The sequence below is a fragment of the Typopeltis vanoorti genome, chromosome 3 (genome assembly GCF_054136105.1).
Source record: "Typopeltis vanoorti isolate ZY-2024b chromosome 3, IOZ_Tvanoo_1.0, whole genome shotgun sequence".
Lineage (NCBI taxonomy): Eukaryota > Metazoa > Arthropoda > Arachnida > Uropygi > Thelyphonidae > Typopeltis > Typopeltis vanoorti.
In genome coordinates, this window is record NC_143551.1 from 46,138,140 (window position 1) to 46,282,318 (window position 144,179).

Genomic DNA, 144,179 nt, shown 5'->3' on the forward strand with positions numbered 1-144,179 from the left:
TTTAATTATCTAAGGCATTCAAACTCCTTAACGGATGTGTTAGATTGATTCTTACATATTTTAGTCATATTAATTTAAAAATTATACGAAGAAATTAACCATTTCCGAAACTTGATATTCTTTGAGGTAATACGGATTCTCTGGAATTCACCATCGAAAGGGAGATGAGCTATTCAATTTTTTTTTGACCATGACCTATTTAACAGTCAACTAATATTGCTCGGAGAAGCTTGTCGACTCAGCAGTTATGTTTGTGAATTGGCTGTCTATCGCGATTGACAAGGTCATGGATTTTTAATTGCTAAATGTATTTTCCAAAGTCAAGGTTTTCTGTTTTATCACTATGAAAAGTTTCTATTCATGATAAATAACAGCTTTTGCATATTTAAGAATTCGTATAGCATGCAGAATGAAAGGTACGATTTAGATTATGATATTTACATTCAATAAAAGTTTACAATTACAACAAATATAGAATCTTAAGTGCTATCACATTCTTAAGTTTAGAGGGAACACTCCATGCGAGGAGGGAATATCTCGAAGAATGATATGATGTGACTTGAAAGTATTCAGAGATTTGAAACATGGCAAAATATTTTATTTGTGATATATATATATATATATATATATATATATATATATATATATATATATATATATATATATATATATATAACTTGTTTGTATATAAAAATATATATAAAGTTAGTTTGTTTGTGTGTGTGTATTTATAAACAAACAAAAATAACATTAAAACCGTTGAACATAAATAGTTCCTGTTATCAGTTAATCTTATTCTTATCATGCCTCCTCACAAACTCCATACATTCTTCGAAACATTCTTTCAAAGTAATATGGTCCCATAGTGTGTGGACATTCAAATATATGTAATTATTGAAATTTCAGAAATATAAACAAACTTGAAAATATGAAGGCAAAATTTTTATATATTTACGTAATTTATTTTATTTTATTTTATTTAGTTGTGACATTGTCAGCAAAGGTTGGTCGATCGGTAGAGCCTCCGCTACTAATGGCTCACGCAAAAAGTTAAGCAAGTTTGAGAGGGGTTAGTAGTTGGAAGAAGAACAATCGTTCAATGCTGTTGGCACACTCTCCTTCGATGAGTCTGTGGTTTCCCCTGGAGGTGTCACATAATAATAATATACTGGAAATAATATAATTATATATATAGAGAGGAGGCGGGATCGGAAGTTGTGATGCGGGGGGGGGAAGAAAAACTTGATAATTTTACCGTTCAGGAAGGTGTAAATCACTTTAATTTAAATTAATTTAATTTTGATATGTCTGAATCTATAGTATATAATTGAAGGGGGGGGGATGGAGTGGCTGCACGATAATACATCCTTACAAAATTTCGTTTCATTTTGTAATCGTTTCAGATGAGTAACGATTGCCTTCGTTACTCATCTGTAGACTCTCTCTCTCTGCATATCACATGATGGTGAAATATCAGAACTAACAAATGCATTGTGTGTGTGTGTGTGTGTGTGTGTGTGTGTGTGTCATTCCACATACAAAAGGTATGAAAGCTTATAGTGAATCCATGTCATGTGTAGATAATCTGTGTGTTCACAGGGCTGGTTTGCCTGTTTTGAGGGACGAAAAACCCGAGTTTCTGGGTGAAAAAACCCCTCTACCTCCATATGAGAGTGCTAACTCAATTTCAGTCTAAATAGACCAGATAAAAGTTCTTCACATCATGGATGGTAATCAAATCCAGGTCTTTCTAACCAAAGGATTTTGTCTATACCAATTACTGGCCTAATGGATCAAAAAAAAAAAAAAAAGAAAACAGTTTTTTTTTTTTTTTTGAATAGCTGGATGTTTTCATTTTTGGGGAGTGCTTTATGGAGTTGGAGGCTCTTCCATATAACTGAGATAGGCAAAATGAAAGATGAATGGAGTGGCAGATTCAGTAACTTAGCAATTGAAATATAAAAGGATGTTGAGATGCTGTTGCTGCTCATCACCCTTTTATAATTGAATTATGTTACTGTAGGTTTAGCAGAAATGTGGTGCAGGGAATGGTGGATGCCAGTTCTGCCAAAAGAGTATCCAAGGAAATATCCATAGAAAAGATAGTGTGGGACTGGCTGTGAAACATTGGCCAGAGAGAAGAGTCTGTGAGAAAGAGGGATTTTGTCAGTTAGCTAAATTGTCCTCTTTGAACTGCATCAAGAGTTTTTATTATTATTATTATTACCTGACACCTCCAGGGAGTCCAAGGACTCATCGTGGAAGGGCACACTATTCTACTTCACTAAATACATCTCATCCTCTCTACTACTACTTAATTCTCCAACTACGACACTACTACCATCAACGCCATCTATTGCCCATCATCACTAACAACAGTATTTTTTGTCTGTAAATCGCGAGTGTTCTAAAGGCCGATTTGTCTGTATGCAGGCAGAGAATCTTAGGTGCATCACCAAAATTTGTGATGTGTGATTTATGCAGAGCTGGTTAGATGAAAAGTAACATCATGAGTAAAAAAAAATTCCAAGTGTTTTTGAAGCTAAGGATGTAATAGGAGTAATGTAGTTATGTCATGAAAGGCTAATAGTAGCTTGTGCATCACCAAAATTTGTGAGCAGTATTCCAAGATTAGGCAGATTTGTGATTTATACAGAGCTGGATAGATGAAAAGTAACATCATGAGTAAAAAAAAATTCCAAGTGTTTTTGAAGCTAAGGATGTAATAGGAGTAATGTAGTTATGTCATGAAAGGCTAATAGTAGCTTGTCAGCCTAAGAAGTGAGATCTGGTCTTGACTGTTAAGATGAATTATCAAAGGTAAGTAGAAGGGGAAGAGAACTAAGGTCTTTATTGTAAGAAAAAAAAGACAAAATTGTGTCTTTTTTAGGTTGCCATCTCCCTATCAAAGGATAATACAGAAATGAGTGTTCAGAAAACTGATAGTGGATAATTATAAGGCTTGAGATGTTTGAGCACTGCAAAGTTTGTCATATGAGTAGGAGGAATGGAGAGCTCTGTCACAAATAAAACTGTGAATAGGGTTTGAAGTCAGTAAAAGAAGGTGCTTTTCCTGCATTAAACAACAAACGGATCTGATAGTATGCAATTAACTGGCATGTAACACTATGTTGTACCCTTAACTGTCTCTTTTAAACAGCCCATCCAGAATGTTCATTTTAGCACACAAATAATGTGCTAAAGATGAGTCTTTAGATGGACTCTAAAGATAGACTCTCATCTGGACATTCATCTAAAGATGAATGTCCAGATGAGTCTTTGACTCCATGAGGTCTTGGGGTAATAATAATAATAATGGATTCCTATCATTGCAATCAAACCCACACTTTGTAAAAACTTTTGAGAAGTTTAGTGAAGCTCTCGAGGCATCAGTAGCATAAGCCTCTATTACTGAATTCATGAATGTAAAAGTAATGGCACAATATTCCCAACAACACTAGTGATACTACTATGGAATGAACATCTTGCTGAGACAACTGCACTACTCACAAACTTTTAGATCATGATCTCACCATTTCCAAAAAATACCAAAAAATCCTCCCTCTAAATATTATTATTTAGTGCACATCCTGTTATTTAACATAGAGTTAATTATCAAAGTGCATTTTTATTTCAGTGTAATTTATAAACAACTCTTCCTTTCCCCTCTTTTTGAGACTCTGTTCACGATTAGTTATATTCTCTGTTATCTTCATGAATTAAGAAATAGAATAATTATATCTGCTAATTTGAATATTAACAAATTTTATTTATTTTTTGTGACCTATTCAAGAACTACCAGAATTTTACAACTTGCCATTAAAAGTTTACAACTTGCCATTATGTTCTTATATGAATATGTGCTAATAGCATACATTTTATTTTACTGTTTTATTTTTCTGTATACATTGCAGCTCCAGGCTTCATTTCATGATAATTCAGATGACTGCCCTTATCTGCTCATATAACTCTGATAATGTAAACAGATGTCATTCAGTTAAATGATTGCTACAGAGCTCTTCCTTTTACTATATGAGTGAGCTGAATGTAAGAGTTGCTGCTTTATTTTCTCGTGCTGTAGATTGAAACCAAAGGTATGATACTACCATTAGCATTAATAATTTAAAAAATATTTATATATTTTTATAATATATATATATATATATTATTATGTGAGCAATTGAATTTTTATTTATCTCTCTTCCTCTTTTACACACATACATGCAACAGGAGCTAGTTTATGCTTATTTAATTTTTGGAATTTATGAAATTAATTTATAACTCCTTCACCTATATTATTATTTTCAGTTGTTGAAAATTTCTTGTTTCATATGTCCATGTTGAGGGAGTGGATAGAGGGGGGGGGGGACTATGTATTCCATATTTCTGCCATTCTCTCTCTCTCTCTCTCAGCCACATGGAGAAATTATTATGAAGTTGAATTAAATATGTAAAAGGATTTTTAATAGTTAATGATTGTTTAAACAATATTTAGAGCTATGAAAACTGCAAAGAGAAGGACAGATATGATTATTAGAAATTAATGCAATATATGAAGCTGTGCATATAAGAAATTACCTGAGAATAATGCTCATTGAACAGGTGGGTGGTTCTTGTTCAATTACATGTTCCATGTAATTCCTGCTCCTGTGATGGTATAATGAATGTGTTGAAAATAAAATTACAGAAGCGGCAAGAGCTAAGTTCAGTAGACTGACTGAACAAACTAGAAAAACAAGCTAAGGAGAAAATTATGCATGGAGACTCAATGATCAGGGGAATACTTAATGAAAGTATGAAAAATCATGTTTCCCAGGTGCAAAAATTCACGATATTAGCGGTGGATGAATTGGAGGTTTTAGGATATTGCAGAATCTCAATGTAAATACAGCTGTGGGATTACATGGGATATCAGCTAGGATTTTGTGAGAATGTTTAAGGGAACTGGCAATGCCTTTGACTAGGCTCTTTAATTTAAGTCTCAGTTCTGGTAGAATTCCAAGGGAGTGAAAAGAGGGCAAAATAATTTCTTTGCATAAAGTAGGTTCTAAGACCAGTAGAAGTTTTTTTCCACTTGATTAGGCTATAATAAATTTAGTTTAATCCTTTATGCAAGTGTAAGCAAACAAAGTTTGCACCTGAAGTATCTTCAGGACCAAGGCAACTCATGGTAAAGGTGAACTAAGCTCATCACTTGTCTTAGTATCTCCCGTGATGCAAAGCACATCTCCTTGCAGACATGTATAATGCTATGCATTAAGGGAAGGGAGCACTATCCAGACTGGTTTCGACCTTTATTGAGGTTTCGTCAGTGGGAGCTAAAACAAGTGAAGAGAGCTTAGTCCACATTTACCATGAGTTGCCTCAGTCCTGAAGATACCTCAGGTGCAAACTTTGTTTGCTTACACTTGGATAAAGGATTAAACTAAATTATTCTAGTCTAACCAAGTGGAAAAAAATTCCAACATTTTTCTGTAATCCAGAGTAATTTAATATTAAGGTGAGACATCTTTTGTCAACTCGTATAGGTAAACATGACTTCTCCATTACTTCCACCTTAGTATCACCATTTCTGGGTCTGGCTCTCACTGATGAGACCGCAATAAAGGTTGAAACCGGTCTGGGTAGTGCAGTGGCATAGCTAGAGCTTTTGCTGCCCAGGGCGGTCCCTGAGTTTGCCACCCCTCTCAATATACACCAAAAATACTACAGAAAGTCAAAACGATGTATAGGAAAATAAATTAAAACACTATGTTTTAAAGCAAAACTTTAATTTCAACATTCTAAAATGTTATTTTTCTTGCTTTTCTGTTAGCAAAATCCTCGATGACATTGGCGAAGTCTATTTCGTAATAATGTAGGTAATTCTTAATCAATTTTATTTAGAAAAACTCCTCTCACAACTAGCAACACTTACAACAATTGTGAAGAAAATTCGCAGTAGTATTACAGTCTTTGGAAATGAGTTCTCGAGACTGTATTTTAGAATTAACTGCAAAAGTTCAAAAAGGTTCAAAGTGCCATCTGGGATGGACTGCCCCCTCTTCCTCTCCCTAGCTATGCCTCTGGGATAGTGACTCTTCCCTTAATACATAGCATTATACATGTCTGCAAGGAGATCTGCTTTGCATTATGGGAGATACTAAAACAAGTGATGAGAGCTTAGTTCACCTTTACCACAAGTTGCTTCAGTCCTGAAGATACTTCAGGCACAAACTTTGTTTGCTTACACTTGGATAAAGGATTAAACTAAATTTATTATATTATAATGAGGTTCTAAGACTGCAGTAGCAAATTATAGACCAGTCAGTATCTCAGGCTTGGTAGTACGAGTACTAGAAAAATTGGTAAAAAAGAGAATTCAAAAATGTGTAGATAAAAATATGATACTGTATGAGGGTCAACATGGCTTTGTGAAGGGTCAGTATTGCCTTAGTAGTTTACTAACTACTTATAATAGAGTAACAGCTGCATTGGGTAAAGGAAATGGCTATACAATGATTTGCTGGATTTTCCAAAGATATTTCCCAGAATACCATATGGAACTCTATTATTCAAATTAGAACATATAGGGATGGATATGACACTGGTTAAGTGGATAAGAGAATGGCTGCTGGACAGATATCAAAATGTGGTATATGGAGGAGCAGAATCGAGGTGAAAACAGGTGGCTAGTGGTATGCTGCAAGTTTCAATGCTGGGACCATTGCTGTTTAATTGTACATAAATGATATAGGAAATATGAAAACCTGAAAGGAAATATTCAGTTGTTTGCTGATGATGTAAAATTAAGTAAAGTAATAGTTAATCAAGGTGATGTGGAGAGTTTGCAGGACGATTTAAATAGGCTGTCAATACAAGCAAAAGTTAATTAGTGTCAGTTTAATGTCGAGAAATGTAAAGTTATGCATTTGGGAATAAATAGATAAACAGCTATGTATGACGTTGATGGCACTTTACTGACGCTACAGATTTAGCAGTGGTGGTAGTGGTAGACACAGAGAGATAAAGTTTAGAGGACATATTGCTTAAGGTAGACCATAAGATTACTTAATTATTGAAGAATGCTTTAACAAGTAGACATAAGGTAGTTGTTATTCCTCTTTATAAGGATTTGATACACCCTCATCTGGAATACTGTGCTCAAGTCTGGTCCTCCTGGGTTTCTTGGGGGATGAGGAAGGCCATACAGAAAAAGAGGCTCCTGTGGGCAAAAGTGTACAAAGATTGGAATGTTGAGAAGTGGAAGGTCATATTCTCAGATGAGAGCCATTTCTTTGTCCAAGGAGTGCGAGTAACCTATGTTTGCAAATCAGTGACTGAGAGGACTTCTCCCACCCACCTTCAACAAGTTTGCCAAAAAAGGTTGGTCATTTGGTAGAGTCTCTGCTACTAATGGCTCACGCAAAAAGTTAAGCAAGTTGTTGTTCGTTCTGCAATTGTTGGATGCTGTTGGCACTCTGATGAGAATTAGCCATTCTCATAGGGTTAACTTCATATTCTGATATTGCATTTGTAGGATGACATTAAAAATGTCATCCTACAAATGCAATATCAGAATATGCTTCAAATGTCTGCTAATCAATCAGAAAGATGGAAAAACAGAACAAGGAATTTCTGCCTGTAAAATATTCAGTTATTGCACGAGGTACTTTAGTGTGCTGAATTCTAGGCATGTTCTTTTGATCTGGTTCCCAGTGGTGGTGGTGGTGGGGGGAGGGGTTGGTAATCTTCGTTAGTCTACAACTTGTTACTGGGCAGAAAGGAATATTAGGAAGTATACCCAATATACAATTCATTTGTGAGATGGCAAGCAAGAGCAGCAACAGCAATAGCAGTAATTTTTTTCAAGATAATTATCAAATCATTTAGAATTTTTTGATAATAAAAGTGAAACTGATCACTATAAATAAAGAAATCATTTTTGGCATAAATACTTCATCAGCCTGTAAAAGAAATGTCAGTTTTACTGTGTTAGGATATCTGAACAACAGAAAATGAAACAAGACATTCTTGCTTGAGGCAGTTTAGTGCGACTTCTAGGAAACTTTCTGTCTTGTGTTTCTCAAAAGAGTAATCTAACTTTTAGCTTTTCCTCTAGGTAAGAGGATTATTGTCCAGCATTTCTAAGATGTATTTCAGAAATAGAAGTAGTAATATTTAGATTTTAAAAAAAAAAAAAAAAAAAGAAACAGAAATAACACAATTGAAATTTCTTTGTGTGGGTTTTACATGTTGAGAATACAGCATAGTATTTCTAAATCTTAGAATAATTTCAGCAGATCGCTGATTTCAGATTCAAAGAAAGAGTACAGAATTAGAAGCTTCGATATACAACAATATTATTGCTTTATTTCTTTTGTCAAAACAGTAAACTGAAATAAGAGATTTTGAATACCGTCTGAAAGCTTTCAAAGCTATAGAAATTTAAAGTGTTATGCAACTCAGTTCCAGGACAGGAGAAGGGGGGGGGTTGCAGTAAAAAATCCTAAAAATGAGCATAAATTTTTAATCATTCCATACAGGATATCCTTCCTATTATATTTTCAGCATATCTAGAGTGGTTAAGCACTGGATATTATAGTAATGTGCATCCTACGAAAAAAAAAAAAAAAAACCTCTGTTGCAATTTTCAGCAAAAGAAGAAGGTGAAGAGTCTCTGATAAAATACCATTAGGTATAAATTTTTGATACTAAAAAAGATACAATATCGGAAACCGAGTAATGCAGTTTATAATCATTTGTTGTTCATAAAAAAAAACAAAAAAAAAAAAAAACGATCAAATATCCTAGTACAGTGAAGAAAATTCGAAGTAACAGAGTACATGTAAAGACAAGTGACACAAAAGTCGCTCGACCACAGTTAATCTGATAATGGCTCTCAAATCGCCGTTAAGGGATTAACAGCGGAGGAGAATAAATACTTGATAAGAGATAAAATGCCGATGAAGTTTTGATCCATGAAAAAGTCTGGGGTAGTCTTGCTATTTTATTCACCTTGGCCGGTAGGAGGGTTAAAGAAGAATTTGAAAGGAAAGAATTTGTTGAGGAACCCATGATAATGAAAAGTTAAGTGATATTAGCAAGGAACAGCTGCAAAAAGGAAATACTCCTGGAGCTGATGGTGTGTCAGTGGAATTATTGAGAGCAGTGGAGATGAAGTAGTGAATATATTGACTGAAATTTGTCAACAGGTTTGGAAGAAAATATACTGGCCTAGAGATTTAAAAACATCATTATTCATCCCAATCCTGAAAAAATCAAATCCCAGAGATTGTGAGAATTATAGAACCAATAATTATAGAACAAAGTAAAGTTATGCTGAAAGTGATCCAACAAAGGTTGGAGCTATATGTGAATGAATGAATGGAGAAATGCCACAAGAACAGGCAGGCTTTAGGAGAGGTAGAGAAATTAAAGACCAAATAGTAAACATAAGATGGATTATGGAAAGAACAAGAGAATTTCAGAAGGAATTATTCATCTGTTTTATTGATTATAAGAAAGCTTTTGATTGCATGGATTACAACAGAACTGTGATTGTAATGGTATCAATGGGAATATCTGAACATCTAATTCTCTTGTAAGAGCCATATGACAACCAAGAAGCTTCAGTAAAAACAGTCTTTGGAGAAACAGTGTTCGAGTAGAAAAAGAGGTGCAGCATTGCATATCGTCCCCCTACCGTTTTAATATTTATAGTGAAATATATTATGAGAATGGCTGATTTAGACAAAGATCCAGCTGGAATTAAGATTGGTGGCAGAAAAATAAATAATTTAAGATATGCAGATGATACAACCCTCATAGAAAAAAACTAAGGAAGAACTTGAGCAGTTGATTCTATTGGTAAAGATGGAAAGTAACAAAGACAGGGCTTAATTTAAACCTTGGCAAAACAAAAGTGATGGCTTTTGGCAATTTAAAAAATTTATAATGGAGAGAGATGAAATAGAAATTGTTGAAAGTTATGATTTACTGGGCTACAGAATCAGAAAGGATGTGAAGTGATGATAGTCATTTTCATCACTCCCAGTGATGAAAATGACTATCATTAAAAGAAGGATAGTCATTTGAAAAAAAAGCAATATTAAACTTGACAAAGATTATGAAAGATGGAGATGTAAATAAAGCCACGAAATTAGAATTGTCAAAACAGCAGTATTTCCAGTAGTGAAAGTTGGATTATTAAGAAGAAAGACAGAAAGCGAATTGATTCATTTGTTTGAATTATGGGTGTGGAGAAGACTATTAAGAATCCAATGGACTGCAAGAATGACCAATAAGTTTTTAGAGAATATAAAGACAGACTGTTCCTTGGAGGTGATGATCACTAAACAGAAGTTGATGTACTTTGGATATATTATGCAAGTGGATGAATCATTGGAAAAGGCAGTTATATTGGGGAAGATTGAGGGAATGAGAAGAAGAGGAAGAGCATAAAAGAGTTGAATGGACAACATAAAAGAACTTACCAACTTGAACTTACAGTTACTGAAAGAAAGGACAAGTGGCCGAGTGGGATGAAAAGCCTTTGTTTACAGGATCACCAAGAGTCAAAAACGGGTGGATGGAATCCCCAATGGGTTTAAATGTCAGGCTAGTGAATTGAATTGGGGATTGGCTGTTTGCTAGATATCAGAGAGTTGTGTATGAGGGTGCAGTATCAAGGAAACAGACGGCTGCAAGTGGGGTCCCACAGGGCTTGGTACTGGGACCTGTATTGTTTAATCTTTTATATCAGTGACATTTTCATTGGATTGCAGGGGGACATTCAGTTGTTTGCAGATGATGTGAAGTTATGAAAGGTTATTAGTAATAGTATAGATGTAGTAGCCCTTCAGAAGGATTTGAATAAGCTGGACAGATGGGCAAATGAATGGAATTCAACTAAATGTAAAGTCTTAACGTTTGAAATACATCGATAGGAGGTTGCATACTCTGTTGGAGGAACTGTACGGGAGAAAGTGGAGAAGGCAAGGGATCTGGGAGTGATGACTGATAGAAACCTGAAATTCAGGGAACATATTGCAAAAGTGGTGAAGGTATCCCAGAGGATTTTTTGCAATGACCAGCAAAGATGGATTGGTTTGGTGGGATTTATTTGGATTTATGACCAAAACAACTCGGGCTATGAGGCCAGTGTTATTATGTCTTTAATTGCATGTGTTCTAATGGCTGGCTTTCCTGTTTTATGGGAGGAAAAACCCTGCCACCTCCGTAATAGTCCAGGTGTGGTCTGATCAGCTTTATACAATGGAATCACAATGCTTCTATCTCTGCTATCAGGGCTTTTCAACTGATGGTGAGTTACTGGTCTCATAGATTTGGTCCCCACGATTTGAAGGGAATAAATTAGCCTTGGAAAGAGTACAGAGGCAAATAACCAAAATAATGTTAACACTGTGCAATGTTAGTTATGAGGATAGACTGAGGGAATGTGGTCTGCAAAGTTTGGTAGAAGGAGAGGTGATATGATTGAGACATTTAAACTGTTGGGAGGTAGTTTACAGGTTGACACTGAGAGTCAGGACAAGGAGCCATCTCTGGAAGTTGCAAAAGGAGTGGTTTCTTTGAATCGAGGGTTGTTGAATGCATTGCCTTTTAGAATGGTGAGAGCACAGTGAGTGTGTTCAAAGAATGGTATGATAGACTTTGTTATTTGAGATGGGCTCCCACAACAAGTCTAGTGACTTTTGAATGATAATAATAATCAGTGGCAGCCTGTGAAGTTTTAAGTGGAGATGCTGCCTATACAAAATTAAAAAAAAATCATTTTTTTTTTTCCTAATTAGTAACCAATTTATTAATAAATAAATCTGTAGATTTATTTATTAATAAATTGGTCTGATTAGGAAAAAAAGAATTTTTAAAAAATTATTTTGTATAGGCAGCACCCCCACTTAAAACTTCACGGGGCCCCACTGATAATAATATAATAATAATAATAATAAAAATCTTCTTATAAGCCAAAACATTGTCTTTGAGAGATGTGAAGAAAATAATAACTGTACTGCTAGGATTATTGTACTTATTATTACTGTTATTATAATAACAGTTTTATCAATTATTGAATTTCAGTTGAAAAAAAAATGAATTCCCTATACATTTTTTTATTCATTTATTGCACATTTCTATTGTGCAATAAATGTATCAGAAAAGGTAATAATTATATTTTAATTGTACATATATCAGTACTCTATGCACATTATAACAATAATTACTATTAATATTAAGCATATTAACTATGTATATGTATGTACTTTCATGGTAATGTATATATTGTAAGTAGTATGAATAAATCTTGAATTTGAGATTTTAAAAAAAAATCTTATTCAAGATCTTTGGGTGGGTGGGGGGGGGATCAAAGAAGTCTGTAGATCACTCACACCAGCTGTCATATCTTCTATTAAACTCATTCACACTGGATGCATTTCACTAGTTCAACAGGAAAACTACTCCAGCACTCATTGCTCAATGAGAGAAAAATCTAGCTCTCATCCCTTTATGTGCACACCCTGTCTTCTCTCCCTGCCTTCCATATAATGAAAAAGTTCATCAGTTGATAATCAATAACAGAACTTTATCATGTCACTCCTCTTTCTCCTCTTTACCAGTGTCTGCAGTCCACATGCTCTCAATTTGTCCTTGTAATCTACATTCCATGATCCCGATATCATCTTTGTTACTCTTCTTTGCACCCTTTCCAAAGCTTCTTTATCGTCTGTGAACCCAAGAGACTAAATCTGCACACAGTAGTCCAAGTGCAGTCTTATCAGGCTTGTAAAGTGGCAAATTTACTTCCTTATCCTTACATCCAATCTCTGTTTCAACATTGATTGCTGATGAGTCAATGAGAAGATTGTGCAGGAGGAATGGTGTGCACGTTATAGATATATGGAGTGAATTTGATGGAAAAAAGGACTTAAATATGTCTAATGGACTACATTTGGAGATGTTTGGAGAAAGTGTGATTTAATGAGACTATGGAAGTGCAAAACCAGGAAAACTAGAGATATTAGTGGGGATGCAATCAAGCATGTGTCTAGCTGCCCCTGGGATGTGTTTTCAGAAATGATTATGCAATGTGATTTCACAGGTTTTCAGATTCAAATAAGTTGGTAATAACATTACACTGTGGGTCCAAGGGAATATTGAAATGCATGTACACAAATGCCAGATATATTGGTAATAAGGGGAAGAGTTTTTGGCATTGGTCAGCTAAACTTTGCCAAAAAGTATATGCATTGCTGAGACCTGGTTGACAGAAAAAGATATTGCAGGCATAAACTTCTGTGGCTAATTGGTTCAAAAGACATATTTCGGTGATTCCACCACATTTTTTTATTATTCAGTTCTATAAAACACTGAAATAATAGTTCCCTACAAGTTTCATAAATCGTAGGATTTACATCTTCAGTGGGTAAATAGTATAACTTAAAGTTTAAACAAGAGAATTAATAAATACAAATCATAACCGTCTGGCTATTCATAAAACTCAAATAACAGAATGCAGATATATAACGTTATTCACGTTGAACAATACTGGATGATGTCACGTGTGCTTGTTCTCGTTCATACAGTCCGAGCTCAGATTGAGGTAGATTTTTTATTAGAGCTGACCACACTTGATGGAGAATTAAACCTTGATTTTTATTGCATTGGGTTGGGTTTTTTAGCATATTAGCAGCTTCTTTAAATTTTCTTATATAACTGTTGTTTTCTATGTATGACATCGTCGTTTTTTGCCAGAGTACATCGTGTCCAGTGGAAGTGGTATGGAAAGCAAGACCCGTTTTTTGTTCTCTTTTGTATTGTACGTCTTTTTGGTGTTCAGTCATACGTATTTCTCCGGATCTTCCTGTCTGTTCTATGTAGCAAATCCCGCAAGAGCAATGGATTTTGTAGACTCCTGGTTTTTTAAGAGGATGATGAGGTGGTTTTGGTGGATGCAGGAATCTTGAGATTTTCTCCATAGGAAGGAAGGCTACTTTTATGTTGTGTTTTGTTCATTAAAAAAAGATATAATCACAGGGATAGAATGTAAAGGATATTGCATTTTCAGTGGGGGGGGGAGAGAATAGGATAGTAGGTGGAGGGGGTATTGCTGATGGTAGCTGAAGAATTACAAACAAAATTAGAAGTTTAAAAGATTTTAGGTCTCAGGAAGTTGGTTCATTTGAAGCTATCTAGTGCAAGATAGAGACTACTAGGATAAAATATATTGTTTGTTGCTGCTATAGATGGGGGGGGGTACACAGGAAGATGTAAATGCCAATGCCATGCATCGGCAGCTTAGCACAATTACAGGCCAAGCAATTATTATGGGGAACTTCAACTGTGTGGACATAGATTGGAAGGAGAAAAGGGAGCATGGCAAGATGGAAGTAGAATTTATACAGCTGTAAATGATAATTACCTGAAACAACATGTTATAGAGGGGACCAGATATTTGAGAGGTAATTAGCATACTCATGAGTAGTACATAGTGCAAGCAAGAAGGGTGACTAGTATGGTAAGAAAGGCCAAATCAGATTATGAGAAAAATTATCCAAAAGAGTTTTTTCATTATGTAGCAAATAAGAAGAAAAATGATTGGAATGATGATTTTAATCAATTCTGATGAGTAATAAATGCAACTGAGACAAAATAAATAGTTGAATTACTGGTTGATCATTTTGCAAAGGTGTATCATCCATGTGGAGTTTTTTCAGTTGCTGATGTGACAGAAACACATGTCAAAATTGAGGTAAATGAGTGGGAGGTGTTCAGCATATTGTCCAATATCAGTGTGAATACAGCACTGGAACTAGATGGGATGTCAGCCTGTATACCACATGAATATGAAAGAGAATTGGCATTGCCTCTGATGAAGTTGTTCAATCTAAATGTCAGCTTTTGCAAAATTCCAAAGGAGTGGAAAAAGGGTAAGATAGTTCTATTACATAAAGGTTGGTTAAAGGTGAAATCGACCAGTGGATGGATAGAGATATGATACCTTATAGTGGGCAGCATGGCTTTGTAAAAGGTAGGTCTTGTCATAGTAATTTATAATAAAGTGACAGTGAAATTAGATCAAAGAAATGGTACTGCTGGACTTTGCAAAAGAATTTGACAGAATACCATATGGAAAACTATTACAAAAATTAGAGCAAATGGGAATGGATGGGAAGTTAGTAACATGGATTGAGATGTGGCAGAAAGACACACCAGAAAGACATATGGTAGAGTGGAATTTAAGAGAATGAGGATGATTAGTAGAGTACATTAGGGCTATGTACCAGGGCTGCTACTCCTTAATTTGTATATCAGTGATATAGGCAAAGATTTTATTATTATCATTATTATTAACATATGACTGCCATGGAGCTACTCATTGTGGGAGGTACACACTATCACACATGAAGATCATCCAACCATGCCTTAAACTAATTCAGTGTGTCTATATTCACAACACACACTCAGGCAATGCATTCCACTCACCAACCACTCTTCATTTAAAGAACCTACTCGTCACTCTTCTGTTCATATCCTCCTTATACAGTTTCCAGGGATTGCCTCTTGTTCTATACCCCTCTCCCATTCTATGGAAAATCTCTCCCATGTCCACCCAATGACAACCTCTGACTAGCTTATATGTCTCAATCATACCCCCCCCCCCTTCCTATTCACGAGGCTTTGCAATTTACATTCTCTCAATCTGTCCTTGTACTCCACATTCCAAAGACCGCTGGCCACCTTTTTATGAATCTTCTCTGGATCCTTTTTGACATATTCTTGTCACTATGAAAATCTGGTGACCAGCACAGTAATCTATATGAAGCCTGATCAAGGCCTTATACAATGACATCATAACCTCTTTACTTCTGCATGTCAAGGTCCTCTGCATCATTGCCATTATCTAATGTGAGCAGTGTGGCTGCTGATTTTTAGGTTCTTGTGAACCACCACTCTGATTTCTCATCTTCTTTACCTCCTTTAAGGTTTCCCCACCAAGTGTATATATTACATCTCATCATTTCTTACCAAATTTCAAAAACCTTACACTTTTCAACATTGAACTGATATTTCCACTTACCTGCTCATTCATGTAATCTATTCAAGTCCTCCTGTTAGGCCATAACATCTGCTTGACTCTGCATTGCTCTCTCTCCAAGTTTGCATCATCTGCAAACAGCTGTATATAACCGGTGAAACTCATCCCAATTTCAATATCTTTAATATACAAGTTGAACAATAATAGTCCCAAAACTGATTTAAGGGGAATATTTAGATGCTTGCTAAATGCAAAACTGGTGGATATAGATATGCTGCAGGATGATTTAAATAAATTGGTATTGTGTACAAAAGATAATGATTGTTAATTTAATGTTGCAAAATGTAAGGTTGAAAAGGTGACATATTGTGTATCACATTAATGGTACTGGATTGCATGAAATTGATAAGGCTAGGGAATTGAGGATAATGGTGGACAGAGAGTTGAAATTTAGAGGAAATATTGCAAAAGTTGGTAAAATAGCTCAAAGGATTACTTGGATGTTGAAAAACATTCTAAAAAGTAAAGACAGAGAAGTTATTATCCCTCTTTATGATTCAGCTGCATCTTGACTACTGTGTACATATTTGGTAACCTGGGTTTCTTTGCAATCAGAAGGTGGTAGAGGATTCAGAGACAAGTGACCAAGCTGGAGACAGATCTGTGGAATTCTCCCTATGAGGAAAGGTTGAACATTTGTGGGTTACAAAGTTTAGTTGATAGGTGGAAAAGAGGGGACATGATAGAAACTTATAAGATATTAAAGGGATTTTATAAAATTGACACAGGAAAATTTTCAATATATGACCAATAGTCGGAGAACTAGGAGTCATCAGTGGAAGTTCTGTAATCCTTTCCATTCCTGTGGGATCTTTCCTAAGCTGAGACTCATTTATATAAACATGTCACAGGCCAAGCTGTTTTGGCTGAAAATTTCTTTAGCACCCATACTAATATCCCATCTGGTTCTATTGCTGAATTTGATATCCATTCTTGTTATGTAACAGCTCTTGAACTTCATTCTTATGCTGCACCTTCATCTCTTCATCCTGTGTAATGGTAGCATGGTGCACCATGCTACCATTACATTGGATTAAAGCACATGTTAAATGTGCTTCGTTGATAGATCTTAGTAAAGTGAGCACTCATTATTTGAACAGTCTCATCTGCTTCTGACACAAGGTTATCTTCTGCATTCATTTTCATTTTTCTTTTTCTTGCAGCATAGCAATAAAATTCTTTTGGGTTGCTATTAGCCTTTATAGTCAATTTCTTTTCATCCTCTCTTTTAGCTTTCCACAAAATAATCATAACTTTTCTGGCTTTCTGTAACTTTTCTATTTTATGTACTTCATAAGTTGTTGTGGTGGTGGAGGTGGGAGGTAGATGGCATTGATGGAGATGATTCGTAGTAGAGGTTCGGTGTAGTGGTTGAGACAGTTGTAGGTGTCCTCCCACGATGAGTCTTCGGACTCCTTGGAGGTATCAGGAATAATAATAATAACTTCTCTCACTCTTATTCTTATAATATTCCTTCTACATCATCTTATTATGGATTTCTTGCTTAATAAATCCATTGTGTGTCCATTTCACTCCTACCCTATTTGTTTTATGAACTCGAGGGACACATTCAGATACTGCTTATTTAAGCACTTTTCAAAGCTTCCCATGCATTGTCAATATCCTTCCCATTCAGTAACTGTTATCATTGGACTAAGGTTGGTATTATCCTTAGTTTGTCATAATGTCCAGCTTTGCAGTTCAGCATGTAACCTGTCTTAATTGGAACATCCATATTGTTAGCTACTTTCTAGGACAGTACAGCATAAACATTGTCACCAACTGGTGGCAAAACATTTTTTGCCACTTGTAGGACCCACAAAACTTTTTTGTGAGAGTGATCACTCTTTTTAATTAGAGATAATGTGGTTGGACACATTGATTTTGGACATCTTGTACTTATCACCAGATCTAGTATATCAAACCTTGGGTCCTCTCCATCACATGCTGTTTTGGATAATTTTTTCTCAGTAGCAGCATAAATTATTATTTTTTTCTTCCATGTGTCCTCTCTTTTTCCATTTCATATCCTCATAATATACTCGCCCTGTGCTCATTGTGCTAATTTACTGATACATACCATCTACATCTTTCTTTACATTTCCTAGCATATAGCAGCAACAGCTAATTCAATATTTGTCATGACGCAGGGCAAAATATTGAGTTAGCTAACTAACAGTAGTAACGTTATATTCTCTCTTTCCCTATCTCACACCAGATGGCCTCAGATGCACTGCCTTCCACAACTTTGCTTTCTTGTTGAAATTACTCTTCTTGTGACTGCAGTTTTTCTACTATCATCAGCAATATCCTAAAATATAGTATCCCTTATTTTCTATACCTAAAAATGTTAAATTTTAAAGACTGATATAAAAAGTTAATTTGTAATTTAATTTTGAATTTTTAATATTTAGCAGTAATAAATATAAACCACTCTCAAATACATTTGGTAGTAGTTACATGCGCTACAAAAATAAAGTATGAAATTTGAAAATTTGTGAGTTTATGCTGTTACTATCCTAGATGTACTTAAGTGTCCTGATGAGAAAATTAATAATAATAATTTAAAAATTAAATCGTAACATGTTTTGAAATGTAAGCGCCTCCATGGTGCAATTGGAAGAACGACGGTACGTTGCGCCCTTCGATTAGAAAACGCCTAAGTTCGATTCTCGTCATGGCAGAAGGAATCTTTATATGGACTTTTTCAATTGAAGGTGAGTTAGCCAATCTCATACAGAGGTAGTAGGGTTTTTCATCCTGCATACAGACAAATTGGCCCTTCAGAACAGATGCAATTCACAGACAAAAAATACTAGCTGTGGTAGTGGTGGTTGTGGGCAGTAGATGCCATTGATGTAGTAGTGGAGACGGAGAGTTGTACAGTAGATGTCCTTCCACGATGAGTCTTTGGACTCCTTGGACGTGTCATGAATAATAATAATAATAATATTATCATGAAATTCTTGATATATACTCTCAGGAGATGTGCAGGCCATTATGATAGTACAACATGAAAAGTTTACCCAATTTCTATCTTTCAAGTTTTTTTCCAGTAGCTGACTTTTCACTGTTCACCATGGTTCCTTGACGAAAACAGTAAAGGACTTGTTTAACTCGCTAATGTCTTGTCATGCATGAAATTCTATCATATTATGGCATCATTTTGTTTTGTTTCATTAGTTGACTTTGCACTGTTTAACATGGTTCCCTGAGGAAAACAGGAGGGGATCTTGTTTAATCAATGTCTCAGTATGCATGAAACTCCATTATTTTGTTTTGGTTCAAGCCACTGAAAGGCAGTTTGGTTGGCTATATCCCAAACTCTCAGCCCATCCTTATTCATCGAGTATCCAGGTAGTACCTACTAATGGATCAGAGCATGAAAAAATGAGGATTGGACATTAGGCTATGTGGAGGTTTTCTCCCAGATATCTTGTTTTTATCCTTAAGTGACCAATGTAATATTATTTGGTGTGGTATTAATTTTCTGTTGCTAAAGTTTCTGGATTTTAACTAGTAACTTTTTTCTTTCTTATATGGACCAGATTAAAACTAATTATTACTCTTCCTCTATATTTTTCAGCTATTTGTTGTGTATAACATGTCTAACGAATAGGAGAAACTTCAAATTAAATTCAAATGCTTATGATGCTTAATCTATAGTTTAATTTTAAGTTTGTTATTTATATTTTACAGATCATGGTGAAAAAATGTTCAAGTGCTTTTGGATAAATCAGTCAAGAACATATACTAAATGAAGCAAGCAAGATATAGATATGAAATGACAGTAATGGCAATGCTTAACTTTCACTAAGGAATCCTTATCTGTCAAATGCATTCTGTAAAAAATAAATATGACAAATATGATCCAGCCATCACTAGTATTTGCCAGAATTGGAATAAAATTGATGAAACATCAGAAGATAAAGGTCACTCTGTGAATATCAGTTATGCTTTTGAATTGGAAAAAGCACATTCTCAGTCAGAGTCATTTCCTCCAGATGGAGGATGGGGATGGATAGTTGTATTTGCTTCCTTCATGATTAATTTTATAGGTGATGGTGTTTCTTTATCCTTTGGTTTATTATATGTTGACTTTATGGAATCCTTTGGTGAAAGTAAGAGTAAAACTGCATGGGTGGGTGGTCTCTTTCTTAGTATGCCACTTTTAATAGGTCCAGTTGCTAGTTATATGACCAACAAATGTGGCTGCAGAAAGACATGCATATTTGGGAGTATTTTGGCAGCTGGTGGATTTACTGCCAGCTATTTTTGTCATTCTTTTGAGTTACTTCTTGTGACATTTACAATATCTGGTTGTGGTTTAGCTTTTTGTTCTGTAACTTCTATTGTTATAGTTGCTTTCTATTTTGAAAAAAAGAGATCACTAGCTACTGGTTTAGCAGTTTGTGGCACAGGAATTGGAACCTTTGTCTTTCCTCCTTTAACTGCTGTTCTTCTTGAGGAACATGGGTGGAGAGGTACTTTGTTAATATTATCTGGATTCTTTCTGAATATAATGGTATTTGGAGCTTTAATGCGAGATATAGATATTTCCTCAGTTTCCAAAAAGAATAGCAGTGTTTGTAGCTTTGAAAACAAAAGCTTAGATTCAGAAAAAATTTTGGAGGACCGCACCTCAAAATCCTTACTGCATTTGCCTACTTTTACAGGGAAAGAAAACTGGTTAGGAAGCACTTCAGGATCTTTACTTCAAATAGGACTGTTAAAAAATTATTATTCATATGAAACTAACACATCTATTCATCAGGATGATTACTCTATTTCATGCATGCCATCTGGTAAAGTCACTGAAGTTACTCTAAAATGTAGTGAGAAGAAGCAGTTACAGTCAATATGCAGTTCAAAGTCTAAATACCCGATAAGTGATAACATTTTCCTACCATCAACAGAACATCAGTATTGGAAATCTACAAATAAACAGTCTTTTGATTTGTATAGTGTTCATTCTAAAGAGAGAATATACAACAGCCATTCACGATCTCTTAGTTGTCCAGATGTGTATTTTAATAATAACATAGAAGTGCTTTCCATTTCAAAGGTAAGTAATTAATACAGTTTTTCATTTTAAGAATATTCCAAAATTTTTATTATTGAAGAAATTTAATTTAAACAATTATTGGAAATCACTGTTTTCTGCATTTTCATAAATTTTTAATACATTTCTTGTCTTAATTACCCTTACATTTTCTCTTCTTTCTTAAAAATTAATCTTCATTAATCTTCTTGTAACTGTGTCTCTTCTTGAGGAACATGGTTGAAGAGTGCAGAACATAGTTGAAGAACATGGTTAATGTTCTCTTGGAGGTCAAGTGATATTTATCATAAACAATGACATGACATCAAAAACAATAGAAAATGATGCAAAGATTAAAAGAATTATTGAAGAATAGTCGTAACTTCAATTTTGAATTTATCATGAAACACTTTTATCTGCATAGTATGAGGGATGAATTGTATGTTCATTGAATGGTTTCTCTTTTCCTAGAAGGAAACCTTACCTCTTCTAAGTCATAGGAATTGTTCTGTGTATCATTGATAATATTTGAATTGTCTTTCCACTTAAAGGATGTGATGAGAAGAATTCTATTTGCAAATAAGTTTGCAGATAGAATAAGAAATTTGCAAATAAGTTTGAAAATGCTCTCTATAGGGGCCAACATGGTTTTGTTAAAGGTCGATCCTGCCTTAGTGTCATTTATTAGCTTTTTATAATAGAATGACATCTGAGTTGGATGAGGGAAATGGCTACACAGTGATACTTCTGGATTTTGCTAAGGCTTTTGACAGGATACCCCATGGAATACTGTTGCACAAATTGGAGAAGATGGGAATGGATGCTAAACTGGTGATATGGATAGGAGAATGGCTCAGGGAGAGATACCAGAAGGTGGTCTATGGAGGAGCAGAGTCCAGGATGAGGCAGGTGACCAGTGGTGTGCCTCGGGGCTCTCTGCTTGGGCCGTTATTGTTTAATTTGTACATAAATGATATAGGAAATGGCTTAAAGGGAGATATTCAGTTGTTTGCTGATGATGCAAAGTTGGGTAGTGCAATAAAAAATCAAGCTGATGTTGATAGTTTGCAGGATGATTTAAATAAGCTGGTAAAATGGGAAAAAGGTAATGGATGTAAGTTCAATGTGGAAAACTGTAAAGTTATGCATTTTGGGATTAAAAGATTACCACCTGTGTACTACATTGATGGAACGGTACTCCAAGAGATTGATGAGGCTAGGAACTTAGGGATGTTGGTAGATAGGGAGATGAAGTTCAGGGGACACATTGTTAAGGTGTCCAAGATTGCACAGAGGATTACTTGGTTACTGAGGAACACACACTAATATCCAGAGATAAAGAGGTTGTTATTCCCCTTTATAAAGCATTGATACTTCCACATTTGGATTACTGTGCTCAGATCTGGTCACCTGGATTCCTTGGAGATGAGAAGGCTGTGGAGTTCAGAGGAGAGTGACTAAGTTGGTGAGCGATGTAAAAAATGCTCCCTACATTGATAGATTGAGAGCTTGTGGATTGCAGAGGTTGGTTGATAGGTGGAGAAGAGAGGATATGATAGACACATTTAAATTACTAAAAGGTTTTTATAAGATTGATACAGGGGAAATGTTGCAGCTGTGTAATAGTGATGGAAGAATAAGAGGTCATCCCTGGAAATTAAGGAAAAGTGTGGTTAACAAAGGTGTGAGAACGAGGTTTTTCACCCGGATGGTGGTGAATGAGTGGAATTCATTGCCTGACTCAGTTGTGAGTTCTTCATCTGTAAATGAATTCAAGAAGAGATATGATAGATATTGTTTTGATAGTTTGGGTCTCCCACAATGAGTCTACTGACTCCAATGAGATACCCATAATAATAATAGTATGGTGTGAGGTGGAGGTTGATAGAATGAGACATCTAGTTGGGTGTTGCTATAGGCCATAAAATGTGAGATGGTGACAAAGACCCATATAAGTGAGCAAAGAGAAGGATAATCATTATGGATTATTTTAATTATGGTAGTATTGATTTGGAATGAATAAATAGCAGTAATGAATATGGAGAATAAATTTCTTGAGTTCTTGAGGGACAACTATCTTACAATATGTGATGGACAGAACATCCAATGACATCATATCATCACAGGATGTGATTAGGAATGGAGTGCCTAATCTTCCTTCAATTGGTGAGAGTGATAGTGAGTTGATCACCTGGATTGTAGCCAGTTATGTGAGAACTTCCATGAAGAAAGGATATATGCAAGGCCATGAATTACAAAAAGAAAAAAAAAAACTTTAGAAGACAAATGGGATCTGTAGCATGGCAAAGAGACATACTGATTTTGCAGTGAAAGAGATATTTAACAGTAGCAGTTCCTGAGTGTATTCTAAATGTGAAAAAGCTAAATAAAGTAGGAGAAAACTGAATGAATGAAGAGATGAATCAAGAAAAAAAGAGAGAGAGAGCAAGCAATATGGAAAAAGAAGGCCTTATGGAGGCAGCATGATTTTAAGAATTAAATTATACAGTTAACAAGCCAGGAATGTGATCTGATTGAAAAGGACAGCAAAAGTGAAGTATGAGCAGAAGTTAGCCAATCAAGCCAAGAAAAATCGTAGTAAATTCTTTTGATATGTAGCAAGTAGAAGAAGGAAATACTATTACAAAATGATATAGTTGATAATAATAATGGTAGATTGGTACCTGCTGCAGAGATTATAGTTGAGGCATTCAACAAACAATTTATCAGGTATTTCATCCTAATGAATCCAGCATCATGAGGAGCTTGAGTGTAGGAGATATAGGGGATGAGAGACCTATATTTAATGAGCAGAAGGTGTATGAGAAATTAAATAAACTCAATATTAATAAGGCATTAAAACTTGACAACATATCACCATGTCTTGGAGGAATGCTCCAGGAACTTAACAGCCAGTGGTGCAACCTGTCTAACACGAGTCTTGCAACAGGGCAAGTCCCAAAGCAATGGGAAAGAGGGTAAAATTGTTCTACCTCACAAGGGCAGGGGATAAAACTGAGATTACAAACAAATTATAGGCTGATCTATATGTCTAGGATTGTGGTGTTGGAGAGGTTGGTGGGACAGGATTGAGAATAGAGGTTTTTTTTTTTTTTGACAGTTTATCATCTTCACATATACAGATTATTTATAAATATACAGTTGAATTATTACCATTAAATTTTTTTCACTGCAAATATTCATTACATAATGTTAAGTGAATATCTCATTTAAATGTTTATAAATAATAATATTAACAATGTAGTTTACATTTTTTCCCATGTATATATTTACAATGATTCATTAAATGTGTTAAGAAAGAAATATTTTTATATTAACGATATTATTATTATGGGTATCTCCATGGAGTCAGTAGACTCGTCGCAGGAGACCTAAACTATCAAAACAATATCTATCATACCTCTTCTTGAATTCATTTACAGACGATGAACTCACAACTGAGTCAGGCAATATATTCCACTCATTCACCACCCTCCAAGCAAAAAAATCTAGTTCTCACGCCTTTGTTAACAATACTTTTCCTTAATTTCTAGGGATGGCCTGTTGTTCTTCCATCACTATCGCACAGCTGAAATATTTCTCCTGCTTCAATCTTATAAAAACCTTTTAGTAATTTAAATGTTTCTATCATATCCCCTCTCTTCCACCTATCAATCAACCTCTGCAATCCACAAGCTCTCAATCTATCAATGTAGGGAGCATTTTTTACATCACTCACCAACTTGGTCACTCTCCTCTGAACCCTCTCTACAACCTCCTCATCGCCAAGAAATCCAGGTGACCAGAATTGAGCACAGTAATCAAAATGTGGAAGTATCAATGCATTATAAAGGGGAATAATAACTTCTATCTCTGGATGTTAGTATGTTCTTCAATAACCAAGTAATCCTATGTGCAATCTTAGACACCTTAGCAATGTGCCCTCTGAACTTCATCTCCCTATACACCAATACCCCCAAGTCCCTAGCCTCTTCAATCTCTGGGAGTATCGTTCCATCAATGTGGTACACAGGTGGTAATCTTTTAATCCCAAAATGCATAACTTTACACTTTTCCACATTGAACTGACATTCATTACCTTTTGTCCATTTTGCCAGCTTATTTAAATCATCCTGTAAACTCTTAACATCCGCCTGATTTTTTATTGCGCTACCCAACTTTGCATCATTGGCAAACAACTGAATATCTCCCTTCAAGCCATTTCCTATATCATTTATGTACAAATTAAACAATAACAGCTCAAGCACAGAGCCCTGAGGCACACCACTGGACACCTGCCTCATCCTGGACTCTGCTCCTCCATACACTACTTTCAGGTATCTCTCCATGAGCCATTCTCTTATCCATATCACCAGTTTAGTATCTATCCCCCATCTTCTCTAATTTGCGCAGAAGTGTCTGCAATGCTGCTTTTGCCAGCTGGGGATAAGGTTCTAACTGTGTACACCGGAATTGTTCTAAGTCCAGTTTTTCAAATTCTATTTGAATATGTGCATTGGCTCGTATTTCAGTAAGATTGCCTTTTATTAAATAGCTGTCATCCATCGAATCTGGGTCAAATAGAAATGGATCCAGTATCCATCTATGAACTTTGCTAATATTTCCCGTGGTAAAGTATCCATGAAATGATGCACTCAATTGTTGGAGGTGTATTGCAATTTCAGGTATAATTATTATTTTCTCATTTTCCAGAACGATTGATTCAAGCAATGGAAAGTTTGCAGAATTCCCATTTTCAACTCGACGTTTCCAAATTTTTAGTTTTTCAATAAATGAAGATAATTTTTCACTAGCTGTTATTATGTTCTTACCAAATCCTTGAATTGATGTGTTTAATTCATTCAGGTGGTTAAATATATCTGCTAAGTAGGCTAGTCGAAGTATTGCTTCTCTTTTTTCAAAAGCTTTAACTAAATCACAATTTTGGTTAATAAGAAACTGTATAATATAATTTCCTCACACAATTCAAAAACCCTGCTTAGCATGCGGCCCTTGGAGAGCCACCGTACTTCAGTGTGATAAAGAGCATAGTATGAACAGCACCAATTTCTTCGCACAAACAAAGCACGAAAGATACGATGATTAAGAGCTCTTCCTCAGATATACTTTACTACATTTACTACAGTAGTTAAGTGTTGTTTTAAATTCTCTGGCAAAGCTTTCTATACAAGTGCATGATGGTGCGACATGCAATGCGTTATTGTAACTTGCGGTATTTCTGTCTTGATGTATGAAAAAAATCCAGAATTTTTGCCCAACATTGCAGGGGCACCATCAGTGCAAATTGAGCCTATCAGATTCATGGGTATTTGATGTTTCAAAAAAAAGTTTTTAATATTTTAATTCCTTTTGTCGTCAATTCCAGTAGCTCACAAAATAAAAATTCTTCCAATATTTCTTTTTCCTTAATGTACCACACAAATACCAACAACTGACTGCAATTATCAACATCAGTTGACTTGTCCAGTTGAATACTCACTTTTAGAGGACTGACTTTGATATCTTCTACTACTTGCAGTAAAATATCAACACTGAGATCTTGAATGTGCGATCGAATCACATTGTTCGATAACGGAATCTGCTGAATTTTCCTTTGTGCTTCAGAGCCCAATACAATTTTTGCAATTTCAAGTGCACATGGTTTTACCAATTCCTCAGCTATTGTATGACCTTTTCTTTTCTTAGCACACAGATATGCCATTTGATAAGAAGCTTCTAACAAGGGCTTTTGAACTGCCGCAACATCAAATTTTGTGATAGTACCGCTGGTATCAAATTGTGCCTTCTTAGAATTCAAGATGTTAAGAGTATGTCCTGCAGATTCACCACCATGCTGATTGTTGAAATGCTGTAACAACTTTGACGGTTTAAGATTGGAGTTTGAAAATATTTTGCAGCATAAAATGCATTGTGGTCGTTGCATACCATCTTTTTCTGTTGTACAAGTGAATCCATAAGCAACATAATCATCTTTCCATTGGCGTTTTTTCGACATAATGAGGATTACTACAATAAATAAAATAATAATTATAATTTTTCAAAATTTGCAGAAAACCTTTATGTAATCAATTGATCGTATTTGGTATGGGCTTTAGTCACTGATTAATGTTGGTAAATTAAAGAAAATTAGTATTCGTTTCTGCGTCAAACCACCTCGTTAATGTTTGTATTCAGTATGCGAACACATCAGTGTATCAACCAGTTTATTATTGTACTGCATGTGCTGGTAAGTGCGATACGCTGAGGCAAAGGTAGAGAGGGTAGGAGTGGGGATCCCAAAAGTCGACGTAGCGTTCGCTAGTTTCTCACAGGCAGTCAGGCAGTAGTTTCCATCGAAAATTTAGAAACTTCTCTCGCACCCCTTTAAATGCTTTCTCGCACCCCCAGGGGGGCACACACCCCAGGTTAAGAACCACTGGTCTATAGCATGCAGATCTGGTCACTTGGTTTTCAAGCAAATGTGAATGTCTTGGAGGATCTAGAGAATATTCATTAAGTAAAGTCAGTTTTGAGTCTCTGGGATGGAATATGAAGACAGATTGAGGAAATGAAGTTTGCAGAGCCTTGTGAAAAGGAGAGAGGATATGATTGAGATGTTTAAGTTGGTGAGGGGTTATTAACAGATTAATGTAGAGGAAATTTTCTATAGATTAGAAGAGAAAAGGCGAGAACCAAAAGGCTATCCCTGGAAGCCATATGAGCAAGGGATTGAGGAGTTAGTTCTTTTCATGGGGAGTGATTGGTAAGTGGAATGCATTGACTGAGAGTGTGATGAGTGCAAAACTGTGAATGGATTTAAGCCTCAGTTTGATGGATTTTTTTTTTATGACAGTGGACATCCCACAATGAATCTCTTGACTCCATGGAAGTACTATCTATTACAATAATAATAATAAGAAGAATTAATTATTATTATTCTTATACAGACACCTCCATGGAGTCCAAAGACTTCGCAGGAGACCCAATTTATCCACTCAACTGTCATACCTCTCCTGCAACCTGTTAAAAGACAATGCACTCACAACTGACTCTGGCAACCCATTCCACTTATTCACAACTCTATAGTCCTCACACCTCTACTAACCATACCTTTATTCAACTTCCAGGGATGTCCTGTTGTTCTGGTCCTTCTAGCCAAGTGCCGAAATATTTCCTCTGCATCTGTCCTATAAACCCCTTTAAGCAACTTAAACGTTTCTATTATATCCCCTCTTTTTCTGCTATCAACCAACTTCTGCAGCCCACACACCTTCATTCTCTCCTCATAAGGAACATTCCACAGGCCATTCATCATCTTGGTCACTCCCCTCTGAATCCTTTCCACTGCTTCCTTATCCCCAAGAAACCCAGGGAACCAGACTTGAGCACAGTAATCCAGGTGTGGGCATATCAAGGCTTTATAAAGAGGGATTATAACTTCCTTATCTCTACTTGTTAATGTGTTCTTCAATAGCCAAGTAATCTTATAGGCTACCTTAGTAATATGTCCTCTAAACTTTTACTCTCTGTCTACCAGCACCCTTAAATCTCTAGCTTCATCTATTTCCTAGAGTACGTTGCCATCAGTGTGATACACGGATTGTAATCTATTCGTCCCAAAATGCATAACTTTACATATCTTGACATTAAACATTAATAGGCTCTCAGTATGGGCAAAAGTTGATGGGTATTAACTTTTGCCCATGCTGAGAGCCTATTTAAAACGTCCTGCATGCTCTCCACATTGCCTTGATTAACTATTACTCTATCTAATTTCACATCATCAGCAAACAACTGAATATTTCCATTCAGGTTATTTCCTATATCATTTATGTACAAATTAAACAGCAATGGTCCCAGCACTGAACCTTGCAACACACCACTAGGTCACCTGTTTTTGCCTGAATTCTGCCCCTCCATATACCACTTGTTGATATCTGTCCAGCAGCCATCCTCCTACCCTTCACAAAGCCATGTTGTTCCTCATACTGTATCATATTTTTATCCATTCATTCTTGAATTCTCTTTTTGACCAATTTTTCTAGTACTTTTACCACCATGCATGAGATACTGATTAGCCTATAATTTGCTACTGCAGTATTAGAATGTCCCTTATGCAAGGCAATTATTTTGCCCTCTTTTCAGTCCCTTGGAATGGTAACGATGATAATCTTTAGGATTTGGAGCCACTGTAGTGCAATTGGAAGAACAGTGGAACATTGTGCCCTTCGATTGGAAAAGACCTAGGTTCGATTCTCGTTGTGATGAGGGGAATCCTTATATGAGCTGTTTCAGTTGAAGGTGAGTTAGCTGATCTCATACGGTGGTAGCAGGGTTTTTTCTTCCGGAAACTGAGGTTTTTCATCCCTGTGTTCTAAAGGCCAATACAGACAAATTGGCCTTCAGAACACACAAAATTTAATTTGGTGATAATGGATGATAGATGGCGCTGATGGTAGTAGTGCCGTAGTTGGAGAATTTGGTAGTAATGGAGTGGATGAGATGTATTTAGCGAAGTAGAGTAGTGTGCCCTCCCACGATGAGTTCTTGGACTCCCTGGAGGTGTCACGTAATAATAATAATAATAATATAAAGTACATATTTTGCAGAGATGAGAAATTTGGAGTGTGTTGGACAAAGAATTGAAATTTTGGGGTTACATTGCTAAATTTGTGAGAATTAACCCCAAAATTTCAATTCTCTGTGAAGAGAACATTGACATTGCCAAAGCAAGGAAGTTATGGCTTCCCTATATAAGGTGTGGATTAAGCCTCATATTGACTACTATATACATATGCAGTCACCTGGTTTTCAAGGGAATGTGGATATCCTAGAGAGATAACATCCCAGATGTTACAACCCTGATAACATCCCAGAGACCCAACACAATGTGTTGGGTCTCTGGGATGTTGCATATGTAGACAGATTGAGGGAATGTAATTCACATAGCCTTATGAATGGAAAGAGGAGTGGAGATATGATTGAGATTTTTAAGTTGGTGAGGAATCATTACAGATTAATGTGAAGGAGATTTTTCCATGGAGCAAGGAGAGAAAAGGGTAAAAAAAGAAGCTATCCCCAGAAGTTGTATAAGTAGGTTCTCTGAATGAAGAATGGTTGGTGAGTGGAACACATTGTCTGAGAGCATGATAGGTATAGAAATTGTGAATGGTTTAATGATCTTTTTTCTTCTTCTTTTTTTTGCATGAGAGTGTTGACCTCCCAAAATGAGTTTTTTTTTTTTTTTTTTTGACTCCATGGAGGTCTGATGTTAATAATAATAATAGAAATTACATATTTTGCTAATGCCTCTGATAATAATGCTCTTATTGCAGAATTTGAAGAGAATCAGCAGAGAGATTTAGAAGTTTCTGACTTTACATTATGGTTAAATGTGCACAGTCATAGTATGTAGTACAATATTCTTTTAAGAAAAAGATTTGATGGGAAAGATTTGATAATTATAGACATAATGGTCTATCATTATGTCTATTTTTTGAAAAGACAGAAAGAAGACAGAAACATGGAGGTGCCGGGGATCGAACCCGGGGCCTTTCACATGCAAAGCGAACGCTCTACCACTAAGCTATATTTTTTAACAAAAAAAAATAATGATCCTTCCGCAGGTGACTCAGTGATCCGTGGTGTTCAAGATAGGATGCGTGAGGAGTGTTTGCCAGGAGGAACAATAGAAAGGGTGGCTATGGCAATTAAGAGAGGTGAAAGGGTGGATGAGATGATTGTGATGGTAGGAACGAATGATTTGAGTGGTAATGTAAGTCGGGCAGCGAGAGATATGAGATTTTTGCTTGAGACTGTACGGAAGAAGACAGAGAGAGGAAAAATAGTGTGCGTGTTGCCTAGGTATGATAATGATGAGCTGAGCAGAAGAGCGTTGATATTGAATGGCATAATAGCGAGAATGTGTGACAAGAGAGGACTGGTATATGTGGATGCTTGGAGTGCGTTTGAGGAAAGAGAGGAATTGTATGCGAGAGACCGTTTACATTTGAATGAGGAAGGACGTAGACATCTGGAGAGATTGCTGTTCTGAACGAGTCAGTGTGTCCCAGGGAGGATGATAGCAGGGGTGGCCTCTTGTGGGAATGGATACTTGGGAGAAGGGAGACAATGTCAGGTAACACTGAGCCCAGTGGAGTCTAGAAGGGATAATGCTGGGTATAGAAACAATGGCATTTATATGCTTTATACTAATGCCAGGAGTATCCGTAATAAGGGAGAGGAATTGGTGGTGCAGATAGCATCAGCCTGGCCAAAAATTATTGCGATCACTGAGACGTGGTTGACAGAAGGGGATATAACAACAGGAATAGAAGTCGCTGGGTATAGCATTTTTTGGCAGGATAGGAGGGGAAAGTGTGGTGGTGGGGTACTGCTCATGATAAGTGATGACCTATGTCCTCTAAGAGTGGAGAATTTGGAAGGAAGTGAGACAAATGATTTTGAGAGCGTATGGTGTGAGGTAGAGGTAGGCAAGACAGGATATTTAGTTGGGTGTTGCTACAGACCCAGGAGCACAGAGGATGGGGACCAGGAGATGTTTAGACAGCTAAGTTTGGCAAGTGCAAGAAGAATGATTGTTATGGGAGATTTTAACTTCAGTAGTATAAATTGGAGAGAGGAAGATGCATGTAGCAATAGGGGAATGGAATTTCTAGAATTCTTGAGGGACAAATGTCTTAGGCAACATGTAACAGAGGGAACAAGAGGTTCAAAAGTTTTGGATTTGGTTATAGCATCAGAAGAGTTGATAATAACTGAGTCTCTCCCACCAGTTGGAGAGAGTGACCATATGGGTTTGACTTGAAAAATGAATAAACACGTAGGAGTATCAAAGAGATGGGAATGTATGTGGAATTATAAGGCAGGTGATTATAATAGTCTAAGACGTCAACTTCGGGAAGTTTCATGGAGGCAGGAATTGGAAGGCCGGGATATCACTGGTGCGTGGGAAATTGTGAAAGAATATTTGTTATCAGCAATGGTAAGTTGTATACCACGAGTGAAGAAGAGGACGCAATATGGAGTAAAGTGGGTGACAAACAATATTAAACAGGAATTGCATGCGAAAAAGAGGCTATGGAAGAGATATAAGGAGACAGGTGAAGATATGCATGAGGAATATAAGACACAGGCCAGAAGAGTTGATAATAACTGAGTTGATGTCTCTCCCACCAGTTGGAGAGAGTGACCATATGGGTTTGACTTGAAAAATGAATAAACACGTAGGAGTATAATGAATAAACTGACTAGTGTGGTAAGGAAAGCGAAACTGGAATATGAGAGGAGATTGGCCCTAAGATCCAAAGAAAATCCTAGGGGATTTTTTAGCTATGTGGCCAGTAGGAGGAGAAATGACTGTGGAAGAATGATATTGTGGGATAAAAATGGGAATAGAGTGACTGATGCAGAGGACATAGTGGAATTGTTCAATGAACACTTTATTGGAGTATTTCATCCTAGAGGGAGTCAGTTTTAATGCTAGAAGGATAGGACTGGTTCGAGGTCTGGAGGTACAGGAAGAGAGTGTGTTTCAGATACTGAGTACTCTGGATGTCAGTAAAGCTGTGGGACTGGATGGTATTTCAGTTAAAGGCTTGTATTCCACAAGTTTTGAGAGAATGTGCTAGGGAATTGACAGTGCCTTTAACGTGGCTTTTCAATGAAAGTCTGGCTTTGGCAAAGGTGCCCAGGGAATGGAAGGAAGGTAAGATAGTGCCATTGCATAAGGGTCGTAACAGACTGGAAGTGTCTAATTATAGGCCAGTCTGTGTGTCATCAGTAGTTGTTAAGATCTTGGAGAAAGTAGTGAGGGACCGTATACAGCATTGGGCAGATGAGGGTAATGTTATCTGTGAGAATCAACATGGATTTGTGAAAGGACGCTCTTGTTTTAGCAATATGCTAGCCTTTTATAATAAAGTTTCAAGAACATTAGATGAGGGAAAGGCATATACTGCAATTTTCTTAGACTTGGCGAAGGCATTTGACAGGGTGCCACATGATAAGCTGATATTTAAGTTGCAGCACATGGGTCTGGATGTCAGATTGGTCAACTGGATTCAGGATTGGCTGTTTGATAGGTATCAGAAGGTTACAAGTGGGGTCCCACAGGGCTCAGTACTAGGACCTATATTGTTTAACCTTTATATCAATGACATAGCCAGTGGATTGCAGGGGGATATTCAGTTGTTTGCGGATGATGCGAAGCTGGGAAGGATTATGAGTAATAGTGCAGATGTGGTAGCCCTGCAAGAGGATTTAAATAAGCTAGAGAGATGGGCAAATGAATGGGGTTGTCAGTTTAATGCAGCAAAATGTAAGGTTTTGAGGTTTGGGAAACATCGATGGGATGCTGCATACTCTATAGTAGGAGTTATACTGGAGGAAGTAGGGGAGACAAGAGATCTGGGGTTGATGATTGATAGAAACCTGAAGTTTAGGGGACATATTGCAAAGGTGGTGAAGGTAACACAGAGGATTGCTGCTATTATGAGAAGGACACTGACCTGCAGAGATAAGAGGGTTATCATTCCGTTGTATAAGTCTCTGATCAGACCACACTTTGACTATTGTTCTCAGATTTGGTCCCCAGGATTTGAAGGGGATAAAGTAACTGTGAAAGGATACAAAGATGGATGACAAAGATGGTTTCAGGACTGTACAAGAATAGTTATGAGGATCGGCTGAGAGAATGTGGACTGCAGAGTTTGGTGGATAGAAGAAGGAGAGGTGATATGATTGAGACTTTTAAACTGTTGAGAGGTGGTTACAGGGTTGACACTGGGGAGTTCTTTCGCTTGGTTGAACAGCGGGAAGGAGTGATGACAAGAGGCCATCCCTGGAAGTTATGAAAGGAAACTGTGAGCAAGAGGGTAAGGAGTGGTTTCTTTGTGTGGAGGGTGGTTGAGCCATGGAATGCATTGCCTGATGGAGTGGTGGGAGCGAGAATGGTCAGTGAGTTTAAAGAGTGGTATGATAGACTTTGTGTTTCTCAGGGGGGACCTCCCCTCGATGAGCCTTTTGACTCCTTGGAGGCTTGAATAATAATAATAATAATAATAATAATAATAAACTGAGTGGGTATTAATGATTATTTCAGAAAACTGTTCCCCCCCCCCACGATGTGGAACTTCAAAAAAGCAGTAGAATAAGTTTTGACATCATATTGAGGTTTAAGTGAGCAGGAATTTTATAAACTTAATGTTCAAACAGTGTGCTTAAGGATCAAAGCTGGATAACTGGAAGAAGACTTGCATGTAGCCTTTTAAGGAATGCAGAGAACCACCAACCAGGGCTTCTGACTTAATGTGTAATCCTCACCTTCTTGTGGTGCACCCTGTTAGGTATTTACCCAGATACTGAATGAATGAAAATGGGTTGGCAATTTAGGATTTAGCTGACAAATTGTATATTATTGATTTAAACCACAACATACGATGGTATGCAACATGACAAAATTTTATGCTACCTGTGGTGTTATGCAGTTAAACAAGGTCCCCATTGTTTATGTCAGGAAACTCAGATAAACGGCACAAAGTCATCTATTAGAACAAATCACAACTCAATATCAGCAGAGTTTGAGATTAGTATTATCAATGTAAGAAACATTAATGAAAAGAAATGGAACTAGCAGAAGAATTGGATGAGTACCGGCTAGACATAATAGGTGTGACTGAAACACAGAAAACAAAAACAAGTGAGATCTTTCTAGGCAACAAATACAAAATGCAATATTCAGGCAATAACAATCAAGGGCAAGAGCGAATAGTTATAGTATTCAACACTAAATATGAGGATATTTTGTGTATTGATATTTAGCCTTCTTGACTGGCAGGAAATATCAAGTAGAGTGATGTGGGCAAATATCAGAATGGAGAACTAGACAATGATACTTATTTGTGCTTATGATCCCACTGATGTTTCTACTAAAGAAGAAATGGGGGAATTTTTTGATGCTTTAGAGAAGGCAGCTGAGACAATGAAAAAGGTCGTTGGTCCTTGTTGGAGATCTAAATAGCAGAGTAGGAAATGATTATAGACATAATACGGCATGGTGCAAATAAAACAGTACTGAACTTCAACACCCCCTTTAGTACACATGGTATGAGATACGCCATTCGACTGTATGCACATTAATAGAAGAGTATGTTTAGAGTCTATGCCATTACATTTAGCTGTAGCAGTGGTCTTGATGTTGGAAGAAAAGACATTTATTGTTGAGCATTATTTTCATTTATACCGAGTTGGTAGAGAAATGGTCCACGCCTGCAACATGTTTGTGAGCAGTTTGTTCATTGTTTCGGTAAGTGTGCCCCAGGCAATAGTGTCATTATTATCTTAATCGAGAGGTTCTGACATGCCAGGAGTGTTCTGCTGCAATGCAAAGGGCATTTCAGGGAGACCACAAACTGTTAACACAAATGAGAATCATGAACGTGTGCTGAAGCAAGTATTACAGTCTTCGAAATACAGTCAATGTCAAATAGCAATAAAACTTGATATACTGAGGTGGTCACTAAACTGGGTGCCTTTTCATACATCATTCAGGTGAGTGAGTGTTTAACAGTAGGTGGGAATACTGTGCATGTGTGCTAGCCAATGTCTATGAAGATCCGTCTATCCTCCATAATGTCTGGTTCATGGACAAAGTGCAATTCCATCTAAGTCATGTAAACAGACAAACCTACACATTTTTACGTTTCTCAAGATCTAAATTTGTCCAAGAGAAACTTCTTCACAGTGAGGTCACCACATGGTGTGCAGTTTCCAGCCATGCCATAATTGATCCCTACTTCATTGAAGAAGGTGGTGCAACCATGACCTTGAATAGCAAGTGCTACATTGAGAATATGTTGGTTCCCTTTACCCAGGATTTGCATAGAATGTGCCATGTAAAAAACATTCCATTTCATGCACAGATATTCCAACAAGAAGGAGCAACCTATCACACATCATGGGGAAGGGGTTCTAGAGCTTATTTATCGGAATGCATCCCCAGGAGGCTAATTTCAAGGTTCATAGAATTCCCATACCCTTCACGTTCTCCTGGTCTCACGTCACTCGATGCCTGTTTGGGATATGTTGAAGGAATGGGTATTCCACCATGACCTGCCTTCAAACCTTGATGATCTAAGGGATAAAATTACACAATATATCCAGCAGATGGTCCCAATCTTTGTTCTCCAAGATGACAGAGCCATCACATGCGCTACGAAACCTGTCTTGAAAGACAAGGTGCCCATTTTCAGCATGTAATCTACCATCAGTCTGTCGACTCCTTGGAGTTGCCCGGAACAATAATAATAATAATAATCATTAATGCTTTATTTGGCAAGATTCCACCAATAGATATGTGGATGTACATATCATCAGGTGTAAAGACATATATCTTTGTTAATAAACCCATTTACTCCATGAAATATATCGTTGTAGTTATGCAGTACTGTTTTTTTTTTTTTTTTTTTTCCCCACCATACTGTAGAAATGTTTTGGGAAAGTTTGGAGAAAAGAGCAAAGTTAATATTAATGGTAAATTTTTTCTGTTCGGGATTAATTATTACTAATACCTTGTTCCAACATAAAAATGCTCACAAATTCACATGGAGAGAGGATACAAGTAATAAGAAAATGTCATTGACTATGTTATAGTTCATACTGGTTTTCATGAGTATACAGAGGATTTCAGATTAGAAGCGATCACCATTTAGTGTTGAAGGATAAAATTGAATTTCATATTGAAAAGAAAGGTGTATAAAAAGTTTTGAAATGAATCAAAGTTAGACAACTCTCAGTTGTGAAATGTAGAGTCAAATACACACACATTATTCAAGAAAAACTGAAAGAGTTTGAAAAGAAGAACCAAACCTTGGAGATTCACTGGCAAACCCTAAAGAAAACATTGATTGATTTAGCCATTAATTCAGCCTGAGTTTTTACTTCCTTAATTAGTAACCAATTTATTGATAAATAAATCTGTAGATTTATTTATCAATAAATTGGTTTATTAATTAATGTACAGATTTATTAGTAGAAAAAGTAATCTACAGATTTATTAATAAATAAATCTGTAGATTCATTTATTAATAAATTGGTTACTAATTAGGAAAAAAAGAATTTTTTAAAAATTATTTTGTATAGGCAGCACCCTCACTTAAAACTTCATGGGCCGCCATTGTTAAGGAAGTAAAAACCCAATAAATTGGTTTATTAATTAATGTACAGATTAATTAGTAGAAAAAGTAATCTACAGATTTATTAATAAATAAATCTGTAGATTCATTTATTAATAAATTGGTTACTAATTAGGAAAAAAGAATTTTTTTAAAATTATTTTGTGTAGGCAGCACCCCCACTTAAAACTTCACAGGCTGCCACTGTTCCTTAAGCACTTGTTCATTAGATTTTTTGTCTGCCATTTTATTTTTTGCATTTGTCTCCAACATCACATTTCAAATGCATCCAGGCTTCTAATACTGCCTGTTCCCATTGTCCATGTTTCACTGCCATAAAGTGCATACATAAGTTTTTAGAAGTTTTTTTCCTTAGCTGTAGACTTAAGTTTCCTTTTATTTCCTTTTCCATTTTATTGAATTGGTTTTCTGTTGTGCTTATCTTTAGGTCTTCTTTCAATCTCATTTCCTCATTTATTGCACTCTCTAGGTATTTGTAATTCTTGACTTGTTTTATCTCTTTCCCATTTAATTTAATTTTCCTTTTTTTTTTTAATTTTTTTTTTTTTCAAATTGATCTTTGGTTTCTTCAACATTTATTTTCATGTGGTATTTATTAAATATTTCATTTGTTGTTTTGATTAAATTTTTCAGTCTTCTGCTTTTTGCTATGAATGCAATGTTGTCTGCAAATCTGAGGCAAAATATTTCCACTCTGTCAATCTTTATGTCACTGCTTGTTTTTTCTTTAACTTCACTGATGGCATTTTCAATATTATTATTCTTCTTATTATTATTATTAGGAGAGACCTCCAGGGAGTTGGAGATTCATCGAGGGAGGCCACATATGAGTACTGCATGCACCAGTTATCATACTTATTCTTGAATTCATTCACACTGCTTACACCCATAACATCCAATGGCAATCCATTCCAATCACGCACCACCCTATGAGAGAGAAAAATCTAGTCCTCATCCCTTCTTAGCGACATTCATTCTCAGCTTCCAAGGATGCCCTCTTGTCCTTCCCCCACCCTCCATAAATTGAAAAATTCCATCGATTGAAATCCTGTATGAACCCTTTCAGAAGTTTGTAAGTCTCAAACATATCAGCCCTCTTTCTCCTGTTTGCTAGTGTCTGCAGTCTACAAATTCTCAATCTGTCTTCATAATCAGTATTCCATAATCCAGATATCATTTTTAACACTCTCCAATATACAGTATCAGGATCACAACAGAAATCAGGAGACCAGACCTGTGCACAATAGTCCAAGTGAGGTCTTATCAAGGCCTTTTGTAAAAATGACATCCTTATCTTTATTATGAAAATTTGTTTCAGCGTTGCCATTATCATTTGAGTTGTATTTGCGATCTTTGCTACATGGCTCCTGAACTTTCAACTTCCTACCTACTAACACTCCAAGATCCCTAGTCATATCAGTTTCTTCAAGCATAATCCCACCAATATAATATGACATTGGATATATAATCATGCCAGAGTAAATGACTTTTCATTTACTCACATTGAACTGACATCCATTTTCCCATGCCACAATGCCAGCCTGTTCAAATCATTCTGCAAGTACTGCATATCAGCAGCATTCCTGATTTTGAAAGTTTATTTTTCACTAGGTTAGACTATAATAAATTTAGTTTAATCCTTTATCCCAGTGAGAGCAAACAAAGTTTGCACCTGAAAATATCTTCAGGACTGAATATAGTGTTGTACTATCTTACCTGGGTAAATAGTGCAATGCCAGGGCAACTCGTAGCAAAGGTGGAGCAAGCTACCAGTTGCCCTGGTGTTGCACTACTTCAGGCGCAAACTTTGTTTGCTCTCACTGTGATAAAGGAAACTAAATTTATTATAGTCTAACCTAGTGAAAAATAAACTTTCAACATCTTTCTCTAAATCCAGAGTAATTTAATAAAAAAAAAGGTGGTAAACCTTTTGGCAACTCCTATAGGTAAAGATGACCTTGCTATTGCTTCTGCTTGGTATCTCCAACTCTGGGCCTGGCTCCCACTGAAGAGACCTCAATAAAGGTCGAAACTAGTCTGGGTAGTGGCCAATCCCTTAATGCATAACAGTATATGTATCCACAAGGAGACGTGTTTTGCATTATGGGAGATACTGGGATTGGCGTGTTGGTTGCTTGCTCCACCTTTGCTATGAGTTGCCCTGGTGTTGCACTACTTACCCAGGTAAGATAGTACAACACTATATTCAGTCCTGAAGATATTTTCAGGCGCAAACTTTGTTTGCTCTCACTGGGATAAAGGATTAAACTAAATTTATTATAGCATTCCTGATTATCCTACCTATCTTTGCATCATCAGCAAATAGCTGTATGTCGCTTGTCAAATCCTTCCCAATATCATTAATGTATAGATTGAATAACAGTGAACCAACCACTGGTTAACTTAAATCTTGCTGACTCACATCCCCCATATACCACTTTTTGATATCTATCAGTCAGCCATCCTCTTATCTATGCTAGTATTCTATAATTCAAACCCATATTCTCCAATTTATGCAACAGTCTACCATGTTGTATTCTGTCAAAAGCCTTAGCAAAATACAAATGTATCATGGTGTATCCATTCCCCTTGTCTAGTTCAATCGTAATATTGTTATAGAATGTGAGCAAGTTGCTAAAACATGACCTTCCCTTAGTAAACCAATGTTGTTCATTCCAAAATAGAGATTCACTATCAACTCATTTCTGAATGCGAGCCCTAACCAATTTTTTCAAAATCTTCACCACCACTCCTGAGATGCTAATTGGTTGATAGTTGGATACATCTGTCTTTGGACCACTTTTGTGCAATGGAATTACCATACATTCTTTCCATTCCTGTGGAATCTTCTCCGTTCCGAGACTCATAAATAGCCTGGTCAAAGGAATAGACAGTTCAGCTGAACACTCTTTTAGCACACATGCTGATATCCCATCAGTCCCTATTGCTGAATTCTTATTCAGTTTGTGCAACAGCTCTAATACCTCATCTTGATACACCTGAGTTTCTTCATCCAGTGAAGAGGTAGTAGTAGTGAGCTCAACGTCACGTACACCAGGTTGATAGCTTTTAACAAAATGGGCACTCAATCGAACAACCTCTTATGCATCTATAACCCTCATGCCATCTGCATTTAGAAGAGTTATTCTTTCATATTCATTCTTTCTTTTACTTGCAGTATATCGATAGAATTCTTGTGGGTTGTCTTTAGCATGCAGAGCCAGTTTCTTTTCATACTCAGACTTTGCTTTCCATATAGCAGTTGTGATTATTCTAGTCTGCTGCTTATAATTTTCATAAAAGGACATCATCCTTATGCACGTGGTATTCCTTCCATATCATCCTTTTCTTATGAATCTCTTGCTTAATAAGATTACACATCCATTTGACCCTATTTATTCTTTGAACTCTTGGGACACTCACTGATATCGTATTGTTTAAATGCTTCCCATGCACTGTCATTATTCTTCCCATCCAGCAACCAATCCCATTCCACTGAACTCAGTTGGTCATAATTTCCTGCTCTGTACTTCAACATGTAACCTTTTCTGAATGGAATATTCATAAACTTAGTCACTTCCCAAGTGAGTACTGCATGATCACTGTCACCAACAGAGGCAGAATAGTTACATCTTTATATGATACTCCCTATGACACTATAATCAAATCTAACACTCTTTGACCTCGAGTTCCTTCTGTCACATGCTGCTTGAGGAAGTTGTCCCAACAGCTCAATAAATGCATTTTCATTCTTCTCATGAGATTCTACTGCTACCCAATCAATATTTGAATAATTAAAGTCTCCCATTATGGTTACTCTTTTCACGCTCACCTTGTCTATTTGGTGATGCATTTCTTCATCACTTGCAACTGATCTTGTTAGATTACACCTCACACCAGATGGCTTCAAACTCACTGCCACATGAAATACTGTTAATAGTAGTACTATAATAATAGGTCTCAACCTCTAACTGGATTCAAATCATCCAATATCATTAGCAGCATGCCCCCTTTTCTCTTATCATATCCTCTCCTCTCTATTCTTCCTAAAAATAGTATACCCTTTACACTCGATACCAGTTAGTATGTCTGATTCTGATAGCCAAGTCTCACTAATGCCTGCAATCTGAGGGCTCTATTCTTCTCTAGTGCTTTATACAGACATTTTTAGCACTTGATGAGTCTGAACTGGACGAACATAAATTCAAAATCCTTCTCTCCTCGTCAACATTTCCATGACAAAGCGAATTCCCATTATTAACACAGTTATACAACATTGTCGTTCTTACACTCACATTCTCACCATTCTTCCCTTTATAATTTACTTTCCCTGACTCTCTGCATTAGATCTCATACTGGTTATTAGTTTTTCTAGATTCCTGATACTAAACATATTCAGGTGTAAGCCATCCCTCTTATACAAATCCAATCTTTCCTCAAAGCTCCAAAAGTTTGAGGGAAGATTTTCCATTCCTTCTACACAGCAACCTACGCATTGAATCGTTTGCCATCATAGCTCTTCTTCTTAATTCACTTTTATTATATCAAGGTAAAATATTGATGATTTTCACTTACTTGCTTTTCACTCTCATCTCTTCCAGGAAACCATTTCATGTGCTCTCATATTGAACTTATCACTAGTTAAGTCGTTAGTACCTACTACAATTACGATTTCATTTACTTTTCTGTTTTTGAATTGCTTCCTTTATATTCTTAATTTTTGGTCCAGGAAAACTCAAAGTTATATCTCGCTCATCAACAGCATGTTTTATTATTGATTTTTATTATTATTTTGCTGCTTAATTTTCATTTTCTCCCTATGCTCATTTAAATGCCTCTCGACTTTTTGTAATTCCTGCATCATTTCTCTGATGGTCTACTTCAATTTTGCTATTTTGGAGGTTAATTCATTTTCATTAACCTCCTCCACAACTCCAATAACTTCATTAGCAGGGTTAGTCTTCTTGTTCTTACCTGCGATGCCTTGTTTTTAGCATTACTTTTCTTGTGTGTTTTTGGTGCCTCTTTAAACTTATACGTATTGTTAAAATATCTTATTAGAAATATGTTATAAAATACTAAATACACTAAAATCTACACTAATATGCTATACTTTCTTTTAAAGTTACACGGTCATCAGCATTCATATTTATAAATTTAGGGACACAAAAACACACATGTTGAACAGATTATTTTATTAATTACTAATAAAATAAAACTTGACGTTTCAACCCCTGTATCGAGGTCATCATCGGAAGGATACAAGTGTATAAGGAACCAAGCTACATGCTCTATCCCTGTATACTGGTAAACTAAATCTGCGTAGTTAATTAATCCTTTTCCCTAGCCTGACCTCTAGTGATAAAAAATAAAAAAATAAAATAAAAAATACACAACATTTCATTAATAAAATCTTGCTCCTACAGAACATGTTTCCACATGACCCTCTCATGACCCTCTTTGCCCACGTACTCTGCTCCAGATATTTCGTGTGGCAAAACAATTTTTACCTTCAAAAAGAAGGTACAGCCATGGGCTCACCGCTTTTCTTTTAGGCTTTAGACACGCATGTCTAAAGCCTAAAATTTGGCTCAGATACGTCAACGATATTTTCACCATTTGGCTCCACGGCCGCAAAGCTCTAAATATATTCCTTAGCCACCTAAACAAACAACATAAAACAAACGTATCCAATTCACCATTGAAGTTTACCGGTATACAGGGCTAGAGCATGTAGCTTGGTTCCTTATACACTTCTTTCCTTCCGATGATGACCTCGATACAGGGGTTGAAACGTCAAGCTTTATTTTATTAGTAATTAATAAAATAATCTGTTCAACACGTGTGTTTTTGTGTCCCTAAATTTATAAATATGAAGACTAATATGCTATAAATCACTAATTTTCTAAGGAATAAACACAAAAAACAGAACACACTGTTTTGGAAGTAGGCTGATGTTTAATATATATGCTGAAAAGCAAGGGTGATAATATGCACCCTTGTCTTACATATATCTGTTTGATTACTCTTCTGTCCTTATAGTCAATACACTTTTCTTCATATATTCCACATCATCTTCCAATTAACTTTGACAAATGCTTTTTCTAAATCCATGAAGCATATATATGATTTTTGTTTTACCTCCATTCTTTTTTTGATTATAGTTCTCAGACTTAGCGCCTCTGTAGCGCAATTGGAAGAACAACGGTACATTGCACCCTTTGATCGGAATAGGCCTAAGTTCGATTCTCGTCGCAACGAAAGGAATCTTTATCTGGACGATTTCAATCAAAGGTGAGTTAGCTGATCTCATACGGAGGTAGCAGGGATTTTTCTCCTGGAAACTCTTGTTTTTCATCCCGCATACAGACAAATTGGCCCTTCAGAACACACACAATTTACAGACAAAAAATACAAGTTGTGGTAGTGGTAGAGGTGAGCAGTAGATGGCGTTGATGGAGATGATTCGTAGTAGAGGTTCGGTGTAGTGGTTGAGACAGTTGTAGGTGTCCTCCTGTGATGAGTCTTCGGACTCCTTGGAGGTGTCACGAATAATAATAATAAGAATATTGCTTCTCTTGTTTCTTTTCCTTTCCTGAATCCATATTGGTCTTCCTCTAGTTGTGAATCTATTATTTTATATATTTGGTTTTGTATTATTTTTAATAGAATTTTGCTAATGTGTGTAATTAGAGCTATTGTTCTGTGTTGATTACATTGGAGAGTGTTTTGCTTTCTTGGGGATTGGTATTATCAGGGATTTTGTGAAGTCTTCTGGGAGATATCCATTTTTAATATATTTTAGCCATTAGTTCAAATATATCATTTTTTTTTTGTTTCCTCATCCAGATTTTGAAGATCTTCACTTGGGATTTTATCAATTCCTGGGCTTTTCTTCTGGTTTAAGTCTTTAAGTGCTTTTTCAAACTCTTCTTTTATTATTGATGGTCTACTATTGTCTTCATCTTCTGTGTCATTTTCTTTTTCCTGTTCTTCTCTTTGATACAGGTGTTCAAGATTTTTTACCAATCTTGTAATATTTCTTCAGAATAAATAATTAGTTTACCATTCTCATCTATTAAGGCATTATTATGTCTTATTATATCTTATGTGGCCTTTTTCAGTTTGTTGCTCATTTTTGTCATTTGGTTATAAGTTGTTTCTAGATTTCCTTTATTAAACAGTCTTCTTAAATTCTTCATGGAGGTATTCTTCTTTTGCTTGCTTACATTTTCTTGTTATTAGATTTATTAATTTCCTATATTTTTCTTTATGTTCTACTTCTTATTTTTCTGCATTCTTGTATTGCCTTCTTTCCTCCATTAAATATAAAATTTCTTTAGTATTCCATGGTTTTCTTATATCTTGTTCTTCTTTTCCTTTTGTCAGCTATAAGTCAGCAGTTAGAATTGAAGGAAGTACAAGAAGATGGTTTAATATTGAATCAGGTGTGTGACAAGGGTGCATATAATGTCATCTTATTCATTATCTATATGGATCACATTATGAAGGAAAGTAGTATTAAATCTGATATCAAAATTGGCAATGTTAATCTTAGCTCTTTACTTTATGCAGATGATGTTATATATTTCTGAATAAATCCAATACGAATCCGAAGATTCCCTGACTAAATTGAATAACTGTTGTAATAAATTTGGTATGGAAATCAGCAATAAAAAAGCAAAAACAATGAAAATAGGTAGAAACATTGAAGACATCAACTGTATCCTGAATGCTGAACCTATAGAGCAAGTAAAACATTTCACAATTTTTAGTGAAGATGGTAAATTAAATATGGAAATAGATAACAGAATTAATAAAGCTGGGATAGTAGGAAATCAGCTGACTAAATTTATATGGAATAAGAAAGAAATTAGTCAAAACATTAAATTAGCTATATACAAGACAGTGTTCAGATTGCTGGGTTAGAAATAAAATACTTGATCAAAGACTGGAAATTTCAGATATGAGAGTTCTTAGAAAGATTAATGAAGTGAACAGATGGCTCAACAGCAGTATCACAGTTAAAATGAGGATATTAGGAAGGAACTTGCCATTGTTATCATTTAGGAATGTGTTAGTAGAGCTAATCTCAGGTGGTATGGTCACTTAAACAGAATGGGAGAAGAAAGAAGATTAGCAAAATATGTTCTTCTTTGCCAGGTTGGCAGGAAAAAGACCCAGAGGAAGACCAAGATGTATGTGGATTGATACAGTAAAAAATGCCTTAAAAGATATTAATATAAGATCAGATAATATTGGAGTCTTGACAGATGATCAATTAATATGAAGGAAAATTGTTGATCAGAAGTTAGTAATGTGTAACTTTTTTCATGTAGTACTATCATAATTATCCTGTACACCTGTTGAGGATACATATCAAGAATTTGATGATGATGATGATAATGTTCAAACATTCTTATCTGTTTGAATATTCTGAAATGTTTTATTTCAGAATATTCTGAAATGAAATATTCAGATGAAACTGATGAATGTTAGGCAGTTGATAATAATAGGTTACTTTATTATTATTATTATTATTATTATTATTATGGTCCTTCAAGGGAGTTCAGGGACTAATCTTTTAATCACTCATGCCTAAAAATACCTACCGTATCTCTGCTTGAATTCATCCACCAAATATAAACTCACAACTCCTAATGGCAGTCCATTCCAGACACTTGCTACCTGCCATGAGAAAATTCTGTGCTTCACATACTTCTTAACTGCATCATTAGTCAGCTCGAAGAGATGATCGAGTTTTATCCCCACTTGTCATCAAGTGCAAAATCTCACTTATGTATCTATACTGTAAGATTCCTAATAAATCTCTATATCAACGTCATATCTCCTCTTCTCCATTTATTGCTCAGACTTTGAAGACAACATATCTGCATGGAATTGTAGGAAGTCCTAGTCTGTACGTCAAAACAAAGAACCACCTTTGTCATTCAAAATCAACAGCATTATTATCCAGCTCTGCGTTCTGATTAATTGCTATCCCTTAGTAATTCATCACATTCTCTTTCCCACAACTGAAATCAACTATACTAATAAAATTCAGTAAAAATTTAATTTTCTTTCCTTGTCTTTCCCCTTCCAGTGTCCCTGTAGCTGAAATCTCCTCCATAATAAATTGAAATATTGTAGGAGTGGTTATGGGCCCAAAGGACCCAAACCACTCCTACTGGCTAACCCTTTCAATTTTATGATCTGAGGAACTATATTCTCTAGGGTACATGCACATACATTTATTTCCCCGCATTTCTCCCCTCTCCCCCAGTCTCTCATTTCCCTGGCCCTGTACTTTAACTCTCACTAAACAGTACTTTCTCCAGATGCCAATCAAGTGCAGTCTGTCATAAGTCCTTCCATCCAACAAATTCATTCCACAGATCCACCAACTTCATGCCATCCCTCCTATACAACCTACACCTTGACACTGAAATCATGGTCCTTCTTCAGTATACTCAGTCTTTACTCTCTGACTTATCTTTTTTTTCTTGCACAGCAACTGTTTATATTTTCTCACATACATGGGAGTTCATTCATACCTGTCATAATAATGATCTCGTTCACTTTCTCTCTCTCTGTATTCCAAACCACCTTAATCTTTGCACAAAACACAATTCTGCCACACTCTCATCAGGCATTCCTCTTGTCATAGAATCACATATAAAACTCTCTCTTTATTCTTCTTTTCTTGCTGTTCCATACTCTGCTTTCTCTTTCTTCACACCTCTTTCTTTTGATTCTTTGCCTTATCTTTCCAGACATGTCTTCAGTTAGATGAACTAAACTTAAACTAAATAATAAATTTATTATTTCACAGGTAAGTATTATTGAATTAAAGAAGTGTAATGTTGCTTTGATATCTTAAAATGAAAAAAAGGAAATAAAAAAAAATTAATGTTTACTGTATATAAAATGTACTAATATTATAATTTTTCAGTTTTAATATTAGTACATTTTAATACCACTATCTAAAATCATTCTAAATTGTTAGCACAAGCTGAGTAACACTATCTGAAATCATTCTAAATAATTAAAAACTATGTAATAAAATCTGTATTAAGTTTATTTTATTAATTATCAGGTTTACGTTCCAATTCAAGTTATTAATATTTTTTCTTTTTCAGATATGGTTCTTGCTGGGCAAACTGTTTGCTATGGTGGATTTTAGTGTCTTCAGAAATGTGTACTATGCTTTATTTTGTGTCTCAAATTTTCTTTTCTACACCTGTGTAGATGTTTTTTATGTTTACATTCCTGACTATGCCGTAATCCACAAAATAGACATAGAAACTGCTGCATTTCTTATATCTATTCTTGGAATTCTGAATACATTTGGCATGGTAACAATCTTCTATTTTTGTTAATATGCATTACAGAGTTTAAATGAATATATTTTTTCTTTCAATCTATGTTACAGTCATCTCTCACTATAGAAAGCACCATTATAATAAACTAATTAAAATTCCTGACTAAAGTCCAATAGTCATATTTCCATTTGGAAATTTGTTATAGCATACTATCTTATCTATTATAACAAATTATTTCATTATTCAAGAGTTTCCTATAGTGAAAGTCAGCTATATAAACATTATGTGAAAAGAGCAGTAATATTGAATGACATAATAGCTAGAATGTGTGACAAGAGAGGACTGGAATATGTAGATGCTTGGAGTACGTTTGAGGACAGAGAGGAATTGTATGCGAGAGACCGCTTACATTTGAATAAGGAAGGACGTAGGCATCTGGAGAGATTGCTGATCTGAACAAGTCAGTGTGTCTCAGGGAGGATGGTAGCAGGGGTGGCCTCTTGTGGGATTGGTACTTGGGAGAAGGGGGACGACATCAGGTAACACTGAGCCCAGTGGAGCTAGAGGGGATAATGCTGGGTATAGAAACAACGGCATTTATATGCTTTATACTAATGCCAGGAGTATCCGGAATAAGGGAGAGGAATTGTTGGTGCAGATAGCATCAGCCTGGCCAAAAATTATTGGGATCACTGAGATGTAGTTGACAGAAGAGGATATAATAACAAGAATAGAAGTTGCTGGGTACAGCATTTTTTGGCAGGATAGGAAGGGAAAGCGTGGCGGTGGTGGATTACTGCTTATGACGACCTATCATAAGCAGTACTCATTAGTGTCACTGCCTTCCAAAGTCTCCACCTCCTCTAAGAGTGGAGACTTTGGAAGGCAGTGACACTAATGATTCTGAAAGCATATGGTGTTAGGTAGAGGTGGGCAAGACAGGATATTTAGTGGGGTGTTGCTACATACCCAGAAGCACAGAGGGTGGGGACCAGGAAATGTTTAGACAGTTGAGTTTGGCAAGTGCAAGAAGAATGATTGTTATGGGAGATTTTAACTACAGTAGTATAAATTGGGGAGAGGAAGATGCATTTAGCAATAAGGGAATGGAATTTCTAGAATTCTTGAAGGACAAATGTCTTAGGCAACATGTAATAGAGGAAACAAGAGGTTCAAGAGTTTTGGATTTGGTTATAGCATCAGAAGAGTTGATAATAACTGAGATGACATCTCTCCCACCAGTTGGAGAGCGTGACCATATGGTTTTGACTTGAAAAATGAATAAACATGTAGGAGTATCAAAGAGATGGGAATGCATGTGGAATTATAAGGCAGGTGATTATAATAGTCTAAGACGTCAACTTGGGGAAGTTTCATGGAGGGAGGAATTGGAAGGCTGGGATATCATTAGTGCATGGGAAATTATGAAAGAATATTTGTTAGCAGCAATAGTAAGTTGTATACTACGAGTGAACAAGAGGACACAATTTGGAGTAAAGTGGATGACAAACAATATTAAACAGGAATCACATGCGAAAAAGAGGCTATGGAAGAGTTATAAGGATACAGGTGAAGAGAAGATGCATGAAGAGTTTAAGACACAGGCCAGAAGAGCGACTAGTATGGTAAGGAAGACAAAAGTGGAATATGAGAGGAGATTGGCTCTCAGATCCAAAGAAAATCCTAGGGAATTTTTTAGATATGTGGCCAGTAGGAGGAGAAATGACTGTGGAAGAATGATATTGTGGGATACAATATCATTCTTCCACATACAATGGGAATAGAGTGACTGATGCAGAGGACATAGTGGAATTGTTCAATGAACACTTTATTGGAGTATTTCATCCTGGAGGAGTCAGTTTTAATGCTAGAGGGATAGGGCAGGTTCGAGGTTTAGAGATATAGGAGGAGAATGTGTTTCAAATACTGACTACTGTGGATGTCAGTAAAGTTGTGAGACTGGATGGTATTTCACCACAAGTTTTGAGAGAATGTGTTAGGGAACTGGCAGTGCCTTTGACCTGGCTTTTTTGTGAAAGTCTTGCTGCAGGAAAGGTGCCCATGGAATGGAAGAAAGGTAAGATAGTACCATTGCTTAAGGGTGGTAGCAGACTGGAAGTGTCTAATTATAGGCCAGTTTGTGTGTCAAGTAGTTAGTAAGCTCTTAGAGAAAGTAGTGAAGGACCATATACAGCATTGGGCAGAGGGATAATGTTATCTGTGAGTGTCAACATCGATTTGTGAAGGGGCCCCTCTTGTTTTAGCAATATGCTAGCCTTTTATGATAAAGTTAGAAGAGCAGTAGAAGAGGGAAAGGCATATATTGCCGTTTTCTTAACGAAGGCATTTGACAGGGTGCCACATGATAAGCTGATATTTAAGTTACAGCACATGGGTCTGAATGTCAGATTGGTCAATTGGATTCAGGATTGGCTGTCCAATAGGTATCAGAGAGTTGTGTATGGTGGGGCAGTTTAAAGGAAGCAGAGGGTTATAAGTGGCATCCCACAAGGATCAGTACTGGTACCTATATTGTTTAACATTTATATCAATGACATTGTCAGTGGATTGCAAGGGGATATCCAGTTGTTTGCAGATGATGCGAAGCTGGGAAGGATTATTAGTAATAGTGCAGATGCGGCAGCCCTACAAGAGGATTTGAATAAGCTAGATAGATGGGCAAATGAATGGGGTGTCGGGTTAATGCAGCAAAATGTAAGGTCTTAAGGATTGGGAAACATCGATGGGACACTGCATACTCTATGGGACGAGTTATACTGGAAGAAGTAGCGGAGACAAGAGATCTGGGGATGATGATTGATAGAAACCTGAAATTTAGGGGACGTATTGCAAAGGTAGTGAAGGTAACACAGAGGATTGCTGAAATAATGAGAAGGACACTGATGTGCAGAAATAAAAGGTTTATTATTCTGTTGTCTCTGATCAGACCACACTTGGACTATTGTTCTCAGATTTGGCCCCCAGGATTTGAGGGTGATAAATTAACAGTGGAAAGGATACAAAGGCGAATAACAAAGATGGTTTCAAGACTGTACAATGATAGTTATGAGGATCGGCTGAGGGAATGTGGACTGCAGAGTTTGGTGGATAGAAGAAGGAGAGGTGATATGATTGAGACTTTTAAACTGTTGAGAGGTGGTTACAGGGTTGACACTGGGGAGTTCTTTCGCTTGGTTGAACAGCGAGAAGGAGTGATGACAAGAGGCCATCACTGAAAGTTATGAAAGGAAACCGTGAGCAAGATGGTGAGGAGTGGTTTCTTTGCATGGGGGTGGTTGAAACATGGAATACATTGCCTGATGGAGTGGTGAGAGCGAGAATGGTCAATGCATTTAAGGAGTGGTATGATAGACTTTGTGTTTCTTATGGAGGGGGGGAACCAACCCTCGATGAGTCTTGATAGACTTTGTGTTTCTTAGGAAGGACCTCCTATGATGAGTCTTTTGACTCCATGGAGGCCTGAATAATAATAATATTTTAAAACTTACTGTGATGTGATGTTCAGCCTCAGCCATTACTGTAATGTAAAATAATACATAGAAAATTCTTAACAAACTTGGAAAAATTTTACCTCTCTTTTTAATGGATTTTGCTCTGTGAATGTGTGCTTTAATTGTTCTAATCTAGTAATAGATGTAATGGGGAAACTTTATGGATATGAAATTGATTTTTTGATACCAATCTACATCAAGAAGGAAGATTACTTTACGTTCCAATATAATTTATATACTTGACTTAAATTGATTTCAAAATTGAGAGGGAGTGTATGTCATTCTAAGTACTAATTAATGGCTAAAGTCACTTACATCAAATTGTTTATTTGTAGAATTTTTCGGCTGTGTTTCATAGCCATTTTCATTACAGGAAGATAACCACAAAAAAAGAAAAAAGAGAGAACAACAATTAAATTGAAACTACATGATATTATATGTGCTATCAACTGCAGGGGAATAACACTGTCTGCATTAATAGATATTATGAAGTAAATTAAAATAAGAATAAAATATTTTTAATAGTACATACATATTTATATACTTCCAACATATTTATATTTTAAGTATAACTTACAGTATACAACAAAATTTATAATTTATTTGTTTCTTAATGCTTTCAGTAGCCATGGTATGCTTTAAAACTGTTAGTGTCATACTAGAACAATATTAACTTTAGTTAAAGTTTTCATTTAATTGTATCAATGTCTTTTTTTAAATCTTTTAAAGCAGGCATGGGCAACCTTTCCTAGTTCGGGGGCCAAATTATCATTCTGTCTCTGAGTCAAGGGCCAGGCCAAATTATTAAATATCATAAATTAATATTAAATGAATTAAAACAAGTTGCTACTTCATATTTCATTTATTTATAATATAATGCTTTGGTATAAAGCTGTACATAAATTTTATAATATAATGAACGACATAACAATTTAATGTGAAGATTGGCCTTGTACTTCAACTACGAGACTATCAATATTGATGTTAATATTACTTAAGGATAATCGCATAAAATTTTCGAGGTTTTTGTCAGTTATTCTTGTCTGAATTTTTGATTTATTGTATTTCATCCTCGGAAAAAACTGTTCACACATATATGTGCTACCAGAAAAGACAAATGACTTTTCTTGAAAAGGCATGTAAATTTGTATATTTTTCTTCCACTTGTTAAATTGTGATTTTAGCACTAAATCTGCCTGAAGCTCAATAAGTTCCATCTGTAAGTTTTCTGGCACATTATTTACATCAGCATCCATCGGACAAGCAAATATAGCGAATGTGGAGTCTTTGATTTTGAAGTCGGCAAACCTTGTAGCAAATTGCTCTATTAGTGCCTTCAGTTCATCTCCATAACAATTATAAGGGATATTTTTATGAGTTGCTAGAGTAGGAAAATGATAACAATTTTTAGCTTTTATCTGACTTTCCAACAATCTCAGTTTATTACAAAAAGCTTTGACATGTCCATGCAGTTCATGAACCAATTGTCCTTGTTTTTGCAATTTAAGATTCGGTTCGTTTAGGTATCCGGTGACATCTACAAGGAATGCTAAATCACACACCCACTCATCATCTTTTACTTGGGTTAATTGTATTTCCTTTTATGTCCATAAAATCTGCAATGTCTTGTCTCAGATCATAAAATTGTTTTAACATTTTACCTTTATTCAACCACCTCACTTCACAAAATAAGACAGATCTTCATAATCCGAAAATAGGTCTGCCAAATACTCCTTAAATTGGCAGTGATTAAGTGCACGTGACTTAATAAAGTTAATACTGGCTGCTTCAACTTCCATAACATTTGTGAATCTAATCGATTTTGCACACAGAGTTTGTTGATGGATAATGCAGTGAAAATTTGTTAAATTTTCCGGATGGATCTGCAATTCTATTTCTTTTTTGTGAACTATTCCAATAATCCCTTCTGTGCACCAACCATTGCAGGGGCTCCATCAGTGCATATGCCAAATAGTGAACTCCATTTAAGCCCAAATCTCTCGAAGACTGTGTTGACTGTTTCAAATATATATTCACCAGTAGTTGTTCCTTTTAACAGCCGAAGCACCAATAATTCTTCTGTGATGTTAAAATCCGCATCAACTCCTCGAATAAATATTGCTAGTTGTGCTGTATCGAAGACATCGGTGCTGTCATCCAAAGCAATTGAAAATGCTTCCAATCTAGCAATCTTCTCTTTTAAACTTTTTTTGATATCATCAGCCATAATTTCTATCCGTCGGACAACAGTACGTCTTGACAAATGAATATTCTCGAAGTCTTTTTTCTTTTCAGGACATATTATACTTGCAACATCCAGCAGACATTCTTTGATAAATTCTCCTTCACCAAATGGCTTAGAATGCTTAGCGATTTTTTCGCTCACCACAAAGCTGGCTTTGACAATGCTGTGGTGCTGCGTTCTTTGCTTGTTGAACATTTGCTGCTGGGTATCCAAGTTCTTCAACTTCTGTATTTCATCTTTTCATAGTTGTCCATCAATTTCTGGGTGATCTGCATGTCTCAAAGTAAAGTGTCTCTTCAATTTGTATTCTTTGTTGACGAATATGGATTCGTTGCACAGCAAACATACAGGCAAACCTTTATTCAGAATAAAATAATAATCCTCCATCCAGTTGTCTTGAAATTGATGATTCTCCGCATCTACTTTTCTTGTTTTTTTTTGCAATAACCCCTGACATTGTCCCAAATTTATAAGCGATATTCAGAACTGTCAAACGAAACTGTCTTCTACACTGCAGACACCGAACAGAACACAACATCAATGCAGGCACCGAACAGAACACAACATCAATGCAGGCACCGAACAGAACACAACATCAATGCAGGCACTGAACAAAGCACAACACCAACACAAGTACCGAACTGACACGTTGTAACACGTTCACACACACCACTAGTCAAAGTGAGAAAGAGACCTTGGTTGGAGTAAACATAGTGTGTTTTGCGCAAGTCATATGACGTCAGCTTAATGTGAGTTAGTAGAACACACCATGTTTTCTCCCACTATGAATCAGACAAACTTCACTGAAATAGATTAGGGCCAGATTAAAAGAAGTCGGGGGTTGCCCATATGTGTTTTAAAGCATATCATAATATTGTTTCAGCTACACATTAGACTAAAAACTAGGATTAGTTGTCTTTACCATTTACACAGTGTGTCTGAATTACAGCTTCCTCGCAGTTATTCCTAGATCTCAAGCCTCATTTGTTATTTTGCAGTGAGATCCAGCCAATATAATACATGGTCTAAAATAAAAATGTATTATTATTATTATTATTATGCCCTCCATGGAGTCAACAGACTCATTGTGAGAGGTTCATTTAACTAAACAACATATTTATCATATAGAATCTTAAAGTCCTTAACACTCCTTGCATTAACAACATATTCTGGTAAAGCGGAAAAGTTATACTGGAGGAAGTAGGGGAGACAAGAGATCTGGGGTTGATGATTGATAGAAACCTGAAATTTAGGGGACATATTGCAAAGGTGGTGAAGGTAACACAGAGAATTGCTGCAATAATGAGAAGGACACTGACCTGCAGAGATAAAAGGGTTATCATTCTGTTGTATAAGTCTCTGATCAGACCGCACTTAGACTATTGTTCTCAGATTTGGTCTCCAGAATTTGAAGGGGATAAATTAACTGTGGAAAGGGTACAAAGGCGAATAACAAAGATGGTTTCAGGACTGTACCATGTTAGTTATGAGGATTGGCTGAGGGAATGTGGACTGCAGAGTTTGGTGGATAGAAGAAGGAGAGGTGATATGATTGAGACTTTTAAACTGTTGAGAGGTGGTTACAGGGTTGACACTGGGGAGTTCTTTCGCTTGGTTGAACAGCGGGAAGGAGTGATGACAAGAGGCCATCACTTAAAGTTACGAAAGGAAACCGTGAGCAAGATAGTGAGGAGTGGTTTCTTTGCATGGAGGGTGGTTGAAACATGGAATGCATTGCCTGATGGAATGGTGAGAGCGAGAACGGTCAATGCATTTAAGGAGTGGTCTGATACTTTGTGTTTCTTATGGGGGGGGGGGGTGCCTCCCCTCGATGAGTCTTGATAGACTTTGTGTTTCTTAGGAAGGACCTCCTACGATGAGTCTTTTGACTCCATGGAGGCTTGAATAATAAAAATAATAATAATTCCATTTACTGACAATTCTCCATGTAAAAAATCTACTCCTCACACCCTACTTCACTACACTTTTACATTACTTCCAGGAATAACCTCTGGTTCTTCCCCTCTAAACTTCTACTCTTTTTATAATCTCCCTCTGGATTAATCTGATAAAATCCTCTCACTAACTTAAACGTCTCTATCATATCACCTCTCTTCCTCCTATCTACCAAATTTGGCAATCCACATCTCTTCAACCTCTCTCCATAGCCAGCATTCCAAACTCCTGATATATAACTTCAAAAATTTCAGCATTGCATTGTTGTGTGCCATTAAGCCTTCAACATAGATTCTGCCCAGCACGTAAGCCTTAATATGCATTTATGGAAGGTCTGCCTTAGACTCCACAAAGTCTATCACACTACTCCTTAAACCCATTCACCATCTGCACTCTCATTCCAGGTTCCTACCTTTCCATGCAAGAGGAAGCATAATTATGAAGATTAACGTTGGTGGATAGTCATGGAGCAGACTGACAGCTGCAAAGAATATAGTGGAATTATTGAATGAGTACTTTATCAGTGTATATCATACTGGTGTAAATGATCCAGTGCAATATATAAAAGAGAGGCTAGTATTAGGACAATTGGAAGTGAAATAAACAGAGGTGTATTAGATGTGAAGAAGGCTGTGAGAATAGATGACATATCACTACGTATTCTTAAGGAATGTGCACCACAGTTGACTATGCCCATGACCTGGTTATTTAATGAAAGTCTTGCAGTAGGTAGGATTCCTAAGGAGTGGAAAGAAGGCAAAATAGTACCACTCCAGAAGCATGATTCTTGGACAGAAGTTTCCAATTATAGACCAGTCTGTATAACTGTGGTTGTAGTCAAGGTCTTAGAGAGATTGGTTAGAACTAGAATACAGGATTGGGTTGAATGGACATAGCATTCTTTATGATGGTCAGCATGGATCTGTAAAGGATAGGTCCTGTTTTAGCAATTTACTTGCATTTTATGATAGGGTAACAGGGGTGTTAGATAAGGGAGAATCATATACAGTGATATTCTTGGACTTTGCAAAAGCGTTTGATAGATTACCACATGATAAGTTGGTGTACAAGCTGCAGAGGATGGGAATAGATAGTATATTGGTTAGATGGATCAGAGATTTGCTCTTTGAACAATACCTGCAGTTTGTGTATGATGGAGCAGTGTCTCAAAAAAGGAGGGTAACCAGTGGCATGCCCCACGGTTCTGTTCTTGGGACCCTGCTGTTTAACTTGTTTGTAAGCAATATATCATGTGGATGGACTGACTGGGGATCTTAAGTTATTTGCTGATGATGCAAAGTTGGAAAGAATTATGAGTAGCACTGCTGATGTTAAATCCCTTCAGGAAGATTTGAATAGACTTTTTACTTGGACATAAGAGTGTGGTTGTAGTTTTAATATCAATAAGTGTTGCATTTTGGAGTGCAGAAAAATAAGTCTGTGTACTATATCAATGGTGCCATTCTGCAGGAAGTGGATGAGATTAGAGATTTGGGAGTGATGGTTGACAGTAGACTGAAGTTTAGAGGGCATATTGCTAGTGTTGTAAAGGCTGCACATCGTAATGCTGCTATGATAAGAAGTAATCTAACACGTAAGGATAAGGAAGTGGTTGTGTCACTGTATAAAGCCCTGGTCAGACCACACTTGAACTATTGTGCTCAGATCTGGTCATCTGGTTTTCAGTGTGATGTGGAGACATTGGAGAGGGTCCAGAGGCAAGTGACTGAGACAATATTATTACTTTGGATTGCTGGCTATGGTAGAAAAAATGTGGATTGCTGAGTTTGGTGGTTAGGAGGAAGAGAGGTGATATGATAGAGACATTTAAGTTAGTGGAAGGATTTTACATGGAGAATTGTCAGTGATGGAACACATTATCAGAATGTGTTGTTGACGCAAGGAGTGGTAAGGATTTTAAGATTCTACATGATAAATATGTTGTCAGTTGAATGAATCTCCCACAATGAGTCTGTTATGAGGGTCTGAAATAATAATTTATTCCTGACCCTCTTACTTACTATTTCCTCTTGCAACTTCCCGGGATAACTTCTTGCTTGTTCCTTTCTCTTGTTCTACAATATGAAATATCACTCCAGTGTCAATCCAGTAAATACCTCTCAACAGAAAGCTTAAATTATACTAATTAACGATGGAAATTACTTATGTGAAATTGTTTGTTTGTAGAATTTTTGGCCATGTTTCATAGCCATTTTCAGTACATTAGAGGAAGATACCCACAAACAAAATTCTACCAAATAAACAATTTTATGTAAGTGATTTCTATCATTAATTAGTATTATAATGTCTCAATCTATATAACTCCCTTTTGTATTCTCTCCACCAAACTCTTTATATTGCATTCCCTCAGTTTATCCTTGTAACCAATTTACAGTCCTGATATCATTCTATGTTATCTGCCTCTGTACCCTTTCCAAAGTTACTTCATCCCTTCAAATCCTAGTCACTAAATCTGAGAACAATAATCCAGATGTAGTCTATAAAGGACTTTATATAGTTGAGCCACCACCACTTTATCTCTGCTAGTCAATGTCCTTGTGAATATTGAAGCACAAATAGAGAAACAATATGTTCTCTGAACTTCAAATTACTATCATTCCAAAGTTACTTCATCCCTTCAAATCCTAGTCACTAAATCTGAGAACAATAATCCACATATAGTCTAATCAGGACTTTATATAGTTGAACCACCACCACTTTATCTCTGCTAGTCAATGTCCTTGTGAATATTGAAGCACAAATAGAGAAACAATATGTTCTCCGAACTTCAAATTACTATCCACTATCATCCAAAGATCCCTTGTTTCCTCTGCTTTTTCCAGCATAACTCTAAGTGAGTATTAAGCATCTGTGGATCCCAGATTTCAAAACTATATTAAAATGGTGTGGACTGCAGCAAGATAAATACATTTTATATTTAAACATGTGCCAATATTATCTAAATTTTAGATGGATTTCTCAGTGACCTCCTTTGAAAAATTTTGAGCAATTCTCAGCCACTCTGAACAGTCCCTCAGAGCTAATGACAGTTCACTGTCTGATGTCTGCCAGCAAAGATTTTCTTCCTCTTCCTTGTCCTCTTTTTCCATTTATCTTCTCTTTTATAATCAGTTGAGTATTACTGTGAAATATTTAAGTGTGGAATGTCATGTTTTGATAAATTTCTTATTCAATATTATCATAAATTCATTGTTTTTGTTAGCACACTGATTACGGATCCCATTTTTTGAAAACAAAAAAACTGGGACACAATAAATTTTGTAGAATTAAGGGTTAAGAGAAATAAATTTTATTTGTTAACATTATGTATTTTAAAATAAAAAAAGTAAACATTTATTTGAATTTGAATTGATCTTCCAATCTTTCACTTTTTACATGTAGTGATGAGACATTGGTAATAATAGCCTGTTTGTGCACATGAAAATTTCTTATTCAAGAATTTTTTTAAAATAGAGGATGTACAATCCATAGATTGGAAACTGTGATTGTGTTTAACTGCATGATTAACAAATGTAGCCTCATGTGCAACCAACTCCATTTCTTGGCTACCTAACTTTTGATACCCAAAAAATGATGTCAATGATTGACTTAAACTTTTTGCAGACGCAGCAGGCTTGTGCTTTTTTGTATTGACATGGTCAGTTATATCTGCCTTACCTCCGTGGCCAATGTTAAATTCTGCATGGTACACGCTACATTTCATTCTTGAGCTATCATCACAATCACTGCTTTTTGTTATGAAAATGAAAGGAAAAAGATCCTTCAATTTTTCATTGAAATTACACTTTCTTTTGGGCATTTTGTAACAAATGGTATAACTTTATTAATTTAAAAAATACAATATTCACAATTAATACGAGAATGCAAGAATACGAAATGAAGTTCAAAACTAGGTTATATCACATACCCTGTAGCGATATAAAAACAATTTAGCGCCTGACGCGTGAAGCTTAGTTCGCATAGCATACGATATCCGACAACCTGAACTGTTTCTCATTGGTTGAAAGAAAATGAACTATCGTGGCGCGTTAATATTCAAAAACATGTCGACCAATGAGAAACATTTCGGACCATCAGATATCGTACGCTATGCAAACTAAGCTTGAGACAAAGATTGTTAAAAATTTACAGCCAACCAGATGAACGAAATAGATGCTGTGGTTGCGATTAGTTAAACATACAGTTGGGCGACTGTCTTCCTCATTCTGACATTCTTTTCTCCAGTTGAATGAAATGTATGGAACTAAATCGTTTTCCCAAAATTCTAACATTCTGGTAATTCACCGAACTACAAAATAAATATGTCTCTTTTTGTTTTGTAAACATACATTTTTAAAAGCACCCAAAAATGTTACGACTTGTACTTATTCTTATTAGAAATGTTAATATTTTTATATTCTAAAAAATCCGGGATATTTATCATCCCGAACTAAACATATTGGGACGCTGGGACAGAAGTAATAAAATCGGGACATATGGGATCCCTAACACTGATACAACATATTGGTGAAAGACGATCATTGCGTCGGTCCATGCAAAAGACAAATAAAGTAAATAGTGTGGATTACTCAATAATGGTACAGTGCTGTGAAGTATGCTTAGGAATATGTCATGGATATTTATTTAGAGAGGCTGAATAAGAGAAAAGAACAATTGTGGGTATGTAAGAAATTCAATATTCTGATGAACCATTGGGCTTGCTTAAATATGAGTTTAAATATGAGGAAACGTGGCATTGTAACTGACACAATAGTTGAAGATGGTGTGAATGTTCAGAGAATATGTGAAAGTGATAGCTTTATCAATTGATGATAAAGCAGGTGGTAATGACATTAGGCTACACATGGACTACTATGCACAGATTTGGTCATTTGGTTTTTCAAAAGGATGAGATATTGGAAAAGGTCCGGAGGTGGCTGACTAAGGTATTTTCTGATCTTTGGAATGTCAAATATGAGGAAAGGTTGAGAAGATGCAATTTACAGAGTCTAGTGGATAGGAGGAAGAAGGGTGATATTATTATTACATCAAACCTCCAGGGAGTCCAATGACTCATTGAGGGAGGGCACCTACTCTACAACTCTGTCTCCACCCTCTCAATTCACCAACTACAGTGAACTGCAACCACTCCAACACCATCTACTGCCTACCACTAGTATCTTTACAGACAGTCACAAACATCCATGCCCACAGCAAGATTTGAACCCACAGCCTTTTGGCTGGAGAGCAGATACACTAACCACTCAGCCAGCCACGCCGGCAAAAGATACTTGCATTGGTGGGATTCAAACCCACCATCTCAATGAGATTAAAACCAGCATTTTAGACCGCTTGGCCACACTATCACATGTATGATATGATAGAGATCTACAAGTTAGTATGGGGTTGTTACAGGATCACTGTTGGAGAGGTTTTACAGAAAATGGTGGGAGATCAGGGGGGAGAACCAGAGGTCATCCCTGGAAGCTGTATAAGGAGGGTGTGAGCAGGGGAGTGAGATGCAGGTTTTTTGCATGCAGAGTTATGGCATGATTGGAATGCCTTGCCTGAGAGTGTGGTGTCTGCAGAGAATTTAAGCATGTTTAAATTCTCTGCAGACATCTTCTTCACCCTTCCATACATATCTCTAATTCTCTTCATTTTTTCACTCCACATTCGCTTCATCTTCACCACCTCAGTTTTCGAATCTTGCATTCTTTTTTTGCTACCATTCACTCTCACTATTTTATTCCAGTCACACACAGTTGTTTGACATCAATCCCACTTGCCACCTTACTGTTACCTGCACTCTGTTTTTCAATGTCATTATTGCCCAGTTTATCATTAATGTCACTCTGTTTTATTATTAATTATTATCCCAAGACTCAATGGAGTCAAAGACTCCATTGAGATAATAATTAATAATAAAACAGAGTGACATTAATGATAAACTGGGCAATAATGACATTGAAAAACAGAGTGCAGGTAACAGTAAGGTGGCAAGTGGGATTGATGTCAAACAACTGTGTGTGACTGGAATAAAATAGTGAGAGTGAATGGTAGCAAAAAAAGAATGCAAGATTCGAAAACTGAGGTGGTGAAGATGAAGCGAATGTGGAGTGAAAAAATGAAGAGAATTAGAGATATGTATGGAAGGGTGAAGAAGATGAAAGCAAATGATGTTGGTATGAAAAAGGTAATGAAAGACCCACAAGTTGCATTGTATAGTAATTCAATAATTAGAGGTGTGGTAAAATATAAGATGCACAAAGTTTGTTTTCCAGGAGGTAAAATGAATAGCGATTGAGGCATTGGATATGAGGAGTAAATGAGCAAAGGAGTTGGTAGTGGAAGTAGGGACAAATGACTTGACTGTGAACAAGGAGAATGTAAGATTAGATATCAGGAGGTTGTTGAGAAGGATAAAAGATAATAATGTGATAGGAAGGGTAGTCAGTGTGGTGCCGAGGTATAACAGTGATGAGATGAGGCAAGAATTATGAAAGATGTGTTAACAGAAATGTGTGAAAAGAAAGAAGTGCAGTTTGTTAATGTGTGGAATGAGTTCGAACTGTATAAAAGATCTGCATTTGAATAGTTTTGGTGTGAGTCATTTGGAGAGACTGTTGCTGGAAGGGAGAGTAAAGAGCGCAGAGAAAGAATCTGAGCAAGTAAGAAGTGATGTGAAAGAGCAGGAGAGTAAGGAAGAAAGGAAGGAAAGATTGAAATGGTGCTTGAATGAAGAAGTGAGTAGCGTGAGTGTATGAAATGAGAGAACAAGTGTGCAAGACAAACAGGGAACCGGGGAGACTCAGCAGGGACAAGGGAACACGATGTGAGTGATACTCCAAAAGGATGTGAATGGATGTGTAGACGAGAAGGGAATGGGATGAGTAAAGAGAAAAAGAAATGGCTCCAGGAAAGTATGGAGAAATCACATCTAATAAGTGGTATCAGTGAAACTTGTTATAGATCCAAGATTGAGCTATTATGTTTCAGAAACAAGGGAAATGAAATAGTTGCACTGATTGAGTGTTCACCCAAAATTTGTTGGAATAAGTGAGACATGGTTGGATGAGCATGACATCTTGACAGGAATAGAGATGGAAAGATATGACGTATTTTGTGAAGATAGAAGGGTAATATAGGAGGTGAAGTGCTATTGATGATAGAAATCAAGTTATGTCCATACAAGGTAGAGATGAAAGAGGGAAATAGTGGTAGTGATTTTCAAGAGGTATGGTTTGAGATAGATATGAATAGAATGAAATACTTTGTTGGATGTTGCTATAGACCTGGTAATGTGGATGAGTAGCTTTTATGGAGAGTGGGGAAAGGACAAGAGGGCATCCTTGACAACCGAGAATGAATGTCGCTAAGAAGGGAGTGAGATCTAGATTTTTCTCTCAGAGAGTGGTGCATGATTGGAATGGATTGCCATTGGATGTTGTGTGTGCAAGCAGTGTGAATGAATTGAAGAACACTCATCAGGTATCATGTGTAGTATATGACTTCCCTCGATGAGTCCCTGACTTCCTGGAGGTTTCTTAATAATAATAATTAAGATAACAATAATAAAGATAATAATAATAATAATAGTAATAAAGATAGCAATAATAAAGATAATAATGATAATAATAATTAAGATAACAATAATAAAGATAATAATAATAATAATAGTAATAAAGATAGCAATAATAAAGATAATAATGATAATAATAATAAAGATAACAATAATAAAGTAACAGCCCCAGTTCTTAATCCTGTGGAATTCCACTAGTAACTTTCCTATGCCCTGATACTGCATACTTCCCCCTTACACAATTTTCTGATATCTATCAGAAATTGCCAGCTTGGTTTGATGAGTGGTTAATATACCCATTCCCCAAACAAAAAGACTACAGATTCATATTCCACCATCGGAATTGATGTTTGTGATGCCTTTCCATTATGCACTGCAGTTGTTAATCTATTATAAAAGGCTACGATTACTAAAACAAGAGTGGCCCTTAACAGATCCACTGACCTTCACAAATGATATTGTGCTCATCTGTCCGATTCTGGATATGTACGCTTAGTAATTTTTCCAGAATATTAACCACGAGAGGAGAAATGCAAACCACTCTGTAGTTGGAGACCTCCATTCTGCCGTTACACTCACACAATAAAATTATCTTACTGTTCTTCCATTTCTCAGGAATTTGTCCTGTTACATGACTTTCATTAAAGTACTTGAGTCAATGCCATATCTTACTGACATCTTGGGTACTCAGTATTTGGAATACCCCCTTTTCATTCTTCCAGGAATAAATCCTGATTTACTAGGATGAAACATCCTTACAAAGTGATTGTTATACATACAACTACAAATAGTAAAGTCATCCATCCATAATCATTTCTTCTCCTACTGGCTGTATAATGAAAGAACTCCTTGGATTGAGCACTAGTCTCCTCTAATATTCTCTTTTTCATCTGTAGCTATCCATTTCTTCATCTATTATATTCCAGATTGCTTCATCTTCTCCACTTAAGCTGTGCACTTTGCCTTTGCTGTTAACATTTATTTCTTAAATATATTTTGAAGACATATTTTTATGAATGGTTGTGAAGTAGCATAGTCTGGATAAAGATTTTTTCAAGATATTTATTTATTTATTTATTTATTATTCTAATATTTTTACATAGTCCAGAAACCCTTTCCCAGAGATCAAACATGGAACTTTTTCAATCTACTCAAGGCTTCCAGTAAGCTAGGTGATGGTTCCACAAACATCTATGACCACAGCTGGATTATAAACCCATATATAGCCTGCAAGTTGGAATCAGGTATTTTAACCATGTGGCTAACCAGGCCAATCAATGGTTCCCATACACTACTGATCTGTCTTCCTTCAAATTCTTTCATCTGTTGTGCTGTTCCAAGCTGGTTTCTAAATTTCTTAGTCATCTGCCTTATAATTCCACTAAAATTCTTTCCTCCTTGATACTTTTACATGCCTGTTCATCCTCTAAGTCACTCTCATCAAAGTTTAGGAAGTGTGGCATCTCAGTCACAGTGAGATCCTCTAATGTTATAACCATGTCCAAAACTCTTAATTTGCATCAAGTTTCTCATAATGATACTTATTTTGCACTTGTCAAACTAATTTACTTGAATTTCTAACTCATCACTATTTATGTTTCCTGGTCTATAACAACTTCCCACTAAGTATGAACCTGTTCACTTCTACCTTTCATGATATATTCTCAAAGCCATTATGCCAGTTCCCCTCTGATTGTTTATCCTCAGAGGATGATTGTTTTTTCTTACAATAAGCAACACTACAACATTCCATTTACCTTTTATATCCTAATGAAATATGTTATACCCTTCATTCTTCTTAACTCTACTTACCCTTCATTCTTCTGCTTCATTCTGTTAACTGAGAACATTCTTTTCAGTTAACAAAGTTTTACTAATACCAACAGTTTTTAAAGACTGAGTCAGTCAATACAACCAACTTATTTGCTTTATTCCTAATGTTTATAGCACATGTATGTAGAAAATCCAGTGCATTGTCAACATTCCCATAACTATTATTACTCTCCAAAGACTTCACTTGGCTTTGAAATATAGTTCACACCCTCTTATCTTTCAAGCTGTTATCTCCACACAAGACCATCCCTGCTATCTTCCATTTTGGCAACTTTAGTTTCTCTTGCCATAACACATTTTATGATTGTGAAAAAAATGATATTGCCCAGAAAACAACTGTTTCTCTCATTGCCTGCATCCTTCTGTTTTCAAATGCATCCAATCTCTTGCATACAGTTCATTTCTGTCATAAAAGGCACTCCAAGCATCCTATATATTCTCACTATCATTTCATTCATTATCACTACTCATCTCCTCCACTCTGCATAATCACACTCAAGCAACACACTCTCTGTCTCTCACACTTTTCTGCTGCACAGTCTCTAACATCACTTTCAAATCTCTCGCTACATGATTCAGACTACCTCTCAGATTATTCTTACCAACCATTCACTTCCATCTCATCCACATTTTCACCTCACTTCACTGCCATTGCCAAACTCTCCTATCATTCGTGCAGACAAGCACTTCCTAACACACTACTGTGCACACATCAAATCATTGCATCAGTATTCATCACATGCATCACTCTTCTCTCACTGGTGTGCCTAACTCTTTCTGCTTCCACTCTCTTTTTTTACTCTCCCATTCTCTCACATGTATTCTTGTACTCCCTGCATTCCTCTAAAGTCTCTTATTCTTCTGTGGTCATTCTTTCTTTTATCATTCTTTCTCTATCAGATATTGACAGACCTCTCTAGAATTTCCTTTACCTTGCTCTGCTGTCTCTTGATTTTGCTTTCATTGTTTTTTAGTCTGTGCTTTATACTTCTTGTATACCTCCTCATTTCTCTTCTCTACTCCTTTCACAGCATTTTGCATTTTTTTAAAATCTTTTGCTTTATAAGTATGAAAAATCCTTCTAATATCCATTTGGTAAGCTCCATTCTTCTACCTTTTGAGAACCAAATCAGATATCATTATTTTAATCACTTCTTGATTGTTTCCTATGTATGGCTGATATCTTTCTCTTGTAATATAAGTGCCTCCATAGTGCAATTGGAAGAATGATGGTACATTGCACTCTTCAATTGGTAAAGGCCTTAGTTCAATTCTCGTCATGATGATAGGATTCTTTTATATGGTTTTTTTCAATTGAAGGTGAGTTGGCCGATGTCATTTGGAGGTAGCAGGGTTTTTTGTCTTAGAAACTCAGGTTTTTCATCTCATATACAAACCAATGGGCCATTAGAACACACATAATTTACAGACAAAAAATACTAGTGGTGATGGGCAGTAGATAGCATGGATGGTAGTAATGTTGTAATTGGAAAATTAAGTAGTAAGAGACATAAAGAGATGTAGGTAGCAGAATAGAGCGGAATTAAGCTTGAGTTGCAAAAAAAGAAACAACTATGGAGGGAATTTAAGGAGAAGGGTGACCGGCAGGCACATGAACGGTATAAAGCGCAGGCCAGAAGGGTGACGAGTGTGGTAAGAAAAGCAAAAAAGGATTACGAAAGAACATTGGCCATGCAGGCTAAAGAGAATCCTAAACAGTTTTTTAGATATGTAGCAAGTAAAAGGAAAAATGTACATGGCAGATTGATTTTAAAGAATGCCGATGGTAGGTGGGTAACTGAATCAGATGAGATAGTTGAGTTACTGAGTGAGCACTTTGCAAAAGTATATCATCCAGGTGGTGACATTGCAGAAACGAATAAACCAGTAGATTATACGGGAATTGTGGTTAATGAAGTGGAGGTGAGTAGTCTATTGCATAACCTCAATGTCAATACATCTGTGGGATTGGATGGTATACCAGCTCGTGTTGTACGAGAAGCAGCTAAAGAATTGTCAGTACCCTTGACCATTTTGTTTAATTTGAGTCTTGGGTCTGGGTTAGTCCCGAGCGGGTGGAAAGAGGGGAAAATAGTTCCACTGCATAAAGGTGGCTCCAAGACTGCTGTTGTAAATTACCGACCGATTAGCATATCAGGAATCATTGTCAAGGTCTTAGAGAAATTAGTCAAGAAAAGAATACAGGATTGGATAGATGAAAATGGGATATTGTATGGGGGACAACATGGTTTTGTGAAGGGTAGATCATGCCTCAGTAACTTGCTCACGTTTTATAACACAGTGACGGCTGAACTGGATAGGGGTAATGGGTTTACAGTGATACTACTGGACCTTGCCAAGGCCTTTGATAGGATACCACATGGAACCCTAATCAGTAAACTGGAGCAGATGGGTATAGATATAGGGTTGGTGAGATGGATAAGAGGGTGGTTGAAGGAGAGATATCAAAGAGTGGTTTATTCAGGAGTGGAGTCTAAAAGACGTCTTGTGACTAGTGGAGTGCCACAGGGCTCTGTTCTTGGACCACTGCTTTTCAATTTGTTCATCAATGATATTGGCAAGGATCTGAGAGGAAGTTTTCACTTGTTTGCTGATGATGCAAAGTTGGGTAGAGCAATTATGAGTACACAGGATGTCAAAATTTTACAGGATGATTTGGATAGTTTGGAGGACTGGGCTAGGAAAAATGGATGTCAATTTAATGTGGCAAAGTGTAAGGTTATGCACTTTGGGGTGAAAAGAATAGCAGCAGTATATCGCATTGGTGGAACCATACTCCAGGAGATTGATGAGGCCAGGGATTTGGGAGTGTTGGTGGATAGGGAGTTGAAGTTTAGAGGGCACATTGCAAAAGTAACTAAAACAGCTCACCAAATCACTTGGGTTCTGAAAAATACTTTAACATGCTGAGACGAACAAGTTGTTGTTCCTCTGTATCGAGCCTTGATAAGACCCCATCTGGACTTCTGTGCCCAGCTATGGGCACCAGGGTTTCTTCGTGATGGGGAGGAGGTGGAGAGGGTCCAGAGACGAGTGACCAAGATGATAGCAGGTCTGTGGAATGAACCTTATGAGAATAGGTTGAAGATTTGTGGGTTGCAGAAATTGGACGATAGGCGAAGGAGGGGTGATATGATTGAGACATTCAAATTACTGAAGGGTTTTTATAAGATTGATCCAGAAGATATTTTTGAAAATATGTCTGGTGGTGGGAGGACTAGGGGCCATGCATGGAAGCTGGGCAAGAGCGTGGTTGACAAGGGTGTTAGAGCTAGGTTCTTTACTTGGAGAGTGGTAAATGAGTGGAATAAGCTTCCAGAGTCTGTTGTGGGTGCTACGACCGTGAATGAGTTCAAGGCAAGATATGATAGATACTGTGTGAATGTTGAATAGTTGTTCTTGACATGATGTTAGGGCCTCCCTCGATGAGTCTGTCGACTCCTTGGAGTTTCCCGGAACAATAATAATAGAGTAGAATGCTCTCCTGTGATGAGTCCTTGGACTTGTCATGTAATAATAATAATAATAATAAGAGAAATGATTGTGAAAAAATGATATTGTTGGATAAAAATGGGAATAGAGTGACTGATGGAAAGGACATAATGGAGTTGTTCAGTGAACATTGTATTGGGATATTTTATCCCGGAGAGGTAGGTTTTAATACTAGAGGGACAAGGCAGGTTTGAGGTTTAGAAGTTCAAGAAGCGAGTGGTTCAAATACTGAGTACTCTGGATGACAATAAAGCAATGAGACTGGATGGGATTTTGCCATGGGTTTTAAAGAATGTGCTAAAGAACTGGCAGCTCCATTGACCTTGCTTTTCAAAAAGTCTGGCCATGGGATAGGTGCCCAAGGAGTGGGAGGAGGATAGGATAGTGCCATTGCATAAGAGTGGTAGCAAATTGGAAGTGTCAAACTATAAAGCAGTTTGTATTTCATCACTAGTTCTTAAGATTTTGGAGAAATTAGTGAGGGATCATTTACAGCATTGGGTAGATGAGGGTAATGTTATCTGAGAGTCAACATGGATTTGTTAAGGGATGCTTTTGTTTTAGTAATATGATTGCCTTTTATAATAAAGTGACAAAAGCGGTTGATGAGGGAAAGGCATATTCTGCCATTTTTTTTGGATTTTGCAAAGATATTTGACAGGGTATCACATAATCATCAGATATTTAAGTTGTAGCCCATGGGTTTATATGTCAGGTTAGTGAACTGTATTTGGGATTGGCTATCTGATAGATATCAGAGAGTTATGTATGAGGAAACAAAGTGAGAAAAGGGTATATGTGGAACTACAGGGGGGGGGGTGATTATGAAGAGCTCAGGAGACAGCTTGCAGGTGTAGTGTGGAATGAGGAGTTAGCTGGAAAAGAGATCAATGCAGCTTAGGGAATTTTCAAAAACTATCCAGTAGATGCAATGTCTAAATGTATTCCAAGGGTGCGAAGGTTAAATAAGGTAGGTGTGAGATGGATGAATAAAGAGATTAAGCATTCGATATAGAGAAAAAGGGCATTGTGGAGGCAGCATAAGAGAAATGGAAATAACCAATTTCATGAAGTCTACAAAGACCAGGCAAGGAGAGTGACTTGGTTGGTGAGGTAGCTAAAGAGAGGTATGAACAGCAGTTAGCTAATGAAGTCAAAAAGAATCCTAGGAAGTTCTTTCGATATGTAGCCAGCAAAAGAAAGAATGATTATGGAAGGATGACATTGATTGGAGAAAATGGTATAAAGACAGCTGTTGCAGAATGTGTGGAGATACTTAATGAGCAGTTCATAAAGATCTTTCAATCTTGTGAATGTGACTTCATGGAGAGATTGAGAGCTGTTGATGATGGGGAGGAGAGACTGACTGTAAGTGAGCAAGAGGTGTTTGGGGAGTTGAGTAAACTAGATGTAAATAAGGCTGTGGGACTTGGTAATATATCACCGCATATTCCGAAGGAATGTGCCAGGGAGTTGACACCTGCCTTGACATATTTTTTTTTAATACGAGTCTTGCACTGGGTCAAGTTCCTAAGGAGTGGAAGGAGGGCAAGATTGTGCCACTTCATGAAGAAGGTGATCGAACTAAAGCATCAAACTATAGGCCTATCTGTGTGTCAGGTGTTGTTAAGTTGTTGGAGAAGCTTGTGAGAACTGGGATCCAGAGTTGGGTTGACAACAATGGTATGATCTTTGATGGACAGCATGGATTTGCTAAAGGGAGGGCATGTTTTAGTAATCTACTTACTTATTACAATAAAGTGACTGCTTCCTTGGACAGAGGAGAAGGATGCACAGTAATATACTTGGATTTTGCAAAGGCTTTTGATAGAATACCTCATGATAAGTTGACAGTCAAATTAGAGCAGATGGGGTTGGATATTAGATTAGTGCATTGGATTGGAGACTGGTATCTGATAGGTATCAACAAGTTGTGTATGGGGGGGGGGATATCCAGGAAAAGGAAAGTCACTAGTGGAGTGCCTCAGGGGTCTGTTTTAGGGCCATTACTGTTTAACTTGTATATTAATGATATTGGCGAAGATTTGGATGGAGATATTCAGTTGTTTGCAGATGATGCAAAGTTGGGACGAACCATAAAGAGGAGTGAAGATGATGTGGCCTTACAAGAAGACTTGAATAAATTGAGTGATTGGGCATGGAAATGGGGATATGAGTTCAATGTTGCAAAATGTAAGATTTTAAAATTTGGAAAACAAAGATGGGATGCAGAATTTATGCCTGGTGAGAATATATTGTTGGAGGTAAAGGAAATAAGAGATCTGGGGGAGAGAGTGGATAAGGATCTAAAATTTAGGGCCACATCGCCAAAATTGTGAAGACAAAACAAAGGCTTCTGGGAATGATGCAGAGGACACTAACGTGTAGAAGTAGGGAGATTCTTATTACGTTGTATAAGGCTTTGATTAGGCACACATGGACTATTGTACCCAGATTTGGTCACCGGGTTTTCAGAAGGATGAAGAGATGTTGTTAAGGGTCCAAAGGCGACTGACTAAAGTAGTTTCTGACCTCTGGAATGTCGAGTATGAGGAAAGATTGAAAATATGTAATTTGCAGAGTCTGCGGGACAGGAGGAAAAGGGGAGATATGATAGAGACCTACAAGTTGGTAAGGGGTTGTTATAGGATCAATGGTGGAGAAGTTCTACAGAGAATAGTGGGAGATCAGGGGAGAACCAGAGGTCATCCCTGGAAACTGTATAAAGAGGGTGTGAGTACGGGAGTGAGAGGCAGTTTTTTCCGTGCAGAGTTGTGAATGATTGGAATGCCTTGCCTGAGAGTGTGGTGTCTGCAAGGAGTTTGAGTGTGTTTAAGACACGGTATGATGAGATGTGTGTGTGTGATAAAAGGACCTCCCAGATGACTCTTTGACTCCATGAGGTCTTGAGGTAATAATAATAATAATAACAGTATCAAGGAATGAGAAGGTTACAATTAGGATCCCACAGGGCTCAGTTCTGGGACCTGTATTGTTATCATCATCAAATTCCCCATCTACCCTCATGGAGTGTACAGGATATGATATTACTACATGAAACATTTACATCATTATTAACTTCATATCTACAATTTTCCTCCAAATCAGTCTATTACTTGTCAAGACTCCAATATTATTAGATCTTATATTTCTATTGAATTAGATAAGTATAAGATCGACATAATTGGGATGACTGAAACAAAAAAGACCAAAACTGGTGAGATCTTTCTGGGCAATAAATACAAAATGTTATATTCAGGCAATGACAATCAAGGAAAAGAAGGAGTAGCCATAGTATTCAACACAAAATACGAGGCTAATCTTCTTGAATGGCAGTCAGTCTCAAGTAGAGAAATGTGGGCAAATATGAGAATGGGGAACTGGACAATGAGACTTATTTGTGCCTATGGTCCCACAGAAGGTTCTACTAAGGTAGAAGTGGAGGAATTTTTTGAGGCTTTAGAAAAAGCAACTGACACAATGAAAAATGAAAAGTTGGTCCTTGTTGGGGATCTAAATAGCAGAGTAGAAAATGATTGTGAGACATACAAAAATATTTTGGGAAAATTTGGAGAAAAGAGCAAAGCTAATAATAATGGCAAATATCTGTTGGATTTCTGCTCAGGACATGCACTGGTTATTACTAACACCATGTTCCAACATAAAAATGTGCACAAATTCACATGGAGAGAAGAGGCAAGGAATAAGAAAAGTCTCATTGACGATGTTATTGTTGATAGTGATGTTTTCTCCCTGGTGCAGGACACCAGAGTGTACAGAGGATTTGAAATTGGAAGTGATCACTATTTAGTCTTGAGCAGGATAAAATTGAATTTCATATTGAAAAGAATAACATGTAAGAAAGTTTTAAAGCAAATAAAAGTTGAGCAGCTCTCAGATGTGAACTGTAGACTAAAATACAGAAAGATTATTGAAAAGAAAATAAAACAGTTTGAGAACAGGAATCAAACCTTGGAGATTCAGTGGCAAACTCTGAAGAAAACATTGATTGATTCTGCCAGAGAGGCATGTGGTGAGGTTGTGTGCAAGGATAAAAAATTCAGAACTCCCTGGTGGACACAGGAAGTTAAAGAGGCAGTGAAGGAAAAGAAGAAAGCATATCAAAAGTTCCTGGCAAATAAGTCAGCTTTTACTCTTACAGAATACAGAGACAAATGTAAGAAAGCTAAACAGTGTGTAAAACCAGCTAAACAAAAGTCATGGGAGGACTTTGGCAAGAATGTAGAAAATAAATATCAAGAAGGTGGCAAAATATTCTGGAGGTTGTTGAAGAAGCTTAGGAATGGAGGAAAGAGTGCTGTAAAAGGAGTTAGAGATGATAAAGGTGACATGAAAACAGGAGAAAAAGATATCCTTGAAGTATGGAGTAATTACTTTGAAAAACTGCTAAATGAAACAAGCAGTGATGACAGCATAGTGATAAAAAACACTGACCAGGCATGCAGTCAGGAATACATATCCATACTTGAAGTAGAAAAAGCCATCAAAGGCTTGAAATGTGGAAAGGCAGCAGGAGTAGATGATATTCGACCAGAAATGCTGAAGTATGGTGGTATAAAAGTCTTACAGTGGCTGCACTGCATAGTTCAGAAAGCCTGAACAGAGGAACGAATTCCCGATGATTGCAGTAGAGCTCTCATAGTACCCATATATAAAAAGGGAAATAAAACTGAATGTGAGAATTACAGAGGTATTTCCCTACTGAGTGTTCCTGGCAAGATCTATGCAAGTATACTTGAGAAACGGTTGAGAAGAATTGTGGAAGAAACGCTTGGTGAAGAACAACCTGGATTCAGGCCAAATAGAGGCTGTCAGGATCAGATCTTCATTTTAAGACAAATAGTCGAGAAAGCATGGGAATATAACAAGGATCTGTATTTATGTTTTGTCGATTTGGAAAAGGCATATGACAAGGTGCCAAGAGAGAAGCTATTCAATACGCTGCAGTTATATGGTGTCAATGGGGCATTATATCAAGCAATACTTAGTCTTTATTTGAGTTGTAAGTCAGCAGTTAGAATTGAAGGAAGTACAGGAAGATGGTTTAATGTTAAATCTGGTGTGAGACAAGGATGTACATTATCCCCTCTGTTATTCATTATCTATATGGATCACATTATGAAGGAAAGTGGTATTAAACCTGATATCAAAATTGGAGATGTTAATGTCAGCTCTTTGCTTTATGCGGATGATGTTATACTTCTAAATAAATCCGCTACAAGTCTGCAAGATTCTCTGACTAAATTGAATAGCTGTTGTAATAGATATGGTATGAAGGTCAGCAATAAAAAGACAAAGACAATGAAAATAGGCAGAATCATTGAAAATATCAACTGTGTTGTGAATGGAGAACCTGTGGAACAAGTAAAACATTTCAGCTACTTAGGCATAATTTTTACTGAAGATGGTAAATTAAATATAGAAATAGACAACAGAATCACCAAAGCTGGTATGGTGGGAAGTCAACTGAATAAATTCATATGGAATAATTGAGATATTAGTCGGAACACTAAATTAGCTGTATACAAGACAGTGTTCAAACCAGTTTTAACTTATGGATTTGAGAGCTGGGTCAGAAGTAAAACACTTGACCAAAGACTAGAGACCGCAGATATGAGAGTCCTGAGAAAGGTTAGAGGCCTGAACAGATGGCATCAATGGCAATATCATATTAAAAATGAGGATATAAGGAAAGAACTTGACATTTTCAGCATCCAGGAATGCATTAGCAGAGCTAATCTCAGATGGTATGGTCACTTAAATAGAATGGGAGAGGAAAGATTAGCAAAACAAGTGTTCTCTGCCAGGTTAGCAGGAAAACGACCCAGAAGAAGACCAAGATATAGGTGGATTGATACAGTACAAAATGCCTTAGACGATAGAAATATAAGATCTGATAATGTTGGAATCTTGACAAGTAACAGACTGATTTGGAGGAAAATTGTAGATAGGAAGTTAGTAATGATGTAATTTTTTCATGTAGTATTGTCATATCCTGTACATCCCTTGAGGGTACATGGCGGGAATTTGATGATGATGATGATGATGATGATATATTTCTATCGTCTAAGGCACTTTGTATAGTATCAATCCACCTATATCTTGGTCTTCCTCTGGGTCATTTTCCTGCCAACCTGGCAGAGAACACTTGTTTTGCTAATCTTTCCTTGCCCATTCTATTTATGTGACCATACCACCTGAAATTAGCTCTCCTAATGCATTCCTGGATGCTGACAATGTCGAGTTCTTTCCTAATATCCTCATTTTTAATATGATATTGCCATGTATGCCATCTGTTCATGCCTCTAATCTTTCTCAGGACTCGCGGTCTTTGGTCAAGTGTTTTACTTCTGACTCAGCTCTCAGATCCGTAAGTTAAAACTGGTTTGAACACTGTCTTGTATACAGCTAATTTAGTGTTCCGACTAATTTCTCTCTTATTCCTTATGAATTTATTCATTTGACTTCCTACCATACCAGCTTTGTTGATTCTGTTGTCTATTTCTATATTTAATTTACCTCACTAAAAATCGTGCCTAAGTAGCTGAAATGTTTTACTTGTTCCACAGGTTCTTCGTTCACAACCCAGTTGACATTTTCAATGATTCTGCCTACTTTCATTGTCTTTTTATTGCTGATCTTCATACCATATCTATTACAACAGTTATTCAATTTAGTCAGGGAATCTTGCAAACTTGTAGTGGATTTATTTAGTAGTATAACATCGTCAACAAAGTAAAGCAAAGAGCTGACATTAACACCGTCAATTTTGATATCATGTTTAATACCACTTTCCTTCATAATGTGATCCATATAAATAATGAATAACAGAGGGGATAATGTACATCCTTGTCCGACACCAGATTTAACACTAAACCATCTTCCTGTACTTCCTTCAATTCTAACTGCTGACTTATAACTCAAATAAAAACTAAGTATTACTTGATATAATGCCCCATTGACACCATATAACTGTAGCATATTGAATAGCTTCTCTCTTGGCACCTTGTCGTATGCCTTTGACAGATCGACAAAACTTAAATGTAGATCTTTGTTATATTCCCATGCTTTCTCAACTATTTGTTGTAAAGTGAAGATCTGATTCTGACAGCCTCTATTTGGCCTGAATCCAGCTTGTTCTTCACCAAGCTTTTCTTCACAATTCTTCTCAATCGTTTTTCAAGTATACTTACATAAATCTTGCAAATGATTGGGAATTTTAGTTTAATTCAGCTAAATGTAAAGTATTGAAGTTTGGGATACATCGATTTGAGGCTGCATACCCCATAGAGGAACTGTACTGGAGAAAGTGGGGTGGGAAGCAAGGGATCAGGGAGTGATGATTGATAGAAACCTGAAATTCAATAAACATAATGCAAAGGTGGTAACCCAGAGTATTGCTGCAATACTGAGGACACTGACCTCCAGAGATAAGAGCAGTGGCATAGCTAGGTGGTTGGAGGGGGGAAGTCCACCCCAGGCGGCACAAAAAGTCAAACACATCGTTTTGACTTTTTGTGATATTTTTTTGGTGTGTATTGAGAGGGGGTGGCAAACTCATGGACTGCCCCGGGCGGCAAAAGCTGTAACACTGCCATTGGATAAGAGTTGCCATTTCCTTGCATATAGTCCTGATCAGACCACACCTGAACTTTTCTATTCAAATTTGGTCTCCAGGATTTGAATGGGATAAATTAACCATGAAAAGAGTTCAGAGGCTGGATAACAAAGATAAATAAATTAAATAAATTCCCTGTGATGAGACAGCGTTTCCCCCTTTTTACGGGAGTTCATGGTACCATCTTTTATCCGGGCTCCGAACCGGCATCGGCTGACGAATCAGACCTATGGCTGAATCAATATTCCTGACTGTAATCCGTGTGTCTCCTCGGACCGGTTTGCCTGCTTGCGGGATGAAAAACACCAGATAAACTGGCGGGGAAAACCCTGCTGTCCACGCCCAAGACCGGCTAACTTGGCTATGGCTGAGGAAGATCCTTGAGCTCCTCATGTCGTTGACGGGAATCGAACCTAGGACACTCCTTCCCCAGGCATATGATTGCAAAGCGCAAAGCCACTAGGCTAACTGCACGGACATAACAAAGATGATATCAGGACTGTACAATGCTCGTTATGAGGATGGGCTGTGGGAATGTGGATTGCAGAGTTTAGTAGATAGAAGAAGGAGAGGTGATATGATTGAGACTTTTAAATTGTTGAGAGGTAGTTACAGGATTGACACTGGGTAGTTCTTTCATTTGCTAAAACAGAGGGAAATAGTGAGGACAGGAAGGAAAAAGGAAGGAAAAAAAAAGGAAGTTGTGAGCAAAAGGGGTAAGGAGTAGTTTCTTTGCATAGAGGGTGGTTGAACAGTGGAATGCATCCAGATAGACTATTGAGAACACAAATGGTCAATAGATTCAAGGAGTGGTATGATACCATGTGTTGAGGCTTAAGTGCTGTGAGGACATCATGTTGGAGGTTTAATGGAATATATACAGCACTCAGAAAGGATTAAAACTGATTTTAATGCTTCCAGTATTTCATCTCAGTCACCTGAGGCATATTCAGGGATTACAAAAAAAATTATTGTAACACACACACACACACACACACACACACAAATACAACATAATACTAAGTGAAAACATGTGGTGGTGTGTCCTCTGTGGGCATTTGTAGATGGCCTAGAATGTAAGGTGGGTTCTCTGATAATTAATCTTTCCCAAATTTTGGGAAGTTTTATACAATTGTATTTATTTAAATTCGGTTGATTTCTGAGCCACTGCAGATTCTAAAGATAGTCTTTCTTTTTTTGAATTTACTATGGTGGAGCATGGTGGTTTTTTTCCAGGAGATCCTGTGGGTTGTATTCAAAACATGGTCTTCAAGGTAATGATTGAGATGTTTTGGATACAACCAACAGGATCTCCTAAAAAAAAAAAACACCATGCTCCACCATTTCAAAAAAGAAAGACTATTTTTAGAATCTGCAGTGGCACTCAGAAATCAACTGAATTTAAATAAATACAGTTGCATAAAACTTCCCAAAATTTTGGAAACATTAATTACTAGAAATCCCACCTTACATCCTAGGCCACCTACAAATGCCCATAGAGGGCACATCACCAAGATAGGACTTTAGAGTCAACCACATGTTTCACTTAGTATTGTGTTATATTTGTGTGGTGTGTTACAATAGTTATTTTGTAATACTTGAAGATGTCTCAGTGACTGGGCGAAATATTGGAAGTTTTAATCCTTTTTGCATGATGTATATATTCCATTAAACCTCCAACATGAGTGGTATTATAGACTTTGTGTTTTCTCCTGTGATGAATCTGGTGACTCCTTGGAGGCCTAAATCATTATCATAATAATAATAATAATAATAAAATATCTGGTACTATGGGAGCACTGCAAGCTTCTCCCTAAGCTTGTCATAATTCAGGATTAATTTGAATTCATTTTCATAATCACGTGGTTAAAAACTGATGCTGTAAGTTAATAATTCCTGTTAAGTATTAAGATGTCTTATCTTCTAAAGTTTGTTTATTAAAATTTTATTAAAAAAACTCATATGAATATGAATTTTCATATGAGTTTTTCTGGTTATTTTTGTGACAGTTATGCCTTACTGCAAAAGTAAATTAGTCAAGAAGTTATCATAGTTCTTAGTGTTATCCATTTATTGATCTTGTCAACCAGTGATTACAGATTAAAGAGATAGTTCAGGTTTTTGAAAGTGTCAAAAAAACAAGAGGGGGGAGGAGTTAATTTAATTAGTAATTTTAGAGAATCCAGAAATAATATTTCTTAATAATTTATGTTTTCTATTTTGATTGCTGGTGCAGTTCTGTATGATAATTTTGTAAGTTGAGGTACATTTTAAGAAGAATCTTTTGTTATAATTTCTGTGTTAAAGAATACTTAAAGAGTAGTTCATCACATCTTCAGTGTGAAATCAGAAGCTCGTGTAGAGAATGAAATGAGAGAAGACTTAATGGTGAGTGAGCAAGAGGTATATGAGGAGTTAAGTAAGCTAGATGTCACCAAGGCAATAGGACTTAATGACATATCACCACATGTCTTAAGGGAATGTTCCAAGAAGTTAGCATCAGCCTTGGCCTACCTGTTTAACAAGATTCTTGCTACAACACAAGTCCCAAAGGAGCGAAAGCAAGACAAAATTATTCCACTTCACAAAGGTGGTGATAAGGCAAAGGCAACAAATTACAGGCTGATCTGTATATCTGCAGTTGTAGTTAAGGTATTGAATAAGTTGGTGAGATATAGGATACAAAAGTGGGTTCATAACAGTTGTATTATTTGCATTTGTCAGTATGAGTTTGTTAAAGGGCAGTCATGTTTTACAAACTTATTTATTTATTATCACAAAGTGACAAATTGATTGGACAAGGGAGATACATATACAGTGTTATACTTAGATTTTGCAAAGGCCTTTGATAGATTGCCACACCACAAATTAAGAGGTCTTGAGTGACAGATAACAAAAATGATGTCAGTACAATGTTGATTATTAGATAGACTGAGGACATGCAGACTGCAGAGTTTGGTGGATAGAAGGCAAAAGGGGGGAGAGGTATGAATGAGACATTTAAACTGCTAAGGGTTATTATCTTATTAACACTATCATATGTTAGAATGAGGGAAAGGAACAAGGTCAAGAGGCCATCTCTGGAAGCTGCAAAAGGAGATGGTGAGTAAAAGGATAAGAAGTGCATTTTTTGCATGGAGAGTGGTAGGAGCATGGAATGCATTGCCTGAGAGGGTGGTGAATGTGCTGACTGTGGATGATTTTACGGACTTTGTGTTTGCTAGTGTTGATCTCCCGTGATGAGTCTTTTGACTCCGTGGGGGTTAGGAAAATAATAATAAATTGAAGAAAATGGGATTGGATGATAGATTAGTCAGTTAGATAGGGGGGATGGCTTTCAGGTAGTTATCAGCAAGTTGTGTATGAAGGGCACTATCTCGAAAGAGGAAAGTTACTTGTGGTGTGAAGCAAGGGTCAGTTTTCATTTCTATATTAATGATATTAGGATAGGTTTAACTGGTGATATACAACTGTTTATCATCAGTTAAATCTATCCCAATATTATTAATATACAAAATCATTAATATGCAGAACTGGAGAGAGTGATGAGGAATCAAGCAGATGTTGTGACCTTACAGGACGACTTGAATAGATTTCATGAATGGGCAGCAGTATGGAACTGTCAATTCAGTGTTGCTAAGTGTAAGGTTTTGAAATTTAGGCAACAATGGAATACAAAGTATATACTTGGCAGGGAAATTTTGGAGGAAGTTGAGGTTAGGTTAAGTGGTGGTAGACAATTATCTGAAGTTCAGAGATCACGTTGCAGAAGACCTTAACTTGTAGAAATAAGGATTTTCTGGTTTCATTGTATAAGACCTTGATCAGGCCTCATATGGATTACTGTGCACAGATTTGGCCCATTGGTCTTCATGGTGATGAGGATATGTTGGAAAGGGTCCAGAGAAGATTGACTAAGGTCATAACGGGTCTTTGGGATGCTAGATATGAGGATAGATTGAGTAACTGTTGTTTGCAAAGCCGTGAGAATAAGAGGAAGAGAGGGATGTGGAAGAAATATTTTATAGGATGGAGGAGGGAGTAGAACAAGGGGACATACCTGGAAGTTATATAAGGAGAGTGTGAGCAGGGGCATAAGGAGTAAGTTCTTTGTATGGAGAAGGTTTGTCATTGGAATGCATTGCCTAACATTTTGTTGAATGCAGATACATATTGAATGAGTCTAAAGCACAGTTTGATGGGCTGTGTATAGCATTGTTTCTCCCCCCCCACCACCACCACAGTGAGTCTTTTGACTCAATGGAGGTTTGGTGTTAATAATAATTATCATTATCTGCTTTGATAATGATTTTGAGGGCTCCTCACCTCAGATTGCTAAGAGCCATGTTGAATATTAGTATGGGCACATTTCCAATTCCAGTCAAGCTTGGTGTTCTTGGTGGCACTTTGAGTTCTATTTTGATGAATTGCATAAAATATATAATCAACAATTTTTAAAAAAATTCTGTAATGACATTTTAGCATGAAATCATGAAATTTAAATATTATTTAATTATGAAATTAAAGCTGAAAAATATTCTTATGATAAATAATGCTATAAACTTTTAGCTGAATACAGGCAGCTCTCCCTATATAAAACACCATTATAACTAAGTAAAAAAAAAATAATAATCTTCATAGCAGCAGTGCTATGAAGTTTATTATTATGAGTGCAGTCTCTCATTCACTATGACAGACCCTCTTCCACTGTAATGTATGATTCCTTTGGGTCATAGATGTTTTGTAGAGAGTTGATTGTATTTTCATTGGTTATCTGTTCAGAATTTAGAATTTTGTTTTTATTTTATATGCAGATTTTGGTTGGTTACATTGGAGATGCTGCTTGGACTGATCCAGCCCTCCTGTACAGTGTTTTGACAGTTATGAGTGGTGTATCTGTTATACTTATTCCATGGATCCAAGATTATGGTGGCCTGTCTGCTTTGTCAGCTATTTATGGTTTTACAATTAGTGCCAATTATACTTTAGCAACCGTTATCCTTGTGAATTTCCTTTCCCTTGACAGTTTCACTGATGGTTATGGTTTATTGCTTCTTATTCAAGGTGTAGCTAGTTTGATAGGACCACCAATTGCAGGTAAGTACAGTATTATACAGTATAAAAATATAGACTGCATGAAAATATTACATTTGATTCCCACTATAACAAACTCATAACAGAAATAATTCACTGTACTGGATATTTTTCTGAAGTGAATTCCCCTCCAAATAGCATCATGCCTATATGCATTTGTTAGAGACTTTTTAGTAGTTTGTTGTAGTGAGTGACTTTATTATAGTAGTAGTTATAGTGAGAGTCAGTTTAACTAATTTTGTTGAATGATTCATGTTCAAAACATAAAAGCAAAGCTCAGTGCAAGAAATATTTTCATTTCTTATTTCTATGTCTGTTATAGGAAAGTCTTGAAAAATAAGTTCTTGTCTACTTGTCCATGATGAATAAGAATTTTTGATGGATGAATAAAAAAAAAGGGGGGAATCTCAGTTTAATCCTCAGTTTTATTATATTATAGATATGGATTGCTAATTCTGTGGCATGTTTAATACAACCAATTAGATAAAATAAGATATGCATGCATATCCTGTCCTTTATTGGGGACATAGGATATGCACATATAATTTTATCTTTAGAAATCACTCGATTCAACCATTGATATCAGATATTAAGCTCTGGAAAGCTGAGAAGGAACATTAGATATCCCCCCCCCAATTATAGAATTTTTTAATATTAATCTAAAAATATATGTGAAGATCTAAGAGTTTGTGATTGTTCTGAAAAATTTTACCTTATTATCTGAGGTAAAATTTTTCAGAACAATCTATAAATTTTTCAGAAATATCATAATAACACAAAATAAATAGTTTGACTGTCTTTTGCATGAAAGTATTCATAACACACTGAACATGCTGATAAAAAAAAAATGGATGAGTTTTCTTTGGTGCATTAGACTGATAAAGACACTAATACATTAGTAGTTAACATGTTTTATTATTATTATTATTACCCTAAGATTTCAGGAGTCAAAGTCTCTTCTAGGAGGTCCCTTTGTGCCTTAAACACACTCAAATTCTCTGCAGACACTACACTCTCAGGCAAGGCATTCCAATCATTCACAACTCTTCATGCAAAAAACCTGCTTCTCACTCCCTTGTTCACATCCTACTTATATAGCTTCCAGGGACCTTGTTCTACCCCTGATCTCCCACCATTTTATGAAAAGCCTCTTCAACATTGATCTTATAACAACCCTTTTACCAACTTGTACGTCTTTATCATATCATCTTTCTTTCTCCTATCCACTAGACTTTGTAAATTGCATCTTCTCAACCTTTCCTCATATTCAACATTCCAGAGATCAGAAACTTAGTCAGTCGCCTCAGGATCCTTTCCAAGATCTCTTCGTCCTTTTGAAAACCAGGTAACCAAATCTGTGCACAATAGTCCATGTGTGGCCTATTCAGAGTGTTATACAATGGAACCAGAATCTCCTTACTTCTACAAGTCAGTATCCTCCACATCATTCCCAGAATTCGTTGTGTTGTCCTCCTCACAATTTTGGTAACGTGTCTTCTAAATTTTAGATCCTTATCCACCATCACCCCAAGATCTATTATTTCCTCCACCTCTAACAATATATATCCTCACCAAATGTAAATTTTTTCAGTATTAGTAATTGTAAGATAAAAAGTATCATTTCATTAACAAAAGCTTATAAACTGACCAGTTATGGGATTGAACGTGTGACTATGATACCTCTATTCAGGCTGACATTTGACTAGTGAGATATTTGCATGATTTGTGAGCCAACTCAAAACTTTTCAAGTGCTGCTTATAGATATACTGTATTCATCTATGTGTAATAATTGATTTTTTTTAATGCCATGATGAGTTCAAAAGGGAATGTGTTGATTCCCTTTTGAACTATTATACATTGATATAAGGCATAAAATCTTGATATTTTCAAGCAAAAAGCCAAAATTCATTAAAAATGTACTAGACGTAAACAAATATCCATATTTAACCATTACTAAGGGATGCTAATGCTACTTAGGCACAAGCATCGCCACCTAGTGAACATATGTGAACTAGAGTTAGTTTTTCAGATGGGAAAATTGAATTGGCTATTTTCTATACAGCAAGTATAGTTCCTAGGGCTTTTAATGTATGGAATCCAACAACTAGATCAAGCATCTGTTTGACAATGACAACAAAGTTTGAAGGGGGGGGTGAAAAACACAGTTATGGAGATGGAGAACAAGTGAACAACTTTGAAAGCAATAAATGTCCTTTGTTAGTATGTTTTTTATTATTATTATTATTATTATAGGCGACTCCAGGAGTCCTTAGACTCATCGAGGGAGGCCCTAAACATCATGTCCACACAACTATGCGATTACATTCTCACAGTATCTATCATACCTTGTCTTGAACTCATTCACCATCATAGCACCCACAACAGACTCTGGCAGCTTTATTCCACTCATTTACCACTCTAAAAGTAAAGAACCCAGCTCTAACACCCCTGCTAACCACACTCTTGCCCAGCTTCCATAGGTGTCCCCTAGTTCTCCCACCACCAGTCCTGATCTCAAAAATATCCTCTGAATTAATCCTATAGAATCCTTTTAGCAATTTGAATGTCTCGATCATATCTCCCCTCCTCCGCCTTTCAACTAGTTTCTGCAACCCACAAATCTTCAACCTGTTCTCATATGGTTCATTCCATAGATCTGTTATCATCTTAGTTACTCGCCTCTGGATCCTCTCCACCTCCTCCCCATCAAGAAGGAACCGAGGTGATCAAATCTGGGCACAGTAGTCGAGATGAGGTCTTATCAAGGCTCGGTACAGAGGTACAATAACTTGCTTGTCTCTGCTCGTCAAGGTATTTTTCAACAACCAAGTGAGTTGATGAGCTGATTTAGCTACTTTTGCAGTGTGCCCCCTAAACTTCATCTCCCTATCCACCAACACTCCCAAGTCCCTGGCCTCATCAATCTCTTGGAGTACAGTTCCACCAATGTGGTATACTGCTGCTAATCTTTTCACCCCAAAATGCATAACCTTACATTTTGTCACATTAAATTGACATCCATTCTCCTTAGCCCAGAACTCCAATCTATCTAAGTCATCCTGCAAGACTTTGACATCTTCTGCATTCACTATTGCCCTACCCAACTTTGCATCATCAGCGAACAAATGAATTGTTCCACTTAGATCCTTCCCTATATCGTTAATGAACAGATTAAACAGCAGTGGTCCAAGAACAGAACCCTGCGGCACACCACTAGTCACAGGCCGTCTTTTGGACTCTACTCCTGAATAAACTATTCTTTGATATCTCTCCATCAACCAACCACCTATCCACCTCACCAACCCTATATCCATTCCCATATGTTGTAGTTTACGGATTAGTATTCCATGTGGTATCCTGTCAAACACCTTTGCCAGGTCCAGCAGTATCACTGTAAACCCATTTCCCTTATCCAGTTCAGCCGTCACTTTGTTATAAAACTTGAGCAAGTTACTGAAGCATGATCTACCCTTCACAAAGCCATGCTGTCCCCTGTACAGTATCTCGTTTTCATCAATCCATTCCTGTATTTTTCCCTTGACTACTTTCTCTAAGACCTTGACAACGACTCCTGATATGCTGATCGGTCGGTAATTTGCAACCGTAGTCTTGGATCCTCCTTTATGCAGTGAAACTATTTTCCCCTCTTTCCACACCTTCGGGACTAAGCCAGACCTGAGACTCAGATTAAACAACATGGTCAAGGACACTGATAATTCTTTAGCCGGTATACCATCCAATCCCACAGATGTGTTCACATTAAGGTTCTGTAATAGACTAGTCACCTCCACTTCATTCATCACTATTCCCGTATAAACTAATGGTTCCTTCATTTTTTCAATGTCACCACCTGGATGATATGCTCTTGCAAAGTGCACGCTCAGTAACTCCACTATATCGACTGATTCAGTGACCTCCTTACCATCGTCATTCCTTAAAATCATTTTACCGTGTACAGTTTTTTTCTTGCTTGCAGCATATTGAAAGAACTGTTTTGGATTCTCTTTTGCTTGCAAAGCTAGTTTCCTTTCATAGTCCGCTTTTGCTTTTTTTACCACACTCGTTACCTTTCTGGCCTGCACTTTATACCGTTCGTGTGCCTGCAGGTCACCCCTTTCTTTAAATTCCCTCCACAGTTGTTTCTTTTTTTGCAGCTCAAGCTTAATGGTGTTATTCATCCATTTAACCCCTACTTGTTTTACTATTCGGACCCTAGGTATACAATCAGCCATTACCTCCTGTAAATGCTCCTTGACCACTTCCCATGCTCTATCGACGTCCAGCCCTTGCAGTTGTACATGCCATGGCACTGATCCAAGCAATCTCCTAAGCTTGTCATACTTGCCAGCACGGTAATTCCACATATACCCTGTCTTAATCAAAAATTCCACACCTTTAGCCACCTCCCAGGTCAAGACCTTATGATCACTCTCACCAATAGGTGGCAACATGGTCATATTCATTACAGTCAAATTGTCAGATGCTATTACCAGGTCTAGCACTCTCACACCCCTAGTACTTTCAATTACATGCTGTCTCAGATAGTTATCCCTTAATAATTGAATAAAATCCTTTTCCTTCCTCACATGTATCCTCTCCTCCTTCCAATTTTTAGATGTTATTAAGCTATTTTAAAATTTTTACGTAAAGTTTGTAATTTTCTACTTCATTGAATTTTCACCCTAAAAACAAAAAATAATACAATCAACAAAACATTGAATCGATATTGATTTTGCTGTCTGCTCTATTGCTGATACTTAAAGTGGTATTAATATACACTTTATCTGTGTTTGTTCATTTTTTGTTGTATTACTTTTGCTATATGTTCTGGCTTTCTTACTATCACTCATGCTCTGTAATTTAACAAATTCATTTGTTTGTTGACTGTGCTAGTTAAATTAACCCTTCAGTGTGAAATTGTAATGAAGATAAAGTAGACATTATTCCCCTTTAACTCTGACCATTACCTTCAATCAGTCATGGCTTAAACTTATTACTTAGCATATAATAAATATCTTGCCCCTCATTTGTCAGATACATGCAGGTTCGTAGTGTTTGGGATTAGTGCATTGACAAATCAGCCTCAATGTGTTGTTTCACAAACTAATTTAGTTAAGCCAAGAAATCTATTTACAATGTTCAATCTACATATGAACATGGATACAAAGAAATTACAAGTCATAGACAATTTCATGTGATTCTATCTTAGGCTTAGTTCTCCTACAATCCTAGCATTCCTATTTCATAACCTAAATATAATTTAGCAGAATTCACTGGTCATTGCTATTTATTAAACATTTTAACTAGCCAAGCATGAGCTCGATTAACAATAACTTACGTTCACTACATACAGCAGTTCACTTACTCTTATAATAGATACTTATTCAAATACATCATGCATATTTTCATTAGTATGATTGAATATGGAACAAGGACACATTATGTGAATTGTCTGGACGATTTATATATCCTTCTAGTACTTACACAAATTGAATTCCATATACTTCATTCTTCCAGGACAGTTCTTATTCAATTCCTTTGCTTACGCGATAATGTTCCTTTTCTTCTGGCTATATGCCTGTTCTCTCTTTCCCACTATTTACTTTGTCTTTATCATTGATATTCTTTATCCTCCGAATTCCATTCGTAAACAACGTGGTTACCTTGCCATTTGACGATTTCTTTCTTCACCAATCTTTCAGTGACGATTTGTGCTGATCTTCTCATGCTAGATGCTCAAGCAACTGACAGTAGACTTCACGTAGCAGCGATCCGAGGGAAGAAAAGGGCTGAAATCCCCAAGACTCCTTCCTGATGCAAGAGCTTTTATAACTTCAGATTTTACATAGTATACATGTGCATCTCTTGAGATTCCCATCTTGGAGTCATGTTAATATCAGGATATGCTGACATCACAACTCATGCGACACCAATTTGTATAACACAAGATTCTTTTCATAAAGTTACTACATACAGGAATTTTGGTATTATTTTAAACATTGACATTTCCTTATATAATTTTCACTATAGTTAACAACTTGTAAAAGTGAACTTGATACAACATTAATCATGTGAGATTTTACAATGATGTCAGTTCAAAACTTTAAACTTATTTTGCATTTTAGTGCTTATTATGTTTATCAGAAGATTCACCTTTCAAATGGGTGGTAGTGGTGATGGTGGTAGTTGTGTGTAGTAGGAGAATTAAATAGTAGCAGAGATGGTGAGATAATTTGTAGCAGAGTTGAATAGAGGGCCCTCCCACAATGAACCAAGGGTTCATTGTGGGAGGGCCCTCTTTAATAATAATAATAAGAGGAAATTTCAGATGTGTATTGCAAATAGGTGAAGATGAAAATTTTATCCCATTTTCCTTTATATATTAGAACAAATATATTCTGTTGCACCCAAGCACCTGGGCTTCTTATAAACCTAATTTAAGTAATGACAGGGCAGTTAATTCTATCTCAAACTGTCTCTGAACACATTTCAGTGTGTGTATGTGGGTGGGTGTTTATGAGGTCAATTGTCTGTTTTTTCAGGTGTGAAAGTTTTCACTTCCATAAGACTATCTAACCTATCTTTAAGTTTAAAAGCCCTTATGTGTATTCTACATGGGGCTCCATAGTACAGCTGTGCCTCCATAGTACAGCTGGTAGCAAAGAAAGACACCAGCTGTACTATGGAGGCACTTATTTATTTTTATATGAATCCGAACCATAAAAGACTATTTGCCTTTCATGGTTGGGACCCAGCTCTAGAAACTGAACACAGAAATTTTTCAACCACTTCAGTCTTTCAGTAAGCAGGGAAGGGATCTCATATGCAAGGCAGTGCAATTCATACGCACAGATTATCACTTTGTGCTTGTGCTTTGTGCTTCTTATGAGCTTTATGATCGAATGTTGTCAAACAGCACTGTTAAGATCTTTAATCCTCATGACATGCATATATATTTTTGGCCTTGTTTGCTGTGTGAATAGTGTACTTGCTCTCCAACCAACAATCTGCGAGTTCAAACTCACTGTACACACATGTTTAGGTGGTAGATCAATTTAATCACCTGATGTGAGACCGCTCTCCTGCTCTTTGGAGGCTAGAGTAGATTGAAAAACTTCCATGTCTGTTCTTTAGAGCAGAGTCTGGATTATATAACCTAAGCCCACTTACAGTAGCTGTTTTAATGCATTCATGCTGGGCTCCAGACAGATTGTATCACATCATGTGATGCAACAAATAATTTCTGTCTACTTATCTAGAAGGCACTAAAAATTGTTACATTAAATTGTCTGTTCAGAGAAACTAGATCTACAGAAATTCTATATTTGGGGTGATGTGTTTAAATTACTAAATAGATGATGAATACTAACAGATTTGTTACAGAAGAATATGCAACCAGTAATTTACAGGATATGGGTGGTGTGATAAATTATTGTGGTATGGAAAAATTATACATCATACTATAATCTCTAGTGATGCTTGTGTGCATTTATTATGAGCTTGATTTGTCAAAAAACAAAAAACAGAGATATGATATGAGTCAAAGAGAAAATGATATGAAACAGAGATTTGTTCAAAAATAAAATAAAATAGACTAATGACCATGAGTGAGGATCATCTAATTATAACATATGATCAGGATTTGTCTGAACATAGCATGAATTACATGTATGTTGATTAAGAATTTGGCAAGCAAACAACTTGTGCAAACTTGTGCTTGTCATGTATATTTATCTCTCTTTTTTTTTTTTAGTAATATTCTTCTATACCACAATGCTGTTAAGATTAGTATAACGTTTTCCCATAATAATGTGTATATATAATTTCATTTTGTTTCACATATATCTATAATTTAATTTTACAAAAGAATAAAAACCAGAATAAAACTATGTAGTGAATAGTGTTTTCCACCCAAATCACACAGCAAAACAAAAGTAAATTTGTTATTATTATTATTATTATTATTTTGTAGCAGTAAGTACAATATCCTAACAACTTATTTCAAAATGGCAGGAAATTTGTTCTAAGAAGTTTTGAATATCATCCTTCTTAATCCAAAAATGAAAGGACTTGATATTCAAGAAAAGCTTTTGGAAACTTTAAGAAAGATAAGAATGGACATTTTACTCATTTTAACATTTGCATTCACCACCAATATTCAAAAACATCATAAAGTCAAGTAATTTACGAATACTTTAATTAGAACATATATGCAATTTTTTCTTTCTATGGAATTTGCCCTCCCCCCCTCCATCAATCTTCTGATAGTAATATTTAATTAAATTTAAAAAAAAAATCTGCATTGTAGAAAAATATAGGTGACCACAATAGTTCATGGCACTAATATATTGCAGTGCATTTGTTTTCTTTTGTTTCTTTTGCAGATAGTGCGGGATGATATTATTATTATTATTTTGAGAAGTGATTGCTATTAATTGTTTATAATTTTTAACTTAATTAATTATACATTTATACCCACTTTTCTGAACTCTTCCTACTGTAAAGCTACAACTGAGACGTGATATTATACGCATACTGTATGACTCGTTCTCATATTCAGAATTTACATGTTGTTACTAGTTCTTCTGCCTTCTCCCTGAATGAAGCTTATGACATATTGAGCAAAATATGTAGGAGTAATAAATTGTATTTAATTTTATCTTACATGTGTGAAGCTGTTATTTAAAAAATTATACTATGTCTAATTTACATATCTCTATTAAATGTCTAGTAATATCATTATTATTATTATGTGACACCTCCAGGGAATCCAAAAACTCATCATGGGAGGGCACACTACTCCACTACACCCAATGCATCGTCTTCCCTACTTTATCCTCCAACTACAACAATTACTACCATCTACCACCACTACAAATAGTATTTTTATCTAAAATTACGCATGTTCTCGTGGCCAGTTTGCCTGTATGTGGGATAAAAAATCTGAGTGTCCAGAAGAAAAAACCCTGCTACTAACCAATCTCCATTTGAGATTGGTTAACTCACCTTCTCTTGAAAAAGCCCATATACAAATTCCTCTCATCATGACAAGAGAGCTTTGGTGTTTTCCAGTCAAAGGGCAATGTCCCGTTATTCTTCTGTTTGCACTATGGAGGCACTTTATGATATAATCATAAAATTGAAATTGCTGGGCATTCATATAGGTGCAGAAACTACCTGATTTATTTAACACATAATATTTTTAAAAACAAAGAATTTTTTTTTATGTGACTTGAAATAAGAACTTTATTTTTGAGATTTCAGTAACATTGAGACACTTTACAAATGATATTAGTTTCACTCCAAAATTATTATTATTATTATTACATGACACCAGGGAGTCCAAAGACTCATTGGGGGAGGGCACCTACTCTGTTACTCTCCATCTTCACCATTCAATCCACCAACTACAACTACTTTCATCATCTACACCAACGCCATCTACCACCGATAACCACCACCACTAGTATTTTCACAATCATCCATGCCCATGGCGGGATTCAAACCTGCAGTCTTTTGGCTGGAGAGCAGATATGCTAACCACTCGGCCAACCGGGCCAGCAATTCTACCAATAAAAATTGAAACTAGCAACATCTATCTCTAATCTAGAATATTTTAGTAATAAAGTGTGACACCTTTCCACTACTTGTATATGGAAGTATGACTTCTGCATTAGTTCAACTTTGGTATCACTTCTGGGTCTCGTTCCCACTGATGAGACCTCAATGAAGGTCAAAATTGGTCTAGGTAGTGGCCCTTCCAATAATGCATTGCATTATGGGATACTAAGGAAATTGATGTGAAGTCATTAGCTTCTATATGCAAGTAGCCCAGTTGTGAAGTAACTTTGTGCAAACTTTGTTTGCTTACACTTGGATAAAGGATTAAACCAAGAATATAACTTTTTTGCATCTTTAATTAATAGTATAATCAAGTGTTTTGTTTCTTTTGCAGATAGTGTGGGATGATATTATTATTATTATTATTTTGAGAAGTGATTGCTATTAATTGTTTATAATTTTCAATATAACTTTCAATATATGCTCTATGTAATGTCCTATTTATGCCAACTAATCTTTTCTCATATTTTCCAAATCTGCAAAACTCTGCATAATGTCTCATTTATACCATATAATTATAGAGATTTGAGCACCATTTCTCTTGTCATCTTATCATATACCTTTTCTAGATCTGCAAATCTTAAATACAGATCCTTGTTATATTCTCATGGTTTCTCAACTGTTTGTCTTAAAGTGAAAATCTGATCCTGACAACCTCTGTTTGGCCTGAACACCCAAAAAAGCTTGTTCTTCTCCAAGATTCCTTCCTCAATTTTTCTGTGCCTTTTCTCAATTAAGTTACTTTCATTAAATTTATCCAGAATACAGAATTCTTCTGTAATTCTCATTCAGTACATGTCAGGACATTTGCATCACCAAATCTCCTTGATGGATGGATACTACATGAATAATCATTATGAGCAGCTTAAATTATCTAAATATATTTATTAAGCTGTTGGGAATCATCTTTCTCAAGCAGCATGTGAGATGCTTGAGATCAAAGAGTATTAGATTTGATCATAATGTCAGAAGGGGTTTTAGTTAAGGATATGACTGTTTTGCCACCAATTGGTGACAGTGATCATGCTGTGGTGACCTTGGAAGCAGCTATATGTAGCTAAAAATTGTAATGGTACACACAAAAATAAGTGGACAAATAAGATAATGAATAATTTTTATTGGCTAATGAACAGACTGGCTCTATCAACAAATGAAAATGAATTTCATTTCTAGATTGCCATATGTAAGGTAAAGTTATGCATTTTGTACTGAGGACATATCAAGCAGAGTATTATATTAAGGGGAATTTGCTGCAAGTGATTGAAGCTGGTGGCCCCTACCATATTGCTAATCTGATTAAGTCATTGCATTAAGTGACTTCAATGTTGAACACTACCTTATAGGAATAAAGAACCTCCTCTCCCACTTTATAACGCTAGGTTATGGCTTCAATTGTATTATTGAGTTCAGCTATAATCACATAGGTTCTGTGAAGATGGAGAAACAGTTGAAAAGATCCAACAGAGAGTAACCAAGATAAGATAACGTCTAGCCTATAGAATGTGATATTCAAAGTAGTTTGAGAGGAGATATGATTAAAACATACAAGTTGCTAAGAGGATTTTACAATGTAGAGACAAGTGACATTTTGCTGTTCATGGCAAGTGAAGGGAGAAATCAGGGTCATCCTTGGAGAGCTGAGTAAGGACATGATTTGGAAGCAAGTGGATTCAAGGTTTTTCTCATGGCTTGTGACAGGTGTGTGAAATGGGCTGCCGTTGGATGTTATGAGTGCATCTTTAGTGAATGTGTTTAAAGAGCGGTAGGTATTTAGGCATTGTGTAACATGGACCCACTACCTGGAGGAATCTGCATAATGATTATGATAATATGATATTATGATAATATGTCTTAAGAAAAATGGATTAATAAGACATATGAAATATGCTTTATATTTCTGTAGTTATCCAATTTGATCAGCTTATATTTTTTCTCTTGGACTTTTCCTAGGATGGATTTTTGATGAAACAGGAACATACAATATAACCTTCTGGGCAACTGGTTTCTGCATTTGTGTCTCAGGGGTGGTTGTGATACCACTTGCTAGATTTGGTAACTACCACTGTTACAAGTCATACAGTTCCAAGAATACTTCATTCATAGATCATAAATCAGATGAAAGTTGTAATCCAAATGAAAACCATAATGAATTGCCAAGTTCTTGTTAATATTTTTATTTTATTTTTTTCCAGTATGAAATAAAAACCCGTTTGAGATTGTATTTAAGGCATTTTGGATATGGAATGTTTTTTAAACATTGTCTTGATATATAATAATTTGAATTATTAAAATTTTGGAAAACAAATTCTTGTCATTGGTATATTATTAATCTAAAAGTGAAAAATTGTAAGCAATAATGCTATTGTAAATTGTACTAGATGCAAAAGATAAAAAAATTGATGCAAATTAAAAAAGAACTTGTTGTTTTGAATTGTTGGTATTTTATTTTAAAATTAAAAAAATTCTCTTCATACAAGATTACACACAAAAACTTACTTAGTGAACTTACTTATAATAGATATTTTTGTTTATTGTTTCTTTCTGCAAATTATCAAACTAAAAACATTTCAGACTTATATGATAGTATTTCTTACTCTTTTAATATTTTTAGTGTATATATCTTGTTGCTAAATGGCCATTTTCTTTGTTTTTCTCATCTGCTGATTTTCTTTCCAAAAATATCTTAATTATGAATATTCTCTGCTTGTTTGTAAATTCATAGGGTATTCAGTCCTTTTCTCCAAAATAATAAAAATAAAAGAAATGAAAGAAACAAAAAAATTATATGATTAATACACTACACTACACTGCAAACTAAAGAATAAAGACCATAGTTCTTATGTAATATTGCAGTGAAGATGGTATTTAGGTTCATTACAATTCCAACATACATCTCCTAAGACTGTTAATTGAAATTCTTACATTAAGAACATTCACTAGTAAATCTCAAGTGGTTTGTGCTGAACAAGAAGCTTGAGCCTCTTAGGATGGACTTCATGCATCACTTAAAGAATTCTGTGGTGGTCTACAGACTTTACAGACAAACTGCTTTACAGACATATAGCTGTAAGGTTTTGTTGATAGGAAATTAGTAATCTTGTGGTACTTTCATAGTATCCTGTACACCCTTTAAGGGTACGTATCAGGAATCTGATAATCATACTACCTGATTATGTTTACATTATTACTAATTTCCTATCAACAATGCCTTACAGATATGTATACACTGATTTCCATAAATTAAGGAACAAAGAGAAAAATCATGATAACACAAAAACTCTAGGATGAAGTTTTATGCAATTCAGTGAAAAGCAGTGTAATTATTATTCAGGCCTCCATGGAGTCAAAAGACTCATCGTGGGAGGTCCTTTCTAAGAAACACAAGTCTATCTAGACTCATCGAGGGAGGTCCCTCCTAGGAAACACAAAGTCTATCATACCACTCCTTAAACGCATTGACCATTCTCACTCTCACCACTCCATCAGGCAGTGCATTCCATGACTCAACCAGCCTCCATGCAACGAAACCATTCCTCACCTTCTTTCTCACAGTTTCATTTCGTAACTTCCACGGATGGCCCCTTGTCATGACTCCTTCCTGCTGTTCAACTAAGCGAAAGAACTCCCCAGTGTCAACCCTCTAACATCTCTCTACAGTTTAAAAGTCTCAAACATATCACCTCTCCTTCTTCTATCCACCAAACACTGCAGTCCATACTAACTCAGCCGATTCTCATAACTAAGATTGTACAGTCCTGACACCATCTTTGTTATCTACCTTTGTACCCTTTCCACAGTTAATTTATTCCCTTCAAATCCTGGTGACCAGATCTGAGAACAATAGTCTAAGTGTGGTCTGATCAGAGTCTTATACAACAGAATGATAACCATTTTATCTCTGCAGGTCAGTGTCCTTCTCATTATTGCAACAATCCTCTGTGTTACTTTCACCACCTTTGCAATATGTCCCTTATATTTCAGGTTTCTATCAATCATCAACCCCAGATCTCTTGTCTCCCCTATCTTCCTCCAGTATAACTCCTCCCATAGAGTATGAAGTGTTCCATCGATGTTTCCCAAACCTCAAGACCTTACATTTTGCTGCATTAAACTGACAACCCCCATTCATTTTCCCATATATCTAGCTTATTCAAATTCTCTTGCAGGGCTATCACATCTGCACTATTACTAATAACCATTCCCAGCTTCGCATCATCTGCAAACAACTGAATATCCCCTTGCAATCCAAGGGCAATGTCATTGATATAAAGGTTAAACAATATAGGTCCCAGTACTGAGCCCTGTGGAACCCCACTTGTTACCTTCTGCCTCTTTGATATTGCTCCACCATACACAACTCTCTGATACCTATCGGACAACCAATCCTGAATCCAGCTGACTAATCTGATCAATGGATGGTATGAGTAGAATATGGAGGTAGTTTCCGATATGTATGGGTTTGTGGTATATTTTCGTGGCTATTTTGTTTTGTTTTTTCTGATTAATGTCAAGTTTAAGAAATTGATGGATTTGTTCTGTTTGGTTTCTATGGTGAATTTTAGTCTGTTGCTGAAACTGTTAAGAGACGCTTGTAAGGTGGTGATGTGTGTTGGTTCTCCTATGCACAGAATATTGTCCACGTATCTTCCATAAAAGGTGATGCAGGGGGGGGGGGAGTAGGAGTGATTCCATGTGTGCTAGGAATAATTCTGCTAGTTGTCCACTGATGTTTTGGCACATCGGGAGTCCGAAAATTTGAATATACATGTTGTTGTTGAACTTGAGAGATTATTAGTTTGATTAAGTTTATAATATCATTCAGTGTTAATTTTGTACAAGAGTGTAGGGTGTGGTCTTCTGTGAGTAGTGTGTGTATGATGTCTAATGTTCTGGGAACATCCGTGTTAGTGTATAATGAAGCTGCGTCCAATGAAGTGAGGATGTCTTCATGGGATAGGGTTATGCTATTTATTTTTTGGAAAAGGTCGTCCATATTTTTTATCATAGAGTTTGACGTTGTAATTAATGGTTTGAGTAGTTTGCATACAAATTTCGATAAAGGTGATGTGGTGGTGTGTTTGTAGGAGACTATTGGCTTATTGGGTAACTGTCTTTGTGGGTTTTGATTTGTCCGAACATACAAGGAGTACGTGTGGTGCGGTGTGTTGTGGTTTTCATTGTGGTTTTGTCTATCTTATTTTGATTTTTTAGGGCGTGTAGGGTGTTTTTGATTTGTTTTATGAGGTCAGGAGTGGGGTCAATTTGGATTATTTGGTAGGTGTGTTGGTCGTTTAAGATAGCTGTTATTTTGTTGTAGTAATCGGTTTGGTTTGTGATGACTACTGTATTCCCTTTGTCTGCTTTTGTGATCATTATGTTCGGGTTCATTTTTAATGATAACAGGGAGTTGGGAGTTTTCCCAGAAATAATACCTAGTCTTTAAAAGTTATATGATGATATAAAGGAGCCGATGACCTTCCTCCATCTCTCCCACCATCCATCCATCCTTCCCCCCTCCCAACACTTCTCTTGCACACTTACACCACTAATATGAGTGGTAATATGAGATGTGAAAGAAACACTACACAAATTGTAAATGAATAGTTTAATTTGGTAACAAATGGGTACATGAAGACATTGGTTAAAAACAAGAGGCCAAAATGAGATTGTCAAAATGCCTTAATAAGGAATGCAGTCAGTCCTGCCTCACATAAATACAGCACTCACAATAGTGTTTCATACTGGTGTCCAAGAGCTTAGTTGATAATAGCCATTGCTTCTGCAAAGCTCTTCTAAGTTGCTCAAGGTTGGCAAGGACACTGAGAGTAGCAACACTACCTAGAGCATCCCAGATATGCTCAGGATTAAGGTCAGGAGATCTGGCTGGCCAGTCAGACCATACGTAAGGTAGTCTCTTCTTGACGATATTGGTCCAGGAGCTTTTGCTCGATGAAGACAAGCATTATTGTCTTGTACAATAAATGTCTCCCTATTACACCAGCATACAGATGAACATTGGGGTACAGGATCTCGTCTCTGTAAGTTGCAGCATTCATGGTTCTGCTAGGAAGCACATACAGGTCAGTGTGTATGTGCAATGAGGAGCCTCCCCAAACCATCACAATACCTTTACCATAAATGTCCCTTTCATGGATATTGATGGGAGGATAACATGTCCCTGGAGCTCTCCAGATCAGAGCATGCCTGGTATGTCCCGATTTGCCCTTGTAGAGCAAATCGGGACTTATCTGTAAACAATACTGACTACCATTGGTATTGAGTCCAATTGATGTCAAGCCTGGTCCATTTCAAACATTCTCTTCTGCATCATAGGGATTGGGAACACAAAGTTCCAATGATCTAACATGCAGATTACCTTCATGAAGCTTTCTGTGCACAGTGAAAGAAGATATCAATATATCTCTAGCTGGTGTTAGGTTAAATCTTAGCTGATTTGGATAGTACCTTTTGGCAATCAGATAATTGGAGATATCAGTCGCCTACTGTGGACACAAAATGGAAAACCACTCCAAAATGCTTTTATGCATGGCTCATTTGCATATATATCACTGACAGTGCCACTTATTTATACACAATAATTATACTGACCATCACTTTTTACACAATGTAACTGACTTTCATAAGTTTTTCTTCTTCCCCTGAGTTATTGTGATTTATCTCTTTGTTCTTTAATTTATGGAAACTAATGTATATGTCTGTATGACACTCTCTCTCTGTGGTGAAGTTCAGAGAGTGTCATACAGACTAATGTATATGTCTGTATGGCACTCTCTAAACTTCACCACAGAATTCTTTAAGTGATACATGAGATTCCGATTCCTAAGACACTCGAAGTTCTCTTCCAAAGTGAACTCACCGCTTAAAGATTTACTGGTGAACGTTCTTAATGAAGGAATTTCAGTTAACACAGGTTTTAGGAAATGTATTGGGTTGGCAAATAAGTTCGTTCGGTTTATGCGTTAGTACAAGTTTGCATCTCTTCGCCTGTCGTTATTGTTGCGCTACCGCGCAACGCTATTGCGCAGTTGGAAGGCGATATTTCACATAACCCTTCAGCAGTGCGCGCAGTAGTGTCGGGCGCCTATGTGCAAAAGTTGGCGCCCCTATACCCGCTCTCCCCAATAAAAAATCACTTTATAAAAACGTATGAGTGAGTTAAATGAAATACGAAATATATTATAAATTTATTGAACAAAAAGCAGAAATTACAAAAAAAAATGTATAAAATGCAATAAACATACAAGAAGGGTACAAATTGACAAAAAAAAAAAAAAAAACATCAAAAATAATTTGAAAAAAAAATAAAGTAAATAAATAATAAGATAAATAAATAATAGTAACAAGTATATAAAATAGGAACATATTAAACATTCTTGGGTAAAGAAATAGTTAAATAAATATTTAAACAGAAAGAAAAATCACTTAGTAGATTGAACTTTTCCAATTTTCATTCATGAAAATTCTCGCATAATATCATGTATATCAAATTGATCAGAAATATCTGACACGATTGATATAATGGCAAGATTTGATAGTCTGTCTTGTACCATTGTGGAGCGCAAGTAGTTTTTAATAATTTTAAGTTTAGAAAAGGACCGTTCCGCAGATGCTACAGATACCGGTAATGACAAAAGAATCCGAAGAGCAATTGTAAAGTTAGGATAAACTGTGATTAAGTCGTTCGAATAAATATACTGAATTATCTGATATATATCGTTTTTAAAATTAGAAATAAACGGTTGACAGTGTAAAATTTCTTTGCATAAATCGTCTGTGTCAATGTCTGAATGATTCTCATGTGTTAATTTTTGTCGTAACTGTTTACAACAAGTTAATAAATATTTTTTATTTCGTGAAGTACTGAACAAATACAAAAACTGAAATGAATTCACATGATCTTTTTTAAATCTTTCCTTCAGAGATTGTAATATTTGATGTATTATTCAGAGAAAAAAATTACTTTCAATGAAATTTCAGGATCTACTATATTTTCATTTTCATGTTCGCAAGGTAGTATGATTATCAGAAAAATTGTGTTGTCTTTTTACGTCGCCTTAATGGTCTACTACTACAAAATATAGATTCTGCGTCAAATTTTGCTGCAATTTCTTTGAAAGTTTCATCGGACCTTTATAATCATTTAAAAATTGATTTAGATCACTCAATGCAGCTAAAGTAAGTTCGAGATGCATAGATGAAGACTGCAGTATTTTGCTGACAAAATTCACTTTATTTAAAATATCATACCAAATTTTTAGCGCCTTTACTATCCTGGCGCCTGTGTGCGTCGCACACATTGCACATATGGCCGGCGCTCCCCTACCTTTCAGTGAATTTTCGTTCGGCCTACTTCAGTTGCGCGTGTATAACATATTTTTAGAAATGGAAGGAAATAACGTACATTACTGCCATATTTTGCTTTTTATTTCAAAAAAGGCAAACGAGTTGCGGAGGCCCATAAAAAATATGCAGTGTATATAGGGATGGTGCCTTAACAGAACGCGTATGCTAAAAGTGGTTGCCAAATTCCGTTCTGGAGATTTCGACGTTAGTGATGCGCCTTGTGCCGGTCGCCAGACCGAGGTTGATTCGAGTGTTGTGAACGATATCGTCGACAAAAATCCGTCACAAACAGTGCGGGAGATTGCTGCAGTACTGAAAATATCTCATACAGCGTTGAAAACCATTTGCACAAGCTGGGATATGTTTCAAAACTCAATGTTTGGGTGCCGCAAAAATTGACTGAGACTAATATGACTGCTTCCATATCCATCTGTGATTCGCTGCGACGTCGCCAAAACGACCCATTTTTGAAGTGGATGATTACGGGAGATGAAAAATGGGCCGTGTACGATAACGTGGTACGTAAAAGATCCTGGGGGCACAAGAGCGAACCTCCGCAAACAACCTCGAAAGCGGGATTGCACCCAAAGAAAATCATGCTCTCTGTGTGGTGGGATTATAAAGGTGTCCACTACGGGGTGTTACCGACAGGAAGAATGATTGATTCAACTGCTATTGCTCACAGTTAACGCGACTGGCCCGTGCAATTAGCACAAAACGTCCTGAATTGGCAAATCGGAAAGGAGTTGTCTTTCATCAGGCAACACCAGACTCCACACATCGTTAACAACCCGGAGTAACTCGTTATATCTTGGCTGGGATGTTTTGCCACATCCTCCGTATTCACCGGACCTGGCACCTTCCGATTACCACTTATTCCGATCGTTGCAGAATTCTCTGAACGGGAAAACCTTCGCTAATGAGGAGGCTGTCAAAAGACACCTGGATCAGTTTTTCGCCAGTAAACCTCAGGAGTTTTATGAACGCGGCATAATGAAGTTGGTGGACAGATGGCAAGAGGTCATTGATAAAAAGGGTCAATATATAACTGGCTAGTATGTATTATATATATTAAATAAAATGTGTTTCATTCCACTCTTAAAAACCGAACGAACTTATTTGGAAACCCAATATGTTACAGTCTTTATTCTTTAGTTTGCAGTAATCATATTTTTTTGTCTATAAATTTCAGTAAAATATATTTTACAGAGTGTTTCCAGCTTCAAGATATTCCACATTTTTCTCAGCAGTCCATATAATTTTAATTTTAAATATAGAGTTTGTTCTCTGACATGTTTATTTAGTGCAGTATTAAACGAACTTTTAATGAAAATCAAAATGTTTTAAAACAGGAATTTATCGTGAAGAGGATGAATAAGTATTTAATATACAACTAGTTAAAAGATATAAAAGAATAAAATTATACAGATTGTGGTTCAAAGTAAGCACAAATGATGAACCAAAAAAAAGTATTATTATTATTATTATACAGGTATCTTCATTGAGTCAGAAGACTTATTATCATGGGGAAACCCTTTATTCACACAATACCTATCATACCTCTCTTTAATTTCATTCGCTGATGATGAAGCACTCACAACCACCTCCTTCCTTCTCTGTATTTCTCATCTCTCAGTCTATATTCCCATAGTTGAAATCTCCTATAATAATAGCTTGACTTGCACTCATCGGCTAATTGCCAATGTATGACATCTACCTTCTCCCTTATACCTCCTGGGTTGCAGCAGCAGTAGCCAATTATATATTTCATCCTGTTATCCTTTGTCTCACCAAATAGCTCAAATGAATTGCATTCCTGTCATCCTGATGCACTTCTATTTTTTTTGGGGGGGGGCATCAGTCTGGTATCATTAGCAAAATTATTTTCCCATTTTGTTCCCTGTGTCCTTTCTGAAAATACTAATCCCTTTCTATCCCTATGACTATATCATCTTAAATCAACTGTCTCACTAATGCCTATGCCCAATGCCAAAAACTTCTTGCCCTTATTCTGAATATTTCACGGTATTCATAAAATGCAGTATCCCTCCCTTTCATCCCACAACTTCCATTAACTTGTGTTGATTATCTCACTAGAATTAAGAACCTGGGAAACTACATTCAGTATCATATGATCACTTTCACACTTACTAATCTCCAGGGTGGCTGGACCCACACTCACCTGCATCCCCCCTCTCAAACATTCTAGTTTCCCTGACTCTGCACTTTCATAACTCCCACTGAATAATACTCTCTCAAGACTCCTGAACCCAAATCCATTCAAATGCAAGCCATCCACCTTATATAAATCCCCCATTCTTTCCATGAAACTCACTCCACACCATTCCTCCTGAACAATCTATGCATAGACTGATTCACAGTCATAGCTTTTTTTTTTTTTTTTTTTCAACTCGTCTTTATCATAGTGTGGCTACTTACAACTTTTACTTTCTCCCTCTTTTTATTTTGCTCATACTAGTAGCTCTTTCACATTTACTCGCATACCACACTTGTTACTTAGATCATTCGTACCAGACAAAATAAAGATCACTTTCTGCATCCTTACGGCATCACCAACGTCCTTCATCTTGGCTGCAGGGAAACACGATTTCGTCACACTCTCATCACGCACTCCTCTTATCACAATCACCATACAAAATTCGATCCTTATTCTCCCCTTTCACTGTTTCATATCCATCTCACGTTTCGTTCTGGTGAGAACTACGTAAGTGCGCTACCTTACCCATTTATCATTTGATCATTCTTTTCATTCATTTTCCATCATTTCATTCTTGCTGTCACTCTTACCTCTAGTAATTTTGCAACATCAACTTGTCTGTTCGCAATTGCTTTTTCTCACATTCCGTTTCTCTCTGTTATCATGCTCTCTCTCTCTCTCCCCACTTATGACACTCGCTCTTGAAACGCTTATAACACACACCCAGTCACCAGTTTCATAATCTTCCCATAAATATTTCATTCTACGAAGTGCGTACATTTCATGCACGCTTCATCAAACGAAATCAAGCATACTGAAATCGCACGTCATTTATTTACAATTGGTGCCATGATGCACAATACAACATATGGTAAAACAAAACAAAAAATTTATCCAGCAAATAACTTTTACAATTAAGCAAATAAAAACTTGTTTCAAGTTTTATAGCTTTGAAAAGACAGCTAGAACAGATTATATTATATTATATATTCAACTTCAAATGCTCTAATATGGAGGTATGAAAATTTTGCATTTTTTACACTGCATGATTTGGAGGACCTGGTCAGAAGGTCGAATTCCATGTAATTGATGTAGAGCTCTCATAGTTCCCATCTATAAAAAAGGGAATAAAGCTGAATGCGAGAATAGGAATTTCTTTACTGAGCATTCCAGGTTTACGCAAGCATGCTTAAAAAGTGACAAAAAATTATGGAAGGGAAACTTGGAAAAGAACAAGCTGAGTTTAGGTTAAATAGAAGTTTGTTAAAATCAGATATTCACTTTACGAGAAATAGTTGAGAAATCATAACAGCTCTAACAAATTTGACATGAAAATTAATAAAAATACCAAAGTATGAAAATAGACAGCGGAACAGGCAAAGATGGTATTGTGATGAGATAATTGAAAAATTTAGAAGGAATAAGAGAAATTAGCCAACAGACTAAACTAGCGGTATACAAGACAGTGTTCAAACCAATTTAAATGACAAATCAGAGTTGTGTTAGAAATAAATCACTCGATCAAATATTAGAGACTGCAGATATGGGAGTTGTGAAAAGAATTAGGCACCTGAAAGGATGGCAGAATCATTTTAAAAATGAAGATTAGTAAGGAAGTTGACATTACTTGAATTTAAGAATGTGTGTGAGCAGGACTAATTTAAGTCGATATGACTACTTAAACAGAATGGGAAAAGCAAGGTTTGTAAAACAGGTGTTTGATGCAAAGCTGGCAGAAAAGAGACCAAGAGGAAGACTGAGATCTAGGTGGATTGATTCAGTCAGAACAGCCTTAGCAGAACGAAATTAAATACAACAATATAGTAATGCTGATAAATAATAGACTAATTTGGAGGAAAATTGTTGATAGGAGGTTAAGTAGTGCTGTCATGGCATCCTGAACACCCCCCTTGAGGGTATATATCAGAAAATTGATGATGATGTCGAACACATAAAAATAATAAACCTGAAATATCAAGTCAATTTTTGTGAAATATTTAAAAAAACATCTTTTGGCTCCAAAAATCACATGTAACAATTTCATCTATCTATTCATTGGATATCGTCAGGTGCCGTATGGTCACTACATTCGTCTGTGATGTGCCATACCAGTCCTCGCCAGGTGGTCCTGTTGTATGCCCTTCTGGAGGCTTCAACTCTCTGAAGATCAGTTACTTCGGACACACCATCCTGACATTGCCATCAGTTATAGAGAAGACAGGAATGTAATTCCTCTTGAATTTCTCCATTTGGTTGGTGACTGTTCTATTCTTTCACATCTGACTTTCCATGACTTTTATACAAGTTCCATCTATATATTTCCCACATTAACAAATTGCACTCCTTTCTCCTCGCATGTCTGTCAACATGTCAATCAGGATTTTTGCTAGCTATCTCAGTTCACCAGTGTCATACCTGGGCGATACGCTGACTGCCTTTCCTACTACACTTATCTTTCACTATCCACAGTTATCTCATAATATCCACACTTGCATTCTCTTTCTATCAACAAAATTTGTTCCCTCAATCACCACTAACATTATTATTATTATTATTATTATTATTATTATTATTATTACGTGACACCTCCAGGGAGTCCCATCGAGGGAGGACACCTACTCTACATCTCTGTCTCCGCCACTCAATCCACCAACTACACCAACGTCATCTATCGCCAGCCACTACCACTAGTATTTCCACGGACAATCACAAACATCCGTGCCCGCGGCCTTTTGGCTGGAGAGCAGATACGCTAACCGCTCGGCCAATCAGGCCGGCATTCGTCCTCTTTACTCCTGATATCCTAGGCATCAATCACCCTGTTCATCCTATCTCCTGGAAAACAAATCTTCTGCACGCTCTCATTCAGCACATATATAAACCGTCTTGTGAGATCGCTTCATCGGTATTTACTTAAGAACAACTGTTTCCGCATAGTATTTTCTTGGACTCTGTGAATAATGTTTGGCCTTAGACTTTCCACCAGTATTGTTATTCCTCCAAAAACTGCAACTTGCACCACTATAAAATACCAAATAATAATAATAATAATTTGCCTTTTGGGTAATCAAAATTTGGTCAAGCCACAAGTACCTGTTATTTTTATTTTAAAATTTAAGGAAAATGATGACTAGGTTGCTTAATTCCCGGAATCGGTAAGTAAGCAATCCTCAATCCAAAGGCTTCCTTCAATATAGACAAGAATACGATATGATGTCTCGTTTAAGAGTGATTAAAGAAATTTATTCGTATTAATGTCGGAAATCTTTTTATTAACCTTACACAGGTCGAATCTTAGCACACAAACGAATGCTAAGATTCTTCGAATTTTAGCATTCGTTTGGGTCGAGTAATAATCATGGTAAGCATCATCCAATGTAAATTGTTGGTAAATGTTATTAATTTGTCGCTTAATATTTTAAATAATCGTAGCATTAAAATGTAACACACCTCAACCGTTATGTAAAAGATGTCATGAATTAGAATAAAGCTTTTCTCTTAGTAAATATTATTAGCAAAAGGCAGGCTATGGCCTGAAATAAATATGAATAATATAAAATACTATATTTTTTCAGTTTTTAACACTTTTTGATTCCAACTGTTATGATTTGCAATATATGATATTTCGTCCAACTCCTTTTTAAAGATGTTCTATCACATTAACTAAGCTTACTGGGAATAAAAATGCCTCAGTATTAACCAATCTTCAAAACAAATAAATCTACTAATTTTAAACTATATCCACTGAACTTTGTTTTAAAGGATGTATATGAGTAAGCATGGAAAGTGCCTGATCGTCCTTGAGAGGAGTAATAATATCTTGCGGAATACTAAATTACCTAATTTTTTTAACTTATTTTTAATATCGAAAAGAACTTATGAATAGACCGCGATCGATATAGTCAAGAAAATAACACAGGAAGTGAAGAACCAAAAATGTATGAAGACAAACATATATAAATTGAAAACATACTATATAATAAGAAAGGATATGAATGCACCCAATAAAATATTAAATTAAAAATATGCAAAACGGATAAACTAGGAAAGAGAAAGTGAAAAATGTAACATACACGATAACTGATACTGCTGGTCTGTCATGTATACTTCAGGATGCTTAATTTTTTTTTTTTTTTCTCCCGCCCGAGTGGTTAGCGTGTCCAGTCCCCCAATCAACAGGCTGTGGGTTCAAACTCCGATAGGGACACTGATGTTTACGATTATCTTTGGGATAGGAGATGAATAATAATAATCCCAGTATTATTGTTCACTCTATTGTCTACTACAAATGGATAAACTGCTCAACTTGCGCCATTTGAGATATGTCGAAAAAAAAAAAAGATTAAATAAGGTTTATATACATCAATTAAGATAAGATAGGAAAGTCAAAGAGATAAATTACCATTTTGTTCTACCCCATTTATTAACCAATCTTCAAGACAAATAAATCTACTAATTTTTAACTATATTCACCGAAATTTGTTTTAAAAAATATGTAGCGTTGAACTTATCGAGTACTTCTTCCTGACTAATGATGGCGATCAGTTACACTTTTATTTTATTGTCGAAAAACAACAAAGAATTACATGTATAAGAATTAAAGCACTTCCTATTTCTATAATTCTTAAACAGTAGCCTGTCGTGAACTCCTTTCACGAAAATGTAAAATTTGAATGATCCTCTCATGTTTTTGTGATGATTTTGTTGTTTATCCATTGTGATTACCTCCATTAAAACATCATGAAATGTGAAAGGAGAATTTTGTAAGCCCTTGTAAATGTACCTTCCCTGCAATGCATATGTGTAGACCGGCGTTTAAATCCTGAGGATTTAAATATTCGTAATATCCCGAGCTCTATATTTTTTAACACACACATCTATTTATATGACTCTCTCACAAGAACGGTTCCGAACCTAGAGTACGTTAGTATACCATAAGTTGACTAAGGAAACCGCTACTGTAGTTAAATAAATAAATTCCGTGTGATGATACAGCGTTCCCTCTTTATACGGGAGTTCACGGTACCATCTAGTCCCCCCCGCCCCAAAATATTTTATCCGGGCTCCGGAACCGGCATAGGCTGACGAATCAGACCTATGGCTGGGTCAGTATTTCTGACTGTAATCTGTGTGTGTACTCAAACCGGTTTGCCTGCTTGCGGGATGAAAAACACCAGATAAACTGGCGGAAAAAACCTGTTGTCCACGTCCGGCTAACTTGGCTATGGCTTAGGAAGATCCTTGAGCTCCTCACGTCGTTGACGGGAATCGAACCTAGGACACTCCTTCCCCAGTCATATGGTTGCGAAGCGCAAAGCCACTAAGCTAACCGCGCGGACTACTGTAGTTGATTTTGCATTTTTAAATTCTCTGATGTTTAACTATTGAAGAGAGTATTCCTGTCGTCCTCAGGTAATGCTAGTAAGGGATTCTGGTGACATTTTCGGCACTCAAACTAGCACTGATAGTTCATCAGTTGTCATTTTGCCTTCTTAATTTTGATCAACTAATAAAAATGACAAACAGCAAAATATGATATGCTGACTTTATGAATAAGCTACTTACGATTTTTGTACTACACTAATTTATTATAATAGCCTTCAGACACGGCATCAACCATTTCCTCCTATACTTTACTATTGAAAAAAGACCCTATTCTATTAAAGATTTACTTAATTCCTTAACAGTTAAGTTAAAAGATATTTATTTACTAATAAAATTCTCTTGCAACTCACCTGGAAAACAACAGGCCCATTAATGGGCTGAGACTACATTTCGAGAAAGGCCAGTACAGAGTACCGAATTCTGACCCACTCTCTTCAATCACATGGACGTGTTTGAGTATAGCGGCTAACAGTAGGACATTATTTATCAAATTGTATTGTCGGTTTATTCTGATTTAACTTTTGTGAAACTTCTCATTTCCTCAAGCCAAATGCTATAATGCAACGTTATAATGTTGCATTATAGCGTTTATACTCTACTCGATAGCTTCACAGGTTTCAGATATTACAACTTTGATGAGCATGTTTGGAAAGATTTCCGCCGCCCTGTTGAGTACCAGACCAACATAGTCAACTACACTACAAGAATATATGGTTCTGCTGGTTTATGTGATTTTAGATTTTCCCAAGCATTTGTTGAACTATTCTTAAAAGCATTTCTCTCTCGCTGAATTCCTCCATTCAAAAAAAAAAAAAACTGAAAAAAATAAATAAAGAAAGAAATCCTCTAATGCCTTTTATTCCTCGAATATATTAATTAAGTGGAGTTCCTTTAGACATTATTGAAGACTAGCAGACAGGTGGTCTCTATCCTTCAAGCATTTATTGATATTGAATCCAAACTATCAATAAATCAAACTTTTTCCTAAATCCTAATACTAGCATTATTGTCTAACAGCGAGTTATACAACCGATTTTCTTAAGTTGTGGGATTAAAAATCAGATTTTCCCAGAGAATGATATTCTACTTTCCCAAGCCAGAGATCGATTAACTCGAGAACCGTTGAAAGAAAGGCTTAGAAAAATTCTATAGTCGGGAACTAGAAATGAACTTAGAACGGTCTTTCTTCAGGCAGTCTACCGCTATCAATGCAAAAGCCACAGAGCTACACAAACACACATTTTAATTACGTTAATGGATTGATAAGAGTAAGCCTGTGCAGCATAGAGGAAATGGCATTTGCATTCATAGTTCTAAACCACCTGAAGAAAGACCGCTCTAAGTTCAATTGTAATCGCTGACTGGAGGAACTTTTTAAAATATTTTTGACCGGTTCCTGAATTAGTTGATCTATGTCACGTGCAAATAGGGTTATCCTCTCCCGGAAACGCTCTTTGAATCTCTCAACTGAATAAAATCGACCATAGAACTCTTACAATAGTATATAGTGTTAGAGTTAAGGACCAGCAGATGGCGGCAGTTCTCTGTCGTACTTTCTTCCCTAGTTGTGTTTTATAATCATTGATAGCCTTGGGGCCAGCTATCTGTGATTGACTAAGAGCAGAGTTTGCCAGTGTCCCAAAATTTAGAGTTAATCGTCCCCACCCTTTGGGAAATAAAAGGAGCTAGTGTTTTGTCGTTTTTTTTTTAATAAGGAAAATGTTAATATTTATTTTATAAAAATGTTAATATTTATAAAAGTATAAAATAGTTACAACAAAAAAGTAATAAACCATAACAATAATTATTTGGTTTAGATGTAATTATTAGGTTATTGTCATCAGTTTTATCCTTACGTTCCAGAGTTTCTGGTATGTTCAGAAAAGCGGTAACACAAGATAAGACTTAGAAAAAGTTTATAAAAACGTTATTTTTCTTCTTCTGCTGTAGTTTGTAATATAATATTTTTTTTATTCCAATAGCAGCATTTCTTATAGTTTAGTATGGAGATTGGGCCTTGCAATTTTATGCATTTTATTTATAAAATAAATTCAATTTTAGATGCATTCTGTATATAATGGTAATAAATATAAAAATATAATTTGCTCGTCGACCCAGATTCCACCCCTTAGCATATACCAATTCCTCCCGCCCCACCTCTTTCAAATTGATCAACTTAAGGCCTAGGATAGCGAACCTACGGCACTCGTGCCAAAGGTGGCACGTCCGAGAATTTTGCTATCACTTCGATGATTTACAGGTATCCTTTTATACTCTTATAAATTATTCAACTTTTTTTAATTATTACAATATACAAGTTAAATTTTGTTTTACACGAGAGAGCAGCTATGAAGACGTACCTATAATTGGTGCGATATTAACAAAAGATCATGCCACCCAATCCTTGGTTGAATTTTACTGCTGCTTATTTGAGCTGGCAGACGAACTCACACACTCATTTATATGGCATGTTTCAATTCGTGGTAGAATTTTATTTGAAGTTAGCCTTTGTGATCTGTCGTAATGACATCGAGAATTTCAAATGCAACAAAACAAAAACACTTATTTCATGTAATTGAAAATCACAGGATTTACCAAAATTGTCTTTCAATGAATTGTTATCGTCGAATTTTCATTCGAGTTAAACAATCTTATGAAAAACTAAAATATATAGAAAATTTAACTTAAAAAATATAACATTTTAAGCTACAAATAAATAAAAGAATAGATGATGATTTTTGAATACGAAAGTACGTAGATAAACTTTGCAGAAATAATAAAAAAAATTGAAGTAAAGTAACAACTATTTAAGGGAAATAATATTTATGGATAAGTAGAGGAATGATATTTCTTCCGGCCATTATTGTATTAGTTCATGACGAAAGCAAAAATAAACACATTGCTACCCCTCCGAGAACAAGACAGATTGATTTGTCTGAAATGATCGTTTGAAATTCCTGTTAACTGTGTGTGTGTGTGTGTGTGTGTGTGTGTGTGTGTGTGTGTGTGTGTGTGTGTGTGTGTGTGTGTGTGTGTGTGTGTGTGTGTGTGTGTGTGTGTGTGTGTGTGTGTGTGTGTGTGTGTAACTCATTAAAAAAAAAGCAGTATCATACTAGGACATCGTAACATTTCCCCTTCGGCTGCAAAAATATACTACATGCAAGCAAAACATCGTCCTAAACAAACTTGTTTGACACTGTTTGGTGCAGAACTCGCCATAATTAGACAGTACGCCATTGAAATGCAGTGGTGAGGGGTAACACATATCGCAAACACTCTCTTCAATCAAATCTATATTTCGGGACGGATATCAAGGAGATGATATCCACTAATGAGTACTGATTGCGATAGTTCTCGATGTTTGGTATCTGTAGCCATCGTAATGGCACATTCATGGAAGACGTAGCCGTATCACGTTTCAGACTGATTGATGGAGGAGAGAACACGGAGTGGCGATGGGGTTCGTCGAAGGTTTATCTTCATAGAGCACGAAGGTAGAGGCTGCATATACGAAGATGCGGTTGCTAGAATCTAAGCGTGACGCCTGAAAATACATCGTGTGGATTTGGGCAGTTATTTTTTCTTTAACATTGGGAAATCTTCTTAAGAATTTTCTTTTCTTTAAATCTGTGAATGAACACAGTTCCATTTAACGTAAGAAACACAGTAGAGGAAGGTGGGTGGGGAAATAGTAAATATTCTTCATTGCTTATGACCCATCGCTTCAAAACATTCGTGTATTATATTGTCAAATATCACGATTATGATAACTATTTTCAACTAAAATGATGAAGCCACTATGAATCCTGGTAAACCAATAAAATCAGTTGATTTTTATAGTCACTTATTTGTGAAAATGTTTTTATGAAAAATAGTATACTTAGGCGTAGTTGTTTCTATCAACTCTCGGCAGTATTATCAGAATATAAAAGCTTTAACATCAGAACTTTAAACACGACTAATTATATGCGAATAGTTGCTATTATCAGTGAAAGTTTTTGTCAATCATGCGTTAGTTTCTCAATAAGGTTCATAAGAAGTGCATTATAGAATATATCCAGAATTCAATACAGGAACAGTGTAATAATGATGTAATGATATCGCAATCAATACTCATTAGTGTCAGTACTCATTTGCGAAATAAAATATTAGCATTCAGAAAACTATACCCTTGAGACCAAATATGAAACTTTTTTCAAGCCACTTGAGGCCTCCGATAAGTGGGCCTCACATGGGGGTGACCTAAAGATAATCTAGAAGCCTGACACAGAGGTGAGACTTCAACCTTAGTCTCACCTCTGGGTCTGGCTCCCACTGAAGAAACCTCACTGAAGGTCGAAACCGGTCTGGGTAGTGACCCTTCCCATAATGCATAGCATTATACATACCCGTAAGGATATGTGCTTTGCATTATGGGATACTAAGGCAAGTGATGTGAAGTCATCAGCTTCTATATACGAGTTGCCCCAGTCCTGATTATATTTCAGCTGCAAACTTTGTTTGTTTACACTTGGATAAAGGATTAAACCAAGTATATCATTTCTTGGTATCTTTAATTTATCATAATTATTATTTACCTTCCCTCCCATACCTCTCAAATATTCACACTGTACTACTTGTTTAAAAAAATATAAAAAAAAAACTGCTTTAGCAATTTAGAGGGTTTTTCTTTTCCATTTTATATATCAATTTCATTACATGTAGAATAAAATTTGGAATCATATGGAATAACTGTAGCTCTTAGAAGCAGTGGTAACCTTCGACACGATCACACTCAAAATGGAAGTTCCGTAATCCAGTGAAGCCTGATGCATATAGTAATCTCTCGATTAATGTGATTTTGCCCAGTGTGTCATTCAGATGAATGCGATTTATAAACTGATACCAGATTAATAAATAAATACGAGTACAGAGTATAAAATTGGTTTATCATTTCAAGCAATGTGAGTGAAGTTGGTCTGCAGAATGACAATGCATATACGCACACATCATTCAAACCCATTTAGTTTGTTCCAACTATCATAAAGTGAGCGTGCTAGTTGCTTGTCTTCCACAATTATAAATACGTTTTAAATAAAAATAAAAAAACGAATAATATCTCCCATTGACTATGGATAAAAGAAAGATATAATTAAATAAATAATACTGCTAAAAAGAAGATATCTTTTTACACCCAGTTTCATTGGGGAGCAACATAGAAAATAAAACGCAAATTCTGTTAGTTGTCACTGGGGAGCTGAAGCTTTTGCAAGTGTTATCTGCTGAGTATTCAGGAATGATTCAGATTAAGATCAAGCAATGAGTTAGAATGATCCTTTTGGGTCGTGACTTTTTTGCTGAAGTAAAATGAAACGGAAGTAGTGAGTTTACTGTTAGTTCTGAGTAGTTTGAGTGTTTTTTTTGTTTTTTTTTAATCAACAAGATAGCATAATTGTATACATCTTTCTTTGTTTATGGAAGGGCTCACTGATACAGTGATCCACTTTCATTGTATTAGTACAGGTCTCCAAACACTAGATGAACCTCGATAAACGATTCCAAATGATCATTCTAACTTATCCCACTGTGGCGTTAATAGAGATCAAGCCTTATGCAGTTATATATGATGGAATGCTTCTAACTTCTAACTTCTATGGCTGGATGAACATCAACCCCTTGGATTTTTATTCAGTAATCGGTATTTTATTTTAATTGTTTAAAGAAAGAAAGTTTTGAGCACTTGGCTCGCCCTAATTAGGGCTGTGTAGAAATATTTCACTCTGTGATCAGGGCAGGGCTTTGGGCATTTATGTTTCCGTTTATGTTTATGTTACGATGAAAATGACATCTGTCTTTTTCATCGTAATCTGATGACTCACGAATGAGTAGGTTGGGATGGAGTGATGCCTGAGCAAAGTACTTGGTTGCTATCTGGAGGGGAAACGTAGGTATGTCTCGCAGGTTTCCGTCTTGGTGGAGGATAGTGTTCCTTACAAACCACAGGGCATCGAATATCATTCGGAGGCATTTGGTTTGGATTATTTGTAATCTTTTGATGTTGCTAGGGGAGGTGGTGTGGCTCCACGCTGGTGAACCATAAGTTAGTATGGTCTAATGACTGATTTGTATGCTTAATTTGTTTTCTAGACTGACTTTGCTTCTACGGTTGAGTAGAGGTTAGAGTTGAGCTATTGCTGAGGTTGCTTTGTTGCAGGCATGAGAGATGTGGGAGTTGAAGCTGAGATGGTTATCTAGTTTGATTCCCAGGTATTTTACTTCTTTTTGCCATGGGATTTCAGTATTGAACATCGTGACTGCTCCATGATGGTCTGCTTTCTTCCTTGTAAATAGTATGGTCGTGCTTTTGTCTGCATTGACATCAATTCTCCATTTCCGAAACCATTTTTCAAACTTCGTTGCTGCGTTTTGTAGTCGTTGTGTGGCTAGGTATGGTCTGAGCGATTGGTCAGTATCGCCATATCATCTGCATAGAAAGCAATGATGGTTGATGCTGTGCTTGGGACGTCTGAGATAAAAATGTTGAAGAGCAGCGGCGATAATAGGGAGCCTTGCAGGACACCTGCTGTGATACTTCTTGTAGTGGATCTGAGCCCACGGAGTTTCACTTGAAATTTTCGGTCTTTCAGGTAAGAGTATATGACTTGGATGAGGTTTAGTGAGTATTTTGCAGTTATTAGTTTATGGATGAGGCCTTTGTACCACACTTTATCGAAGGCTTTCGCCAATCCAGGAAGATTGCACCTGTATGTTGTTTCCAATTAAATCCGTTAGTTATGTATTCTATAAGTCTGTGGATTTGTTGAGTTGTGCAGTGACCGGTTCGAAAACCAAATTGTTCTTTTGGAATTAGATCTAGATTGTCCGTTTCGTTTTGTAGGCGTTTTAGTATTAATTTTTCAGCGATTTTCCCAAGGCCTGACAAGAGGCTGATAGGTCTGTAATTCTGGGGGAACTGAGGTGCTTTCTCCAGTTTGTGGAGGAGGATTATATCTGCCTGCTTCCAGCAAGTGGGGAAGTAGTGGAATCTTAGCATCGCATTGATGACAGCCACTAGATGCATTATTGTTTTGTGAGGGAGTGTTTTTATAATTTTGTTTGAAATCTGATCAGGATCTGGTGCTCTTCTGTTATTGAGGTTCTTGATGATTTGGTATATTTCATTTGGTGTAGTATAGCTTGTGTTGTCATGGCTGGTGGTATGATGAAGTGCATAGCGTACTTGCCTGTGGATTTTTTCAATGAAGCGCAAGTCCACATGAGTATAGTTTGGTTGAAATTGCAGCTCCAGGATGTCTGCAAAGGCTTCTGCTTTTCCATCGTCTCGGTAGATTATTCCTCTTTCCCCATGGATTGGTTGTATGTTGGGGTGATCGCTACGAAGGGCTTTAGTCATTTTCCATAGTGAGTTATCTACAGTGTTTAAGGAGCTTAGTTTTCTCTCCCATAGTTGATTCTTATGGTCTTTGATTGCATATCGGACTAGGTTTTTTGACCTGTTTAGCTCTTGTTTATCCTGAGGTGATAGTGTTGTATGGTATCGACGTCTGATCCTGTTTTTGTTGCAGATAAGCTTTAGAATCTCTTCTGGGAGCAGGTTAGTTTGAGCTGGTGTGGTAACGGTGGAGGCTGCTGCATGGCCAGTTTGGATTGCGCTTTCCAGTTTATTGATCGCTGTGTCTACTTCTTTGGGTGAAGAGATGGCTGGGACAGGGCCAGTGATGTTGCAGAGAGTTGCGTTGAGCTTCTTGAGATTTGTGTAGGATTGTCCGGGGATGGTTTCTGCTTCTCCGCCTAGGCTAAGCAGAACTGGATTGTGGTCGGAGCTAAGATCATTAATAACCTGTAACTGGAACTGGTGTGGGGTGTTCCTGAAAATGCTATATCCAGCAGATCAGGTTTGCCCAGTGGTCCGTAGTGTGTTGGTTCAACAGGACCTGCTATGGTGATGTTTCTTGTCATAGCGAATTTGTGTAGGCTCTTCCCATTATTATTGGTGTTTCTACTGTTCCACGCAGGATGTTTTGCGTTTAGGTCTCCTGCAACTATTGTTGCTTCGTTTGTGTCACGGAGCTGGGAGAGGTCTGAGGCTAGGAGTGGTTTGCCTGGGGGGTTGTAGACTGAATATAGTTTTAGACTACCTGTATTGTTGGTGTGTATTTCAATTCCAGTTTCTTCCAGGTTTGTTGTTGTTGTTGTTTTCTTGATCTCATTGTATCTTATGCTTTTTTTTAACAGATATAGCCCCTCTGGCATTGAGCCTATCTGTCCTAAGTAGTGTGTAGTAGCTTATTTTGGGATTGTCACAAGGCTGAAGATGCGTCTCGTTGACTAAAAGGATGTCTATCTTATATCTTTCAGCAAATTCTTTTAGTTCTAGGAGGTTGTTTAGTCCGTTAGCATTCCAATAAGCAATCTGTACTGAGTTAGCTATGGTGACCGTGTTATCCATTAATCATGGAGAAGATGACTTGTGTGTTTTTGAGGAACTTGTTGGTGTCGGCCTGATTGGGATTTGTTTTGCTAAAGGCCGTTAACATCTCTCCTAGAGTAGCATCTAGGATTGCTGCATAGGTTTGGTTGCAAGATGCCGGTTTGTTACTTGTAGAGACCGCAGATGCGTATGATTTTCCGGCAGTAACAGTCCGCGTTCTGATTTCTGGTGTAGTTCGCTTCTGAGTGGTTGGGGTAGTGCCTCTCTAGTCTTCTGCAGATTGAATGGGTGAAGTGAACATCCCTTGTAGTTGGCTGGGTGTGGGCTGCCACAGTTTGCACGCTTAGCAGGCGTGGTTCGCGGTTTGACGCAAGTGTGCGACGGATGGTGGTCACCGAACTTGACTCATTTTGTAATCTGCTTTACATAGTTTTTGTGCATGCCCATACTTTTGGAAGCGATGGCATTGACCAGCTGAAGCCTTTCTTCTGAGAGGTTCGGTCTTGATGACTAAGCTGCAGACTATTTTAAGGTCGTAAATTTCTCTATGGTCTTTACTGATCTCGACTAAGGCCAGAGGCATGGGGCGCCTGTCTGCTCGGTTCATGCGCGATATCTTAATCGGCTCCAGGCCTTGTGATCTGAGGTCAGTAGCTATTTCTTCAGCTGGTATGGTCTCAGCCAGACCTCTGATGACCACCTTTAGATTTTTTTTTCACTTTTAAGCTGAAATGTGCGATATGGGACTTTCAGTTCATCTATAAGTCTGGTGAGCTGGCGGTAGTCCGAAGTTCCTTCTGGTTGAATCCGGATTTCTTCATCTGTACTCTTGACTGAAGTAAATTTGATGTTTGCGTTCTTCATCGTCTCTGTAATTAAAGACCATTTTTCTTTTGTTCTTAAAATTACTGGTGGAATCCTCTCTTTGGGTTGTGCCCTGGAGTCGGTCTCTATTCTTTCATCAGGTTGTGCTGTTAAGTCCATTGGAGTTATTCTTTCCAAGGGTTGAGGTATCATTTCAGGATCTGCAGCTGGCGACCCTTTCTTGCGCTTCTTTCTGCTGACAACCTGATAGTCTGTAGAGTTATCTGAGTCCACTAGGGGCTAGTCATTAACCAGCGATATAATCTCTCTGGTATTATCTTGAGAAGTGCTGGAGAAAGGGTCAGGGGATTGACAGGCCTCTGTTTCACCCCTCTTCTATTTGGTGGATTACTACCTTTCCTGGCCATTTCCTTTGCAGCAGGCCTCCTACATGTTTGATGATTGCCAATAGCTTCTTGAAGTCGAGCTCATCATATGGAGAGTCCATAACTTGGCCCAAGAGAAAACAGCGGTTGCTCAGGTTTCCCGAGTAGTTTGTAAGTGATCCTGTAGACTTTGAGAATCCACTAGCTAATCCCGTAGACAGCTTAGAGTAAGCGTCTATCAGCAAAAAGTTAGTTTATTATAGGTGACTATCCTAAACAAGGAGAAAAGGAGTTTCGGGAACTTACTTGGACACAGTGCAGAGACCTACCTCCCTAAAATACCATTCATCCACCACTGGTCCTCATTGCGGGTGGGGCCTGCCGGCCATCAGACCTCTGCATATTTCATACAGAGGGGGAGATAGTAGGTCACGAACTGTGTTAGTTCCAGTGCAATGCGAGCTTCCCGAAAAAACCTTATATAAAATTCAACTAGGCAGAGTCTAAAGGAATACGTCCAATCACAACGATTGATCCTACCTGATACAGATCATGATAGAATGCTGTGATCAATGCAGAATTCATATATTTTTCTTATCCAAATAGAATAATGGTGTGTCATCGTATTATTAAAATACTCTGGATTTTTCAAAGTTGTACGTTTTTTTTCTGCTTGGTTAGAAATATATTATGCTTCATAAGAATCTAATTTTTGTCAAGAATAATATATTCTGTAACCAAGTGAATAAACTTTCTACATCTATCTCTGATTCGAAGTATTTTAATAATATATATATACACCATTTTCTACTTATACGTGGAAAATATATGATTTCTGCATTGATTAAACCTTAGTATCGTCCTGGGAATTAACTCCAACTTAACTCCTGGACTTCAATAAACGGCAAATCCAATCTGGATAGCGACCCACATAATGTTTTAGCATTACGAGATACTCAGGTAAGTGAAGTCAATAGATGCTATATACGAGTACAAGTAGAATAGTCGAGAAAATTCTTCACATGCAAGCTTTATCTTATGATTAAGTAAAGAATTACAACAACAATGTAACTTTTGTCAAGTATAATATGTGGATGAAATACAGTTATTAAAAAAACTTTTCTGAAAACAATGATTTCCAAAACTTTATTATTACTTAAGTTAAGGGATATTACATCCCATATTGTTTCATAGCCGAATAAGAAACTCAAAGAGTTCATGCCGAATATAGAAACTATATAAAGTTCGGCGAGTCCAAGCGTAAGCAAATACCTAGATAGTGCAGCAACTGACCCATTTGGTAGTGCAAACTGAGGCAACTCATAGTAAGGGTGGAGCAAGCTCCGATCACTGTTCTTAGTATTTACCCATAATGTGAAACCCAGCTCCTAGGAATTGTATTACTGTTCTACATTATGAGAAGGTCACTACCCAGACCGGTTTCAACCTTTATGTATAGGTGAAGCGGGCTCTAAAAATAAGGTGATTCCGAAAAATCGCCAACTCAGCGTTGTTCCACTCTATGACAGGCTCACCCCGTCACCGAGAAGAACTTCTCAGCATTGGCTCTACCCAGTGGCAGGCTCACCCCAACACTAAGCAGAGCCATAATCTCAGCGGTGGGCCCACTTAGAGACAGGCAAAAACCTACCTCCAAGCAGAGCCTCTCAAAAGCCAGATCCGCCCCGCACCGGTTTCCACCCTCATTGGGATCTCATCAATGAGTAGGTAGACCTAGTAATACCCAGTTTGTAGCAAACAGAACTTACATACCCTACTATGAGAATTGCGAAGAAGGTGTCCTAATAAATTATTAATTATATAAAGAGCTAAAGGCTTCAATTCAGCAACATGAACTTATTTAAGTTAAGGGATATTACATAGCCGAATTAGGACACCTTCTTCGCAATTCTCATAGCAGGGTATGTAAGTTCTGTTTGCTATACAAACTTGATATTACTAGGTCTATCTACTCACTGATGAGACCTCAATAAAGGTTAAAACCGGTCTGGGTAGTGACCTTCTCTCACTCATAATGTAGAACAGTAATAAAGCTCCTAGGAGCTGGGTTTCACATTATGGGTAAATACCAAGAATAGTGATCGGAGCTTGCTCCACCCTTACTGTGAGTTGCCTCAGTGTTGCACTAACAAATGAGTCAGGTGCTGCACTATCCAGGTATTTGCTTACGCTTGGACTCGCCGAACTTTATATAGTTTCTATATTCGGCATGAAACTCTTTGAGTTTCTTATTCGGCTATGAAACAATATGGGATGTAATATCCCTTAACTTAAATAAGTTTATAATTAAGAAGAAAAGCCGAACGGCTATTCTTCTCCCCTTTATTTTTATCCCCTTAATTTATTTTTTAAATAAGTTTATGTCGCCGAATTGAAGCCTTTAACTCTTCATATAATTAATAATTTATTATTACTATTAATAATAATAATAATATACCTTAGAATTCACCTTGATGCAGATATGAACTGGAGTAATGCAGATATGAACTGGAGTAATCACATAAACCATCTACGAAAAAAACTCCGAACAATAACTAGCAAACTACAAGTTAAAAGACATAGTTCCTACACCCGTAAAAATAAACATACAAATTAAAAAGCGAAAGCATACTATACGCTATAACAACGTGTACATTTTGTGCACACTACAAACTAAACAGATTAATGTCATTATAGTATAAAATGATAAAACCGATCTTTTGGGAACAAAGAAACTATTCCGGCTTTATACACACTGCATTGTCAGAACATAAAATACTAACAGCAAAACACATGTCATTATGCAGATATGCTAAAATATTAAGAGGGGGTCTAAAAGGTTCTTGGCCTAATAATGAAAAAACGAATTTATCATTTCAAAATTATTTTTATTTTTCAGCATAATCTCCCTTAAGACCTAATACAATTATTCCAGCACCATTATCCCGTCCCTGTAGTGGTTCTCAGTAAGACTTACAAAATACCCCTCTACAGCTGAAATCACCTCTTCATTCGAAGAAAAATGCTGACCAGTGAGGACGAGTTTTAGTTTTGGGAAGAGATATGAGTCAGAGGGAGCCAAATCTGAGGAATAGGGTGGATGTTCCAACAATTCATAGTGCAGATCCCTTAATTTTCGCATTGCCAAAACACCTTTGTGGGCAGGTGCATTGTCCTGGTGAAAGATGACTTTTTTATTCTACAAATCGAGTATTTTCTCACGAATTTTTTCGTTTAGTCTGGTTAAAAGATCTGAATAATATTCCCCAGTTATTGTTTTACTCTTTTCAAGATAATTAATAAACAAAATATCTTCAGCATCCCAAAACACCGATGCCATGATCTTTCCTGCTGATCGAACCGACTTTGTCTCTTTGTTGCTGAACAACCGGCTTCTGTCTACTGTGTTTGACTACTGTTTGGATTCTGGTGTGTAATGTTGAATCCAAGTGTCATCTATATTAATAAAGCGACGCACAAAATCAGTTTTATTCTTGTTAAAAAGCTCCAAGAGATTTTCATGCGAGTGTGTTTTTGATCTGCTGTGAGCAAGCATGGCACCCATCTTGAGCAATTTTGCTTCAGACAGCTGTAAAAAACAAACTGCTTGATAGAATGACTTGCAGTTTCACATGGATGCTTACGACAGATGTATACCAACTTAGAAAAAAATCTTGCTCATAGTGTTGCCATCTATGGTCGAGGCCGAGAACTTTTCAGGTCACTCTCGTACTTTGATGCCAAGTACAGGATAACTAGAAATGCATACTGCATACCTATTACCATACAGCAAGGCCACAAACAATCAATTATATGACATATAAAGATAATAATCACGATGGAAAGGCCACTCGTTGCTTCTACATTCCAGATATGCTAAACAAACAACCTTTTGAAAACAGAAACCTTGCAAACTACAGTAGCCTGAAAAGAACCGCAATATACTGTGAACGAGAAATATGCACCCTACATACTTCACAGACTTAGCGAGATGCAATGTATGTGTGAATTACTTATTCATGGCTGTGGTAAATATCAGATCTATCAAGCATCAGCCTACTTCAAACACAGGAATCAAACCAATAAACAATAACTAACCGCTGTCCTCCTCAGATAAGCTTAATAAAAGTTTCGAGGATGCACGATTACACCTCAACTAGGATCAATATGATTAGCCTGGTGACTTTGCACTTCGCAACCATATACCTGGGGAAGGAGTGTCCTAGGTTCGATTCCGTTCGGCGACCTGAGGAGTTTAAGGATCTTCCTCAGCCATAACCAAGTTAGCCAGTCTTTGGCGTGGACTGCAGGGTTTTTCCCACCAGTTTATCTGGGGGTTTCATCCAGCAATCAGGAAAACCGGCCTCGTTAGAACACACACGGATCTAAAGTCATAAATACTTAAACCCCCATGAGGGGACTCAACTCTCCCCAATAAGGAAGGGGAAGAAAATGGAGGAAACTCCATACGAATGAATAAATAAATACAAAAAAAAGAAAAGAAAAGAAAGAAATCCATTTATAACTACAGCATTTAAATGAATTAAAATAAATAAACGCTTTAATGCAAAATTTATAAAAAAATGTATAGAGCTAATGTTTATGTGTATTTCCTTATAATACACACATAAACATGTGTGTATTATAAGGAAATTATAATAGTTATTATTATATAAATACCATAAAATGTAATTTTATTCACACACACACACACACACACACACACACACACACACACACACACACACACACACACACACACACACACACACACACATAGTGTGATGAAAATTGAAGTATCTCACCACCCAGTAATGCAAATGCTATGAAATGTTGCAGGAATACATTGTGCGTCATGTATATGCAGATATGTACACATGTATATAATGTAAATATTACTTATGATTAATAAAGTTTCTGCGATTTAAAAATATTATTATTTTTGTAAAAAAATAATGTTATTAACACTAGACCCCTATCGAGTCAAAAGAATCGTTATAGTAGGTACCCACTCTCACACATAAAGCTTATCAAACTGTTCTTTAAACTCGTTCCCACCCTTATTCAATCCGCACTCTCAGCAAGGTCTTCCACTCACCAATCACTCTCAATGCAAAGAACCTCTTCCTCATATTTTCCTTATACAGCTTCCAGGATGATCTCTTGTTCTGCCCTTGTCTCCTACTCTATGAAAAATCTCCTCCACATTAATCTGGTAACAACCTTTTACTAAATGTCTCAACAATTTCCCATCTCTCCTTTCTGTTCACAAAGCTTTGCAAATTGCATTCACTCAATCTATCTTCATATCCGATATTCCAAACACCAGTTATCACCTTTTTCTGAATCTTTTCTGAACTTTTCTAATATATTCTCGTCACCATGAAAACCAAGTGAACAAATCTGTGTACAACAGTCCATGTTAGGCATGATCAAGTCTTATACAATAGAACTCTAACTTTTATTTCGACATGCTAAGGTCCTCCGCATCATTGCCATAATCGGATGTGACAACTTCACAACTTGTGCAATGTGACCCCGAAATTAATCCCTTGTTCACTACCACCAATCCAAGATTTCTCATCTCCTCTACTTCTATTCCATCTATTCAAGTTCTGCCGTAAAGAGACAACATCTGCTTGACTCCTCATTATTCTCCCTAAATTTGCATCATCTGCAAACAGTTACATATCTCCAGTTAAACCTTCCCCAATATCATTTAATATACAATTTAAATAACAATGGTCCAAGAGTATACCCCTGCGGCATATCACTAGTGCTCTGCTGCGGGGTCTGTTTCTCTTCTAGGATAGTGCATTCCCAAACACAACTTGTTTATGCCTATCAGACAGCCAGGTTACCTATTCAATTCATTAGTCTTTTGTTACCCAATCCCATATATTTCTTTACCGGCTTGTCGTGTGACAGTCTATCAAAAGTCTTTTCAAAATTTAAGTATACGAGGGTGGTCTGGAAAGGTCTCGACCTCGACCATAGAGAACAACACTATCGGCAAATTTTTTTTTCTGAGTTGATACATCTGTCATAAGCATCCATGTAAAATTGCAAGACATTACATCAAGTAGTTTGTTTTATACAGCTGTCTAAAGCAAAAGTGTGTATTCCTTAAAATTGATAAAACTGAGTATCGTGCGGTTATAAAATTCTTTGTAAAAGAAGGATTAAAGCAAAAATAAATTCATTCGAAGTTCATAAAAGTTTATGAGTACTCTTCTCTTTCGTTTTCGACAATTAAGAAATGGGCTGCCGCGTTTATACGTGGCCGTACCAACCTTGAAGATGATCCACGTGAAGGACGCCCAAAAAGTGTAACAACACCAGAAATCATTGATCAAGTGCACGATATGGTATTGGATGACCGGAGAGTCAAAGTGCGTGAAATTGCTAAGACTATACGCATTTCAAAAGAACGTGGAGGATATATTTTGCATGGAGAATTGCATATGAAAAAGCTTTGAGCAAGATGAGTGCCGCGCTTGCTCACAGCAGATCAAAAACGCACTCGCATGAAAATCTTTGAACAGTGCTTGGAGCGTTTTAACAAGAATAAAACTGATTTTGTGCGACGATTTATTACTATGGATGAGACTTGGATTCATTATTACCCACAAGAATCCAAACAGCAGTCAAACACAGTGGACAGAAGTCGGTTGTTCAGCAACAAAGAAGACAAAGTCGGTTCGGTCTGCAGGAAAGGTCATGGCATCGGTGTTTTGGGATGCTAAAGGCATTTTGTTTATTAATTATCTTGAAAAGGGTAAAACAATAACTGGGAATATTATTCTGTTCTTTTAACCGGACTAGACGAAAAAATTCTTGAGGAAAGTCCCGATTTGCAGAACTAAAAAAGTCATCTTTCATCAGGACAATGCACCTGCCCACAAAGGTGTTTTAGCAATGGGAAAAATAAAAGATCTGCACTATGAATTGTTGAAACATCCACCCAGATTTGGCTCCCTCTGACTTCTATCTCTTCCCTAAATTAGAACTCTTCCTCGTTGGTCAGCGTTTTTCTTCAAATCAAGAGGTGATTGCAGCTGTATAGAGGGGTATTTTGCAGATCTTGATGAGAACCACTACAGGGACGCGATAATGGCGTTTGAGCATGGCTGGAATAAATGTAATAGTCTTAAGGGAGATTATGTTGAAAAATAAAAATAATTTTGAAATTATAACTTCGTTTTTTCATTGTTAGGCCGATAACGTTTCAGACCCCCTTGTACTTGTATATGTACGCTGTTGTCTAATGTATTTATCACTTTTTTACAATATTTAAGCTAATTTGTGAAATATGACTTCCCTTTAACGAACCCACTGACACTCACAAAGAATACTGTTCTTATTAATCCATTTCTGTATCCTAGTTCTCAATAACCCCTCCAATGCCTTAACCAAACGACAGATATACAGATTGGCTTATCATCACCTTTGTGAAATGATACAGTTTTACCTTCTTTCCACTTCGTTGGAACCAGTACTATTGAAGACTCTTATTAAACAGACATGTCAATGCTACTCCCATCTCCCTGGAACATTCCCTTAAGAGACCTGATAATATGTTATCAAAACTTATTTCCCTTACTGATGTCAAGCGTATTTATTACCTTATATACCCCCTTTCCTTCGCTTACATGCCATTCTCTCCCATTTTCTCTACGCTTGAACTTCTGATTTGACACTGATGGGGATAAAACATCCCTACAATTTTCACTGAATACCTCAATTAGGTCCTTTGCAGCAGCTAGAAATTTATCATCTTCATCTGTTAACATCACTTTACCATAATCATTCTTCTTTCTATTTGTCATATATGAAAAACGCTAGAATTTTTTTCTTGGCAATATTTGCTAATTTCTTCTTATGTTGGTAAGAACAGAAGTTTTGCTGTCCTTACCAACTTCAGCCTCCTGGCCTGCTTTTATACTTTTCATGCAACTGATTATTACCATTATTCATTTTGTGCTGCCTCCACACTACCTTCTTCTTCCAGATTTGGTACGTTTATTCCCTTCATTCATCCATCTGACACCTATCTGATTCATTCTTTTGACCATTGGAATATATTTACACATTGATGCTGTTAAATATCTATAAACGAGTGCCCAAATAGCATTTTTCATCTTCCTGTTTAATTCCTCATTTTGTGATATAGCTGCAACCCTGTCTCCTTAGCTTCTCTTAATCGCCGGCCTTGTAATTCCACATATCCTTTCCTCACAGAAACTTTCATATCACTGGCCATCACCCAGTCGATCGCCTCATGGTCACTCTCACCCACTTGCGTTGTCTAAGATGGACCTCCCACAATGAGTCTTATGACTTCATGGAGGCTGGCTCCTCATCATCATCATAATAATTTTGTTTGTTTGAACATGTAGAAATTGGATATGAATAAGTAAAAGTATAATGTTTTGCTAATGTGGTTAATGATAGAACTGAAACTGCAATATCATGCATGTGAAACAATTTTCAAAGCACCTCATTAAACAGAAAGAAGTGGTCTAATTGCCAGTTTATTGCTTTCCCTCGTATAGAATCATATGTCAATAAAAAGAAAGTAAAACAAATATAGTACTCCTTGTTTTTTTAGCCAACTGAGCATTCGTATGAGTTGATTAGTATTGCATAACAGTCCAGTCGATTTTCTCTATTGCAGGCTTGTATGGAGTATAGGTTTAGTTTGTTATAATGGTTAGCTTGAATTTATTTTAACAGCATTAAACCTATAAATGCTTTGATAAAATTTTTTCAACGGTTTGTTATAATGAATGAGTTTCCTGTGGTGAGAGTCGACTGGGAGTTCAACTTCTAGCCTTAGAATAAGGCAGACAACGCGTTCTAAAGTCCTAAAAAGCACTAGGAGATGGACTGAGTCCTTGACTTTTCATCCCTTCATCTGAATGAAGAAAATCTGTGTGGATGGAGTGTTATTGAGCTAAAAGCTCTAGTCATGGCTGGGTAACTGCATTAGCCGAGCCTCAGTTAAAACTTCATTGGCTACAGCATTGCCATCAGCTATCCTCCTCCTCATCATCATCATACGTATCAAGGATTTAGGCCTAGTATGGCCTGTTCCGGCCTTAGAAGTCATCGTTGAATCGTTTAAGAGGACGTCCTGGTTTTCTTTTTCCTAATGGCTTGTACTTTAAGGGTTGTTTTGGTAATCTTTCTGTTTTCATTCTTTGAACGTGTTCCATCCATTTATGTTTATATTTTTTAATTTTTTCAATTACTGGTTCTTGGTTTAATTCTTTCATAATATCTTCGTTTCTTGTGATCAAATAGGGTATACTTTGCAGTTTTTCTCATAAACTTCATTTCTGCTGTTGTTAATCTTTGTTTGTCTTTTTGTTTTATTGTCCAGATTTCGCTTCCATACATTAAGACCGGTAGAGCTAATGTATTGTATACTTTTAGCCTGGTTTGTTTTTGAACTAGGTTTGGTTTAAATATAGAGTTAATTACTCCTGTTATTTTTATATATTTTGCAATTTTTATGTTTATATCTTTTTCATTTTCATAAGTGATCATACTCCTAGGTAGTTAAATGAATTCACCTGTTCTAAGATCTTGTTATCTAATACTATTTTAGTTCTTGCTGGATCTTGTCCTTTAAAGGCCATAGTTTTTGATTTTTCCGTTGATATTATCATACCATAATCTTTGGATATCTCATTTAGATTTAAAATAGCTTTCTGTAAGTTATCTTCAGAATTTGTAATTATTATTTGGTCGCCTGCAAAGAGGAGAGTGTTTAAGTTAACTGTAGGTGAAAGTTTAATTCCTTGATGTAAATTTTTACTCCATTTTATTATTATTTCATTTAAGTAGATATTAAAAAGAGTTGCTGAGAGGGGACATCCCTGTCGGACCCCTTGGTTTATCTCTCTTGTATATGATAGCTCATGATTTAATCTTATTTGTATTTGATTATTTTCATATATACTTGTGACAGCTTTTAGGATATTATTTGGTATTTGTCTTTCTTTTAATATGTTAAATAATATGTTTCTTTTAACTTTGTCAAATGCTTTTTCAAAGTCAATAAATGGAATATGTGTTTCCAAATTATATTCTATTCTCTTCTCTACTATTAATTTTAGGCAAAAGGCTGGGTCTATACATGATCGTCCTTTTCTAAATCCATTTTGTACCTCTAGAATAAAGTTTTCGGAATATTTCATTAATTTGTTATTTAAGATTCTGCTATATATTTTGTAACATGAATTTAGTATATTGATACCTCTATAGTTTTTAGGGTCATCTCTATTACCTTTCTTAAAGATAGGAATCACAATTGCTTTTTTCCATTCTATTGGGGGGATACCAGTTGAGTAAATTTTATTTAAAAATAATAAGAGTCTTCCTTTGAATCTTGTTCCTGCGTATTTATATAGTTCTGAACCTAGCTTATCGTCTCCAGGTGATTTTCCGTTTCTTGTTTCTTTCAGGCTGATTTCTAATTCTTCTTCAGTTATTTCCTTTTCATTTTCGTTAATTGTTTGCCAGTTGTCTTTTTTAAAATATTTGTCTGTCCACAGTTCTGTGTAGTAATTTAGAAATTCTTCTAATTTCAATTCAGTGTTTAATTTTATGTTTTCTTTGATATCTGCATTTAGGTGTTTCAAAATCTTATATACATTGGGTCTTATTTTATATAAATCATGTTCTAAATTAGAAACAAATTTGTTCCATGATTCTCTATGTCTTTTTCTGGCTTCTCTTTTAGCTATGGCTCTTATTCTTTTATATTCTATTTCATCTTCTAATCTTTTACTGCTTAACCATTTGTGATAGACTTCTTTTTTCTTTTTGATTATTTCTTTGATTGTATCATCCCAGATCTTCAGTTTTTTTCTTTTATTGAATTTTTTGGTCTTTCCTAAGCTTTCATTTGCTGCTGCATTTAGTATCGTTTTTATATTAAGCCATTCTATTTCTATTTCTTCATTTTGTTTTATTTTATCTAGATACTGGTTAATTCTTTGTTCATATAGCCATTGTACATTTGTGTCATTCAATAGTCTAGTTTTATAAACAAATGTTTCAATTTTTCTTTCTGTTCTTGTTACTTGTAGCCATTTAGGTGGTAATCTTAATTTTATTTTAACAAGGAAGTGGTCACTGCTTATTTCATATCCTCTGTGAACTCTAACATCTAGTGAAAATTTTGATGTCTTTTCATTTAATATGAAGTAATCTAATATTGATTTCAATCCTCTTGCTGCCCAAGTATATTTATGTATGTCTTTATGTTTATAGAAGGAATTCATTATTTTTAGGTTATTATAAACTACAAAGTCAATCAATTTTTTACCATTTCTGTTTAGAGTGTGTTCTCCATGTATTCCTATATTATTATTAATTTTCGTGTTTCCAATTCTTGCATTTAAGTCTCCTGCTAAAATTATGTAATTATTTTTATTTATTTTATTATATATGTTTTGTAGCTGATTATAAAAATCAATATTATCCTGTTCTCTTCCTTCTTCTGGGGCATATAAACTAATTATTGTTAAATAGCCTCTATCTGTTTTTATTCTAGCTTCTATTATTCTTTCATTCCATAATTTATAATGTTTTAACTGTTTTGAAAGGGAGTTATGAATCCAAATCATGACTCTTGCTTGTGCTCTTTGGTCTCTGTCGACTGCACTGTATATCACATTAAAATTTTCAGTTCTCATAGTTCCTTTTAATTTCTTTTTTGTTTCAGTGATTACTGCTATTTTAAAATTTCTTTCATTTAATAACTGGTCTAATTCTATTTCTTTATATGCTATTCCTCTTACATTCCAGTTTGCTATGTGTATTATATTTTGTCGTTTCCATTTTCGTTTTCCCTTTTCCATTCCAGGGTCGTTTCCCATAGATTCAATCCGATTATCTTTTTCTGTCAGCTTACAAGTATGGTTATGTTCTCCATGTCAGGGGACTAGCCTGACGATGGAATAGTTCAGTGGTAGGGCTGCTACCTTAAGGCTTCTTAACTCGCCTTCTTCCGAATTTAAACCCATAGGAGGAATAGTGTATATTGAATGGGAAAGGGTAGATTATAGAAGAAATATAGTAAGGTTTATAGCGAGTACATAGTTGTAAGGCCAGAAATGAAAAGACCCCATGGCCCTCGAGTACTCTAATAGCACAAGGGTCATAAAGTAAGAAGAGTTGGCTGATAAGGCCTTATAGGAAAGATTAAAGTAAGTGGGTCTTCCTCAAAGTAGAAGAAAGAGAGGATAGATCCAGCTAGGGATCCATGGGAGTGCCGCTTCCCTTACAATCCAGATGATTGCCCCTTATGGCCCTGTTGGTCCACGAGTCTTTATTCAGTATATTCGGACCACCCCACCATATATATATATATATATATACACACACACACACACGCACGCGCATGTACACACACACACACATGGTGGGCTCCCCTATCCGCCACCCAGGGGAAGCGCTCTCTAGGGGTTACAGGGTCCATTGAGAGATCAGCTATCCTGGAAGTCCTAAAAAGGATCTGCTATCCTGGAAGTCCTAAAAAGGATCTGGGTTTTACCTAACTGTCTGTCTGATTCTCAGACAACACGTAGCATGCCCCGTTAGCTCATATTTGCAAGAATTTTAGATCTCAATTGCTGCATATATCAAGTACTAAAAAAATTAGTGTAAAAAGGCTTGGACGTGGCAACAAAATTTATTAAAATAAAAAATCTTTTATATTGCAGCTTTGTTTTAATGTTAGTTTACAAATAAAAAGTGTTCAAGATTCGAAAGGCAAACTTAATTACTTAAAACGACAAAGGTTGTATTCCAAATCACGATTTGCCTTTTTCAAAAATTTTGAAAAGCAAATCTTTCTTTTTAACAACTTTCAATAATTAGCAAATAATATTTCATTTTGTTGTTATTAATTTTAATTTATTAAAATTGCTAACTGATATTATAATTAAGATTACAAATCTTGATAATTCCAACTCACTGAAGAAGGATGGAAACTGATAGCAATCGAAACGATGAAAATCCAGTCCATCAGCGATTTTGTTGGATAGACAGTATCTGTGACGCCTAGTTTGTGATTCTTACGATCTAACATCTACTTCATTGCACCGAAAACATAAAAAAAAAAGTATTAATTATATTAAATTAAATCTTATTTGTTCCGTAACGTCTGTCCAAGCTTCGAGATTATTAAAATTTTTACAGTCGGCAGCAGAAATTGTGTATCCCTGCCCCATGTTTCCTACTTGAAAAAAAAAAAAAAAAAAAAAAAAACTGCATATTTTTTTACTAATTTCTAAATTTTTTTAAAAAGAAAAGTTTAATTTTTACTTTATCAAACTGAATCGAATATCTAATTGTTATTATTATTATTATTATTTTGAACTAAATAGGACTTAATGTTTTTACGTTTTTTGTAATCAATTTTAATAGTGCCATTCATAGCAAAATTCATGCAAAGCCGTGAGATGGCGTAGTTAGTTATTTCTCCCAAACTCCTTTGCAATTTTTACTCTAATATTCTTTAGGCCTTGTTATCGTCTCTTCTGTGAGACATTTATCAATGAAATGCAATAAGCAGAGAAATAACTATCTTATTAAATGAAATATAATAAAATATTTAAATTAATTATTTAATTAAAATTATTTAACATATTAATTAAAATGTATAAATCATAATATTTTGTGGATAAAATCTCAAAATTATTTTTGATAAATTAAATAGAAACAAAACTCCTATTATTTTTATCCCTAAATGAAAAATAAATTTGTCTTTGCTATCTTTACATAGCAGTGCAGTTAATAAAAAGGATATCAATGGGGCTACAAAAGAAGAGACTGCTTTTAAAGTTAGTCACTACATTTCTCGTTAAAAACACCTTGACCTAATGGGGTGCAGCATTCCCAAAAGTTAGTCGAGACTATAGGTGCGAACAAGATGGATGACTCAACGTCATGGTATTTGAGTGTCGCTACAGACATCAGAATGCCGTTCCCGTTTTCAAGCCTTAAGAAAACAGCCAGGTTCTCAAACTATCATCCATCATTCTAGGAGGAGGAGAATGAGGAAAAAATATATTTTGATGGCCCAGTGCTGATTGGATACGGCGATTAAAAAAAAATAGACCTCCTGATGCTACCCTGTAGCCGGTAATGCACGTGCCATAGAGGTCGATTGTGTGACAGTAATCATCGAAGAATTATGAAGTTGGTTGTTCACCTTCTTCTCTCTCTCTCTCTCTCTTTTCTTTTTACTTTTTACTTTTCTGGAAGAGCGAGTATGTCAGTAGAATTTTATCGAAGGAACGATAGTTTGCAAACAGAATTAAACGAATTGTAGCTTTTCTTTACGCTATTAATCATGATCTGCTAACTAGATAACAGACCTGTTCCTGTCTTCGCGTAGCACTTTTTTCCGATCTTTAATTTATCTTTCAAACCCTTCTTAAAAATGTTTTTAATATGTTTAAAGTGTTTTAATGTTTTAGTTAAAGTTTATCATAAACTTCTTTGAAGATGGATATCCAAATTTGAAACTGAATAATAATAAACACGATAATTTATAAAGTTTGGAGAGTGTTTTACTTGTTAAAAGCCTAAATCTTCACAAACTTTCATGAGTGGGATTATTATCTTAAAAAAAAACCAATAAGGCTTTATTTAGCTTGACAGTGACTCGTTTCACTGTGAAACTAAAGGTTATCGAAACGATAAATGGTATTATGATACATGTACAACTTTCAATACGCTTACCTCTATAAGTAGTCTTGATCTTGCATTATGTACAAACAGAGGTTGGGGTAAGAACAATAGTTCTCTCACCCGGATAACAACAAAAAAAAACACATTTTTTCTTTAATTAAATAAAAATATATATCTATATATGTTTGTTCAATTATAATACACATTAGAAATGTGAAATGCTAATAAAAAAATGTAGTAAATTATATTAATGAAATACGAACTTTTAAAAAAAAACAAAAAAAAAACGAAGATGTACATGGCTGCATATCTACGGCCACAAATCCAGATTCCAGTTTTAGAGTTATTAATAGGCAAATACCAAGAAGACACACGCAATTTACAGACAAAAAAATTACTATTGGTGGTGATGGTTGGCAGTAGATGGCGTTGTATGTTGATAGTGGTAGTGTTGTGTGCACACTTAAAGGTAAAGTAAAAAGATGGTGAATTGTGTGTAGTGGAATAAAGCGCCCTCTCACGATGTGTCCTAGAACTTTTCGCACCACTGCAGGTAGTTAGAATTTCTTGCTGGTTCCACACACAAATATAAACAGAATATGTTTTAGCTCCAAAATAAAAAAATAATAAGAAATGTTTATATTATTATTAATGTCTATTGGTTAGAAAGAGTTCGAATCTGTCTTGTAGGTGAAAAATCAAATCTTTATTAAGGCTTTTTTAGTTGAAGATGTGAAGGATTTTTCATCCCCCAAACCAGCCTGCAATACACGCAAATGCAGGCGTATGTAAAAGAGATTGACTGCTTTATTAGAGAAACATGAATCATTTTAAATATAAACAAATTACTTGAGCGAAAATAGTCACTGATTGTAACACGTTAATGACTACACAGTTGCACTTTTGCCGTTATGTTTTATGTTCAACTAGACTGGTGAAGACCACAGTTTTCAAGTGATCGTCATACAGCTTGTGCACTCAAATCACAACAAGTAGCAACTTTTTTTCTTTTTTTTAAAAATAATTTGGGCTATTATCTCAATTTTTACATTTCTTTTTAGTTTCAATGCACAGCGCACATAAACAAAGAACTTTTATGATTTTATGAATCTCAAAGTCCCGTCCTTGGAGATCTGGAAAGTGGGAAGTGGATAGGAATCCACATGTTAATAATCGGGCTACCAGAGGGGAAGCACACTTGTCATGGGATACAGATTGCTTTTAGACACAGAAATACCCGAACTTCAAACAGTCGTGCAAGTGATAATTATGCTAATTATTAAGAATCACATGATTAGAATCACATTCAAAATTATTTTCGCTGAGTGTCAATTTAATATTAATATTCTGATGTGAGCTTAATGGCGTAGTAATCCATAGAGAGTGGTCGTTCGATTTGATGGTGATCTATTGGGAAGTTAGAAGCTGACTCCCTTTGCAGCCTCCTTAACGAGAATTTTATGGAGATTTTCCAATCAATATTGAGCTATGCGATCTCATTCACAGAACGTGAAACATTGCTTCAGTCTCATTATATTTCTCCAAACATCCCATCAAAATACTCACTGTCAGAATGACAATGATTTCAAGATGTAAATGTTGGTGGTCGTTTGACCTTATGGGACGGATTCGTCTTCTGATCGTAGAAAACAATCAGCATATTTGCATTAATTCGTTTGCCGTCTTACTCCTAGAAATATTTAAGTCAGATAGTGTACACATGTTGTTGTTGTTGTTGTTGTTGCTGTTGTTGTTGCACTAATATCAAAAAATACTTCACTCGATTACAAACACAGACTTCCAATACCTAATAATTTATTTTTATCAATAATTTTTTTGTCAATAATTTATTTTTATTTTTTATCTGGTTCCATATTTGAATTTAAAGCATGGCAGAATTGTTATACCAGGAACCCTAGAAGATCGGAAATCCATCAAAGCAGATGAGTAATACAGGAAGATTGTAATGTTCCAGCATTCCTAAATAGGTTAGTCGAATCCTGGACTATCGAATGTCAAAGATTGTTTTTCTTTACGGCTACATTGTATAATAAGGAATAAGAAGAGGCGATGTCGTCGACCAACCAGAAACTTCCCTTTTGTGTAAATAAAAATCAAGATAATATGGAAAATCACTGGAAATAATTTCAAATACATGTATAGCATTACGCATTGATAATGATAACATGGAAAAAATGCTAAAAAAAGAGAAAATACACAGTATAATTCAGAAAATTGTATTTAATCGAAATATCTCATACTTCGAAACCTTTTACCAAATTCAGTATATTTCACGAATTCCCGAATATTTGAAAGAACTGAAATTGATCACTCTATTTTAATTTTATTTTATTATTTGCATTTGGACTGATTACATCAACGCTATACGCAATAAGTTGTGTACACAGATCACTTGACAAACTCACTCACATTCATTCAAATAGAAACTTATTGAATCTCCCAACTAGTATGATAATAGATTGTGTCATTAGATGGCGCTGTTGTATCTGTTCATGACGGATCTCGCTTTACAAAAGAATTGTTAAGTGATAAAAATACACTGGTTAAAGAGTAAAATTTAGCAAGGTTTTGCACATGATAATAATAAATCATATGAATCTGAAATTCAGTTCTTTTTTGTGAGTGTGTTTTTTTTCTTGAAATCAAAACTTTTTTTCTCCCCTTTCTTTGAGCAGTCAATGACGTTTGTATTCTATTCTTCAGATTCCTACTGGGGAAAAACCACTTGGAAAATGTTGAACGGCAGAAATGTTATCGCAAAACGCAATTATTTGTTTATATTATTTTTACTTTAAATGTATATTCATTTGTCGTGACGTATATAATTCCTCCTTGGAATTTATTTAAATCTGGTATTTGGCATCTCTACTAAAATTTGTCGAGTTAATGCAGTGTGGATTGGAATGGGACAATTCAACTCTTTGTTGTTTTTTTTATTGTTTTTTTTTTTTTTAATATCTAACCCACACAAGAAAGACCTATAGCATGTCAGTGCTATGTATGGTCAAGAGGATAAGAAGAAAGGCGGAATCTGTTTACTTTCTCTCTCTCTCTCTCTCTCTCTCTCTCTCTCTCTCTCTCTCTCTCTCTCTCTCTCTCTCTCTCTCTTTGGATAGCTAAAGGTTATAATTTTATCCGTAGAAGAGACACAAGCAGCAACTGAACCTCTCCGAGAGAGGTGCTGAAGTGGATATGAGATAATGATAATTAATTAACCTGATTTTCCTCTTTGGGACAGACTTGAGCAATGTAAGACAGGATTTTGGTGCACCACCCAAATAGGTAAACAATATTCAACGGTTGGACAGATTTGCGTTTTGTTTAGAGTTAGCAGCCGTAAATGTGTGACGTAGTGTCCAGGGGCGAATGCTGGTCTTGAAATTCACGCTTGCTCTTGTTATCATTCAGGGAGTGAGAGGTGTGATTGAAGTCTGATTAGCGGAACAATGAATTACTGACCATTTAAAACTATATATTTAGAAATTTATGTACATTTAATCATACAAATACAACATTTATTTTACAAATGATATTCTATCTTTTTCAATTTAGCTACTTGAATACAAATTCTACCCTACGGTTCTTCTTTATGAACTGGTCACTAACATCGTCATAAAAAGTTGGTTGTAACTTAATTTTCACAAGCAACACGCACACTTGTAAAGGCTGGCTGAAGCTCACTGGGTAGAGCTACGTTGACTGCATATGGCCTGTGTTTAAGATGACGTGAAGGGAGCGGAAATGGCTATGCGCGCGCATGAAATCACAGTGCTGCACCGAGAACCCGGAAGCTCCGACAACCGAGCAAGTCAAGGTAGCTTTGACTAGACGAGAAAGCATCGGCCTTCCATACACAACGCAAAGCTCAATTATTGCCGTGAAAGCTTAAGACGTCTTCTGTCTACAAAAATAAAAGCATAAAGGGAATGCTTATAAATGCATGCATTTATTAACAAATAAATAGTACTTCTTTCTCAAGTAATGAGCTTGCGCAGCAAGCATAGCAAGCATGGAGAATTCGACCCTGGTAGTGTCTTATGCTAAAAAGTACACCAAGTTTTTGGCTGCTGCAGAAGCGATGGTAGAAACGTGTTCGCATCAAGAAAGGTTGGAGGTACCCCAAGAGGGAAAACCTGATCGTCTTTTGGATATCTGGATATTGCTGAAAGTTAAGGAGGGGGATGGGAGCTCTTTCTTGCCAGAGATCAGACAGGACTGAGTTTTAGTGGCATTGATGTTTACAAGGTTGTCCTTCTCCCATTGAAATATACACAGGAAATCGGAGTTCGGTCGGGAGATTGGTCGTGGTGGATCTTGAGGTTTCTAACAATTGAGCACTACAAGGTTTGTTAAATAAAACGGAGGAATGGTGTGTATTGTCATCGGGAGAGCTATGGATAGAATTTGAAGGCTATGAGAGCAGAGGTAGCTTTGCATTAAGGACGCCCACCTAATAACACGTTGGTCCACTTTTCTGTGTAATCACTCGCAGACGCCTACGAACAGATTCCAAAAGGTGTCGAACATCCTCTATGCGTTACTCGATCCATGTCCATGCAACAACTCCGTCAGTTGCTGCGTGGACACGCTCATTCCATGGAGAAGGATCAGCAGTTCTCACTCCGTGCTAGAATTTATCATTCCCATATTTAATTGGGTTACAGTCAGGGGAGTTTGGGGGGATAAGGCAATGTTGCGAATGAGTTGTCCTGTTCCAACCCGATGAGAAGGTGCATTGTCCTGTTGAAAGATGACACTGTGGTCGGGGGTAGACCTTCTGCAGATATAAATGGAGATGTCGGCTAACAGGTCCCTTTAGAGTTCAGCATTCAGTGTTTGTGGGATGATAACCAACGGACCTAGGGCGTGCCACAAAAAATCTTACAAGACCACAACACCACTTCCACTGGTTTGTTGCACCTAACTGTGCAACCAAGGGCCTCGTGCTGTTTACGCGAAATGCGAACCCAGCCATCAGCATGGTGCAGCAGGAAACGGACTCATCACTCCAGACGACCTTCTTCTATCTGTTGAGGGTCAATTGCTGCCCTCCTTTGTCCATGCGAAGCGTTGTTTGCGATGCCTAGCCGTTGTCATGGGTCTCCAACTGTGGTACCCCAGACGAAACAAAGAACGACGGATGAGCTCAGTGACTGTTGCACGTAATTGCTGGGATACCAGTCGTGACATCCGACGTTCACCTCTAGGATCAACCCCGTGTGGCTGACTAATGTGAGCTCTTCTGCTGAGTGTCTGTTCATGGTTAATCCAGTCCTGGTACAACGTTGATACAGTAGTACCAGAGCAACCAACATGTGCGGCTGTTTCCGAAATACTGGCGCCTACCCTCCAGGCCCCCAACTATCTGCCCGCGATGAAACTGGCTTACATCGCGACGTTTCCCTATTACTTGGAAACCTTAACTGATTATGTACAGAGGATCGATGTGCCCATTTATAGTAGCCCCACGTGACGTTAATAAAACGTGGTACTTCGTTATTGCGCCGAATATGTAAACCGAGGACGTGTTCCTAATGCAAAGCTAACTCAGTGTATATACATGAGGAAGAGAGTGTGTGAAAGTACAGAACCCTGAGGCACTCCTGGATTGCTAGGGGAAACGGTCACAAGATGGCATGGTAGATGTCATGTTGTGAGCGATCAGTGAGAAAAGTTGGTGATCTAGTTGCAAAGTGTGGAAGGCAGACCCAGTACAGTAACGAGGATATGAAGCGCCTGTGGCAAGTGTCTAACTTGCGCTCCCTAACCCCAAAATTACAAAAAGTTTGAAAAATTTAAATATAACAAGTTAAATTTTACTAAATACAATATGTTAAAATACTTGCTATTAACCCCATCAAAATGAGTTGCAGAATTTGTGTGTCTAAAGCGGCGTATTGCCGAAATTTAAAAATACAATATAAAATAGCAGACTTTTATATCTATTCATGTATTTTTTACGTTTTGCGCCCCAAACCTAGTTGCGCCCATGGCGGGTGCCTCTTTCGCCACGCCCTCCTTACGGCACCGGGCAAACCATAGGATGACGGTTTGCTAAGTACGTGTAGTTTGTAAGTGAGTGACAAATTGGGAAAATGCAATTTTCCCAATTCTCCAGTCACCCAGTTTGCCAAAATAATGCAATATTTTTGCATTGTTTTGAGGTGAAATTTTTTGAGATTTATTTAAAATCTCTATTGAACTTTGTCATCATTTCAATGTTGATATTAGCTGGAAAAAAATTTACTCGTCAAAACAAAATTATGTATTCGTAAGTCAACAAGATAGCAGTGTAGAGAAAAATCGTTACAGTTTCGATTTTAATAGCTGGGTAGAGAAAATTTTGCTAGGCCTTTCATTGGTAGATTATCGGAAAAAAACTCCTCCTGAAAACTTGGGTTTTAATCCCCGTGTCTTAAAAAATCGAACATAAAACACTCACACTATTAAAGACAATAAATAATATAGAGTTAGGGTTTAGAGCCACGAGTGGAGTGGTTATCTGTCGTTCTCTCTCTCTCCCAGCCTTGGTTCATTTATAGCACCAGTTTACTACCAGTAAAAGTGAAGGATGAGGTTGGCTGCCAACTTCTCTTCAAAAGTTAGGTGCAAAGTACCTCTGCCTACTCCTTTTTGAGAAAAAAATGAATTAGATAGTTTATTTATTTATGTTTAAGTCAACAAGTATGACAACGATTAAACACGGTTATAAAATAATTGGCAGTGTATTCGATACTGTTTTGACCATACGAGAATGCCACTGATAATTATATTCGTGTCGAGGACAAGTTATTCATTATCACAATAATTTGGATCAGAACTAGAGTTTAGATGTTTTCGGAAATTTTAATAGATATTCTGATAACTAAATTTCATCCAGCTGGAGTTAATTTTATTATTTTATATTTCCTCCACATGGATAGATTTTCTCTCTGTAAATTGTCAAGAGATATAGTTCTCATTTGCATCCCTATATTCTTATAAATCTTTACCTAGGCTTATAATAAACCTAGTACATAGGTTTCTTACAGACCTTCTGTTAGACATTGCCTACTAGGTCTGTAAGCTGCGTGCGTTCTTCTGGCCTTTTTGCAGAATGAGAAATCTCACAGTTTCGTATGAGATCAGTTAACTCTTCGCTTCAAAAGAAAAGCCCTTATAAAGGTTCTTCGCGTAACTGGAACGTATGTATTTCCAACCAAATGACAGCTTTAATACTTTTAATACTTACCTGAGCTACAGAAACTCAAAAAATATTAGCTATGAATATTTCTATAAGCCTATGGAGCCATGGGTAAACGTTTCAGTTCTGCAACACTAAACTGCCTCAAAAAAAAAAGGTGTTATAGGTTTAATTATTGTCCCAGAATAGAGAATCATTTTCTAGGCGTTTTTTTTTTTTATTTATTTATTTCGGGCATCTTTGTGCAGGTGTCTAAAATCAATTTTGATTTTTCAAACCCTTGAATCCAAAATCTGTCTTTCAGATTTTTAATTTTGCAAATCCGAAAATCAATGGTAGAATCCACACTATTTCACAATATACTAGTTAATGTATAGGCATACGAGATGGCTCCAGTTATCTACTATCTCTCTCTCTCTCTCTCTCCCCTACGATGTCTTGAAATCTTAGGTAGTCCTGAACTCAACTAACGTCGACAACTGAAGACAGTCCATTGGGAATAAAAGATGTTAGTGGAATTTATTATTTTTCTGTAGGCCTTCAGTATAGAAGTGTACTCTAGTTAATTCTAAGATAAATAGAAAATTATTCCAGCAGCTCTAAACGTGATTCAACTCCATTCCTAGAATTGAAAAAATGCCTTATAGTACATTTGAATACTGGAGTCAATAAACCGTTTATGAATTTATATCGATATCAAAAAACCGACATTATTTATGAATCAAGTTAAGACGGAACTGAAATAGCAGAGTGAATAAAAAGAGCTGTATGAGAAAGATGTGAAGAAACCATTATTGACTGTGACATTTATCTGCACGTGGAGCGGAAAACAGGAAAACCATTGGAGATTAAGTGAATGGGAAATGACAAAACAATGTAGGTGGCTGTTACAGTACTAAATGGCAGAGGAATTTATACGCTCATTAATCTTTGGAAGCTTGTCAGCAATCTGCTAGTGAGAGAAGGCATCGCATCTGTGACAAATGGGAACTGCATTTCTAAACTGTCTTAAACAAATTACGGAGAGAAAACAAAGAGCACACCTCCATCTGTCGGCTAGCAGGTAAGGAAATAATCATCCTACGGAATAAAAAAAAATTACGAATGCAATAAAGAAGGTGAAGAATGGCTTTAGAAATAGAATAGAAACAAACCATCAAACGATCCTTAAGGCAAAGAATTTTACTTGCAGTGTGGACAGACCTAATCCCCGAAGAAAGAAAAGTAATTATCATCCGAAGTAACAAACACAAAAAGGTGGTTAGAAAACAGGTTTTATCTTTCTGATCGCACTTATTTCTGTTTGTTTCCATGGCAACTACTGGAAGAATAGAATTAAGAAGAAAAAAAAAGTAGCAACCTGATCAATGTAATTGCAGTATTATTGAGGATACTCCTCCATGCATTACACAACTATTTTTTTTTTTTTTTTTTTGTCTTCAAAACTTTAAATAATTTATGAACTGGTTCCTTATCAGATAAATCATTCTCCAAACAACAGTATCGTTTTTTTGCGTTATGAAAATTCCATTCCGAAGAAAAACTATGCTACCTCTGTGATACCGTCTAATTCATCTTCGATTTTAATAAGTCCTTATCGAGATTCTTTGTGTCCTCCCAGATGAGATTCAAACCGGATTTTCGAACCAACGTGTTTAGTCCTAACTTTGGAAAGCCGGTTGGCAACCAATCTTTACTCATAGCCATTCGAAGAGAGCTGGTCCACGGCTATCAGTAATTATATTTATATTTATTTATTTATTTTTAAAATTTTCACGGAACTATCTCATTTTCTTTTCTCGAATAAATATTTTTAATATCATCTTGTAATGCTGATTATATAGTTATTCTAAAAATGATTATTCAAATTCGATACATTTCCTTGGGTATTTCTATTATTCTGTGCTTTGTTTATCGTTATGACAAATGCAAAATATAACAACAACAACAAACAAAAGCCCGCTTGAACATAAAAGGCAAATAATTCTATCTGAATGCGTTTACTTTCTCTCTCTTTTTTTTTTAATTTTTGTCGATTTTTTAATCTCCAAATGATGCAAGTTTAGATCTTAACATTGTTCATTTGAATACGAAACGTTGTCAACTTCAACCTAAATGAATACGCCTAATAAATATTTTCCACCATAAAAAAAAGTCTCTGTTATGGACAAAACAATAATTTTCAAAACATCTTCTGGGATTAGAGTACTTATATCAACATCTGCAGGTAGAAAATAATATCAATACATGGAATCAACAGCATTTTTGGTTAGTAAAGTTTATCATTTATGAACAAACTTGAGGCCATTTGTAGATAGTTTCCTGGGTGTCATTCGGAGTACCACCGGTTCAAATAATTTCGCCATTAAAGCGGTCCGATTGAAAAAAAAAAAAAAAAAAGAATGAAAGAGATCTAACAGATTACAATTGAAATCAAAACTCAATTGACAATTGACATTTATTCTTTAAGGGTGAAGCAAAATGCTTTTCATATTCCCCGCTATCTGTCGTGGTTACAGTGAGGGTAAAATTTACGAGCAGTTTGCTCGCCCTGAATGGGCATGGAGATTATGTATCGCTATAGGAGGCTAATATAGTTTTTGGTCTTCTATATTTAAATATGTCCGTTGGCTCGTATGCTGCAGCTTGTTGAACCAAATCGTTGGGATGTGTGGACGTCTTTAGAAAAAATTTGGAAGCTAAGGATTGTAGATAAGAGAGAATATAGGGAATATTTGTGTCTCTGTGTTCTTGAGTACTGTTTATTCAGAGAAAGTCATGATAAATATAAAAAGGTATATTTAATAAATTATAAATTTTAAAGTAGATTTTTCTAATAATTAATAAAAATAGTTGGTTTAGTTTATTAATTAAGTTTGCATATTTTTCTTATAAAAGTTTTATTACTTTTTGTTTAATTTATTTTTAAAACTGTAAAGAATACTTTTGCTACTAAAATCCGCTTGGTTGAAAAGAAAAAAAAAAGATCCTAAATATCAAATTTCTATAAAATCAGATCAGTTGAGCCAAAGCAAAGTTATTATAATCTATGAAGTCTATATGAAATAAACTTTTCAATTTCGATTAAAAAAAAAAAAGTTTCTTTTGCGACACTGACTTAAATAAATATTTTACATCAATTATGCACATGACTGCTTAATATCTCATTAAATCATTACATAGATATACGGGGGGGGATTAAAGATTGGTAGGGGCAATGTTTTGCTATAATGTTTTTATATTTTATTCTAGATTATAGTCCATAATCCGGTTTTAGCCAGATTTTTTTTTTTTTTTTTGCTTAGTTTCGAAAACTACGATATTTCTACTCTCTCTCTCTCTCTGTGCGTGTGTGGGGGGGGAGGTTCGGTTATTCACTGTGAATTATAAACTGTTTAATAACTATTATTTTATATTATTGTTAGTAATTATGGCAGATCAGTCAAAAATGATCAGCTAGGATAAAAATGATTAATATATTTAGTGGCAATGGTGTATAAAACACAAAAATAGGCCATCGGCTAAACTCACCTCGCAATTACTACTGTTACAGTTGCTAAAAACAAAGTTCATTTTTAGTGGAAAAAAGTGCTGCACTAGTTTGCCCGTAAATGAAACAATCGTATTACTGAAATGAAATAAACTTTTCAATTTCGATTAAAAAAAAAAAAGTTTCTTTTGCGACACTGACTTAAATAAATATTTTACATCAATTATGCACATGACTGCTTAATATCTCATTAAATCATTACATAGATATACGGGGGGGGATTAAAGATTGGTAGGGGCAATGTTTTGCTATAATGTTTTTATATTTTATTCTAGATGAGGTCATGCCGCTCAATTATTAACACGTTATTTACACAGACTTGCTCAATTATCCAACTATCGGGATGCTTTAAAAAAAAAAAAAAGAACACAAGTATTCCGATAACTAATTCTAATTTTAATTAACTAATTTTAACTATTAGTGAATACATGAATTCACCATGTGCAACCTCTTTAGTTTTGTTTATTTCTATAAAGTCATGGTAAATATAAAAAGGTGTCTTTAAAAATATTAGAAATTTTTCTAAGAATATATTGCTAACTAACAAAGAAATTTTTTTAGCTTAATAATTAAAGATATTATAATAATTTATTTTAAAAATTATTTTTCTTTAAAGTGATGAAGCCTCATTATTCTAACTAAATAATCATATCATAAAACTACATATTTTAGTATACATTCGAGATCAAAATACTGTAATGATTTTGAGAATAATCTCTAAAAATGAAATATTATTAAAATTGTCAAAATATTATTTAAATTGTAAACAAATCTTTAATAATATTTTGGCTCCAGCGTCCCAGTCAAGGGTTAAATGAAAGAATAAATTGCAGCCTGAAAAGCAATGCTTTCCCATAGTTCAGCATTTTGGTCTCCCCTAATAAAATTGTTTGGAAAAATTTTGAATTTCTCTACGGAAAACAAGAAAACTAGTTGTTGCATTGCATTGTGGTATTGATGGCTTGTATGACAAAGCTGTTATGAAATATTAGAAATTCCAAAACCTCAGGATTCCAATTCCGGGATCCCAAAAATGATGTGGGTGTATTACTATAGAAAAACAGTCTATTACATTTGTCTCGTGTAGTCTTCTGTGGTATGAAAATGTGGAAACCCATTACACACACACACACACACACGATACTAGAAACGATAGGGTTTTGAAAAGGAATATAAATACAAATATTTGAAAAAATATACGTTACTAAATAATGTATAATAACAAAGACATCCATAATAATACTTTGATATTAAGTACGCCTTAAACAGCTTTTATTATTATATTATTACGATATTTGTTCGAAGAGTAGGAAAAATAGCTTGTTTGTCGTACTACGAAATTAGTAACGATGTTCTTAAGACGTTGTTCTTATGAGAGAAACGACCCACCTAGCCGAGATCTTTAATATTACTGTGAGAGCGGGAAAGGGTTTGTAGAGCCTTAAGAATAATAACCGAACGAATAATAACCCACTTATAACCTTCATAAAACTCTCCGAGTTGCCTATTAGTGTCAAGACATTCTTATTCCCACTTTCGTAATATTTTCTTAGGGGTTAAAGGGTCGTATTTGTTCTCTTGACAATCATCCCCCACAATAGCTTCTCGTTCGTTATGCAATTTCACATCTCAATTTGCATTTGGTGACCTAATTTGCTTTCTCTACGCATTATAAAGCGAAGATCGTTTATAATTATGATTCCGTTTTATAGAGCTTGTGTCCTCACGCTTTAAGTTTGTCTTGCACAAGTCATCTTTTTTTTCTTTTTTTTTTTTTTTTTTTTGAGGTAGCACAGATTAGTTCTCGAGTACGATGACATGGCTATACTTATATTTGTACAATATTTTTCTTCATCCCTTACATCTCGACCAAAGTACTGGTCGAGTACTGTCCAATACATTTGCGACAACTGCCTTGACCTGTTTTTTTTTTTTATTGATATTGATGATCGTAAAGAGATTCAATTTAATAATTAAATAAAACAGAAATCGTGCTTCATATATGTATATATTTGTTCTTGCATTGCTGTGTTATAAATACACGATTATTTATAATTTTTGTTTATCTACGATTTAACTTTTACAACGAAAGTGACGTTTGAGTTGATTGAGTGTGGTATACACAAACTCTTGTTAATGAACAAAATATTCCGACACGATTGAAAAATTAGTCTCCCTACAGCTACAACATTTATTCATTCTCAAGTTTTATTTTTTATATCATTTTCCTATTTTATTTCTTTAGTGTCCTCATAGTCTGTGCATATGTCAAGGACTGTCCAACCTGCAATGATGCCAGCATCGTAGAGCAGAAATTTCTTCCCTAATCTCTTTTAGCCTTTTAGAGTATTGCAACTTAATGTAAGGCGTTGCATCATGCCTACAACTCTTTTGATCTCAAAATGAATTGTCGTTTCATCACGTGTTTATATTTCTATTTATTTAACACCTGATAA

General features: G+C 36.1%; 1 protein-coding gene across 1 annotated transcript; it reads left to right on the plus strand.

The window, feature by feature from the left end:
* Positions 1-261: 261 nt before the first annotated feature.
* Positions 262-93,100, plus strand: LOC150108096 (monocarboxylate transporter 9-like). The gene is made up of 6 exons (XM_090390599.1): positions 262-416; positions 3,915-4,094; positions 19,796-21,161; positions 47,491-47,706; positions 80,768-81,050; positions 92,620-93,100. Exons 3-6 carry the CDS (start codon positions 19,932-19,934, stop codon positions 92,835-92,837), a joined length of 1,947 nt encoding a protein of 648 aa, XP_090246725.1. The 5' UTR covers positions 262-416; positions 3,915-4,094; positions 19,796-19,931; the 3' UTR covers positions 92,838-93,100.
* Positions 93,101-144,179: the final 51,079 nt, after the last annotated feature.

Excerpts from the sequence above, each read along its gene's own strand:
- LOC150108096 (XM_090390599.1), top strand. The coding sequence starts at position 19,932 with ATGCATTCTGTAAAAAATAAATATGACAAATATGATCCAGCCATCACT. Across the intron at positions 21,162-47,490 it reads AAGTGCTTTCCATTTCAAAG|ATATGGTTCTTGCTGGGCAA; the intron begins GTAAGTAATTAA and ends TTTCTTTTTCAG. Across the intron at positions 81,051-92,619 it reads GATAGGACCACCAATTGCAG|GATGGATTTTTGATGAAACA; the intron begins GTAAGTACAGTA and ends GACTTTTCCTAG.